The following is a 144,179-nucleotide window of genomic DNA, read 5'->3' on the forward strand; positions in this document are numbered from 1 at the left end:
CGTTTCATCGGAGGAGATGGCATCATGTTCTATTTTCATGGTAAGAAAGATCGGGACTTCTATAAAGGTTGATAAGTAACTATAGGCACTTTGATTTTTTAGTGTATAAATAGTTGTTAAATGGAACTCAGAAGAGAGGACGATCTCGTATCTTTCTGAAACTTCAGTTGGCATCTACCTTTTGACATAGGAATTTCAATTATCTATCACTTTTTCCCTTCTCAATGGCCTTGAATACGCATTTTTACTCTTTCCCCAGGTGGCTAACTAATTTTGGTTTTCTTTACTTTTAAGTTCTAGTGATTTCTCTCTCTCCCAATTCTTGGTCTTTTTTATTGAGAGTTTATTCAAGGAAAGCATACTGGTCTATTCTTCCTACTTTAGCGTGCATTTTTCAACAATGGTCCTATGGGTTTCTAAAAATTTGAAAGTTTCTTTCAGCCGTTGCTTCGTTGTTGCCATTGAAATCGACATGTCAGTGTTGAAACTCTAACGTAGTGTGCTAAAACCCTAGTTGTTGTGTTTTTTTAAACTTGTGAAAAACATATATCAACAAAACCCAAAAGCATGGTTTAATTTGGAGAAGATTTTGAGCTTTCAGACAAGCAAACGTTTGAATCGTGAGAAAATAGAGCATCCATTAAAACCTGGTGAAGGGATAAGATACTTTGTAGTGGAAATGTAATTGTATGGAATGTCAGGGTGGAAAATTTACTTGTAGGGATAAGGGATAAGTTACTTGGCAAGATGGAAGGGTGGTAACTTTTCATTGTTCGTTTCATGATCCTCTGACAATAGATTTCAGTTTCCTAATTGGGTCTAAAGGAATTATGCTTCTTCATGATTTTATGATTCTTTATGACCCTCCATCTCAAGGAAAACTCACAAGGTGTTGAATGTTGTAATGCATCTATCTAGGAAGGCTTGGTTTCAATGAACTATCCTCTACATGTCATGGGCCAACTATTCCACTATTCAATGCGTGAGCATATTGACGTATTATTAGGCTATTGCGGGTCTGATTTGAATTCATCTGTTATTTTACGACACGGGTTCATCGGTTAATTAGACATGCCACATTTCTCTAGACTGTTTATCAATGCAACCAATGGATTCGCAAGGTATTTTTCTCTCCCTCGCACCAAGCCTCACACCCGTACAAGCTTCCTATCCCATACCTATTAGATGGACGGAAAAACCTGCAAGGACGTTTGTAGTAAGTTTGATTTAATGACTTATTATGAGTACAAATTAGAGTAGAACTTTTGTGTTGGATTAAGAAAACAATGTTTGTTCTTGCAGGTTGTGATAAGCTAGGAGGTGTATACAAGGATCCTTGCTTCATCGAAGGAGACGGCATCATGTTCTATTTTCACAGTAAGAAAGATCAAGACTTCTATAAAGGTTGATAAGTAACTATTGGCACTTTGCTTTTTTAGTGTATCAATAATTGTTAAATTGAACTCAAAAGAGAGGACGATCTCGTATCTTTCTGAAACTTAAGTCGGCATCTGTCTTTTGACACAGGAATTTCAATTAGCTATCACTTCTTCCCTTCTCAATGGCCTTGACTACGCATTTTTACTCTTTCCCCAGGTGGGTAATTAATTTTGGTTTTCTTTGCTTTTAAGTTCTAGTGATTTCTCTCTCTCCCAATTCTTGGTCTTTTTTATTGACAGTTTATTCAAGGAAAGCATACCGGTCTATTCTTCCTACTTTAGCATGCATTTTTCAACAATGGTCTTGTGGGTTTCTAAAAATCTGAATATTTCTTCCAGTCGTTGCTTCGTTGTTGCCATTGAAATCGGCATGTCAATGTTGAAACTCTAACGTAGTACTGCTAAAACCCTAGTTGTTGTGTTTTTTTAACCTGTGGAAAATATATATCAACAAAACCCAAAAGCGTGGTTTAATTTGGAGAAGATTTTGAGCTTTTAGACAAGCAAATGTTTGAATCATGAGAAAATAGAGCATCCATTAAAACCTGGTGAAGGGATAAGTTACTTTGTAGTGAAAATGTAATTGTATGGAATGTTAGGGTGGCAACTTTACTTGTAGGGCTAAGTTACTTGGCAAGATGGAAGGGTGGCAACTTTTCATTGTTCGTTTCATGCTCCTCTAACAATAGATTTCAATTTCCTAATTGGGTCTAAAGGAATTATGCGTCTTCATGATTTTATGATTCTCTATGACCCTTCATCTCAAGGAAAACACACAATGTGTTGAATGTTGTAATGCATCTATCCAGGAAGGCTTGGTTTCAATGAACTATCCTCTACATTTCATGGGCCCACTATTGCACTATTCAATGCGCGAGCATATTGACGTATTATTGGGCTATTGCGGGTCTGATTTGAATTCATCTTTTTATTTTACCACACGGGTTCATCAGTTAATTAGACATGCCACATTTCTCTAAACCGTTTATCAATGCAACCAATGGATTCGCAAGGTATGGGTAAATCCAGCCTTACAAATTTTCATGCAATTAAAAGGTGATTTTTCTCATCAGGCTTTAAAATAATTCATTCTTGATTCACAAGGAAAAGTCATCAATTGGTTTGAAATTTATATGTGGTTTAGAATTTAAATGCTTGTTAAAATGAAATTGGGAGAGGTTAAGATTTGGTTTGAAATTTATATGTGGCTTTTATTTATTTCTTTATGGATAATCTTTTATTTATAAAATAATTATATATATTTAAAATAAAGTGTGAGGATATAAAAAATTATATCAGATATTTTCAAAACAAAGTTTGTGGATATAAAAAATCATATAGAACTTTTTTATATGCATATAATAATCAAGAGTATCAATATTATGAATTTAATAATTTAGAATCTATCAAACACATGCATGCATTACAGGTTTGCATTTGCATGCACATCAAGTTTCCTTCCATTGTGAATTGATTGAAGTATTGGTCATCACGCAGGAACGCCTAATAAAGCACGCATAGAACAATTTACAAGGACAATTAATTTTTTCGTAGTTTCTAGAAACGCTAGTCGTGGCTTGTGGTAAAAAAACGTTGTTGTGGAAGACAATGAAAGTGTAAGAAATTCTCAAATGTTGTTCTTCTATCTTCATGTGTTTCAAACTTGTGGTCTTTATGTAAGATTTTCTTGGCTTTTAGTTTCCTTAGGTAGATGGCAAGCTTAATTCTATGGGAAAAATTATGAAGCTAACCAAACACCCCAAAAGCACATGAACACCTCCATTGCTACATGAAGTTTTTTAATTATTTTTAATATCTTGATTAATTGAAAAAATATCTATCTTCACTAGGTTCCAGTATTCACTTATATTCACATTTCAAAATCAGTTTACTCATATTCCATATTAGCGCTCTCTCTCTCTCTCTCTCTCTCTCTCTCTCTCTCTCTCTCTCTCTCTCTCTCTCTCTCTCTCTCTCTCTCTCTCTCTCTCTCTCTATATATATATATATATATATATATATATATATCCTCCCTCTTCATCTCCATCTCCATCTCCATCTCCATCTTCCACTCTATCTTTATCCCCTATATATATATATATATATATATATATATATATATATATATATATATATATATATATATATATATATATATATATATATATATATATATATCCCTTTCTCCATCTCTCTCTCACTATTGTTCCCTCTATCTCTTCCTATTAATATCTCTCTCCTCTCCCCCTATTGCAAACATAACACAAGGTTACTCATAATAGAGCATTTTTATCTTCTTGATTTAACTATCATTTCCCCATTAATACCTTTGTTTGTGCAAATAATATTATTTTCTAGATTGCCTCAATTGATCTCATGTACTTCACAAATTTATGCAAATAATAGACCATATTTCTTTCTAATTGACCTTCCATATGTATTCGGTGTACCCATTGCACACTAAGGTGCAATTGCTAGTATTTATTCTATGGGCTAATGTCAGTTTTGATAGTAGCAACATGTTTTTATTGTTCCATTCCCATCACAATCATACCACTGATGTCAACAAAATGTACCAACATGCAAAAATTGTTGCTCCTTTATCCTCAATTAACATAGGTAAACTGCCCTCGATAGTTGAATATGACTTTTTACCTTTTGACAACATTTTTTAGACACTAGTCAGGCAATTTCCCAAACACTAGCGATTTTGCGACAACAGAATATACCAGCCAACCATAGCATATTTTCTTGAGTGACATATAACGACATCAAACCAAGTAAACAAGCTACTTTTTTGTTTTAGTATAACTTGGGTGCACAAAGTTGGATTTTCAAAATGAGATATTATCACAAAGTTGGATTCACGTACTTTCCAATGTTATAGGTCTCATTATAAAAAAAAATTATTAATACAGTTTATTGCCTATCAAAATGAGATCACCTTTTTTGGCTTCTAAGCTCATAATTTGTTGTCCAAATTTTATGATTCTTGCAACATTGGAAAGATATTTAAGAGCTCTTCATGGCTACTAATGCACTTTTTTAAAAAATCAATCTCCAAGTAATTTATATTCAATTTGTTGTTATTTCATATTCTACTCAATAACTTGGACATCATGGCACCTAGTAATGTTCTATTTGCATGATATGACTTCATTTCAACTGCTTTATATGCATTGAGGTTATTGGTCTTTGATTTTATCATTTGAGGAGGTATAATGGGCTTTTTGGTCATCCTTCTATGGTAATCCTTGAAAAGAATATTTATTTGTCTTTATAAAACATCTTGACATGTTTCATGTTGTAATACCCTAAAAATGGTAATGTAAACCATGAGCCCCTAATCTCGACAATGTCACCAAGTTCCTAACCAAAGGTAATTAAATAAATCTTGAGCACACAATTAGTTATTTAATCATCAATGTCACATGGCAAAATTAATCACTCAATATTAATTAAATATTTATTCGATTAATTAAATCATTCCAAGTAAATCATTTTAAACAATTATCTTATTTATTTTAATTAAATATCTTTTGCATATTTAATTAAATAAATCAAATTGCCATTAAATCGTCAAAAAGAGGAATTAATTTGAAAAATAAATAAAAATTACCATAAATCTTCAAAAAAGGAAACAAATCAAGAAAGAGGAATTAGAAATTATGAGCACAAATCTTCAAAAAAGAAATTAATTGACCAAAAAAAATAATTAAAATTTGAGAAAAGAAATCAATTGGAGATAATCTTGAAAAATAAATTAAAAATTGATAAATAATCTCAAAGAAAGCAATTAAAACAATTAAATATTAAAATTGAATGAAATAGAGAATAAATCAGTTTTTTCTGATTTTATCTTAATTTTAGTTCAATTTCCTTTAAAACTGAGAAAAGCATCCAATCACATCAATTCACCTGGATTGTGCTTCCTCTCGGAAAATCTTGACCGCTCATCATCATTTGATCTCAGTCATTGGTTTCTTTCTGAATTTTCTATAAATTCAGGCTCTCATCTCTCATTCAAAAATCCTGGAGAATATATTGTTATTATGTTGTTTTTGCTCTAGGTTCATTGAGAATTTGCATTGAGATAGTGCATATTATTTATTTCATATTTCTTAAATCATTTAGCTTAAATATTCATATATTGCTTAAATCATGTTAGATTAATCTTGCATATCTAGCTTAAATCTTGCATCCATTTAGCTCATATTCATGCTCATGTAGATTTAAAAATCTTTCGTTTAGGTGTTGTCTAGTCACTAGATAGCTTAGCAATCTGAGAGAAATCTAAACTCGCATCTACTAGAAGGAAATGGGTCGCTTTGTAATGGTTTATTATTCATTGATTATTGATTTACTAACCATGCATCTAATGATTTAATTGAAGTGTTGTGTATTCCAGATACAGATACAGATACAGGTCCACTTTTCACACACGCATTTTTGGCGCCCACCATGGGGCTCGAACCGAAAACTACAAGATTTATAATGTTTCTTGAACAAATTTAATGTTTGGTTTTTATAACTAATAAACATGTGTTAAATTTTCAAAAAAAAAATCTTTATTTTTGCTTGTTCTTCTATGACAGTCAAAAATGGTATTTGTTTGGAGGGCATAACTTTTTATTGAAGCGTTGGATCTAAACCAATTTTTGATATGTTGTTTAAAACCAAGTTTTCCACAGTTTCACTGAAGCGAGTTTCCTAATAATGTCTGGTTTAAAAGTTATGAATGACAGAGTGCAGTACTTGCATTTTACTTATTCTTCCGTGACAGTCAAAAATGGTCTCTATTCGGAGGGCATAACTTTTTATTGAACTGTTGTATCTAAACAAAAAAATTATATGTTATTTCAAACCAAGTTTTCCACATTTCCACTGAAGCGATTTGCCTAAGTATGTCTGGTTGGAAATTTATAAATGACAGAGTGAATAACTATCAAAACTGTCATAACTATGATAGTCATAAAAAATGGAAATTCTTGTTAGATTAGTTTAATTTAAAGTTTGCATGCTAGAATTTTCTTTTGATGATTTTTTTTTATGTTATTTTGGCAACTAATTTTGGGATTTTAATGTTTGCAAGTTTGCTTGACAAAGAATTCAATCATTAAACATACGCTTGCCAAAGATTATAAACTCAAATTATTGATATCTTTGTTTTGCAGGTTGCCTCTGGAGATACAAACAAACATTATGTCTTCTTAATTTTAGGAACACTTCAATTTATATAAGGGAAAAAACTTTGTTTTATGTGTTTTTGGGAGAAATCTAGAGTAGGAGAGTATGCTCTTGTCCATTTGGACAATCAGAAATCTAGACCTTGAGGTTTTTTTTAATCAGAGTTTGAGATCTATTGATACCTTTAGAGGGCTTGCCTCCCGAGAAGCCCCTAAGGCTCGATGAGAGGGAACGACCCAAGTGAGTCTGGCCAAAGCCAGGAATCCAACTCACTATAATAAAATGCTTTTGGGGTGAGTCCAGGAGACGGAATAATCGATGGCACTGCTTCATTTATGAGGAGTGTCTCATGTTGAGCATCTTGTAGGGCCTTGCGGTCTAAATCACGCTTGTGTGACTACATTGTTTCAACATTCTGTTGGGTTTGTATCTAAATCACGCTTGTGTGACAGTCAGGCGGTCCTTCCAAACAGAACCCTTACTAAAAACTATAAGATAGAGGCTACCCAATTCACCTCCGAAAGGGGGATAATCTTTGTGCAAGAGAGATAGTAACTATCCCAAGACACTTGTCATATCGTGCCCCCATTAGCATTCGGAGTCGGCTAATACGGCATTGAGAATCCATTGTGTGAGACTCAGCGGTCGTATTTTGATTAGCTATTGGGTGTGTACCTAAGTCAGCAAGCAAAGATTTTCTTCTCTAAGCCAGCTTTTGTAGGGTTAGCATGTTGTGATTGAATTATTATATATCTTGCATGTTTTTTGTGTTTTCATCCCTGAAATTGAAAATGAAATACTGAAACTGGAGAAAACAAATCAAACAATATCAATCAATTCAGTTATAAACGTTGTCTGTGTCCAAACTGGTCTCTGTCAGTCATCGAAACATCAGTCCTTATCAAAAACTGGTAGTTGTCAGTCATTGAAACTTTGTCTGTCAGAATCTCGTCTCTGTCCAATCCTCTGTCGTATGAATTCCTGATCTTGTCAGTCAAAATAGTCAAAATTGCCCAAATTGGCCTACAACGAGCATAAAACTGGTCATCAGCCGCCTGAGCATAAACAACCTTGATAGTGTACCCCTGTCGTTGCGTTGCACGATTTTGTCGATCATCTCGCAGCTAGTTCAAACAACATCTTATCAAACCTAAGTTAACTTAGATAATGTCTTACACGGGATAGATCGTTCCTGAAACTAGACCAGATCTTAGTTACTTCTCTCAAATCACTATGTTAAACGAACAACTAGCTACAATTTGATCTTGACTTCTGCAACACATCTAACTCTCGATCCTATCGATTGTAAATGATTGTTCAAACTAGAAGCTCTTCTAAATTTTTTGACAAAAGTAAGAATCCCATGGCTACCTTAGCTCCAATTCCCATGGCTACCTTGGCTCAAATGCTTCAAGATATCAAGAAAGAAATATATGACATGAAAATCCAACAAAATAAATCAATGACTCCATTTGAAAAACAAATGCATGATATCAAGAGTGAGAAACTTCAAGGAATGCTAAAACGATTATATGATTTGACAATTAAAAACCAACAAATAATTGACAATCAAAAGCCAAATCTCAAATAAGCTCACAAGACACCTTCACCAAGAAATAAAGACATTTCCTCCAAATATCCTCTAGATAGAAAGTTTACACCTTTGGGGCAATCTATTGAGTCGACTTTGAAAGAGCTTCTTGAGCATAATCTTATCATATTGCCTAAAAAGACCACATGGGGGTGTGAATTTTTGAGTAAGTATTGTGCATATCATAGACAAAATGAACATAAAACTTTGAAATGCATGGAATTAAAACATAAGATTCAAGATCTCATTGATAATGGTATCATTGAAATTGAAGATCCTAATGGATCACCTAAAGAAAAAGAAGGAACAACTTCTAAGCATGATCAAAATCATGAACCTATGTCTAGCAAGGCTCCATATGTAGCCTCCATCCCTTTCATGATGCCTTCATCTCCTAAAACTTCTCAGCAACAATCCATACCATCTCCTTCAAACAATGAAACTTCTCATGTTTACCTTCAAGGGCTATCTCCTATGGAAATCCAAGTTAATGCTACAAGTTCCTCTAAAGATTTAAAAATCCCAAATCCTATGCCATCATGCACTCCAATTCCAAACATACCCACTCTAGAGAGTCCCACTCAAAATTCTTCCCCATCATGCCAAAATATGGAGACCTTCCAAGAATCCCCTACGCCTATGCAAAATCCTATCCCTTCCTTAGAAGTGGTTCCATGCCAGGAGGATAATTTGAAGAATGAAGAAACAAGTCCTATCATAAATCAAGATCAAGACACCAAAACTCCTCAATCCCATCTAATGATTGAAAAAGATCCTATCTCCCTAGAATCCCATGAGGATCCCATTATACCTTTCCATTTCTTCCAAGATGATCCCCTTCCATCTCAAGATCAAAGCATCCTTCCTAAGCAATATCATGATGCGTCTTCCACCTTTTCAAATGATCCTATTCAAAATGAAGTCAAACACCCTTCCTACTCTATCCAATGGTCCTCTTCCATGTCAAGATCAAAGTATCCCTTCATCTTCATGTCATAATCCTCCATGTTCACTTCACAGATCCATCATGCCTACAAATCCCTCTCATGATCCTATCATTCCCTACATTCCACCTCCATCTCATAATGGACTCCTGCCTTCTTTCTAGAGAAAAGTGTATCCTACAAGTCAAAATGTTTATAAAGGCAAAGGGGTAAATCTCCACAAGCAAGAACCCCTCCATATTAAAGAAAATGTTAAAGGTCATGGCCTTAGGGGCATTTCTAAAGATGTTGGTATCTCTCATAAATCCTACATTTTTCCAGTTAAATCCAAATATACACTTTCCCATCATCGCTTCCATCCATTCTAGGTCCCTATATCCCTCCATCCCTTATGCGAGGTCAACAAAGGCACACATCTTCGAGTACCTTCCATCCATCTAGAATACCTCCATATCATTCCTATCTATCCACACATCTCCCTCCAAGCAATTTGGATGCCAAGCATAAAAGTCATAAGTCAAGTAATCCACATGTATTCAAGGATCAACATGTCCCATCTAATCAACATGTCAAAACAAAGCAAAATATGATCCAAAAAGAAAAAGATTAATACAAAACACCACAAAGGCCCACAAAGAAAGAAGAAAAGTCAAAATTTATATGGGTTCCTAAGGCACTTGTACAAGCAATGTGCTCTAAGGAACTACAAAAGCATGAAAAATAAAAAAACCATGTGGATCCCTAAGCGGCTTCTTGAAGCACAACAGTCTAAAGAAAACTCCAAATTGGCATCCAAAGTTGTTGTTCCTCCATCCAAACCTTCCGATTCTATTCCTCCATCACCTCCTTCATCCATTTTTGGTTCTTCTTCTCCAAAATCTGTAACCTTTCCTCCATCCAAATCTCAAAATCTGAGATTCACTTCTCCTCCATATGTCCACCATCCCTCAAGGTGTGTGCCAATGTTGATATTTCTAGCATTTCCATATCCATACACAATCTTCCAACATCTCATCCATTATCCAACACCTCTTTTTCACCCTTCCATCCCTCTTATCTAATCCTTTGCATAAATCCTTGCCTTAGTTTCATTTCATTATCCTGCCAACATCTTTGAGCATACCTTCATAGCCATGGTCTATTGCAACTCATATTCTAAGGGTTCCATCCAAAGCAGCGAGACGTTGGGGTCCTTCTTCCATCCCCTATCATGCCTCCATTATCTTCCAAAAGAAAAAGAAAAAATGATGAAAAAGTGAAAAAAAAATTAGAAAAAAAGTAAAGAGAAATAAATTTGTCCTTGTGTGAAAACTACTTCTTGTGGCACCTTGGGAAAGTACCATGATGAAAACCTGGCAAACAGGCATCATGCGTAATCCATTATCCTTTTGCACTTTACACTGGGGGCAATTTCCATCCATGTACATCCATCTATTATCCTTCTTCCTCCATTATCCTTCATCCTCCATTATCCCTCATTTGCTCTATCTACATTCATATCCCTTTTCCACCTTTGATCTTGACAAGGTTAAGGATCTTTACAAGTTTTGTATGTCATATATATTGCACTTGATCCGTACCCTTTATCTCCTATCCATTGCTTGCTTACATGCTTCATTACCACCTTTCATCTTGATTATCCTATTTGCCCCTTATCCAGATCTTTATCAACACTATGGACAAAATGCAAAAACATGTTTTCCACAAACCTCTTGACATGGCCACTTCTTTGGACCATATAGCTTCGTTACACTATATCCTTGCTTCGTTGCACTATATCCTTTCTTACATCGCTAAAATCCTTGGTTTACATTATTATATCTGGACCCTATGCTTAGATTAACGTTGTGAGATAGTCCTTGAAAGAGTCCACCATCATTCGCTTATCCATTCATGTAGTCAAAATCCCTTTTGCCTTGCTAGACATTAGGGGCAAACATTAAAAAATCATAAAAATCATAAAAATTCCTAAACAAAATCATAAAAATCATAAAAAAGTCCTGAAGAAATCCTAAAAATTAGAAAAAGTCCTAAAAAAAAAAGGGATCTTTGCCAAGCAGGTGAAAACCTGGTAAACAAGCACCTCTTGTACTCAAGCGCTCTATCTATCAAAGCAACATTAGCATTTACAGTTTTCATTCTCGCTTTCCTACATCTTTTCTTTCACTTGTGCATATCTTTTAGTCACTTTCGTCGCATCTTGGTTCTTTTGGAATCCTCATGGCTTGAAACCGATCAATGTCCTAATCTTAGGGTAATCGACAGAGCACATTACATGTCCTAAGCAGTATCAACCAAGTCGTCTTTTTGCCAGTGGTACCTTGTCATCCACTCCGAGTCAGTCACCTGTCTCCTAACTACTGAAGAGTTTTATCACTGAGTACAACAAGCAAAACAAGACTACTGAAAACAATCACTAAACTATTTGAGATATGCATGAAATTTTCTTTGTGTATTGTCTTTTACATTGGCTTTCGCTTATTATTCCCTCTGAGTAAGTCAAGGAAGTCTATCTTGACTAAGAGGAGCAAGGATTGGGGGCATAATATTTTCTTTGTTTTCTTCTTTTAGGAATGATTCTGATGATCTGAAAATATCTAATCAATTGGGTGTCTGTGATAAGTGCCTTCACATCAAGGTGAAATCACCACACATACCTCGACTCTTCTTATTTCTAGATTATAGGGAGGTTAGCATCATTTTTTGTTTGTTTTGAGGGAATTTATTTATTGTGCAATTCGGGTCCATGCGTAATCTATCCAAGGATATGAACGAAAAAAGGGTCATTGCGGACAAGATAATTCATATTGCATATGCAAAGAAATGAACTCTATTTTGCCTATTGTGTTTGTAAAACACTCAGTGATGAAAATTAAGTATTCCAAATCTAGTGACTAGGTTTAGGTTGCATTCATCTTAAATTTTATGCATTACAAGTGATTTCAGCATGATAACAATGATCTCTTTATCTTTTGAATGAGAGTTTGAAGTATCATCATTTCTAAGCTAAGTGGTCTCTCTTTTTCATCGTTTCTCTGATTGAGTACTTGTGTATTGAGATGTTAGCTGCATACATGAGCATCTTATATAGATCCATACATTTCATTTTATATTTATTTGCATTCATATTATTGCATGAAGAAAATAAACATTTGCATTACTAGTTACTCATTCTCATTTATTTGCATAAAAAGAAACAAAAATAAACATCCATATTCCATTTTTATTCATTCATCTATACTGAAAATATATGCATACATATAGAATAAAGCATATAGAACAACATCTCATAATCAATTAACACAAGTACGATGAAATCAAATCAAGAGCTCGTAAATCGGCTGTCCTGAGTCCATTTTCGGGATCGAAATCGAAATCTGATGTCAATTCTCTCATCGAAATTTCACGATGTTGACCACTTAGCGCTTTCATCAACTGCTCATTCTCTTCTTCAATTTGCGCTCAATTTTCCGTTAATCAACACTAAATCTCAATTGAATTCTCATATTAACTTTGATTTTAATCTTCAACATTAATCTTTGTGCTCAAATAACTTATCATCGCTACAAAAAAAAATTGCCTACAATCATTGCGCAACCCTCTCTATCTTTCGATTTCGCTCCCGAGGGGGCATACTCATGACCTCAAAGTCAAGAATTTCCTTCAAAAATCTTCATTGCAAGTCGAGCAGCTAATCTTTTCTAAACATCAAACAAGACCTCATCGCTAGGGGCATCTCAACTTCATCGCTTTATATCAAGTTGAGATTTCTCGACCCTGTGAATTGAATCAATCGCTAGGGGGATATCAGTTTTATCGCTTCATATCAAGCTGATATTTTCTTTGTCTGAGTCAGTCTCTTAATGTTAATCAGTTTCATCGCTTTTCATCAAGATGATTATTCATTTAAACTCAATCAAGGGTTTAAAGAGTATCTTCGATCACACTCAATCTAAGCAGGTGTTCAGTTTCATCGCATCGAATCAAGCTAGACAGTTTATCATCGCTCATCGTATCTTGATCAATCAATTTCAAGATCGGTTTTGTCTTCGCTCACTGAGTCTAGTTCAATCAAGTCCTAGATCAGTAAGATCCGCTTCTTGATCAATCAAGTTCAAGTTCGGTATCTTTGCTCTTCATCGGTCCTAGTTCAATCAAGTTCGGGATCGGTTTCACTTTAATCAACTCTGTTCAGTTTCATCACTTCAAAACAAGTTGAATACCTCGCTATTCATCTGGTTCGTGATCAATCAAGTTCACAACTGGTATCTCCTAGATATCAAATTTTCTTTGAACCAACGCGTTGCTCGCACATTTATTCAAAGAGGGGCAAATGTAATACCCTAAAAATGGTCATCTAAACCATGAGCCCCTAATCTCAACAACGTCGCCAAGGTCCTAACCAAAGGCAATTAAATAAATCTTGAGCACACAATTAATTCTTTAATCATTAATGTCACATGGCAAAATTAATGACTCAATATTAATTAAATATTTATTTAATTAATTAAATCATTCCAAGTAAATCATTTTAAACAATTATCTTATTTATTTTAATTAAATATCTTTTGCATATTTAATTAAATAAATGAATTTGCCATTAAATCATCAAAAAGAGGAATTAATTTAAAAAATAAATAAAAATTGCCATAAATCTTCAAAAAAGGAAACAAATCAAGAAAGAGGAATTGGAAATTAGGAGCACAAATCTTCAAAAAAGGAAACAAATCAAAAAAGGAATTAATTGACAAAAAAAAGAATTAATTGAGAAAAGAAATCAATTGGAGATAATCTTGAAAAATAAATTAAAAAATTGATAAATAATCTCAAAGAAAACAATTAAAACAATTAAATATTAAAATTGAATGAAATAGAGAATAAATCAATTTTTTCTGATTTTATCTTAATTTTAGTTCAATTTCCTTTAAAATTGAGAAAAGCATCCACTCACATCAATTCACCTGGATTGTGCTTCCTCTTGGAAAATCTTGACCGCTCATCATCATTTGATCTCAACCGTTGGTTTCTTTCTGAATTTTCTATAAATTCAGGCTCTCGTCTCTCATTCAAAAATCCTAATGAATATATTGTTATTATGTTGTTTTTGCTCTAGGTTCATTGAGAATTTGCATTGAGATATTGCATATTATTTATTTCATATTTATTAAATCATTTAGCTTAAATATTCATATATTGCTTAAATCATGTTAGATTAATCTTGCATATCTAGCTTAAATCTTGCATCCATTTAGCTCATATTCATGCTCAATATAGATTTAAAAATCTTTCGTTTAGGTGTTGTCTAGTCACTGGATAGCTTAGCAATCTGAGAGCAATCTAAACTCGCATCTACTAGAAGGCAATGGGTCGCTTTGTAATGGTTTATTATTCATTGATTATTGATTTACTAACCATGCATCTAATGACTTAATTGAAGTGTTGTGTATTCCAAATACAGATACAGGTCCAGTTTTCACACACACACATGTGACTTAATCTTTTTCCTTTTCTTTATAGACTCATACTCAAAGTAGACATATCAAGGAGTAGATCAACATAGCATAACATTATTGATCATCTTGTACGATTGATGTGTTCTAGTATTTATTTTGACAATGTGTTTTGAATCAAACGTTAATTGTCTCCTCAAACTTTGGACTAGACTTTGAGAGCTCTATTGAGACTCTCATATCTCTCCATTTCTAGAGGATATTATTGTAGATTGTCTCAATTTCCTTGATGTAGATAGAATACCCTTTGATGATGATACTTTTGAAGAGCTTGACTATACTTATAGTTCATAGATTTGTCTCCTTGTTTCCACTCTCATTAAGATCATATCTCCATCTTTTGTTGTTGTTGATGAGATTAGTATCGCTACATCTATAGACCCTATTAATTAAATGCAATAGGTCATTCATCCTCTTCTAGACATGGCTATTTGGGATTCATATCTATCAAACATATCATATTTATTTGTCGAGTCTCATATAGTAATATTTGGAGGATTCCTTTTAGGATATTCATCTCCTCACTCATGGCCACCATATTATCACTATTAGACCATCATCATTATCTTTGGATCTTGATCTACATCAATCTTCAAAAGATTTTGGATTGGCATCACCTAATTCTAACATGTGGACATTTGAGCAATTTTTAGAGCCACATTTGGATTTGGATTCCTTATACATCTATATTATGAGAATGGATTCTCCAATCACCAACAAATCTATCTCTTCCTAATGTAAGAAATGTTGTTTGTAGGCATTGGATTGTGTTATGCCTTCAAGCTTTCATCATTTGCACAAGAGCTACTTCTTTTGGGGGATTCATCTTCTCTTCCTTTGGGAGGATATTCAATGTATTTATGTGGAAAACATAGTCTTTAGGGGAATCATATCAAGTCTTCCTTTCCCTCTTATTCGTTTACATTTATTTCATTTACTCTCTTTTGGAGAGGAGTTTTTTTTCCATGAATTTTTCTCATTTTCTCTAGTTATGAGAGATTCATTTGTTTGTACATAGGTACATCATCAAACCTTGCAGTTGGGACCCGTCTATGCATTCATTTGCATTTATCCATGCATTCATCATTAGATTTTTTAGCTTATCTCTTAGTTGTACTTAAGGGGGTGTTAAAACAAAATTAAATATCGCTTTGTGAATTAATTAGGTCTTCTTTTTTATTTTATCGTACTTAAACTAAACTTAGGAAAGCTCATTTTTTCCTAGGTTGTGCTCTTTTTGTCTCAATGCATAAGATGACGACACTTGTCATGATCTAACTTAAATATTCTCATTTAGGGTTTCATATAGGGTTGGTTTTTTGTGTTTTTCTTATTATAAGGACTCACTATTGCATTGTATAATCATTAAAAAAAATGAATCAATACAATTATCAAAGTTGCATAGCAAATTAGTCATTTTTTTCTCTATTTGTGATTGGTTTTTTGGTTGCAAGTGATTTATGGTAGTTGGGGGTTCAAAAATCAACTACAACATGAACTGTGTTTAACTTCGATGAGTGAGATGAAGGATGACTAGAGTACCTTATGTTTGTGCAAGTGGGAGTTTAATTCATTTTAAAGTCTACACAAGACCAACTGCTGCCCAAGTAGTAAGGGTTCGTAGTCATTTCATAGCTAAAAGAGGATCTCAAAGTAATTTTGGGACAACTCCAAGTACTTCATTTGTTAACATGACAGTTTTACATAGCAAATCGACACTAAACGACTTCGTAGATTTGTGGATTAATATTGAAAATGAGATGTTTAAAGCAAGAGACCCACTAATGGATATGTTTCCATTATGTTTAATGATGTTATCAATTGAATGAATTGGTTGTTTGTGTTTGTTTTGTCCACTATAGAAATACAATACATGGTAACAACTCATGCTTATAAGAAAATCATCTAACTTGAGAAATTGTGTTCAAATGTGAGAATGTCTAAGATCTATTACAGTTCTATGTGATAGTCAAAGTATCATATGTCTAACAAAGAATACAATTTTTTGTGCAAAGACAAATCATATTGACGTCTAATATAATTTTGTTTGTGACATCGTAAAGAATGAGAGGCTGATACTAGAGAAAGTTACACTTTACAAAATGTTGCAAATGCATTGACAAAGTTAGTAAGCACAAAAATATTTAGGTATTGTTATGATTCTATAAGCCTCTCAATCCCTTAGCAATTAGTTGATAATGTTGGTACTTCATTTTCTCTTACAAGGTGTTTGGTAAGTGGGAAAGTCTTGCAAAAAGGTGTCTCAACCTTGCAACTAATTTTGCAAAAATAAAAATAAAAACATATTTTCAAACTATGAAATAGAAAAGCTCAATTTTTGAAATATAAAGTGAGTTTTGGGCCAAAATAAAACAATTGGTTTGTTCTTAGTAGCTTCTAAGGATGTTGGTAAATATTTTTCAAATCTATATTTTTTTTTAAAAAGGCCTCAAAAGCCTCTTGATCAAAAGTTATGGCCTTCTAAAGTTGGACCTCCCCAATAAAAATGTAAAAATATTTAAGATAGATAGAGGGGTTATAAGAGAGTTACACTTGTTGACCACCTTATTACAATATATATAGATGTGTCGTTAGGCATCTTTGAATGGATATAATGAAACCAAAATAGAACATCAAATTTAGTGCAAGGGTTATGAAGCACTTGTGGTAGGTGTAACGATGTGCTATTTTTAACCTATTAACTCATCTTGGGATTTGAGTGTTGGTTTTCTAACTAGATATTTGGGCACCATTTTTTTATGTGGTTTTAGCTCATCATTTTGTAATCACCACTTGATGGTTTCATGTATTAGCTCTCTTATTTATTAGGTGCTTGAGATAAAATTATTTGATGGTTGATTTGCAAGTATTGTTATACTATTAGAATTTATCCAATTGTATGTTGTAAGAGAAAGTCCTTGAGATTGCATTATAATCTTTATCGTTGATAATACAATTTGTTTGTGTTTTTTTTGATGTGGTATTTTTCTCATGTACACTTGGTTGATATTTTTGTTTATTTTATGTTTCTTGTTTTTGTTATTGTAAAGATCTAATATTTGCACAATACTCTCTAAGATTAATTTAGGAAGTGTTTTCATGTATCTTGCATACTTTCAAAAGTTGCCAAGAGTTGTATCGAACATTGTATGCCTACCCAATGTTGAATATCATAGTCACTTATTTCGTAAAAAGAGCAAATTTGTTTGTGTTATCAACGAGAGGTGCTTTCTATGCAAACCTTTCAAGAGGAGGATGTAATTCAAAATTATCATGTCGATTATTCCTTTGAAAGTTCCCTTGGTACTATTGTAGTTGGTTATTTAATGGAAATTGCATCTTTTTGTTTGCCATATCATTGACCACTTGTTGAAGGGAACCCATTTAATTTAAGAACTTTATACTAATGATATCTTTTTCTAATTTTGAGCTAATGACGATCATGTCATCTTCAATCTTGATTGTTTGTGCCTGGGCTCTTTCAAGCTCATCAATTTCACAAGTTTTGGTCAAAAAAATTGATGAAAGGTGTAGTGCCCTTCCCTCTTTTGGCTTGTCAGACCCTGTGATTTGTGTTCTGTGTGGTTCAACCCTTATTTTGATGTTGGTCGATTTTGGTTTTGGATTGTGATGCTTGTCTATGCTTCCTAAATTTCTATGTGACTGTGATATTTCATGTTATGTGGATGATCAGAATAATGATGTTTTGAGCATGTGATGTTATATGATGTATCTTCGCTCTGTGTGTTAGATGATTATAGATAGAATATTTTTGTAATGATAAATTTTATCTTGATGCTCTTAGATGTATATCTACCTTGATCTTGCATTGCATATTATCTCTGATGTTATATGGTTGTGATTGATAATTATATGTCAATGTCTTCGATGGAATCATATGATGTAGTTTATGATGCGATTATTAGATGCTATCCATATACAATATTTCATTATTGGGCTAGTTTATTTATGAGTTTCTTTACATTTAACGATGTATACTGAGTTGATGTACACTGCTTCTATATTTGATGTACTTGGGTTAAAGGAAAAAGCGTCGCACTTCTCTTTACGGTCAAGCTATGTTGCTTCCATTCCCAATTCATGGTATGATATTTTGTGGATTATATATATGTTCGACAATTTGTTTATGCAACTACAGGTATCGAGCATCAACTCCACCTAAATCTTCGGGTCTAAGCATGCTCTCCAACCCAATGGTAAAGTGGACAAAGGAGATATCAATCAGACCCATGTCAGGCACCCTAGTTCTTTGTTCGTCAGGTCTTGTCAGTCGTCACCCTCTATTAGCTTACGATGTTTTGAGTTTGTTGTAATTTGTTACTCCTATTTATAGTATAATAATTCTTGTTGAGTGATTAGTATTTTATCTCTCTTCGTATTTGGGATATGTTTGTTTAATTAATTAATAAATTGTGATTGTGATACTTAAAGCTTTAAAATATTTAAATCAATTAATTATTTCAAAAAGAGAATTTATAAGGGAATTAAAAATAACAACTATTTATTTAAAAGTTAGTAATTAATAATTCATTATTGTTGTCTCGTTGATCTATTATAAACATTTAATTAAATATTTCTTTAATAATCTTATTATCACTTATTGCTTTTTTTAAAAAATATTATTACTTACTGTTTTAAAAATTAAATCTAAAAGAAAATAATTATTATTTATTTTAATTAATATCATGCATGTGCATGTGGGGGTTACAAAATAATTTAATGGATTTAATTATTGGAGGAATCTTGCATGTTGGGAGATACATTTTGAAAAAAGGGTATTTTTTAATTTTTGGTGGCCGATTTTTTGGAAGCAGGGGGAGTTTTGTCGTGAATATGGCTCTGCATTTTTGTCTTCTCTCTGGTTTTCTAGTTTGCGGGTTTTGAGAGGAAGAATTTTGGGATATTTCTGGCTCTTGGAAAACGAATTTTTGGGAAGGGATTTTGGAGAAATTGCTTGTAAAATCAGGTTTGGAGCTCATTGTTTGATATCCTACAAATACTGCTTCTCTATTTTCTTCCTGGAAAGTGAAAAAAAGGTAAGAAATCTAGTTATTTCCCTTGCATGATTTAAAAATTTGGGTCCCAATTCGGGAAAGTGGGTTCAAATTAGGATTATTTGGATCTAGTGTTTTGGAATTTGTTTTTCAAAAAGACTTATTGTTTATGTGGATATTGATCTTTGCAAGTTCGAAATTGCTCTTTAATTATTTATTTTCATTTAACATCTATAGTTAATAAAATTTAGGTTTTATATATATATATATATATATATATATATATATATATATATATATATATATATATATATATATATATATATATATATATATATATATATATATATATATATATATATATATATATATATATATATATATATATATATATATATATATATATATATATATATCGAAATGTTTATTTTGAATTTCCTGCAGCTCTGTTATTTCTCGTATCGAAATCATTTGGTTCTTGTTAAATCCTGTTGCATTGCTTTGGGTTTGATTGTCGATTGGGATGTGGGGAGGCTCAACCCCACAACTATGGGGGAGCCGAAACCCACGAAGTGGGATGGTTCTCCCCACAACCATGGGGGAGCCTTCACCCACCGAGTGGGTAGCCTACGGCCCCCTTCCTTCCCGTATACTCCCTGCAATGGCCGCCTTTCAACTTATTCATTGTGCGATGTTTCTTGTTTATGCTCGATCGATATATATATTTATCGTATTCTATTTTGTATTGTGTATGATATATATAAAGATTTTTTTCTTTTATGAATTATATATATATTCGTTATCACTCTTAGATTTTGGAATATAGAAGTTTTCAGTGAATGTGTTTAAAATCCAAGTTATAATGTGATTGTATGAATATTTGTAAATTTTATTTTTGAGCTCTACGTTCTCTCTTATTGATATTGATCCAATCATGATTGTGGATGGATAGAAATGTATTTAGTTATCGTTAAGAAATGTTCATTGAAAAGTAGTTTTTATTGTGGAGATGAGAATCGAATGAATTTTTATGTTTTGAATTTTGAATATTGTAGACTTGATGAATTAATGAAGTTATAGAACTCCTTGGTTTAACAGTAGAATTGTACTCGCTACGTTTGGTTTTATGAGTCCATGGTATTGGTTTGTTTTGTCCATCATTGTTGGATGCTCGGTTATGATGCTTTAAATGTATTTAGCTTCCAAAGGCTTGGTCGTTAGAGTTCCTTTTGTGCATGTTTCTCATTGTCCATGAATGTTATGAGATTAGCGTCATGCTAGACCTCCTTGTTAGTCGAGCCTTCATTGTTGGTCATTGATGTACTATTTCTCTTGATATTTTGAATCAGTGGAATTTTGTGTGCTAGATGGTCATTCCTAGCCTATTGATGTTATTACTCCTTTTTGGGAGTCTTTTCTAGCATGTGTACTAAGCCATGCTATGGTTGGAATCCTTTCACTCGTGTGTTTGGGATATCATGGTCTTGTATTTTATATTTTGTTGGGGGTTGGGACCCAAAGTGGCCACCTGGGTAACTCAATGGAAGTTTTGTAAACAAGTGATAACCTAATTAATGAACTTGGGTGGGTAGTTAGTTCACATTAATTAAGATGATTCTATGATGCCTCATTGCCCGCAAACGCTCGTATAGGTTTGGGGTAAGTGGAGAAGGGCCTGGAATGACTTCCACCAATCTTGTCTCCTCAAAAGGTTGGTGTGGTCTACTAGCGTATGTATGGGGCTCGAGGGTGGGGAGAGGTCACCAAGGTAACCCAGGATGGGGGTCGGGACCTAGTGAAGACCTACCAGGGTAAGCCATGGCATCCTAGTGATGGCACTCTTTCCCTTTGCTCCCTAGTGGTAACCCGCATCTTTATCCTTCCGTGTATTGTTGAGCTTCCAGAAGTGGTTGGTTTTCTCATGTTTGTTGTCCTTCTGTGGTTTTCTTGGGGCCTCTGGAGTTTGGATTTTATTCATATATGTTTGCCTGTGGTGTTCCCTTGTGAGCCTTCTATATGTTTAGATTAAATTGATTCTTGTTTAGTACTGTTATATTGATTCTTCTGTGAGTCATGTTGGTACCCTTGAATGTCTTGCTTTCGCCTAGAGGGTATGGTTGGTACCTCCTAGCATGGGGGGTGGACCTTATGGTGCCACATGGTTGGATGGAGTGCTTTTCGCACCCATTGGGTTTAGCTCCTTCAGCTTCATGATTGTAATGGCTCGAGAGAAGTGGTACTAGATTCATGTATTCTTCCCTTCTTGGGACTCTTGGAGATTTGTATATTAAGGAACCATTATTATGTATTTGTAATTCTTATGTAAACTCTCAAGTAATGTAATGAGAATCTTGTATCCATGTAATGATTTATATTGTAATTTGTACAGCAGTTCCTTGTTAATATTTGAGTAGATGTTCAACCTCATGTTGCATCATTATGGGGCCTTGAGGACATTTGATAGTTCATTATTGTTTGATAGTTGATTATTGTGCTTCATTATGTATCTTGTTAAATGTATCTCTTAGCCTTTGTATATGTTATCTTAAATTTTTATTTATTTTTAAAAAAAATCATTCGCTTTTTTCTTGTTCATGGTTGTTTAGTCCTCTGGGCCTCATGGCGGGGCATGACAAAAGGACATTGATGAAGCAACTCAAGGATTTGTTGAGAAATCTTTAAAAAAATATTAAATATTTCATCACTTCAATCTTGCAACAAACTCCCTTATGGGCTAATTATTATTCTTCCTCAAATAAGATAGTCACAAGATAGTTGGGCAAAAATAAACTGAGTGTTTTCAACCAATTTGAAGCATAATAAAAATTTCCCCTTCATGATTTCCCAAATGTGATGCAGCCTATTATAAGATGACATAACCAATTCATTGTTGCTTCAACCAAGCTTTTAACAAAAAGGTCTAACTATAACATCTTTGTGTGAAACCCCCAATATAACATATGTTCTAGTGAATACTAAGATATTTTCATCAAAATGTTGTGTATCATCACCATGAAATTTCAAATTTTGTGAGCCTTGTTAAAAATTGTGAGAAATTGCAAGTGCCAAGGGACCAATTTAATGGAAAATGAAGTGGATCATTAGGATCATCATGATCATAATCACCCATTACTTGAAATGGTTCTTTAATTAGATTTGAATTTCCTTTAAAGATAAATAAAGTTCTTAAACCATTGGTGAACATGAATCTTTACTTCTATGTGTTTAAAGAGATGTCTATAAAACATGATCAAGAATCCTTACATCCATAATCTAATGTATACTTTATAAGCTAAGATAAAAAGATTTCAACCAATAGCAATAAGATTTTCTACTTAAAAATTCAACTTGCATCTTGTTCCCCAACAAAGTTGCTACCAAAAACTTTAGGATGTTTTCTTATTCTTGCTCAAACCAACATCAATTATGTTCTAACATAGAAGCTAAAGAGCCAAATGGTTATTTAATTAGTAGAAGAAGCTCCCTAATTTAACTCTCTTAAAATTTAAAACTACTAGACTAGGCTACTACTTATGAACATTATACAATTTATATCATGTAAACAAAATAGTTGAAAAACATGTGTCTTTTGATCTTGAAAGTAGTCCTTGTCTCACAATGAGGTTTTATCCTTTTGCGAGTAAACTATAACACAAATTTCAACACTGATGCTTATGATTAAAATAGGGATACACGTCAACAAATGGATTGATCTAAACAAAAAACCACAGCACTATAACAACAACTAATAAAGAACAGCTTCACAAAATAGAAGATTGATGTCACAAAAAGTTAAACAAACTTATTTATTATTTAACTGCCAAACTTGCACAATTACAATACAAAATTCTAACTCTATAATTTGAATGAAAACTTCAACATAAGCTTACTCCTCATTTATATGTTCAAAGCATTGATTTCAAAACTCAAAAGAAGAAGCTTCTAAGAATAAAATAACATAATATTTCCCATAAAATCATGCAACGCTATCCATAAGCCCTAAAAAGCAAAAAATCATCTTCTCAAACAATCTAATCCTAAAACAAATATTTAAATACAAAGGCCTAATAATAGGCATATCTACATCCCCTTTGAAAAAAAGCAATTTTTGGCACTTCAAAATTGTTTTTTAAAATCTAAAATAACTTTGACATTCAAACTTCGATAAATATTTTTAAGACTCTAAAATATGGCAGAAAACAAAGCTTGTGACAATTGTTGGAACCAAGCCTGGAATTTGACAATCAGCCCTACCTGTCATGTGAATTTTTGATGACGTTTTAGTCATTTCAATGCCTTTCATTTGACGTTTTAAGAAAAATATTAACTGTCAAAAAATATAAAATCAATGCACATCTTTCTTGGGAAGAAATGAAAATCATTATCTTAATGAGAAAATAATGATAAATTAGTAATACGTGCAAAAATCTTAAATTTACTGAATAAGTTTCTAAATTAATACACTAATATACTAATATATATTATATATTAACATTAAATGATAATCAATTAATAATTACTAATTTAGTAATAATAAACATTTAAATTTTAAAATTATATATATTATGACAAGTTTCTATAACAATCTTATTAAATATATTTAAAAAATTAAATTGACTAAGTTTCTAAATTCATATATAAAAAAATAGAATATATTGTAAAAATTCATATTAAAATATTTTATCAAATATATTCTATCATTTCAATTATGACAAGTTTCTAAATTCATATGAAAAAATAAAACTATTCTAAAAAACCATATTAAAATATTATAAAATTAGAAACAACTACATCCTTCCATATTCTAAATCCTTCCATTTCAAAATATTCTAAATAAATTTGTATTTTTATAATAAACATTCTAAACTAATATATATATTACCTACTATATTTTTTTACGGTTTATTTATAATTTGAAGTGTCATCTATCTATACGGTTTTAGAAAAAAATAGCATATCAATGCATACGTTCTACTAATTCTTTAAGCTGTCAAATACGGTTCAAAAGTGAAAAAACGGTCATTTTGCCTGTCAAATTCCAGGCCTGGTTGGAACCTTATCCTTGAATATAAAATTGATGACTCTATATAAAAGCAACATTTTGGAAAAAACATTTTTAAATCAGAATTTATTTTTTAACCTATAATCATTCCTTTAAAAAATATACTTAAAATAGCAAATTTAAAAAACAATTCTCGTCATCCTTCCTTAAAAACCATAATTACTAAAATAGAGTTGTTTTGAAAATTGGATGGATTTTCTATTGAATACCTAAAATCCTATGCATCAAAATTTTGCCCCACTCAGATCTGGATTTTCCTACACTGGAAGAATTTTGTCATAGTAGAACGACCTGAAATGTGTGATTATTGAAACTTTTGAGTTGCCTTATCATTATAGGAATTTTTATGTCGCAACGCAAGCTTAAAAAATGTGACTGCAGGAAATTTTAGGTGGTGACACCGGCTTACAAGTGTAACAGTAGGAATTTAAAGGGCAACTAACTTTATGTTTATTTCCTTAAAAAAAATTGTGGTGCTTTTGCATTGGCTGTGCCACTCGAAAAGTGTAGTTTCTTCTTCTTCTTTGACTTCGTACATTTATCGTGTTTTTTATTAGGCTTTGTCACATTTGTTGCACTTCTACGCTTGTAACGCCACGTAAAAAGTGTAGCACTTAAACTCTTCACTTTTCATGTTGGTCACATTTTTCATATTACATTGCCAATTTTGTTGCATTTTATTTTCGGGGTAATTCCCTTGTTTTCTTTTACTTTACATTCCAATCGCATTTTCTAAGTCATTCGCCACTTAAGTATCTCTTTGGATTTGCATTTCTAGCCTCCAATGCAACCGCTTGAGATTTTTTCTATATTGTTATGGTTTTTTACCCATTCAACCATTTAAAGCACTACTTTCTAATGACAGCCATTTTTAGGTTGCCAATCAAACTTTTGTTTAGTGACGTTTTTATGTTTCTCCTTTCTTCCTTTTGCCTTGCACTAATATGTCACTTGAATGAAGTGCTAGAATAATTCTCTTTGATAAACACTAAACTTGCAATCAAGTCCAAAGCTTTGGCATTTCCTGCATCCTTCTTTATTGCTATCAATTCAAGAGCTTGATCACCTTTATCCATTATCCCCCCTACTGCAAACATTCTCAACTTTGACAAAGGTCGAGCAACACTTGACAACTTGGCTATTTAACGGAAAGAATACTTTACTGATATTGATAACACGATAAGAATGATATAATTACTGACTACAGATGAAATTTTATGAAAGTACTAATTTTGGCATTAAATAGGAGTCAAGAGCGCTAAGTGCAAAAATCAGCGAAGTAGAAAAAAAAGGAATTTTGACTGTTTTGATGCAGTGAATTAACTATGGGTGAGGCTTGCAAGTTTTTGCATCAAACTCATGAGTTTTATGGTTTTTTGGATCACTACTCGTGAATATGTCACAAGTACTCGTGAGTCTACTAGTTAATTGCAGAATTTTTAATTCAGTTTATACATTTGACATTTCTATCTATTAAGCAATAGGAATTGTAGAGGAGACTAGCGTGTCATTTTGACATGGTGATAAACATCGTTGACGGAACTCTTACCAGAAGCTGATGACACCTTCAACAATGCTGAACGCTTTTTTATGGGACATATGGCTGATGCGAACAAAATTGTGCCTTCAAGTTTAAATATGCATTGAATCAAATGTAGCATAGCAACCCAAAATACCGTAACTACTCCGCTTTGATCACTTCTAATATTTGGCTTTGTGATACCATCTTGGTAGATGATCTCTGCTTTGTTTTTTTAGGGTTCTATAGTCCTTCATTTTTTATAAGACTTATTTTTTGGGTATAAGTTTTTGCCATAGCAAGGAAGACATGGGACTGGTATTAGTACGGGAGATGCAGATGGGTGCTGGTACACCATTTTCAAAAAAAAGTTTGGGCATAGGTATTTGTAGACATATATATTTAGTTTAAAGAAATTTATAAATAAAATGATCAATATTTTAAAACTTTTAAATAGATGTCAACAAAAATAAACTTTAATTACGTTACTCAACCAGTGTGTTTCTTTAGTTCTTTTAGCTTTTGTTATTAAAGAAAAAAAATCATACAATAGATAAGCAAACTTTAATGAATGTGAAATAATAAATGCTTACAAATTAAAAATTAGCATTTTGAAGTATTACATTAACGTCAACAAAAGCAAAGATAAATTATAATATAATTAGTGTTCTTCTTTAAGCTTTTAGCTTTTGTTGATCAAATACAACACTCCAGGAAACCTCAGTATAGTTTACATGATATCTACAAAAAATCTTTGAAGGAAATTTCTCAATTTTCAATTGATGCTACTAAAAAATATATAAAAGCACAAAAGGAAAACTTCATCTGAAATCTCTTAATGTTTGAAGACTCACCATATAGACCTCTCAGAGAGGATGTGTTTTGCCACAAGAGACGAGTACAAAGGAGCAGGGTACAAGTCTCCTAGTGATATTTTCTCAGATTTTTTTGGGGGTGAGGGAACCTCTGCTATCATGCAAGCCCACGGCTCACTTGAAGTGTCCATACTTGAAGTAAATGAAGCCTCGTTAACTTGATGTATGTGCCCTGTTTGTGAACAAATACGTATTTTACCCTCATCTAAAAATGACAAATGGTGACACCAATATTCTCTGATGGAAGCAGCAATGATGATAAACTACAGAATCCGTATATTTAAAATATGTTTGTCTGAAGCTAAAGGAATCTTATATGTTTACATACATATACATAGAAGATTCCTAGCATAGTCATTTATCAAACAACTCAACCATGGATTATAATAGCACCCCAAAACAGGTACATACCAAATACTCATTTATCAAGAGACACGTTCATAGTTGGAAGACAAGCTATAAAACTAATAAGAGCTGCATTTGTTAAATAGCATATACAGGAGGAGGCCACAAAAATAAGCATCATCTTGACCAATAGGCCTAAACGATATTTGAAACTATGGAAAGAAAGTGGAACAAAAAAAACCGCATTGAAATGACATGCATATTGCTTGATTTTTTTCTAGAGAAGACTGACAATACAACAATTGTACAAGTTGAAAATGTTGCTTCTGCAAGTGCTTGTGCAAAAAATAAGTAACTTATTGCAGAACTGCGACAATTATATGAAGCTAGCATTCTTAGAATCTTAAGCTTACAGCTATAGAAATAACAAGCAATTTATTTTCAAGAGTAAGGATGCCTCATTTCCAACCCCGGGCAGAATTAATAACACTGAAAAATCATCTGTTATGAATTTCCAGAGCTCTCAAAAATTGAATCTTTAAAACATTGAATAAGCTTCAGACTTTATAGTTTTGATAAGCTTCTTCAAATTCGGTAAAGTATGCCGTGGCCCAACAGTTGGAACTCCTAAATAACTTAGCATCTGATCCAAATCCTGTTCACAAAGAAAATACACACTAGCTGCAAAACCGATTTAAGAGAATCAAAAGTTTACAAATTAAGGCTGCAGTCTATTCATCTAGCAATTATGCAATTGTCATGTCCAGCTTATATCCCTTTAAGCCCATACAAAGAGGCAAATCTGAACAGAATAACGAGGGAATGGAAGACAGTTTATCAAATTAAAATATCTTCTTACTTTTCTAATAAGCACATTCTATGCTGACTAAGAGCCACTAACAAAATGCCTAAATTCTTTTCTTTAGTGTGTGAATCTGCCCTATGTATATAATAGACTAAGAATTCACAAAATGCATAAGATTCCAGATTACCATTGACTTTTGAGAATCCCAAAGATGAGATTTCCTCTGCATAGGCTGTTCGTGTTTAACTCAGAATAGTAATATGTATATATGTATATACATATACACTTATATATCTATATACATATACACATGTATGTATCTATGTATGTATAAACATTTATACATGTCCATTATATATGTATATACGTGTATAAATGTACATATATAACATTAGATATATGTATTAATCTGCTTCAATTCGCTTTTGCTTGTATCCATTGCTATGATTCAACAACCATTCCTGGTGCTAACTTTACGACTTTATATTCTTCATGATGAGCGGGAGCGGGAGCGGGAGCGGGAGCGGGAGCTGCGCTGGTGCTAGGGTTTCGACCGCTGCTGCGGATGGGGAGGATTCAGATGACGATGAGGATGATCCTTCTCACATGGGCACCTTGGCTGGGAGCGTCGTCATCCTGCTTCTGGCAGATGTGGATCTGGCCACCTTGCTTTGGTCTAGATCTGTTTCTTTGGAGGCTTGGCTTCCCCGGCTCTTTGCTGGGGTGGGTGTTTGGGTTGGTGCTCCTGAGTGTGTGGTGGTTCGGAGCCCTTGTTTCCCTGCGTTGGCGGCCTTTTCTCCATCTGGTGCCTACTGGGATGGGGCTTGTCTTGTGCGTTTTGTGCCCTTCGTGGGTACTCTGTTTCGCCTCTCTGTCGCTGTCCTCTCTTGGATATTTACCCTTGCTTCTCTTTTTGAGTTGTTATCCTTTCTTATGAAGGTGGATTGGTTTCGGGTGGATATGCCTAGGGTTTCAGTGGCTTATTGGCATCCTTTTTCGCTCTCTGTGCCTTTAATGTTGGTTTTATCTCCTATAGAGATGGATATATTCTTCGTGGTTAGAGTTGGTGTTGTGCACATTGCACACCCCACCCCGTCTCTGCGATAGGGGACCCCCGTTGTGTTTGCCTTGCGTGAAGGATGGAGAGAAGAAGGCCCGTATTTGAAATTGCATTTGCAAAAGCCGCGAAAATCTCCGAAATTGCCCCATTGTCTGCCGAAAACATTACGCGAAGGTCAATTTCGGCAGAATGAAACCCACCTTTTTGGTCGATGATCTTTGTAAGCTGTCAAAATTTGCCGAAGGAAGCCCCCTAATGTCAATACGAAAGGAAGGAAGAAGAAATCTCGGGCATTTTGCTTGCATCCAAAATCGCACATTTTGACTCTAAAATTGCCAGTAAAGCTCGATGAAAATGTCAAGGGTCGAGCATGTGAGGGAGTAGCAAAGAAAGTTCGGACATTTGTTGTAAAATGCAACCACTATCTTGCTATCCAAAAGCCGAAAAACTGATGAAAACAAAAAAAATCGTAAATTCAGCTCATAAACCTAAAATGGAAAGAAAACATCCAAAGACCTCCAAAATCGCACAAAAGGTCTTCATAGCCCGAAAATCTTCAGAAGTCTAAAATCGCGCATTGAGGCCCATCTAGCCAAAAAAGGGTAAAGTACTTGAAGCTTATAAAATCAGCTCATTTAGCCAAAAAGGGCGTTAGAGGGAAACTTGTGAAAAACTAGCTCTATGAGCCGAAAATCATAACAATCTCCAGGTCGCACATTTCGACCTCTAGTCCGAAAACCGCCAGAGACTCACAAATCACCTTCTCAGACCGAAATTCGCAAAATCGCTCATTAAGCCCAAAAAAAGCTTCAAATCGACCAAGTTCACAAAAAAACTTCATAAGCCGAAAATGAAATCAAAGGTTAAATTCGCACACTCCCTTAAAATCTCACAAAACATACAAATTGGTCGAAAAGGGCATAAGTCATGCAATTCATCTCAAAAACCCGAAATTTACCTTAGCCGTAAAGTGGGAATCGCGCACTTTAGCATAGGAGCCCGAAGTTTGTAAAGGAGGAGAGGCATTTCAGATCACTTCGCGCATTTTGACCAAAAACGCCTAAAAATTCCCCTTGCAAGGCGAGATGACAAATTGGAATAAGAGAGAATATGTTTTGAAGTGCATGGGGCTAAAGTCGCACATTTCCACCAAAAGGCCCGAAAATCATCAATAAAGGGCGAGGGTGAATTTCATAAGGTTAGGGTTTAATTTGCACATTTCATGAACAAACCCCTAATTTCATCTACAGGTGCTAAGTTCGCTTTCTTCACACTGTAGCCCGAGTTTGATAAAAGAGGGGCGTCTATTATGAAATTCAGTCTTCTCTTATTTTGTGAGAAATTGGAAATGTCGCGCATTTTCCCCCAATTGGCCGAATTTCATCAGTAAGGCAAGAGGGGAATTTTAAAGTTCGTTTTTTTTTTTTAAAGGGGACCTTGCAAAATATGAATATGAGTCAAGGGCTGCACCTTTTGTCCATAAGTTCGAATTGCAAGCTAAGTGGCCCAAAGTACAACCTAAAGGGGGGTCGATTTGTCATCTTGCCTAAAACCCGGGTCTTGACATTCTAAAGTTAAATTTAATATGATTGTTAAATTAATTTATTTAATTTTTCAAAATGATTGATCCAGGTTGAAATTGATTGCTTGCAGAATTCACGACATCAAGGAAGAGCTAGAGCGTCAACCTAAAGCTCGGATTGGAGATCTGATCGCGATCGACACCAAGGAGCGCAGAATCAAAGCAACGAATCACGGGGAAGCGCGCCACCAGACGACAAGTAAAAGTTCACCAACCAGACTAAGGATGAAGAACATTCAAAATGCAACGTGTGCGTGCATTCTCAAAAATGCATAGCTGGAAGAAATTAGAAAAAAAACAGTTTAAAAAACTGAGTTGTTTAAATGTAAAGGACTACTTGTGGGCCCCATCTAATGAATTTAAAATGAGGGGACACAAGTCAGTTATTCCCAACTACCAGGTGGACCGAGTTAAAGCCAAACAGTTGTCGATAGTTGGCAATGTGGTTGAACGGATAACTGAGAATTGAGTAGGCATGGGTTAAAGTTGCCATGCTTCTGGAAGGCAAATTGCAACCCTTGGATGCAGTCAGTATTGGCCATTAATTCAATTTGTAAATTCTATAAAAGGCAGAGGCCTTTCTTTTGTAAAGGGTTGGAGAGTTAGATTATTGTTAGATGGTTAGATTTCAGTTAGAATGGGTTAGATTTCAGTTAGAATGGGTTAGATTGTAGAAGATTAGATTTTAGGAGTAGCATAGAAATGCAGCAAAAAATTGTTGTAAGGGTAGTCAAAATCAATATATAAACATTGAAGAATGGTGTTTGTTATCTTCGTTTTCTTCTGTTTGCATGGTTTTCTTTCAGCAATTTAGATAGATCTTTCTTTTTGGGTGTGCAATTATTTGATGGATTCAGGCTCATACCATTGAGGATATGCTGATTGTGTATCCTTGTATATGGTTAGCCTGAGCCTTTAAATCATGTTTAGTTCAATTGCAGGTGTTTGTCTGAGCTACGCCAGAATTGGGTGCTTAGCCATGCATTTGCAGTCTGAAAATATTCCAAGTCCCCTTGAAGATTGCACCGTTCCTGCGAGATTGTGAGTTATTCTGGCCAAGCAGGGATTGGTTATGTCGAATGCATCTACCCGCATACCAGCTTGGTTAATTTTAGGTTTCCTAAACCCTTCTCTTTTGCTTTTATTTCCTAGCCCGAGAATCGCAGCAGACCAGCTTGTTGCAAAATGTAAGTCCCCTTGTGCTCCCAGCAAAACACATCGACCATTGAGTTATCCCACAATCAAGAACTGACATTTGGAACCTTGAGGTTGTCCCCTTTGATCGATTAAAAGCAGCATTAGGGCTTCCTTAAACAAGAGAGAATGGGATACTCGGCGAGAACATTCTATTAAGCGTTGGCCGAATAGAGTTGCAACGATGCGACTTTAGACACGTCAACAGTTGGATGTTCCTTTTCTAAGGCGGTTTTGGTTGATAGAGGTTGTTCGGATCTTGGGTTGTGGATGGTGTGGCTTCTATTTCTGATGGACCTTTTTCCCCCTATTGAGGTGGGGGTTGTTCCTTTGGAGATGGAGTGTTACACCTGCGATGGACCTTTCTCTTCTGTGTGTACCCTCGATGCTTCCCCTGCTGGTTTCTTTCTGAGGGTTTGTTCTCTTATTGCTGGCTCCCATGGTTCTCCTCTTGAGGTGTTGTGCCCTCCTATTGAGGTGGAGTGGTTGCATGGTGATTAGGTGGTTAAGGGGTTTTTTGGTCAAGTGGCCAATTACGATGCTGATGATTTGGACTGGCGAAGGGATGTTGATGCCTTGTTTTGTTTCTGCGGGAGAACAGAGGATGGTCGGCTTTCTGCTTTTCTTTCTCTTTCCCCTATTGAGGTTGTGGGTGCCTCTCCAAAACCCAGCTGTCCAGCAAAGCTTCACTGTGCCTTCTTTTGGTCACTGGATTTTGGTTTGTGGCCAGCAGATTGGGTCTCTCTGCGGATGATTTCCCTCTTTTCAGCCCCTATGGAGGTGGGTCACTATCCTATTGAGGTGGATGGGTGTTTTGTTGTTAAAGGTGTGATCTGTTACTTTGGGACTGCTGGTTGTTTCTTGGTGGTTTTAGAAGCCATTTTAAAACCCAAATCAAAGGTTAGGGGAGCCTTTCAAAACCCCCTTGCTTATGTCTGGCTGGATGCTGACAGTTTTGAAGGGCCCAACCTAGATTGTGTTAGTTTTTGGTTAAGGGTCGGGCTAGCCTTTTGCTGCCCAAATTTTCTGTATATGGGTTGGGGAACCTAGAAAATCCCTGATGTTTGGTTGAGGGAGTCTATCGACCTCAGCAAAAGGCTTAGGTTGTGTTGCCAGCAAGTTTTGTATTGATTTTCTCTTAGTTTGGCTGGCTTATTTCTGATTGTGGTTGTGTTGGCTTTTGGCTGGCACTAGCCAGATTTGTTGTTGTAGTCTGCTGATTTTGTTTGCCTATCTTTTTGGCAGAAGTCTCATTGTAGGTTCCAGATCTTGGTAAAATCTGAGGGTTTCGGGTCCCTTCAAAACCTATTGTATGGGGTTTCGGGTCCCCCTCAAAACCTTTTTTTTCCTTAATCATAAACATTAGATATATGTATGTATATATGCATGGATGTCACGTGCATATATATGGATGCATATTTATAATATATATACACATGTTTGTATGTATGTATATGTATATGTATATGTATATGTATATGTATATACACATATATGTAGATTAATACATATAAATGTACGCATATATACATATACACATATATATGTATATACCCACAATATATGTACACACATGTATATGCATGCATGCATATATGTGTATATATGTGTATTATACATTTATAATTTTATATATATATAGAGAGAGAGACAGACAGACAGACAGACAGACTCTACATGGACAACTTGAGGAATTATTTGAGTGGGCACATAAGGGAGAATGTTGATACACTGAGTCGAAGTAATTTGTTGTTTCATGACATTCAAGCACCTAGTGTTGGGTTTGCGAACTTGAAGAATATCAATGAGGGTGCTCTTGATTTCAAGAAGGCATATGCAGCCAACAGTAGACCTCTCAGTAGAGATTGAGGACCGTGGATTGATTGTGTTGCAATAAGGCAGTCGATTACGCATACCTAGGGGGTCAATGAAGAGACTCTCTTGACAGAAAGCTATCGTGTCATTATTTTGATGATTTCAGGTGCAAGAGCACAAGATTTCTTTTTGTCTCTAGGGGATCCTGATGCAGGAGCATCAGACCGTTGTCGGATTTCTTGGTTGCCAACTTTAGTTTTATCTTGGAGCCAATTTTTCAGTTCTTGGAGGGGCAGTTATGTACATTGGAGAAACAATCTACAGGAAAAACAATAGGGATAGAAGGATTTTGAATGGACAGAGAGAGTTAAGTTTGGCAAGATACTGATCGGGTTTTGGGAAGAATTGCAAACACGAATTAGAGAAGACCAATCGAGGAGTGGATTCAGAGACGTCAAACACGGGAGAGTAGGGTTGTTTAGGTTTATTTTGTTAATAGAATAAAGATTGCAGTCGAATCAAATGTAAACAAGGTTTTTTTTTCGTAATACAAAAATTAGTTGTTCATCTTGTTGTGCTAGTTTGTTGATTGGACATTGGACCAATCATGAATAATTATGCTGCATTGCTATGTTTTAGTTCCTATGGTCCTTATCACATTTTGGAAGTTAATGTTCTTTATTCTAAGCTCCTGTCTGAGAGACACTCGGGCAAAATACTGAGAGGGGGGGGTGAATCAGTATTGGAGATTTTGCCAACTTAAAAACTCATGAAAAATATTTGACATTGATGCATAGCAATGAAAGCAAACATAAGAATGAGAACACACAATTTTCTCATGGAAAACCCTTTCAGGTAAAAACCATGGCACAAATGAGCTCTTATTAATTCCAAACAAATGGGCACCAACCCAGACTACAAAAGTGAGCTTCAACTCACAAAGGGCACCAACCCTTTCAAAGTATCAACCTTTCAAGACCGAAGCACTAACTTCAATCTCACTAAAACACTTATAATTAAAATTGATTAAGATTGCTCAAAAGAGCCCTTCTTGATCACCCAGCTGCTTACTCTGTATGCACTGAAATAACTTAACTTTAGTCATCAAAATAGATCAGCATATAATGAATCTCAGCTTCTGAAAGCTCTTTAAACTAACAGAGATCCTTCTCTTTCACCAGTCCGGTCACTTCAACTCAGCCACTATCACTCCCATCAAACAGAATATCAAAGACTCAATCACACACTCAGAACCAGACTTCTTCCAGAACATGTACCACATCCATCAAAGTCACACCGTACCCGTGAAATCTGTCTCTGATATCAAAATATCATATTCAGCATATAAGCAACATAACTCTTTCACAGAGACTAGAATATCAATCTCTTCCAGGAACTCGGTCTGTTAAAAAAATACCGCAGTCTCCAAACTGGATATCACGATTCACAACCAATTTTTAAATCATCACTGCATTCTTCTCTCACTGTATATTTTAGTCGCCTTTCTTCAATCACTCTATATCCACACAGCACTCTAAAAGAAAAATTCTTACACCATTTTTTTTAAATCAGAAGTCAAGTCAATAATCATTTTCAAAACTTCCTTCAGTTACTCCCATATCACTGACAGAACAAGGCGCATGCCCGTATCAGAAATCACACAACAACCTGCAAAAAAGATTTTACAAGTCATGACTCCTGCCGTAAATAGAATCCTCAACATGTCTTCTGTCGAAGTCATAAAAACCAAAAATTTAGATTGAAGTCGTGCCTAATAAATATCCAGTCTTCTCCAGTTTGACCTGTACACAAAGATTTCCGAAAAAAAAAAATTTACACCAAAAGGAATATAGAAGAAGATACATCTAGTGCCCAAACCCCAATCTCAAAAACACTATACTTCCATATTTAGCGAACAAGCCATAAAAACGACACACTTCAGAAATAGCGTCTACACCCCTTTTTTTTTAGCACTCATCGTATTCAAGAATACGACCTCCAAAAACAAAATCTCTAACAGCTCCATTCCATTTTCATAAATGACCACATCTCCCCATGACAGCACGAACATGATATCAGGAAATTCAAAGAATGGCTCCAGTCGCAAAAGTAACACCTAGCATTAAAGAATTCCACGGTTTCAAGAAAAATGAGCATCCGCCACTCCCAAAATGAATCCGCTGCACAGTTAATACCCGCAGAAAAAATGATGGCATAATTCGATGCCAGAAGGTTATTACTGCACCACCAGGAGATATTAAAAAAATATGCCATGTATCCGCAGAAGGAAAATCACCACGATAATATAATTCAATCAATTCCTTTCAAGACGTGACCAAAACGAAACGGTCATGCTTCCAATAAATGGTTTGAAAAAAAAAATGCACAGCCACAAATACTTCTTCGAAAAATTACGAATCACTCCCTCAGACGGCACCACGCACAAGAGACATACAAGGCCATCTCTTCATATGGCATACGTTTTTTTTTTAAAACGCGTAAGCAGAAATCGTGTCCATAAAAAAAAACTTCTGACAACAAGCCGCCATACTTCCATGAAAACAATACCGGCAGACACACATCGTGAAGAATTGTCATTAAAATCATGTTGTATGCGTCCAGTCACCACGATACTGATAATAAATTTGATGCCAACAGATAGAATTCCCAAAATAAAAGTTATTAGCTTGCAAAACAACAAGGAATTCGATTCCACTAACAATTTGACTTTTCAATGCTGACAAGGCATGTGGAAAATTCAACTTATGACATGCAATAGTATTCTGATTTGTTACAACTAGAGGACAAGCAGGCAGCTGACATAAACCAAAAAGGCACACAACTAGCTGAAACAAGCAGCTCAAGCTGCTCAACCAACTAATCAGATAAGAAGCTCAACCCAGCAGACAAGTAACCAAACCTTGACATCAATGACAGAAAATATTCAACACTGTCCCCTTTGAAGGTTGAGTTGGTTTACATTTGTGTTGTTTGGGAAGTCGTCTGTCAGCAGTATTCAAGAAGATTTCTTGGTCACAACCATGCATTTTCTTCTTGCCACATTTGCTGGCATGAGTGTATGATTAGGGTAGATGAATGTAATAACATTTTGAAAATGATCCGAGTATTATAACATTCTCTCTCATTGTATACATGGTGAATGTACACAGTATGCTTTGTTCCAAAATCTCATGATTTTTGTTGTATGCAAACACAAGGCTGCTCGTTCTTTTATTTCTGTTTGTTCCTTCTCAATGTGTGGTAATGCTAACCAATCTCACACCATTCAAATCAATATGCAAACCAATAGTGTAGGATTAGTAGTTTTTTGTACATTCACAACCTAGTGATATAACCAAGGAGTGAGCCTCAGATGCATTTGTTTTGTGCGAGTCATGATTGTATGCTGGTATCAGCTATATAGGGGTTATATGCAGCCAATTGTTCTTGGTTTAGTGACAGTCTTTGAGACTGAGACATCAAGTTAGGTTTGGTTATCTCTCTTTCATTATTGTTCGTTTTATGTGATCTCAGTACCTGTCATTGCATGCCCTTGGGAATACCCTACTGAGTCTAAGCTAAGCCTGAAGTGTAGGAGATCTAACCCACTCTCCTAGAGCTGGCCTCTAACACTATGATTTGTTGATGAATTGATTTCACTTGGATGATTACAACCCTAGACTTATTAATGAGATTTGGTTCTAGGAAGTGGAGCAACAGTTTTGGGACCTGACAGAATGGCAATGTTGCTGGGGATAATCTATAGTGGTCTATCGTCATTGTTGGTGATAAGCATTTCACGTTTTGTTGTGTGTTGAAGTTGGCATCCCATCAACTTGCGCCCAACAAAATGGCATCGTTGTCGAGGATAATCTAAGTTGGTCTATCATCATTGCTGGTGATTGTCAATTCGCATTTTGTTGTGTGTTGAAGTTGGCATCTCGTCAACTAGCGCCCAACATAATGGTGCCATTGCGAAGGAGAATTTAAGGGTGCTTTCCTATCGTTGCTAGTGGTAAACTATTGCATTTTGTTGTTTGTTGAAGTTGGCATCCCTTATTGTTTTTTCTCAAGGTGTTGAAACCCTTTATATAATATTTATTCTTTAACTTGGTATTCAGTTTGAATAAGCCTTTTTTCTAATCTTATCGATATTCTTCATACCTTTAATCAAAATATTAGCCTCAATAGGATGGCGGTCAGACATTTTACAAGGATGAACTTGAATGCTATTATTTTCTATCATTTTCAAAACAAAAGTGATTTTCATGAGCATAAAAACATAGTACAAGGTTAACTTGAATGATATTATTTTTTGTATCATTTCCAAAGCAAAAGTGATTTTCATAAGCGTTAAGACTTATCCAATTTGGAATAGATTCTTTTTCCATCCTTTCGATTGCTGCACCATGTGAACCGGATTCACTTACTGCTACTTTTGTTATTTTCCAGTGGATAAAAAATCTTCAACAGAATTTTTGCCTATAACCAAAATTATCACTCATTGCCTTTCCAAATCAGAAGAATTCCTCCAACTTTATCATCATCGTATTTAATCATGCTAATCTCCCCCAACAATCCAAGTATCCTTGGTTAGAGAAGAGGCTATCCATTTCCAAAGGTCAATTCTCTTTCTATAATCATTGGTGCCATAAATAGCATAGATACCAAACTTGATATTGTCTCTTTCAATTATAATCTAGATTCCAAGGGGTTAGTAGTACCACCTTTACTCTTAGTATGATTAAAAATTAGAGTTATTCCAAACAAACCTCAAAACATTATCCAATTGAAACCTCAAAACATCTTCTCAGGTTTTGTGAGTTGTCCCCCTTCGCTTATTTATTTCCTTTTTTATTATCCTCTTTGTTAAACCTTCATATAGATTTTGACTACATGTTTGCTGTTACAACCTAGTACATCTTCAACCAAAACAATCAAACAAGGCTTGGATCATTTATATTGTCAAGAAAGTGACAGAACTGTTGAATTAACTTCTAAAATTAAAATTAATGATAAAGGAAACCCTTTTTTTGTTTCAGTTTGATCTAGAGGAGGTATGAGAACTATTGGTCTAAAATTTGATCAACAGCTTGTGATGCATTTAATTTTAATTACTCAACAAGGTTTCGGGTCATCTAAATGAGAAGGGACACAAGAGCCATCAGATTAGACATGATCTAGTGAAAGAGAAAGTCTTTTGAGCCTTTGAAAATTTTGATGGGGCTTAGGATTCAAAAGGCACCAAAAAGACGTGACTCATGGAGGTAGAGTGAAAATATTTTAGATGGATGATGTATAAGAAGATTCTAGCCAGTCTATAGTATATGGACCTCTCATGGTCTTTGTTGTGCCTTGCACACACTCCGTTGTCGACAGGGTCCCCCCTTTTTCTTATTTTGTTGTTTTGCCTCGTTGGGGTTCTGAGTGAAGTTTTGAGCTAAGCAGAGAAGTCGCAACTACGAAGAGTTTGAGCTCTGGGTGGGTGGTCCAATCAACCGACGAGTTAACCTGGAATTGTAAACTAATAGAATGTCCTAAGTCCTGGATTCTAGAGGGTGTAAACCTTGTAAGGAAGAAGCAGATTTTTTGTAACTAAGTCAGGCTGCCAAGCTGACAAGTTTTGAGCTGAGGAAAAAATCGGCCAAGATTTTAAAAATATAAGACGAGGTTGAAATCTATCAAAGTAGTTAAACAGCAAAGGAGGAGTTTTAAAATGAAGATCACTTTAAAAGACTTAGACTCCCAACATCTCCAAAATTCGCACAAATCGGCTCAATTAGCCGATACTCTAATTCAAATGACCAAGTCTAAATCGGCTTCGTTAAGCAGAAATTGAACAAAAATGCCTCATTTAACCAAAAAGACGTCAAGATAACTTTTTAGGCCGAAAACACTAAAAGGTTCTAAGTTCACAAATCGGCTCATAAGGCCGAAATGTGAAGTAAAGCTCTCAAAATCGGCTTTTAGGCCGAAAATGATCAAAAAAGACATTCTTGCAAAAGTCCTTATTTACTCGAAAATGAATAAAGGGACCAAATCACGCATTTTGACCATTTAGGCCGAAAATCGCCAAAACTCACAAAGTAAGCTCAGAAGCCGAAAATGGCAAAAGGACGTCAAGTTCACAACCTCACCAAAAAGGGCCGAAACTAAGCTAAAGGTTTAAAATCGCACATTTTGACCATTTAAGCAGAAAAGCTACAAACTTCATAATCTCGCAACCAAGCTTAAGGAGCCGAAAAAGTAGAAAAGGGTTAAAAGGTCAATCATGCGGAATCCCCTAATAAGCCGAAAAGGGAGAGAAAGGTCCTAGTTCGCGAAAACCTTCTTCAAAAGCCGAACTTCAAATAGTTTTCCAAATCGCGCTAGAGGATTCTCTTATTTAGCCGAAAAGCATTCGAAACAATCAACAAACAATATCATCTCATCAGCCGATAATATGAAGAGTCCAAATCACAACATTCAGCTTCCAAATCGTGCAGAAGAGATCTTAGGCTGAAAAAGAGATGGAGAAGTAAGTATCAGGCTTCAGTAGATTCAATTCGCGCAATATCCCCCATCTAGCCAAAATAGTGTTGATGTGTTTTTCATGCACATGCGAACACAGAATAAAATAACAAGGTATCTTATCCTCTCTTGAACAAAGTTTCCCCGAATGCTGAAGATTTCGCCTAAGGATCAATTGAGGCAACTCCAAGGTTCTAATATGTAGGTTCTCTACACGTGGATAAGCTCTTGTGGTGTGATGTGATTTTGATGGAATCACAAGGGGACTTACATTCGACTACCTAAGCGTTTAATCTGTTGGAACTTGAATCCTATCTACTAGCTAGAAGATAAAGAAGTATCAAAAGATATAGGGTTAGGAGAATGTAATCTAAGGCCTAGAATGCAAGAAGATGGATGAACGACTAGATGGAGTCCTACTGGGCTGGGTCTCACCATCAAATTGAACAATCTGACACCAACTCAATGCGATCTTCTAAGGGAATTTTGAAGATGTTCAAATTGCTACACCATCAGACACTGATCACCATTCAAGTTAATGCATGAGCAATAAACGTGTAACGACTCGATATTAAGTTTATTTTATGCCAGTTGACCACGCAGGGCACCCTTACAATCAGCAAGAGGCTAGTGGTTTGGACTAGGCAGATTCCAGGCGAGTGCATTCAGTAACTTCCTTCATTCAATCTAATTAACCATCATCTAAAATGAAGATTCAACAAGAGACCATGCATATTGCAAAGAAACGACACATTTCACCATAACTTCAATGAAAATGGAGTTCATTTACAATGAAGGCAGCAATTCTTTGCCTTCTCTTCCTAATCTACTCTAATTGCTATTCTATTTTTACTGATTATTCACTATTGACTAATCTCTAACTATTATTAGCTAACTCTTAACTATTAACCCTTACAAATGAAGAGCCAGAGCTTTATATAAAGAGCTCTTTACATCTCAATGGCTCAGATTGATTTACAATCAATGGCTAGGATTAAAAGATAAAAACCCTAATTAGGGTTTGTTACAACAAACTCCTTTAGCCAATGAAATAATTACATTCAATATTTGTGAACCAATGGGAAGCAAGGGTAGGTGTCTCGAAGTTTGTGCCATCACTGGTGAGTCAGGTACATTGAATCTGGACATGCTGATGTGGACCTATCTGACTGGAGGAACAGTGACTGGGATGCCACCTTGTCTGGTACTTGCTCGTATCTCTTTTGATACTCAATTTGGTGATGCTAAGAAGCTAACTTTGATTAACTCTTTTGAAACTATCTGCTTCTTCAATGTACCTTTGCACTGACCTCAGTTGATCCTCCTTTGTCCTTGATGTACTTGATGAATGATGTACCTCTCCTTGACTCCCCTATGTTTGATGAGGCCTCTTCACGGTCGAGTCACTCCTCCTCTAGTAGCTCACTTCGCCTTGAAGTGCTTGTAAGACCCTTCTTCTGATATCTTGTGATTTCTCCATGTTGTAGAATGAGGTCCTTGAGGATAGTTTGGTCTATTACGTGACTCTTTGAACACTTGAAGTCTTCCAACTTTGAAGCACTTTGAGTCCTCCTCCATGCATTTGAGGCGTCTTTAATGATGATGGAGCTGGAATAGGTCGCCCTTGTCCTGGCCTGATATTCCTCCATCTTAATTTTGTTGACCTGCAAAACAAACAAAAGATGATTAAGAATACATGATATATTCATTCTAACATGATATTTCTCACCTTAAATCATCAACAAGAAACCATTAAGATCAGCTCGCTTTGGACCCTCTCCTAGGACAGTACCTATAAGAAAATGTGCTCTGGATCCTCTCCAGGGACAGGACCTATAATGGGATTTTTGCTCAGGACCCTCTGGAAGGGTCAGGGGAGAAAATTGACAAAGTTGCTCAATTAGACCTCATTTTCAACATTACCTTACCAAGATTAAGTCACTTGCCTTCAAAATTGCTTAGGAATAGGTTTTGATCAAGGACCAAGGCAAAACATTAGACCTCCTGGGAATTTCGCTCTGGACCCTTTAGAAGGCTTAGGAGCGAAATTTGCATTTTAGCTCAAATTCTATCATCTCATTGTCTCAAATCACTTTCCAAGGACAAGTACACATCAATCCTTCCAACCATGCCATAGGGACAAAAATCTTGGTTTCAAAAATGGAGCAAAATAGAGGTTTTAGGAATTTCGCTCTGGACCTCTGAACCCTTTGGAAGGGTCAGGAGCGAAATTTGAATTCTTGGCTCAAATCCTCCACCTTTTTCACCCCTCAATTGCTTCCAAGGCATGATGACATCCTAGCTAAGGCTCCAAGGCACAAAATTAGTTCAAATTTGAAGCAAAGGGAAGATTCTATGAAAATTTGCTCTGGACCCTTTGGAAGGGTCAGGAGCGAATTTTGTCTTTTGACCTCAAATCCATCATTGCCTTCACTTCCATTCAGTTCTTAAGGCGAGTATACATCAATCTTCTCTCAGTTACGTCATAGGGATAAGGTTCTTGGTCTCAAACAAGGAGTAAATAGAGGTTTTAGGAAATTTCGCATTGGACCCTTTGGAAGGGTCAGGAGCGAAATTCTTCCTTAGGCTCAATTCACACTTCTTTTCTCCTTTCTTTGCCTTGAATTTAACTTGTCAAACCTCCCTCTATCACCATCAAGTCAACTTGCCATCAATTTAGCTTAAAATAAGGTTCTTTAGTGCATTAGGCGAAATTGGGGAGTTCTAGGAATTTCACTCTAGACCCTTTGGAAGGGCCAGGACCGAATTTTGCATTGTAGGCTCAAATCACATTCAATTTGCCTTGGATTTGATTTTTCCACCCTTACCTTATCATACTCAAGCCAACTTGCTCTCAAAGTGGTGTCTACTCAGTGCTTTTGGTGAGGAAATAAGCTATCCTAAGGATTTCGCTCTAGACCCTTTGGAAGGGTCAGGAGCTTAAAAAAATTTGCTCTAGACGCTTTGGAAGGGTCAGGAGCGAAATTTGCTTTTTGGCATAAATTCCTCACTTTTTCTCATTTCACTTGGTTTAGCTCATTTCCAAAGGCATGTATAAGTCCATTTTTCATTCACTCAAGGCATGGAATTAAGGATTTTAACCTATGCTAGAAGCAGGAGAGGTTTTTAGAGAAATTCGCTCTAGACCCTTTGGAAGGGTTAAAAGCAAAATTCATGTTTTAAGCCCAACTTCTTCATTTTCCCCAAGCCCAACTTCTTCATTTTCCCCTCAACTTTGCTCTTAGACTTGGTTTTTGGATCCTTCCTTCATCTTAATCAAGTCCATTTTCCTTCAAGGTGATGTCAACTCAATGCTTTTGATGACAAATTAGGCCTTTCTAAGGATCTCGCTCTAGACCCTTTGGAAGGGTCAAGAGCAAAATTTCCTAAAATGCTCAAATTCCTGACCTTTCTCCAAATTTTCAAGTCTAGACTTGATCATTAGGTGTTTTCCAAGGATAAATAGGTCAATTTCTCATCAATCAAATGCCTAGAACTTCATCATTCATCAACTGGACCAATCTCAAACCCTCAAAGGGATAATACTCACTCACAATCCTTCATTCACTTCCTTAACTCAAAGACATAGGTCTCAAAAGGCAAGACTCCTAGCAGGATATAAGGACTTCCTCGAACTCAATCAAGACTTAACCTAGAAACAAGAGCAAAGCCTGACCTAGAGAAGGCTTTCAAAGAGACCCTGACCTGGACCACCTACTGACCCACCTCAACTCAAGCAAACCCCCCTATCTTAATGATCTCTCTGGCAACTCTCCAATGCAAAGGCTAAAAGCCAAGACCACACAACTAAGCAAAGAAAACTAACCCTAAAAAGGAAAAAAGAAAAGGGGGTCCCCATTTGCAATGGGGCGATGTGTGAATACGTCACAACAAGTAGGAAGAGAGCTAACAGGCCCAAAGCAAGAAGACAGATAAAATTGGTACTTGTAGTCATTTTTGAAAGTAAATCATCCATTCCAAAAGAGCTCCAGTTGTGCAAATCGGCTTCAAAAGCCGAAAATTCAAGAATACCCGAAGTTAGTAGTAAGGGGGCATTTTAACTTGTATCAAGGGAAGTGAAACGTGCCCTTGTGCTTTCAAATCTGCCAAAGCAGCAAACTCCTCCAAAATGCGGAGCTTTCATCATCTTCGAAACAATCAACTCCTTCAAATCAATGCCAGGTAAGTTCGAAATTTCCCCTTCAAATGATTAAAACTTTGCAAAAGAATCATGTTTTTTCTTCTTTGCCTAGGGTTAGTATGTAACTGCATTGTGTAAAATCTTGAGGTTTAAACCCTAGCAAACATCAACAGTAATCACCATCTCCCAAATTTGGCCTTCTAGCCGAAATTTCAAAACTTAGGCGAATTTAGGGATATTGGTCCAAAACTACAAGCACAGAATTATCTTTTCAAAACGCACATTCAAAACAATCAGCGCAAACCAAAATTGAAAACTTAAACGCTCAATCACGCAAACCAATAACGTTTGCAACTTTTCACTCTTCAACAACGTAGAGAGCAACTTTCTTTTTTGAAAATTTGCTCAAACCAACTGCTTGAAACCAACTAATCTTCAGTGTTCAAATCATATTTAAAACATAGAGTTTGAATTGTTTAAATAGCCTGTTTTAACGCACTTTCAAGTTTTAAGCTATCTCGTCGTTCATCAATTTTATTGCTAACGTCTTCTTCTGACACTACTAACCCGTATTTTCGCATCAAAGTCACCTCATAATTCGTGTCCGAGTGTGCAGGATAAATGCCTAATCAGGTCAGGTGGCAGAATCTTCAAAGGCACCTGACGCACCAAGGGCATCACAGACTTTCAAAGCTGACATTCCCCGCAAGCTTGAAAAAATGAAATATCAGTATCAAGGGGTGATCGAGGAGTCAAGGGTCCAGAGTAATTGGGATAATGTTGGGGATACAGACCTTGGACATATAGACATCCAGAACTTCAGAGATAGAGTGTATGTTCCAAATGCATATGGCAAGCCCAAGCAGATGGTAGAAAGCGACATTGCACAAGCTGCTGGTTTCCCATCGGCAATACAGAATTATGAGCTTGTGGTCGAGGCTGCAAAGCATTATCAACCGGAAACCAGAATGGTGGTAGTGAAAGGAATGGTAATGGCTGATTTCACCCCTGAAGCTATTGGAGAGGCATTTGACATCCCTCTTCCTGAGGGCGCCACCGCAATGACCATAGATGAGGCCCACCTCGCTTTTGATATGAATCCTAGTAAGTGCAAAGTACTAATCAACGAAGAATGGTTTAAAGTAAGAAGAGACCCAAGCACTAGGATCGGCAAAAAGACCTACAGAAGCGAGTTCAATGAAGAGTACGGGGACATGGTTACACTGCTTAGACGGGTCATAGGGCTTCCCCACTCTAACCTATTTGAGGAGTGGATGTTTTATTTCATAGAGTAGGTCTTCAATGGGAAGGCTAAGTTTGATTGGGCTCAAATCATTAGCGACAACATTCACACGCAACTATTTGAGCTCGAGGAGAAGAAATACTTCACCATGACTTCCTACTTGGTCTATATGTTCGCTAGACATCAGCAGCTGCCAGGGTTGATCCGAAAAGGTGAAATTGGGAATGGGCCCAATCAGAGGAAGGTATATGACTGCTACCCCCAGTTGCATTATTATAACATAGCTCAAAGGGAGAAAAACAACATTGCTTATGCAATCGGTCAGTATGAGCACGTGAATGATGCATTCACAATGCGCATGGTTAGGATGATGCAGGGGGGATTACACATAAAGTTGTCAAAGCAGGCTACCCAATTGATATGGAAGTACGGAGCATGGTTCATCCAGTTCCCTCGCTTTTCCTACATCAAAATCTCCGGCTTTGAGGGAACAACATTCCGACTTCCCCGATAGCCGTCAGACAAAATGGTCCTTTTGGAAGTTGCAAGACAAGCGCACCCAGCAGGGCACATACTCAAAGAAAGGAAGCAATTAGGGTTCACATTCCCAATGGTCATAGGGAAGAATGATGTGTATTTCAAAAACTCTGTGTCGGCCGAGGAATCCTTTGATGAGTTAGCAACTTATTGCTTGCAAGAGCATCTCCCCAGGAAATACTTCGACCTCGCTGAGCTAGGAAAGAAGGCTTATTGCAGGCATTACAGGGGTAAGGCATCCATAGAGGACTACTGGGCTAACTGCCTAGATGACTTTGAGGTCCGTCGGCGAGAATACTCAAGGTTAAATGTTCAGCAAATGAGAGTTTCGAGTACCGCCAAGTCCCGGATCAGGTAGTTGATTATGGAGATTGCCTGCAGACCCAAGATTATGAGGTAGTCAAAGACCTCCCACCAACCATTAACTGGGCCCAAGACCCGATCACAGACTTCAAGGCCATCATGGAAGGTCCTAGAAGATATACGGATAGTTGGCTATACCAGCAGGTAGAAAGGTTAACCCATGAAGGGACCCGGTTCACCTATAATATGATGGGCAATCTTGATTCCCGTTCTTCAGAGGATGAGGGAGAATCAAGTGCCCCTAGAGAGGAAGAAGTGGAAAAGCCTGAGAAGAAAAGAAAGAAAGCAAAGGCCAACAGGGGAACCCGAACATCAAAGAGGACTAAGAGGAACCCCAGTCAATCACTTGAGGCCCATGTGCAGGAAAAGATCCCAATAAGAAGGCCCGAGGCTGCCACTTCGTCTAGGGACCCCAACTGGGATGATGATGTAGTTGAGCTTGATCATTTGTCTACCCCACCTTCACAGAAAGATCCAATTGCACCAAAGGCAAATGAACCACAAAAGACGAATGATCCGCAAAAGCAAAGTGAAAAAGAAATAGAGACACAGACCGTTAGTTTGGAGAGACCTAGAAATCGGGTCGAAGATGGAAAAATTGTGCTAGATGAGGAGACTGACAGACAAGAGCCCACGCAAGTGAGCAGACATGAGGCGCAGCAAGAAGAAGGCGATATCAAAGATAACACCGTGGTTGAGAGAGAAAAAGAGGAAGACAAAACCGAAGAACCCAATAGAACTGAGGAGCAACCATTATTAGAAGCTACACATCAGTTGCTTAGTGAGGTGGGAGAAAACTCAACTATAAGTAAAGGATCTGATACAGCGCTAATCCACCTTCTACATCCGATCAGCCATGGATAGGCAACGAGTCTGCTGAGACATCTAGAGGACAAGATGGGGAGCTCGTGGTTACATCAGGACAAACCATCCCTCATGACTGGTTGATAGCCCAGGCATAGGGGAAAGCAATTGTCAAACCGCCAATTAACCTGGAGGACATATTCTCTTGAATAGGATAATCACGGGCCAAAGGAAAGAAGAAGCCAAGAACCTACTCCAGGGTCACCAAGGACGAACAGAGGAATCGAACAATTCATATTGCTGCTCCACCCAAGGACAAACGAGCAGAACAGATCGCATTGGCTAATTATAGCATCACATCTATCTCGCTAGGGAAGGCGACCAAGGAACAGGAGAGAGAAGAGTTCAAGGACTCTATTCAAAACATACTTCGGCAGCTGGATGAGATGACTATTGAACGGGATGCATATCGAGCTTGTGCCCAGCAGGCCAAGGGATACATAGATCACTTGCTAAGGCCATTACAGCATGTTGTTGAGTCCCACATTCCCCCTTTGGCGTTGGCACAGAAAACTACAACTAAGTTCGAAGGAGTGTGTGACACTGCCAAAGCAGTTAGAGAATGGATCCGGAGCCTTAAGACAAGAGGGAAGAGAATCATCAAAGATGTCCGCGATGTAGCAATCAATATACAGTTAACCCGCGTGAAGATGGCGGAGGTACAGAGAGAGTGCTTCCAAATCCAACAAACGATTGATATAGCTCTACCCCTCATGAGAGCTCTCTTATGGACTCACGCTCAAATTCCCACGCTGCAGACAATCTTAGATCCCCATAATATCAGCACCTTTAAGGAATGGTATTGGATTGTTAACATGAAGAATGACATGGTGGACACCATCAAAAAAATTCAGGATGAGTGCAAGGAAGCCTTGTCTGGCATTGAGAATATCAGTGAAAATATCCTCAAGGCGTTGGTCACCGGCTAGAAAGATGACATGGAAAGTGATGATGTAGTGTCACAATGAAATGACAGGTTGAGGACTAATAAAACTACATACTCCACAGAGGACATAGAATTCGCCAGCAGGCTGCACGCAGATATACTGCGTTTTGAAGCTCATCAATCGGACTGGCACGAACCGCTGAGGGTAGTAGACATCCATCGAGAGGGCATTCAGTTCAAAGTGTGTAATCCTCCCATTCCTCTTAATAGGGAATTGTTCCCGGTTTGCATGAAGTTTCAAGAATATGTTCGAGCAGAGCACGCAGCAAACAGGGATATCTGGAAGATTACTTGCAAGGGGAAGTTGAATTTTTGGTAAAAGAGTTTACCTCAAGAAAAGAGAAAGTGCTTTCCTAGAGTTAGTTATTTCTTTCCAACTACCCAAGTTCATTGCAGATTCTGAGCTCCGTGCAAGTGCACTTTTTGGGTAGCAACTTTATGTTCGGTAGTTATTAGTTAGTTGGTAGTTGGTTGGGAGATATTTGTTCCTTATTAATAGGTATAGGAAGCCATGCCTTGGAGGATGAATCTGGGCCACTTGTAAGATTAAATCTAGGCCATTCATCCAATTTTGGAAATCTAATAAGGGATTGTTTTTCCCTCTTTTTGTAAGAAGTTCTAAGATTATTGCTGAAACTCTGGAGAATTTTATACAGATTTAATGGAAGTTAAAGTTTTCTTGATTTTATGTGAGTGCATGGTCTCCTTCACTATTTAATTTTCATGTCATGTATTTTGTTTTCAGATAGTATTTTCAGGTTAGTATTTGATAGAAACATTGGAGTTCATACCATTGAGGATTGACTGATTGTCACTACCCCTGAATGGTTAATCTGAACCCACTTATATGCTTAGTTCAGCTGTTAAATATCAAATGGATGGATGTAAAAGTTCTACATTTATGTTTAATAGCATGAAAATCTAACTCTCCTTGAAGATTGCATCAGGTTTTACATAATTGTGCTTTATTAGCTAGTAAAGTTGAATCTGGTTTTTGAAGGTTTCAGTCTATTTTCCTGAATATGCTGTCTTAGGTAGATTAATTAGCTGCTTTATCTCTCTTTTCCCCTCTTTTTTTCCCTTTTTTATCAAAAAGTTGAAGTCTGAAACAGCATCGTGTTAAAGAGAAATTCAATGAAGTCAAGACTCTAGAGTCTTAGGGAACCCATACAACCAAAACTGTTTTTATCTAACCATGTAAGTCCCCTTTGTGTTTCCAGCAAAACACATCAACCAACTGAATTATCCTGCAGTCATGAACTGACAGTTGGAACCTTGAGGTTGTCCCCGTTGATCAATCAAAAACAGCATTAGAGATCCCTTATTTCAAGAGAGGATAGAATACTCAGCAAAATACTCTATTCTACATTGGCCGGATAGAGTTGTAGCAATATGACTTTAGCCATGTCAACGGCCTTGAAAATGCATTTAGACTAGCAATCCAAGTTGGACAAATAACCAAAAGAGCATTGTGTGAATTAAAAGTCTGCAAAAGGTGTTTAATTACTTTAAAGAAATGGAAAAGAATGTTACTTTTTGATGATAAGTCTAATTCAATGGTTAAGATAAATCGAGAAAACTTTTAAGAGGTGATTAAAGAGAGCTTCAAAGGCCTCGAAGAAGCAGTTTAAACTATAAAACTGATAGATATGAAGGCAATGCATAAGAGAATTAAGGCACTGCCAAAGGAAGCTGTCGTGCCCCAGTCTAAGATCATGGCTGTAATAAATATCAGACCATAGTATTATATCAAACCCTTGGCGACAGATAAAAAAGAAAGCTTTTAAATTAAATTAAATATTTTTATTTTGGTTGGCCGACCTCCTTTGAGGTTAGCACCCAGTTCTGAGCAAGGTTTTGCAAATAATAACAAAATTTAATTAACCTTTTTCTAGCCAACTAATTTATAGCAAAGGTAGTGGTAAAATAAAGATAAAATAAGATAATTTATGTGGCTGACCCCCTTGGTTTGGGTGCCTATTTTTGGAGGCAAAAATTCAAATTATATAATAATATTTTCCCTCCCTTAGCTGACTTCATTGAAGAGGTATAACTGTTGGTAAAAGGGCATATTGAGGTGTATAAATAGGAGGTTGAATCGATCAGTTTATCATCAAATCGAATGGAATATCTCTTCCATTTTAGAGCGGAATAAAAGCAGAATTAAGAAGACAATCAGATCTGATATTATTAACAGAATCAGGCATACAGTAGTTTGATGGTATAACTGTGATTTGGGCAAAAACTAGGGCATTTACAAAAGAGGACATCAAAGAAGCAACATGTATCAGGATTTTATCTTTTTGATGGTGTTTTGAACTGAATTATGACCGTGCAATCCTAAACTTTCAGATAATGATTGTCATGTCTTTCCTTTGTGAAGGGCTTTCTGTATGTAGCATCTAGGACGTGAAATGTTTTATCTTCTGTAACATACAAGAACAAGAGAAATAAATATTGAGATTGAATGTAAGGTAGGGGCCTTTTGAACTTGCTTTTGGAGATCCAAACTTTTGGACAGCATTTTGATCCTTTAGAACAAGGATGTGAAGATCATGAAAGAGGGAAGCCTTTGTGGAAGTGAGTGAATGCAGCCTGCAAGAAAATCGACAGAAAAGTACATAAGTCGAGTTAGATGTGGAATGAATTTTCTTGTTACAATTGAGAATTGAGATAGGAGAAATGGTGTGCTTGAAATTGATAAAAATCAAAACTGGCTGGTGTTATATAAATTTGCCAAAGTATCTGATGTTATCAGTTTTTAAGAATGAATAAAGTATATCATTGTTTCCATCATAAACATATGTATGTTAAGGTTCCACTTAAAACTTTGATTGGATGAGAGGTTGATGGTTGTTCCATTGGACCATTGATTTGTACAATAACTCTCAAATAGGATCCATGTCCTCTTCCTTTCATTGACCTTAAACTCTCCTTGATTAGAATGCATCTGAAAATTTATATTGACCCAGCAGGATGGCAGGATCACTGCTCTGATACCAATTGTAATTTTCCTTTTTGCGATATTCCTGATTTTTGCCTTATAACAATAATATTTACTCAAAATGATAATAGATTTGTCAAAGATTATGAATTTATAATAATGTTCAGATCAATAAATCATAGCATTATTCTCAAAATCAATCATATTGTGAATTCTTTGGAAATGCTTATAAATCTGCTGAATTAGAGGTTTCGTCCCTAACTCAACAGTGGCAATATCAAGGGTTTTTGTCCTTAAATTGCCAAGAGCATGAAAAGGTTTCCGTCCTTCCAACTCTTAGTCCATCTTGATCAAGATTAGGGTTTTCATCCAAACCCAATAAGAGCAATGAGGGTTTTTGTCCTTATCCTCTCATGAACTTTGCAGGGATTTCAATTTTCATCCTTCCTATTTGCAAGACACTTCCTCAAATTCAAAACTGATTGCTTAAAGTATCTGCTAGATTATTGCTGGTTGCTTTAGCTGATTGATATTTCTTGATGGATTGAAAAGTCAATGTTCGAATGATGCTTGAATATTTTTATGCTAGAATGATTTGATGCCTGAATGATTTCTTGAATGATTGATGCTTGAATTGATATGCTGATTCGATTGCTTTCATGGATCGATCTCCATATATATAAATCTTCTTTATGGAATAGTAACACCCTTTCACACGCTATCGCTACTCTTGAAAATATAATTTAATTTTCTTGCAAAGTTACATAAAATTCTATTCCCAATTGATTGTTTTAATGATGTTTCCTTTTATGAATTGATGATTTATTCCATGATTCTCTCAAAGAAATGATTTGCCCTTTATATCCATTTCAACTACCCTTCACAAGTAATGAGTCACCACCCTTCTTCGATTAATTGCTTCATGTCCTCTTCTCATAGAATGATCTCTCCTTTATACCCTAGTCCTTCAATTTGTCATAACTCTTTCTTTCATGCCTTTTGACAATTCATTAAACTCAATTAAATTTTAATTATATTTAAGATTTTTTTAATTTATTATTATTATTATTATTATTATTAAATCCCATTTCAAAAAGGAGACATTACAAGATACCCATAACATTCTACACAATGAAGCACACTCTACTAACGACTCTATAATATCCTATGAGACACTCTTAAAAGGGTACCGAGGGCCCCACTCCCACTGATTATTTCTCTTTCTACTGATCTGACAGACCTAGGAAGGATCAAAACAGCATTCTTTAGAAGACTCACTCAGCATTTCGAATAACTTGCAATTATAGGGTTTTGACTAGTTTTCATAGTACTCTTTTAGCTTTCACTGTTTGATCTTATCTGCTGCACTTGTAATTTGGTATAGACAAAAAGGTTTAAATGTTTTTGACCTCCAATATTGTGACCCAATTAGGTTTGTTCTCTTTTGGTTGGTTTCCATAATTGTGCTCTATTGCATTATTGGTTGTGAACATGTCTTAATTTAACAATTTTGTATTGGCCAAAAAAGGGGGCTGTGGTTCACTATTGGATTCAATAGAGTTCATGGAGTCCACAAGTGTTCGTCTTCAACAATGGTCTGCCACATTCATATGATGTGAATAAAAGGGATGAGGCTCCATGAAAGATTTGGACGACAATGCTGGAGTAGATAACCGACAACCCTTACATCTGAGCTGATGGAAGTTTGTGCATGCAATAAACATGTTTAACTTCCTATTAAAAATCCTTGTATTTGATTCCTTATTAAAAAATAATATCACTAAACTAGACCAAGAAGTTCACCAGGTCTACCTACTTTCAACTAGCCAAAAATACTTTGATGACTTGTGTTCCCTAGGGATACGTCCCTGGCATTTTTTGACATGTCCTCATACCAGTAGCATACCAGGGAAATGGGTAGGCCTCAGAAATGCCCCACCACCACTTCGTGTCAAACAAAAATTAGGCCTTGATGTCCTGAAAATACAAGGACTTCACGGGGATGACTGGGGATGTGAATGATGCCCCATGACTGTCTCGAGGACAGCCAGCCGCCCCCTTGCAGTTGCACTCATTTTTTTTTAAAAAGGCCCAAATGAATTAAAAAATATTTTGTTGTTCTTTTGTGGGCCCCCAAGCCACTCTCAGCCCTAAATGAGAGATTTTGGTCTGCAAAACAACAAATTTTTGAGCTCCTTCATAGCATATCACAGTTGCATGTTGTTAGGGTTGACTTTGCAAGATTTGAAAGCACTTTCCAGTGTCATGTCCCCTAATATTTTATTGACGAAAGTATAAAAATATATTAATTATTTTATATAAATTCTCCCATTCATTTATATAAATTATTAATATTTACAAGAATGTCTTTATTTACATGTATTTGTTTTACACCGTAATTAACTTACTATTACGGGATTTTTAACGGGATGATTTATAACCAACGGATGATAATATAAAAGAATGGGCAGCAGCATCCGTGAGGGGCACAGAAGATTTTATTAAAAAGGAAACCTGGAAGAGAAGTTTGGATATCTACGCGATATCAACTCTTGTTGAATAGTTCCTTTCGCCAGCCAATACTGGCCTATCGGAACCGAAGAGTAAAGCCACATAGTAGTTTAGTGGCGTGAATATTGGTAGAGAGCACAGCGACGTGAGTACCAAACGAAAGGAAGTTAACGGCAGAGTGGTGGGAATAGTGACGGGTTGAGAGAACATGTAGATGACATTTCTATTCCTACAGTCTTGACCCAACATTGGGTGTAGCCATGGAAGACGCAGCAGCCACACGAAGTATAGAAGTAATTGTTCATTGCAGGAAACCCGATATCGGGTATAATACACACTACGTAGTTCCCTTTCCCAGCAGTCACGGAAGAAGATTCCATTGCAAAGTGTATGATTCCATTGCAGAGTGTATGCGTTCCGGCAGAACTGGGAATGAAGTAAAGACCGTCAATGATTACGGTGGATTCCCGGTGGTCACAGCATGTACAATGGGCAAGGAATCACATGTCATAACAGTATCGCAGTGATTTGGTATCAGATAGCAATACGGAAGGAATGGTGGTGTACAAACCAAATGCAAATTGAATATTATATAAGCTTCGTCCATTCTGATCAGCGTGAATGTTTAACCCGCAGTCAGGTGCACTATAACTCAAACTTTACCTTTGTTTTGTTAAGAAGGAATTGATCTTTCTGTTTACAGTGAATGTCCCAGTTATTATATGTAACGTTGATTTCTGGAATCAATAAAATACCAAATAAGTGAATGCTGTATAAGATGTCGTATCCACCATTGGTTTTACTGCACAAACAAGTTTCTACTATGTCATGCCTGGTTATAAATTGATTGTTAACAGAATCTAGTTAGGAATTTTACAGTGGTATCAAAGCGTTTTGTATCCTGCCAGCCTGTAGGGTATTGAAACTTCATGAAAACTTAATGCACAATTGAGTATGCACCAGGGAAATTATAATTTCCGAAGTACTAGGGCCCGTCAAAACAGATTTCCCAACTCTCCTTTAGCGCAAAATAGTTCATCTATTCCATTTGAAATTGAAGATAGCCACACAGAAACAGACGAGGAATTTATTTTTGAAACCAACATGGGAGATCCGGATAACAATAGGGATCTATTGGCTGCATTGATCAGAAGTCAGCAAGATATGCAAGATAATGTTAATAGAATGACCAACTTGATGACCCAGTTTATGGCTAATAATATAAATCAGCACCACAATAATGGAAGACAGAATAATCAACATCAAAATAATGGGGGAAACAATGGGGGTAGAGATGAACAGTCAGTTAATAATCAGCCAGAAAGAACAAGAACAGCTAGACCATTTATGCCTATATTTACTGCTAGAAACCAGCCACCTGAAAATGAACCTACAATAAGAGAAATACAGGAAGAAATACATCAGGACTGGTTAGGTTCCGGTGAAGAATTCAGATCATCAATGACATTTAGAGAATATTTAGATGTCAGAATGAAACATAGGCCAAGAGGACAGCGAGGAAATAACAGTGAATTACAAAGAAAAATTGGGAAAATGTCCATTCCTTATTTTGATGGTTTAGGTAAGACAACTGCTCGGGCTTGGGTGCAAAAATTAGATAAAATAGTAGGGTTTTCAAAATAAAATCAAGCAAAACAATACCTAGAATTGCAAGCTCCATTTGTACCTCTCAAGATGTTGCAGTCACAAAATTGCAGGTTTGCAACATATAATAATAATGTTTTCAGTCATTGAGGCAGCCATCTTTTCAAACTCTATACAAAGTCAGGAATTTGTTCTCACTTGTGTCAACAACTACAATCCCAAGACAACGGAGATACGCTCATTGATTGCGAAAATTCTTTGCAAGCTCATGCATAGCAGCATAATTTTTATGTTTTTGTCTTTTTGTATGAAAATTTACAGCCTTCAAATATTTTCTTGTAAAAGTCATGTATTAAGGATTTATAATGCATATGATGAATGCCTTATAAATGTTATCATATAAATATTTGAAACTTTCCCTTTGTTAATAGCCATCCCCTTTCCCATCCCCTAAAATGGCCTCCAAAACATCCATCCCCAAAACATGTTCCCGTCCCCTGCCATCCCTATCCTGGAAACTTGGTGGAACATAGCTTTGACCTTATTGTATGACCACCTATAGCCAAAATGTTAGACATACATTTAATTGATATCACTCCATCAACACTTCAAAGTAATGTATCAGATTCCCTTAGAGCTAAACTGGCATCAGTGACAGTTACAACAGTTCATTTGGTCAAAGTCAACATCTTTGCTATCTAGCTAAGTCTAATGACCAATTCACAATAGTTTAAAAGAACATACCTTGTTCAGCAGGAAAACTGCATATGCCGATCTGGTGGGTTCTTGGCCCTCTGAAAATAGTGGAAATTCAACAACATGCTTCTGTAAAAAATCCATCCCTAAAGTTCCTTCCTGTTCATTTATTGATGGCTCTACCAGAGACGCATAATCTTGAATATATGAGCGCGAACCTCCTAACCTCAACGGATATCGAAGAGGGATATCTAAATATGATGCAATCAATTTAATAATCTGCAAAGCCCCCAATAATAGCAATAAATCAACAATAACTAGATTCCACAACAATTCAATGAGAATTTCCACGATCTGCAAAAAACTCAAATATAGAGAATGTAATATGAAGAGAGTATCAATTTCTCTCACGTGGGCAACATATCCAAGAGCTGTTGCAGAGCTTTGAAATTCCTGCTTATCATTGAAGAAGCCCAGCTTTTTTAGTGGTGGTCCAAACAACTGCAAGCCTCCAATGGTCAAGGATTCTACAGGTGAATCAGTGCAGGTTGAGACTGGAGATGATCCAGAACCTTCACCTGAAACAACAAGCAATCTAAGTTATAGACGCAAATCTATGCCTTGAACAGTGACATTCCAAGATGAGACTTTTGCAGAACCTAAATAAGAATCAACATGACAACCTGATTTAGGTTCTGCACCACGAGCTATAGGGTAAAGAGATGAAACTTGGGTAACCATTAACTGCTGCCTTGTCAACAGCATTTTCTTCAAATGCCAAAGTTGACCATTACCCCCTTCTGCCAGCAATTTGTTAGCTTCCTGTTCATTACAACCAAAATAGTCAGTTACCAAGACCTGCAAGATTTAAAATAGTATTGTAATGCTCCTCATTATTTTAACAATTAACTAAAATACCATGGTATATTATTTTGTAAAGGCACAGTCTGGGATAGTCCAATCCTTGTGGCATAGAAGAACCAATACTATATTTTCTGATGTTATTTCATATGCATAACTCCATGTGATAATTCATAAAAATTTGGCTCCAGGAAAAGTAAATGAATGTCCTGTTTAAGTTAAGGAAGGAATGTCCTGTGAGCCCTGGTCTAAAAGTAAGGTTGAGCAATTTGCATGATTAAAGCCTACTTCCAACTTTCCGTGGGAATGCAACCTATGTTCTTAATGTGGATTACTCCAGATGCATTTCAGAAAAATATATACCCCCTTGGACATAAAATTCCAGTCAGTATTGGTTGCACACTTGACATAATCAATTTGTTTCTTTTCATTAGTTGCAAACACTCAAACTTGTTATACATTAAATAGGATTGCATGCGAGTGTTAGCAATTTGCTACACTAAAAGGTTTATAAAAATCAATTAAGAACTTTTCCTATGTATAAGTTTCAAATTTCATTCAAAATGACTGCCCAATCCTGACATTAAGAGATTTTCATAAAAAAATTGTTCTATAGAACTGTTTAAGTGGATCAATGTCACCCTCATGTTTGTAATCTGAAATTTCAGGTTCCATTGAAGAAATTTTAAAGGTATGTTCAAAACAATGTCGTTATAAGTTGCTCACTTTCAGTAATTGATTTGTTTCCCCTCCTGTTTGTGCTGAGTTTCTCCACCTGTTATGTGGACATTACTTCACACAGATTCCATCTTCCAACTTATGTTTTAGATGTTTTATCCCAGCCAAGTCTATTCAATGGTATTTGTGAGTCTTAAGACATGCACACTTCAATATCTGAAGCTTTTAAATCAGAGCTGAAGATGGTACAAGCTCTTCATGTTTAACAGTACAAGAAACTAGATCTGGCTATCATCAAAAGTCAGAAACATCACAGTTCACATATGTTCAGATTTAAACCCAGAAAAGGTGATGGGTCATGCTAATACATGCAGAAACAGATGTACAAAAATCTATGGATACATCATCACACGATCCAAAGGTAAAACAATGTAAGGGATGATTATGCTTATGGGATTAGTTCAAGTAACAAATAAAAGCCTATATTATGCATGAGCATAATTCAAAGAAGGCCCTATTTTGAATTGAAATCAAAGTTGTATGGCACCTTGATAAATGGTCATCAGAGTGCAAAATGCAAAAATGGCTAAGATCGATCCAAGCAATCAAAAAAGTGTTAACTAGGTGGAATGAAAGAATTTGCGTTAGCATTTCATTTACACATTGACAAAACATGGAGAAAGTGTAAATGGAATTCAATTACTGATGCTTAAAAAGGGAAATAAAAACTCAGCAAAATTTGGGAAGCTAAAAATCAATGCAATATTCATAAAATAATGAAAAAACTGATTTTTTTAATTTCATGTCAATATAGCAGGTAGAGACCAAGCAAACATAAATAGATTAAAAACTGTTCCAGTAATTTTTTAAAATGTGCAGGTTAAAAAACTAGTTTATTTTCAAATAAAAAGGTTTATTAAAACAAAGGGCTGGCCCTAAAATAATAGGTTATAAATGGAGTAAGGCCTATTATTTTAGGGGCAGCCCTATGTTCTTTAGCTGAAACCCTCATATGAATGTAAATTAGAAAAGAAACATCGTTAGGGTTTTAAATTAGCTTCTAAAATAAATATACTCTACGTAAAAATTTAAATAAACAAAATGACTTAATGCTAGCACTAAACTGAATAACTTAAATATATATGTGCACTAAATTCTTCAGCCTCTATAAAAAATATATGCATATATCAAAAAATTGCAGGAAAACTTGGAGGGAAATGGTGGACCGGAGCGGTAGGTCAGGGTTCAGGAAACATGAGGGTTTCCTCTATAGAGGCGGTGCAGGATCTAGATGGCCTTTCGGCAGGAGCGTTAACAATGGCTGGAACAATGGCTTTCGGAAGCAGAATAACCAAAAAAGATGGACATGGAAGGCTCCGGTGACTTCTAAAGGGTGGAACAATTTTGGGGATCGTGGTGTTAGCTCTTCAAGGGCTCATAAAACTGGGGGATTTGGTGGTTTTCGGGATCTCTACTCTGGCCCGAAAGTGGATTTTAGAACGGTCCAGGAGAAGTTTTGGCAGCCAAAACCCTCCTCTGAGGCAGCAAAGGTGTTAGAGGTAAACCCAAACGCCGAATATAGTAGAGTCCTTTCTGTAGAACTAGCAAATGAAGCATGGAGGGATTCGATTAGTTTTATGTTTGATAAAGCCCTTTTTGTAATATGGGGAGGTGCTTGGCCGGCTTTTTCCAAGTTTAGGGACTGGTGTAATAAAAACTGGGGGGAAGGTGTGGGTCTCAAAACCCTAGGTAATGGTTACTATCAAGTTGTATGCCCAACAGCTCAAGATAGAGACTAGATAATAGAGAATGGGCCATAAAGGACTCACCATTTCAGCCTGGAAACCTAACTTCAACCCCTATGAGGCTTTGGTGGAAACTGTCCTCATTTGGATAAAACTGCCTGGTCTCCCTCAGGAATATAAGGATCTGGAAACATTAAAACAAATAGGATGCAAACTGGGTGAGTTTGTGATGGCAGAAGAACATGTCGATTCCTCTTATTATAGCATGGTCTCTAGGCTGTGTATCAATTGGCAGCCAATCCAAAATCTCCCTGGCACCTTAGAGATCAAAACAAGGTCGAGGTTTTGGAAACAAAAAATACTTTTGGAGGAAAAGATGGAATCTTGTTCCAAATGCACTACCAAAATTCATCCTTTGGGTTTCTGTAAAAAAGATGAAAAAGGCAAATTTGTAATGCAGAATCAGCTAGTGGAGGAAATCATTCGGCTGTCAGGGGGTAACCATTGGGAACAACACTGGAATGAAAAGGACTGGGCAATTCATTCAATTCATTATTCTTCAAAATGTGGAAATGATTCAGTATATGACATCAAGATGGAAAATTTTGAATCACAAAAGGATGCTATTGATGAATCTTTTGTTAATGAATCACACTCCTTTGGTTTAACTAGTAGCGAATCTTGGATGCTGGATAAAGATGTGTCCCTTTCTTTGAATAGATCTGGTTTTGTAGTAACTCCTCAGGGAAGGAGTGCGAAGGATGCCTTGTGGAGTCCGGAGGAGACCAGCTCAGAGGGTAGGAGATATTTACAAAGGGAAATCATTGAAAATCAGGAAGTAGAAAAAATCCCTACAATACCGGAATGTAAAATTTTTTGCCAGGGTGTATCCCATGTGGAGGAAAAGGATGCACCCTCAACAATATTGGTGAAACCTGCGGAGGATCTTACTAATAAGATTCAACAAGAGACCAGTATGGTCCTAGACCCAGAAAGTTTTCAGATCGTTTCAAAAATACAGATTGATAATCCCGATCCTAATTTGGAGGAACCAGTTTTTAAGGACATTCAAATATCCCCGATAAGAAATCTGGAAAGTTCTTTTGAAGGAGTAAAGGACAGAGGAGGTGATCTCCTAGATTCAAAATATGAGGGCGAGTCATCCTTCTCGCAGGATGAAGACGAACTGGGATTTTCAGCTCTTGCAGGAACCCAAGATAAGTGTACATTGGCGATGACACTATCACTCCAAACAAAAGCTAAGGTGGGAGAGAAAAAGAAAAGGGGTGCCAAATCTAACAAGGCCAAGTTGGAGATGGCGGGCAATGCAGAAGGCCAAAGCAAATTGAGATCGAGAAAAGGTTATTCCTTTTCTCGGGAGCAATGAGGACCCTATCGTGGAAAGTCAGGGGCTGCAATGCCCCTGACAAGATCCACTTGATCAAAAGGTTTCTTGATCAAGTGAGACCGGACATTGTTTTTTTGCAAGAAACAAAGATCAAAGAAGAGGATTTTGGTGTTTTTTCTAGGAAGTTTCAATCTTGGAAATTTAGTCTTGTGTGAGCTCAAGGTGCTTCTGGAGGCCTTGCTGCTCTTTGGTGGGATTCGGTTGTTGAAGTGGATGTCATTAGGACAAACAAATGGTGGCAGTGGCTGAAGATGATCGAAGCAGTTACACACCAGCTTTTTCCTTATCAATATTTATGGGCCAAACAATTCAAATTTGAAATTGCAGCTATGGTCTGAGTTATAAGACATTCTAAGGAATGATAGGGAAAACTTGTTCATTCTTGGTGGAGACTTTAATGCTCTACTTCGCCCTTCAGACAAGATGGGTGGTGTGGGTTGGAATAGACAGAGTCATAGAGACTTTAGTGCATTTGTCATGGATTTTGGGCTGCTTGAAATTCCCTTTAGGACGGGGGATTTCACCTGAACTAATAGGAGGAGTGGTTTTCTGAACATATCTAAGCGGTTAGATAGGTTTTTTATTGTTGGGGATTGGTCAGAAAATCGCTGGAATTGTGTTGCTGAAATTCTACCTATAACAGGCTCAGATCATTATCCAATTTGCCTCAGAATTCAAGATGACAGTGCTCCGAAGAGATGCCCTTTTAAATTTGAAGCAATGTGGCTACAGGATAGCCAAATCAGAAATTTAGTGGAGCAGTGGTGGCGGCATATCCCGGAAAGATCAAGTAACAAAGCCTTTATTTTTTTCAAAAAGCTACAGTTTTTAAAGGAGCAATTCAAGAAATGGAATAGAGAATCCTTTTGTAATATTTTCAATGAAAAGTTAGGGATTGAAGAAGAGTTAAAAACACTTCATGAGCAAATCATTAGTCAGGGAATGGATGAAGATGCTTTTAATAAAGAAAAAATTTTAAACAAACGCTACTTGGAGGTTTTAGCTAGAGGAAATGTTTTGGAGACAAAAGTCCAGGGAAACATGGTCGAAGGATGGAGACAGAAACACAAAATTCTACCACACTTCAGTAAAGGATCAGAGGACTCAGAACAAGATTTTTTCTATAAAGAACAAAGAAGGGGTGACTGTTTCAGATTTAAATCAGATCAACTTGGAGGCGGTTAAACATTTTTCAAATATTTTTAATGGTGAAGTGAACCCTGGAGGAGATATGCATCAGATTTCGGAGGTCATTCCTTCATGTGTCAAGGAAGAACCAAACCAAATGTTAATGGACCCGGTGTCTTTGGAGGAGGTGAAAAGAGTTGTTTTTGGGCTAGGATCAGACAAATCCCCAAGGTCGAATGGCTTCCCTGCCCTATTCTATCAAAAATTTTGGGACATTCTTGCAAATGATATCTTGGATGTGGTGGAGGAATCAAGGAAAGGGGGCTTTGTTTTAAAAGATTTCAATAACACTTTTATTGCCTTGATTCCAAAGGTGGACGACAAATCCTTCGATGATTTTCGTCCGATCTCTTTATGTAACACCATATATAAGGTGATATCCAAAGTAATAGCGAATAGATTAAAACTAGTTCTGGAATTGGTAATATCAAGTGAACAAAGTGGATTTGCCCCTTGTAGATCTATTTATGAAGGTATCATTCTTGCACATGAAGTTGTTCACTCTATTCGGACGGCAAGGACAGAAAAGATTATGGTTAAGGTGGATATAAGGAAAGCTTATGATGAGGTAAACAGGGACTTTCTTATACAAGTCCTCTCAAAATTTGGTTTCAATAAGGAATGGATTGCATGGGTGCAAAGTTGCATCAGCTCCCCTCAATTTTCTATTATTGTAAATGGTGGCCCTCAAGGTTTTTTTGAGTCTAAGAAAGGCATTCGGCAAGGTGATCCTCTCTCCCCCTTTCTGTTCATTATAATGGCAGAGATTCTTGGGAGGCTTATTTCCAAGAAGTGGGAAGAAGGGTTATGGAAAGGTGTTCAAATTGCAGAAGGTGTGAATCCCCTAACCCACCTGCAATTTGCAGATGACACTTTCTTGGCGGGTGATGTGTCAGCGAGGGAAGCTCGAGTTATTAAGGGGAATTTGGATGTCTATGAAAAGGCTTCAGGACAGCGGGTTAATTGGTACAAATCTAAAATTTTCTTTTTTAACACCAAACCGTGTAAACAGAGGGAGATTTGTAGAATTTTGGGCATGAAGGTGGGAGTCCTTTGTAGTAAATACTTAGGCATCCCTTTCTTTGGTGGTGTGAATAAGTCTGACTTATGGAAAAATCTGATTGATTGTTGTCTAAATAAAATGGATGGATGGAAAAGTAGATGGCTTACTTCAGCTGGAAGGATTCTAATGTTAAGATCAGTTGTATCTGCAATTCCAATCTTCTCAATGATGTGTTTAAAGGTCCCGACAAAGGTGATCAGTGTGATTCAACAAAGGATGAAAAAATTCTTTTGGAATGGAGCAAATGATCAAGATAAAATCCCTTTATTGGCATGGGATAAAGTTTGTCAAGCAAAGTTTAAGGGCGATGCAGGTTTGAGAGATTGGCACAAGATGAATATAGCTCTAGTGGCTAAGTTGGTTTGGAATATCTATACTAATCCAGACCATATGTGGGTGAAAGTGTTGCGAGCTAAGTATTTGGACTCTTTAGAAGATCATAGAATTTTCACTATTTGTAACCCCCCTAAAGGGTCGACTATATGGAATTTCATAGTTAGTTGCAGAGGGGTGGTCACTGACCATCTAACTTGGCAAATTGGTAAAGGATCGAAAGCCATCAAAGATATTGGAGATTTCTTTGCAATTAAGGATTACCTAGTGCCTATTTGGGGTGATCGTGTAAAAGACTATATGATGGCTATAGATGGGGACTTTAGAAAGGAATGGGTGTGGAAGGATTTGTCGACAACAAGTCTCTCAGCTCAGTCTCAGCGGAGTCTCATGGATGTTCTGGATCAGAGGAAGATTTTTCTCACAGGATCAGAAGACAGGGTGATTTGGTGTGGTGCTCGGGATGGGAACTATTCAGTCAAACTAGGTTATCAATTTCTGGAAGGCATGGAGGAGGTTCACTCAAAGTTCTGGGATTTATGTTGGAGCAAAGAGTGCCTTCCGAAAGCTGGCGCTTTTGCATGGTTAGCGGTTAAAGGTAGAATTCTAACAAGGTAGAGAAGGAAACGGCTTGGATTTATGGGCCCCCTTCCAAATGTGTGATGTGTAGCAAGTCGGAGGAGTCAGTAGATCATTTATTACTGAGTTGTGAGGTGGCAACAAGGTGTTGGTCAGATCTTCAAGAGAAATTAAACTGGCAAGGTCCTCTTCAGTCTACCCTCAAAGAGGTCTTTGAAAGTTGGCCAAGGTAGCCAAGCAAGTCGACTCTTTCAAGTGTGTGGCGTATTAGCCCCTCTTTAGTCATATGGGAGATTTGGAAAGAGCGAAATCGCAGAATTTTTCAAGACAAAGTTGAGGATGTTAGTAAATTACTGAGCAAAATTAATCGGGCTATTGAAGAGGTTGTAGGTGCAGCAGCCTCCCAATCCCTAACATTGACATCTCCCTTCACATTAATGGATAGCAAAATACAGAGAGCTTGGTCGGGTATCAAAATCAGGCATGGCTCATGGGCTAACAACGGGGGTAAAAATAAGGTCTTGGGTGTGTGTTGGACCCCTCCTGATAAGGGTTGGTTCAAAGTGAATTTTGACAGGGTTGCACAAGCAAGTAGAAATGTGGCAGGAGCAGGGTTCGTTATTAGGAATGATTCTAGAGACTTTATCAAGTGTGGAGCAAAAAGATTAAGGAGGTGCACGAATAATGAGGCAGAAGCGCAAGCGGCTCTACTAGCAATTAGAATGGCCAGAACCCAAGGTGTCTGAAATCTCCATTTGGAAGGGGACTCCCTGATCATAATACAGGCCATCATGAATGGGGATATTAGAGCCTAGCATTTACAAGGATTTATTGCTTTGATCATTGAAGATTTAAAAATTTTTGACAATTTCAAAATTAGTCACATTCATAGAGATGGAAACCATACTACAAATAGACTTTCTAAATGGGCTTTATCCTTTGGGCTGGAAGGCGAATTAAGATTGGAAGATTTCCAAGGGAATTTTATATTGGATGATGTGATTGTGCAATGATTAGATTTCAATTGGTGGGTGTGTGGCGTTCGACAGATGTTGTCAACTTGTAGTGTAAAACGTGCAGCGCCCTCCTTTGTGAAAAGTGGTTATGATGTTTCCCATATGGGTTGGAAGGACGATCCGCTTTCGATTGGACCTGAAAGTTGGGAATGGCGGTGTTTAGAGGTGTCCCATCTTTTTAATGATGGTGAATGCACATTTTTTCGCAGGACACCTCATTCCAAATCTTTCAAAAGGATTGGCGAGCATGTTAAGATGGGTGGCATTTTTGAAGTGAAATCTTCAAGGACGATGGGAAGTGCGATGGCACGCTATGCAAGGTGGCATGTCAGAATAGTAATTCAGGTTTGTGGATGGCATTTAAGATGGTGAATGGCATTTAAATGGTGAATATTTATGTTCACACTAAGATGGTGAATGGCATTTAAGATGGTGGATGGCATTTAAGATGGCATTTAAGATGATGGCACAAGAAAACAGTAAAAGGGGTTCAAGGGACCTGTAAGCAAAGAAAGAATGTCGGGTTTGTTACGTTTCCTTTGTTAGGTGGGTTGGGAAGGTGGACAAGGAGGCTTATATGTTGGATAGAGCGCAGGCCTAGGAAAGACTCAAAGGGATAATTTTGCGCCATGAGAGAGAAGATAATGAGTTGACATGAGCATGGCCGAAGGAAATTCCCAGAGGCAGGCGATCTAGGATTAGGAGAAGGTGAGTGACTGATGCAAGCTTCACAGAAGGTGCTAGGTTTGTTTACACTGTGCAGAAGCTTTTTATTCTACAGATAATATGCTAATAAGTGCCTTCCTATAGTTATAGTAGTTTTACCGTTTTTAGTAAATATTGTGGTTATCAGTTGGGTTAGGTCTTTTTGCAAGATGATGTTTTTACTGGGTAGGTTTAACTGCTGGCGACAAGGTTTTGTTGTTTCCCCAGCTTTAAGGAGCTAATTAAGCTTAACATAGTGGGAATGGTCTAGTTTTTAAGAATGGACCTTAATCTGCTCAAGAGTAGAGGGTTTTTCAGTGATGAAGATTGTAAGGGTAATTTCCAAAGATGGGCTGTTTTGCAGGCTTGAAAGCCCGGATAAATATTTTATGTAATCCTTTTTATATTATGAAGCAATAAAATACAAACTATTACCGACCAAAAAAAAAAAATTGCAGGAAAACTTATGAAAAAATCAGGATGGCATGGAAAATTCTTCAAGGTATAATTAAAAGCAAAGATAAGAGTCTTTTTAGCTCTTTTTTCTTAAAGCAAACAACCTAGTAAACACTCACTAGAGTCTTTTTAGCTCTGTTATCTGCAAGCAAACAAAATGACTTAATGCTAGCACTAAACTGAATAACTTAAATATACATGTGCACTAAATTCTTCAGCCTCTATAAAAAAATATATGCATCTATCAAAAAATTGCAGGAAAAACTTATGAAAAAATCAGGATGGCATGGAAAATTCTTCAGGGTATAATTAAAAGCAAAGATAAGAATCTTTTTAGCTCTTTTATCTTAAAGCAAACAACTAGTAAACACTCACTATTTCTAGATAAAAGCAGAGACTAAAAGGATAATAAACACAAAACTTAGATTGAATTTTGCACAAACATAAGAAATCATAACTGAATAAGGAAATTTGCATATAAAGCTACGAAATCCAAATCACTTAGTACTGCAATACAAAGCCTGAAATACCTATCAAACAGCATTCAACTCACAAAATCACATAGGTGGACTTGAACAGCAATTTCAGCAGCAAATAAGCATAAAATTACTATTCCTTTTAATCTATGTGCAAAAGCATTTTTTATACGCATTTCAAATGTTTTGCACACTTAAGCTATGCCATTTATTCAAGATAACTACAAACTAATTAAGGTACTACACTAAAAATAGCTTGCTTGCAAACCAAGAAAAGCCTAAATACCAAAATGACTGAAATAAGCCATCTAAAACAAGGAAACCTTCATATAGATCTTGACTAAATATATCACATCCCAAGATAAACCTTCAAGAAAATCATCTAAGAATAGCTATCCCCCCTAATAACAACAGCTACAAAAAAGCCATACTGATATCAATCAGCTCTTCTCAGTGATTCTGATGTGGTGAGTGGTATTCAAATTCTAACCATGACAGGTCCTTAGAAGAAACTTGAAACATTAGCACAAGTTTGACTAATCTCCAAACCATCTTGATGACTTGAATCTGATTTCTTACCAAATATACACTTGAGTTCCCTAGCCTCCTCTCAAACATGCAATATTTAGTGTTTTAAAACCCTAGGCTTCATCAATTATGACACTGGGAATCTTTCCTTAGCAAAGCTGCTTGACAAAACCTAGATTACAATAACATAGGTGCCTTCACAAAGAATAAAAAACTGATTCCAAACCACCGTCTTAGCCATATCTGAAATCTGATGTTTTATGATCCCAAGGTATGAAACCTTTACACAGTCTCCACTAATGAAAATCAAACCATCAAATAATAAGCAATCGGATAAATTGCTGTTTATGAGTCTTCCAGTGATTGACATTTCACTGAAAAATCCTGTACATAAAGCTCAAACAAAGATATAATTCTTGAACACCTACAACCAAAGTTTGAAATCTGCTGAGGATGTTTGTAAAGGTACTATGTTGTTCTTAAACCTGCAATAAGCTCTTATAAGTGCTTCCAATCATGACTAACAGTGCAGGAAACCATCTAACAGCGTTTAAAGGTATAGCAAAACTGCCCTAACAACTAATGTAATGCCTGAAAAATGTGTTGATATATAATCAATGACATGCTAAATCTGATGGAACCAACTGAAAGTCTGTACTCACGCCTCCAAACTTGAATGTGTAACCTTGACTTTGGTGATCCTTTTATACTTTAGCAAAATGTGGCAGTCCTCCTTATCACACTCTTTCTGTGTTGCAATTTGTTGCTCTAGTCGCATTTTTCTTTATCAATTAGAGTCATTGTTGGTTCATAGCTAATAGATTAGATCATTTCCTCCTAGTAAAGTGAGCAAGCAAAACTGCAGAGCTAAATGGCATTCCATTCGTGTAAAAGAAGCTTACAATGACTAGGTCAACCACATCTTGACCATCTACATCAAACAAATCCCTAATAGGGTTTAAGTTGTTAATGTTTGGTCCTTTGCAAGAAGACCCTACATAATTTTTGTCAACTGTCTCATCTATAAAAGATACATATGTATCATCTATAAAAGATAAATAAAGTCTACACTCAGACCTGCAAACTTGAATGTGCGCCCTTAACTTGTCTCTTTATATTTTGGCAAAATGTGGCACTCCTTATGGGCGCACTCCAAGTGTCTATATGGACACTTCTTGAAAATTCAAAACTCTACACCTCCTATGTACAGGAACACACCACTGGTCTTGATGACTGTTTTTTGTTTTTCAAAACTTTTGATCTCTCCTTATAGATTGGCATGCTCCATTCCATGGTAGTACTACCTTTTTTTAATTTTGCTTTGTTTAACTTTCCGACCTGTTTGAGAAAAGGCATGCTTCTAACCATTACTTGCCATTTTCTTTATTTTAATTCAAACTCCACAATATACTCTAAGGTGCGCAATAAATCTCAAGCACCCAATAAATAGTATAAGAAAAATATGAAACCATCAAATAGTAATAAGGATTTAAAAAACCATGAGCTAAAACTACTCAATATGTGGCACCCAACTCTCTAGTCAAAATCCAATACCCAAAGCCCAACATGAGTCCACAAGCTAAAAACTGCATATTCCTTACACCTGTCATAAGCTCACCATTATCCACTCACCAGCTTGTGTGCTCCATTTGGCTTCATTGAATCTCCATTCAAAGATGCCCAATGAAATGCCATTATATGTGTCATAAGTTGTTCACCAATTGTAACTCCCTCTTACAGTTCACTTATGCATCGTAGATGCTCTTACTTTTCCAATCTGGGAGGCTCAACTTCCAAAAGCCATAATTTTATATCCTTGGAGCCAATTGAGCCCCCCCTTTCTAAAATTGGAGATCTCAAAGAGATCCATGTCATGTAACACATTTGGTTCCAGTTAAGGAACTTTTCAACATTTTTGGGGGCCAAAAAAACTTCTAGAGCCATAAATATTACATTTTTTTGTTCTTACAACTATGATGGAAGGTTGAGACACCTTCCAAATGCATTCTAGTGCACTATAAAGCATTGAAAATTCCTTTTCAAATTTTAAATTTTGGGCATTATCATGCATTGGGATGCCCTTTATTTACATCTTTACAACTTTCTAGACATTCTTTGATCTGGCATGTTTCTTTTATCTAGATGGCCACTATTTTTCACTTTATTAGGACACTCAGCGTATACACCCGCATCAAATTCATTTGTATGATCAATAAATTCCATACTATGTTCCTCATTTACATAGGCATGGTGTCACTCTCGAGTACGATCTACAAAAACATATTTAATTAAAATTTAAATTCCGTATAAGGGGCACCCAATGGGTGTGGACCCCCATGGACAACATGAATGTGGTAGGGTTTATTAGCCCTCGATTGGTCAACAAACTACATTGCCAATAGACCTTAGCCTCCATCCTAGCCCTCAATTGGGTCGGCCTATAACCCTAATGGGAATAAAAACCTAAGATATGAAGTTTGAAAAATTAAACAGATTTAATGAGCCAATTGGGACTGCCACCAACCACCAATCCACACACCACCCTCATGCCACCACTACTCGATGATGAAGCATTGTATGCATAAGACCCTTTGGGCCCCCTTTTAGCCTTGGAGGATCTTTTTCTTCCACGGGGCATAACTTTCCCCCACAATATCAAATTTTTGACTTCTTATATGCATCCAAAAGATCTCTTCGAGCAAGACATAGTGGTATTGATTTAATCATCAATTGTTTGTGAGAGAATTTGATGCCTATAGGCAACATCGTTCTGGAATGGTTAACAAGTGATATCTTGAGCATACAGAATCAGATTTTTGATTTCGAGTAGGCAATGGAGAACATTTGAAACATACTACATAGTGAATTAGATGGTTTTTCACTTGAATAAGCAAAGAGAGCTTTGTACTTGTTTGAGCACTTGTAGCAGCCTAAGATTCGAGGTGTGATTGTGTAAGCATCTAGACAAATTTGTGGCAAAAACTTGTGTGAGTACATGTTTTTATAGTAAGTTATCAAATTTGGGGCTTCCTGATACAGGTTTACAAATATTATTAGAGTGTAAACTTTGATGGAGATAGGTATGCAGGTTGTCTTTTGCTTTAAGGGCATGGTTGATACATGTGTGAGACTAAGTCTCAATTCAGCAAAAGTTGAGTGAAAGTAATATGATGGTGATGATTATGGCATTATGGATACTCATATACATTTGAGTATTGGTACTTGGTTACGTATGTAGTTAATAGGATTGGGTTATGATGTTTTATTCATTCAAGATTACCAGTGATGGTGTGGTTTGATGTTAGGAGGTTGTTCTCATCTCCTAGATGTTTGCTCATTTGTGGATTTGTGTAGCAAATCAAATCTAGAGTTGATATAGTGTTTGAGTCATGAGACGTGCACAAGTTATCTTCTTTGTTATCTTAGTTTGTGGGTGACTAATGTGATAATGAGTTTGCATGTTTCATTGGTCTAGGATCTATGAGTAATGTAGTTGTGTGGGTTGGCACCACCCATTGGTTAGAATGATGACTCAAACATGGACTGTCTACATCCATTGGTCTTTTTAGTGTTTATGCAAACTTAGTCAGTTGATCTTGTTTATGGCCATCTGTACATTGGAATGTTGCATTGGGATAAGAGGATGGATGATTAGAGTGTCTGGATGATTGAGTATTGGGACTTGTAGCATGTTGTTTATCTTCTTGTCTTGGAGATCTTGGTTCAACTTTATTCTCTAGCACCATTGGTATTGTAGATGATTGTGTATGAAGCATGGGTGATCTTCATCTAGGAGATGGTTCTCACGATGCCATAGATAGTTCAGTCTCACGGTCCAATTGGAGCTTTGGCAATGATGTGGATACATCACTTGACAATGGATGAAATTTTGCAATGGTTGTTAGTGTCATGGAAAAACTCTTGAATCATGATTCTTGTAAGCAATTAGAATACTTTGACATTTGAGTTCCACTGACAAAAGATGGTTATCTTCATGTGATAAAAGATTTGACATCTTGGTTAGCCATGGAGAACTCCTCAAGTCTCTAGTGAGGTGTCAGCTATGACTTGTTAGTTTTGATAGGTGATTCTTGGTTGAAAGGATGGTTGGTATTGTGCCACGGTGGACGCTTGACTCAAGATTAGAATTTTTCATGATACAAATTCTCATAGAAGTAGGATATATTCATTGGAGAATATGATTTTCTAGGAGAAGATTTTAGATCACAACATCATGGTGAGTTCCTAATTCTATAGTTGGAGCTTTGACAATGGTTTGATTAGGTACATTGATCATTTGCTTGAGCGCTTCAAGATAGTGTAGTGTTGCATTTGGCTTTTAGCATAATTTAATCAATTGTATGTGTTGATAGATACTTGGAGACTGAGGTGAGTCTAGAGGTCTCTTGTGTTTGGAGACATTTGTTTAAACAATTACTCTTGCAAGTTTCAACAAGACGACTAAGGAACCTTCACTTATATATGGACATTAGTCCATGATGAACTTGTTGAGGAGATGGTTCTTGAAGAGAGTTGTTGAGGCTTGGTGTATCCTGGAGCAGCAATCTCACTACCCACTCTTCGTCTACTCGCCCGCAAAATCATTTAATAGGTATTGCCCACTTTGTTTTCAAATGCATTTTGTTTTATGCTTTGGCTTCTCATAGAAATGAATCTTGAGCTACGATTGTTAATTCTGAAGGGTTTACTTTAGGAGTGTTTGGCATGTTTATCCCCTTGTGCATATGAGTTTGATATATGATGATATTTATGAGGACTTTAGATGTTATCGAGCACATTATTAGTTATGGAATAGATTTGAGTTTGATCTTCTATGGCTTCAAAGAGGTTTACTTCCATGTTGGCTACATGAGATACATATGCTTGTTGATCTATAAGATTGTATGGTTGAGTGTTGTTTAGGCTTTTCCATTGGGGTTGTGGAGGAGGTCTAATTTAACACAGCTAAGCACTTTGAGGTGTTGGTAGAAAGACATGCGATGTGATATTTGTAAGCCTTCTCTCTTTGTTCTATGGCTACTTTTTGGAGGTTCATATTCATATGTTTTGGATGTGGAGAACTTGAGAGAGTTATGGTGACAAGTTGTAAGGGAGTGTGTAAAAATTTTTGTTGCATGACTAGATCATTGTGATTGTTCTTTGTACGACATGGTTTTCATTACTAGCCACAACTCAATATGGATGTTGATTGGTAGACTTGGTATGCCTTGATCTATTTTCAAATTCAACATTACCCATGCAGTGGGAGTTCCTAGATATGCATGTGTTTCATTAACAAGTTCGAAGCAAAGAGTTTGCAATTGTGGTTTATGGGTTGGATATGTTGTTGGAATGAGTTACACTAATGTTTTTGATACCTTTGGAGATATAGATAATTTGATGTATTAGCATTTGTTGTGGTTGCCATTTCCAGTCATGTGACTTTTTCCTTGGCAGCAACTTGGAGCCTTTGAAATCATTTGAATTTAATGCTTGAATTATTTGGATCGGTGTATCTTCACCTTGGTTTGTTCCTTTTCTTTCATATGTGGCATGTTGGAGTATAAGAGGAGTACGTGCTTAGATGTTGATCACTTTGGATGATATTGTAGGTATCTTGATGGAGTATGAGAGCATGCTAGAAATTCATTTGATACATGGATGAATATGATGATTTATTTCATGAAGTGACCCTTATGCAATGTATATAGGTGGGAGAAGTTAAGAAAAACGGTGTTGTACAGCTTGCCCAAGAAAAGAAATATTTTAATTATATAAAATAAATATTTATTTGTGGTGCATCTTTGGAGATGTGTTTAGCCATATCAAAATATTTATTTGGGTACACTTGTAAAGTTGTATTGTAACATTGGTTAGACATATCATGGGGGTTAAACATTGAAAAAATATTTAATATGGGGAAAACTTAGTACCAAAAAGTAAATGGGGGGGTCAACAATTTTGTGTTATCATGGTTTTGAGACAAATGGTTTAGCTAATATTAGAGTGTTTTTGTGTGAGCTTTATTCTATAAAAACAAGCACCGATTTAGTAGTTGAGGTTGGTTGTGATTTGTATTGAGCTCTCCTATAGAGTGCATATTTAAAGCATGGCAAATTATGTGTGATTGTATGGTTACCCATTATGCTTGGACACATGGAGGATACACTAGAAAAGCTTAATGTTTCAAAAGTATTCATGTAGAATCTGTAAGTGTATCATAATGTTCCATTGTTGAATAATAAATTGAGTGTGGATGCTTTTGGAGGCTGAGTTTTTCTCTTATGGGAATTTTCTCAAGGTATATATTGTGTCATCTTGATAATATGCTTGTCTATTCTTTGTATGATGAATTCTAAATAGTTGTTTGCATATTTCTCTCTCTTAGGCTTATGTGGAAATGGTTTGATTGCTACGATTTTTCTTAGCAACATGTTAAATACTTTACAAAGCTCAACCTTAAATCTGGATAGCACCAAATGTGGGTCAAGGAAGAGGATATGGAGAGGACAGCATTCAAAACACATCAAGGTCTCTTCAAGTGGTTGGTACTTCCATTCACGTTGTGCAATGCGCCATCCACCATCATCCACCTCATGGAGGATGTTTTGAGACCATTAACTACCTCTTGCATAATTAATTATTTAGATGACATATTGGTGTTTAGCATGTCTCAAGAAGATCATTTGTCTCATCTTGAAAAGGTGTTTGAGATTTTTACAGAAATTTAAGGAGAATAGATTGTTGTTGAATGGTAAGCAATGCAAGTATACTAAAATAACTTTGTATACCTTGATCATTTAGTAGTTGATGGACAAATAAGGATAGATCCATTCAAGGTTAAGGCAATTGCCAATTGCCCAAAGCCCACTATCATGAGCGAGATGCAGAGCATTACAAGTGAGGGCCAATACCTCCATAAACTTGTAAGAGACTTTTATATATTGCTGCCCAATTGCATTAAGTCATGGACAAAGGAAGGATGTTTGAGGCAATACATAGCAGCATGCATTTGAGGAGTTGAAGAAGAAAAGTATCGCAACAATGCTTGCTCTACCCAATTTACAAGCTAATCATGAGGTAGAGATGGATGCCAACAATTATGAGGGCCTATGATGAATTGTCACGCCTATGATAAGAAACTATATGCTCTAGTTTCCACAGTCAAGAAGTGTAATGTCCCCTTCCAAATTTGCCCTAGGTGTTGTGACCATTTCACACATCACCTCATTGCGAATGGGTACACCCCTTTTTGCTAATAATTTTAAGTCTCAAGCGGTTTGGTAGTCTAATCTCTCTTTAGGTTGAGATGAGTCATAGCAGCTCTTAAGGGATTGAATGATGAATTGAGATCAAATTTAATCATCGGATGATGTCTCAAATCAGGTCAAGATGTTAAGCAAGTGAAGTTCAAGGCCAGAACTTGGAAGCCAAGAACAAGCAAGGAGGGAGGAGCAATTATCAAGTGATGAAGCATCAAACATGCCCAATCCTTGACTTGGATTGATTGAACGACGACAATGCCTTAGCAAGAGAAGAAGGATAGGCTAGGTCCAATAAAATTGACCGAAGTAAGCAATGTCCCTCATACCTCCAAATTCACGGCATGTTGCTCACTGCCCCAAATCAGTGACCTAGCTAGGTGATTTGAGATTTTTTGAAAATTTGAATATGGTTGCTTTGATGAATCAAGAAAGAGTGTGGTTTGAAGATGACTAAGCGAGAGAGCTTCCAATGTTGAAGGTGAAAACAATGAAAATTGCAATGTTCCTCATGCCATCAAAAGTCAGGCATATCCTTGGCAACATTCCTTACACCCTCCAAACTGCGGCACCTTCCTTGTATCTCAAGATCCCTGACCACATTCTTTGCACCTTCAAATTCACGGCATGTTCTTCACCTCCCCAAAACTCTGATCATTCCTTAGAAATATTCCTCATCACCTTCTTCCCACAGCACATGCCTGGCCCCTTCCTGCCCCACATGCCTCACCACTCAAAATCCGTGGCACATGCCTGGCCCCTTCCTTCCCACAGGACATGCCTCAACACTCAAAATCTGCAGCACATGTCTAGCATCCCTAAATCTGCAACATGACATGAAGGCAAGGTTTGGCACTAAAGAAGGTAAGGAAGGCCGGCCTTTGAGTAAGGCAATTCAAATTAAACATAACTGTTGGAATTTGCATTCAAAAGTAAAATAAAAACATTGCAAATAACAAGTCAGCTTCTTACTTGGAAATTCAAACTTTGTAAATCATTAAATAGAAATGAAAAGGCACAAGATAAGTCGGCCTTATGGGAAAACAAAAAACCAAGAGACATATCTCCCAAGAGAGCAGCTATATAGGATGGTTGATCATTTCATTTGATCAGCCATCAAAATCAAACGATTTATCTCTTTCTTTAAGCAGTGATCTTCTCCATTGAAGGGTGAATTTACTTTCAGGAGCAGCGAATTCCATCCTAGGCAAGGTGAATTTGATTTGCAGCCAGCAGAAATAAAGACTGAGATCAACGAATTTCCTCCATAAGGCGGCAGGCTTCAGCATTCAAGCAAGTGATCCTAAAGGAACATCAACAAACATCTTTAAATCAGCAAATTTTTTATGGTTGCTACCACAGCTTCCAATCAATATTTAGGCGAATTTTGCAACATTGAGAGGCAGGTTTTAAACATCAGCATTATAGACAACCATTGACAGGTCTGATTTTGACATTTTGATCATTTTACATATCAGAACCAGGTCTGATTTTGTGATATTACAGTCATAAACCAGGGTTTAAAAGGGTTTTAATTATAAAGTTCTTTTCAATATTTGCTTTCAAAACCCTTAATTTGCTGATTCATGTATTTTAATGGAAATTAATTGCAGTCTTGTAATCATCTTTTAGGCAAAATCTGATTTTGAGAGTCTAGGGTTTTGTAGCAGCACCTAGGGTTTAAGCAATTTATTGGATTTCGAGTTTTTAAGACAGAATTGCTATCCTATTTGATAACTTTCAATTCTATATGCATCAATTCCCTTTCATGAACCTAACTTAGACAACTCTCATAGGTAGAATATGGCAGCCCCGAAGGCTGGAGGTATCTCAAGGCAGGCTCTCATCAAGGAGGATTTGACAGGGATGCTACCTGAATCAAAGATAACATCACTATGGGGGAATGTTGGAGACACAAACCTGGGCAAGGTTGACATGAAGAAATTTCAAGGTCCTCTCTACACAAGCAAGCCTACCGGAGTATCAAAGAAGATGACCGACAGCAGAGTCGTGCAAGCAGCTAGTGCAATGAACTAATGGTTGAATGTATCAGACACTATGATGTCAACACAAGGCAAATAATGGCACCAGATGGCAAAGTCTTAGCATTCTTATTAGAAGCCGCCATCAATGAGGCATTCAACATACCGGAGCCTAAGGATATGATATACAAGAATAAGGAGGGAGCACTGGCAATCTATAAGGATGACCCTGACAAGTGCTTAGGCATAATCAGTAAGTATTGGCTATTAAAAGCTAGGCCCGCCCTCTGCAAAGTACCGAACAAGCTTCATCGAACTGACTTCAAGGAAGAGTTTAATGATTTGATAACCTTGCTCAACAGGATCATGGGAGTCCTCATGCTTCCTCATTCAAGAATTGGATGTTTTACTTCATGGAAGTAGTGACAATGGGAAAAGAGAAGATCAATTGGGCAAAGATCAGAAGCAACAACATCGATCTACAATTAAGAAGATTAGAGTGCACCAAGCAGTTTTTTATGTGTTCCTATATCATCTACTCACTAGCAAGGGCTTACAAGCATACGGGATTGATGTATAGAGGCCCAGTTGGAAATGGAAAAGGTGAAATAAAAGTTTGTGAGAACTATACGCAACTGCACTTCCATAATAAGGCGCATTTTCAGAGAGTGAATGATGCTTTCTCCATGGATATAACAAGAAAATTGCAAGGCAACATCCATTAGAGGTTATCCCTGCAGGCACAAGAGTTGGTGAAGAAATATGGTGCTAGGTTCATTCAATTTCCCAAGTTGGCCTATATAAGAGTTCAGGGATGCTTATCCCCTCCGTACAAGCTTCCATACTATCCTACTGACAAGTTGGTGTTGTTGGAGCTCGTGAGACAATTGATCGCATACAACAGGATTCAAAAGAATCAGCATAAGACTAAGATTTTGTTCCCTATTTTAGTCTAACAGTCATTGGAAATATGTCCATCCCTACAAGCAGCTGAGAAATCAGATGAGGAGATGAAATTCAATCCCCTTACCAAGTATCCTTCACAAACTAACTTCGATCCATATGACAACATGAGGAGGATAAATGGCAGCAAGCACAAGCACAAGCCGCACATAGAGGACTATTGGATTTACGCCAAAGATGACTTTGAGATTAGAAGAAACATGTTCTCCAAGTTGCCTCTAGATATCATCAAGATGTGTAGAGTGTTCCCAATCCCGGATCAAGCACGGGATGATGGAAAGCGCCTCTCCCGTGCTTATGAGCAGAAAAAGGACAAAGAAACAAAGTCAATTAAATTAATGTTGAGGTCACTGAATTGAATGCGCTCGTGAAGCCCGTCATAGCCTACACACAAAGATGGGTAGATAACCAAAGTAACAAACTGAAGAGTCACAATGCCCAAATTACCTTTGATATGATGGTAGATTCGGATTCGTTGGATGATAAAACAGAGAGCGTAAGCATGAGAGAAAATGCCACTCAGTCAACTCAACCTAACAGCTCCAAAAGAAAAGGAAGTCACAAGGAGGGATCGAAGCAGAAGAAGCAAAGGACAAGTGCAAGTCATCCTTCCACTTGCACCTCCTCCATCCATGAGGTAACAAGGAACAAGACTGCCATCAATGAAGGACAAATATCCTAACAGGGAGGCAGTGATCAAGGTGTGAATGAATCACTGGAATCCACAATACATAACAATCAAGGTGATAGACAGCTAAAGGAAAGCAGCCTCAAGTACAAGATCCTCTAACAGTATAAGAACCAGTTGCAAATGATAAGGTCGTCAAGGATGAATATGTGGACAGAGAAGATGATGATGATGAGACAACTTCTCCACCCCGAGTAGAAAAGCAATTCCAGGAGTTACAAGTAGAGAAGGAGCGATCTACTATTCCGGCATGGCTAAAGGAAAGAATGAATAAGGAAGTGATGGTAACCAATGAAGAGACAATTGATAACTTGGATGATTTCTTGAATAGAATCGATCAGACAGAAGAGAGAAAGAAAGCTACCAAGCTTTCAAAGATCACAAGAGATAGCTACAACAAGAGTAGACAAGTCAGAAGATGAGATCACCGCAGATGAGTATGATTTGGAAACAATTGAGTTAGGTCCTCCCACCATTGAACAGGCGATGGAAGATTTGAATGATACAGTAAAGACAATCCAAGATTTATGTGCAACAACTTAGGAATCCCATAAGGCAATTTGATCCTTCAAGCATGTCTCCATCATTGCTTCCACCAGATTCAGTTGATGAATTGGAAGAGATGAGGAATAACTCCCAATTGTTGAAAAGATGGATTGACAGTTCCTCCACCAAGGCAAATGCGTTCGTGGAAGAGCTAGTAAACATATTTGATAGAGTTTTTGGTGTTCTTGACAAGACTCAAGTCCTCATGGCTGCTCATGATGCTTTCACTTATACTAGAGATCTCACCATCCCGAGACTACAAGCATTGATGAATATAACTAAGCAAACCTTGGTGAATGTTGGAGTGCTAAAGGAAGGGCAATCATATGACTTCCACAGGTGGTACAACTTGTTAGGAATGAGGAAGATTATGTTTCAGGATATCAGCAATGGTTGCACCCAAATTGAGAATGCTACTAGCGTGATACATGATAAAATTGTGGCAGCAGCTGAAATAATACTTGGAGAGGAGATGAAAGAGGAAGTCCACATAGTAGTTGATCAATTGAAGGAAAGAACAAGAAATATCTTCTTCAGGGCAGCTGGATCACTTTCGGAAGGGCAGCTGGAGAATATCCAATCGTTCATGACACTAGTAGGCAAGATCAGTGACTTTGGGCCTGAATGGGAGAAGATTTTTGTTACTGCCTTGGCCGAGTTGGGCTTCATGGAAGATCAGTTGAAAGTCATGCCTAATGTTCCAGTAGACGAGCTCAACTGCATCATGTCTAGATTCATTGAATTTGCTCGTAAGGAAAGAGATAAGGGGAACAAACTTCTAGATGAAAGTTTGTTATGATCCCATGTGGCGTCATTTTTCTTATTAGAGGATTCTTCCTCGTAGTTTGTGCCAGAAAGATGTTATCTTCTCATTGGCTCATATTTTTTGCAATAATTAGGTATTTTGTTGCAACAAACCCTGATTAGGGTTTAGGTGGCATGATCATGGCCCTTGATTTAGATTCAATCTTGGCCATTCATTTGTATTGAGAACACTATATAAGCTCAACTCATTTCATTTGTAAAGGATCGATTACAAGAGATTTAAAGAATTGTTGTTTTGATGTTGTCAAGGATGATAAAATCATTGAAGTGTTGGTGACTTATTGTGTTTGGAGTATTTGCTTGTTTCTTCATCCTTTTAAGAGAGAACTTAAAACTTAAAAACAGAAATAAAAAAGAGATAAGAGTAAATTTGCTTAAGTATTTTGGATGAATGGAAGATCTTTGCGCATGATTGATGGTGAAATTTGTATGTTCACACTACTAGTATTTCACTGATTGTGAAGTATCTTGCGTAGTCGACTGAACTCCTTTAGCCAAGCTTAACTTCGATTACTACTTGCTCATTGATATGCATCCTCTTGATGGTGTTTATGTCATTTGTGATAATTTGAATATCATATGCTTACCTTAAAAGATTGCACTAGCTTTGTGGAGTTGTTCCTCGTATGTCAAAGCAAAGCTTAGTTGAATTTCACTTGAAATCATCCATCGTCCTTGCATTCTTAGCTTTAGTTTAGCATTCCTCAACCCTTAATCCTTTTGCACATTTTTTATCAAGTGATCATTAGTAGTAGTGGTAGGTAAAGAGCTTCATTGTATATCATTCGAAAGATTAGAATCATAAAGCATTCCTTATGATCAAAAGATTCATCTCCTAAAGAACAACTACATAAGTCCCCTTGGAAGAGAACAATCACATCAACCATTGAAGCTATCCACACGTCAAGACCTGACATAAATAAACCTTAAAGTCATCTCAAGTGATCCTAGCACTCAGCATTTAAGAGGATTTTGTTCAAGAGAGGATAGAGTACTCAATACTTTATTCTGTGTTCAGAGTGTCATAAAATGCACATAAACACTAGGATTTGCCCTAGAATCACATTTGCAACAAGTTAGGGTTAGGATTACATCTTACAAAGTAAAATATCTCTTTAAATAATGTGATTCTAAATTTGAATCCTACAATCATAACATAAGAAACATATACTCAAACTTCCAAATATAAGGGTTAGACAAGATCACATCCTACTCATATATTATCAATAATATTATACAAGCACGTTATGATTAGGGTTCAGAGGAAGAAACATGATATATCCGCTTGAAGCCATTTCTACACTAAGCCCAAGAGCGGAGTGAATACAAAAACCCTCTTGGCCTCAGTGGGCAGTCAATAAGGACATCCACCGAGGTGTCCTACTTAGTGGGTTGCTTGTACCTGCTTTCCCTATCAATGTCTCATCCTCCTAACAACAAGTGCCATCATTGCGGAGTTGGGCGGAGGTCCTAAGGGGGTTTCTTGGTTGTTCTATCTAAGCCCAAGAGCGGATTGATATCAAAGCCCTCTTGGCCCTAGGAGCCAATTATATGGTCGACTATAGGGTGTCCTACTTAGATAATCCTCCTCTTACACTCCAGGCCCTTCCTACAAAATGGATTTCAAACAATCAAGCATATCTTATATATAAGTATGAACTTAAGCATTTATCTATTTATGCATAAGCAATATATATATATATCACGAGCAGTTGTGAGGATATAAAGTGCTGAGAAGGGCAGATCTGATAATAATATCAGACTGCTGTTTTAATTCTGATCTGAAGATTAATTCCTTTGATGTATTTGTTGTTGGATGGCTAAAGGTTTGATTTGGATTTCCTTTCTTTATCAGAACTAGTTCTTCTTTGATCTACTGAATGTCTTCTTGGGTGTGATTATGTTTGTGTGTTTTCTTGATGTTGATGATTATAATTTGTGTGATATTCGATGATATACTCAGAATCAGATCTGCACAAATGACTCTGATGTCTGCCCCTATTGCCTTATTTCCATATTTAATATTGAATGCTTATTCTATTCATATTCTAGTCAGGTCTGAGTCTGATTTATGGATTTAACGTTCTTTCTTCTTATTTTCAATTTTCTTCCTAAATTACTATCCTTCCTTCCTTCTTCCTCTCTTCATTCCATATCCTTTTATACTATCCTATTTTATGGAGACATATCTCTTGGAAAAGAGACATAAAAGGTCATACCCCCACATTGTTGTCTTATCAGATCTGCACTTCTTATTTCAATCAGATCTGCACTTCTAATTCCCTATATTCCGCCCTCAAATTTGGTTCTCTTCTCCCTTTTATATCTCATGTTTGAGGGAGTCACAACTTTTCATTTCATGTCTTTTGACCATTCATTAACTTAATTAAATTTTAATTTATTATATTCTTTTATATTTTAATTTTTTTATTTTATTTTATTTTTATTCTTTTGTATTTTAATTTTTCAAAATGGGGACATTACAGTCCGCCCCACCCAAGATTGTCAGTCCTCAAGAAATGATCATGGAGTGTTCAAAATGACTTGCAATATGAAATGGCTTTGGAAACACACATGTTAGATTCCTTCTTATTGACTAGGATGATTCATTGATTCATGTTTACCCTACAAGATGGCTTAAATTCGCCCTAGGATTTGCCCTGGAATCACATTTGCAACAAGTTAGGATTAGAGTTACATCTTACCAAGTAAAATATCTCTTTAATAATGTGATTCCAAATTTGAATCCTACAATCATAACATAAGAAACATATACCTATATATACATAATCAAACTTCCAATTACTAGGGTTATACAAGATCACATCCTACTCGTATATTATCAATAATATTATACAAGGCACATTAGGGTTCGGAGGAAGAAACATGATAGGTCTTCCCGAAGACATTTCTACACTAAGCCCAAGAGCAGAGTGAATGCCAGAGCCTTCTTGGCCTCGGTGGGCAGTCAATAAGGACATCCACCAAGGTGTCATACTTAGTGGGTTGCTTGTACCTGCTTTCCCTATCAATGTCTCATCCTCCTAGCAACAAGTGCGATCATTGCGGAGTTAGGTGGAGATCGTAAGGGGGTTTCTTGGTTATTCTATCTAAGCCCAAGAGCGGATTGACATTAGAGCCCTATTGGCCCTAGGTTCCAATTATATGGTCAACTCTAGGGTGGCCTACTTAGATAACCCTCCTCTTACATCCTAGGCCCTTCCTACAAAATGGATTTCAGACAGTCAGGCATATCTTATATATAAGTATGCACTTAAGCATTTATCTATTTATGCATAAGCAATATGTATATATATACCACAAGAGGTTGGGAGGATATAGAATGCTGACAAGGGCAGATGTGAAAATAATATCAGACTGCTGTTTTAAGTCTGATCTGAAGATTAATTCCTTTGATGTATTTGATGTTGGATGGCTAAAGGTTTGATCTGGATTTCTTTTCTTTATCAGAATTAGTTCTTCTTCAATCTGCTGAATGTCTTCTTGGGTGTGATTATGTTTGTGTGTTTTCTTGGTGTTCAATGATTTATAATTTTTGTAATATTCGATGATATACTCAGAGTCAATGATTATAATTTTTGTGATATTCGATGATATACTCGGAATCAGATCTGCACAAATGACTCTGATGTCTGCCCTCATTGCCTTATTTCCTTATTTAATATTGAATGCTTATTCTATTCATATTCCAGTCGGGTCTGAGTCTGATTTATGGAATTAAAGTTTATTCTTCTTATTTTCCATTTTCTTCCTAAATCCCTATACTTCCTTCCTTCTTCCTCTTCGTTCCATATCCTTTCATACTATCCTATTTTATTGAGACACGTCTCTTGGAAAAAAGACTTCCATTTAAAGGGTCATACCCCCTCATTGTTGTCTTATCAGATCTGCACTTATCATTCCCTTAAGTATTCCCCCCTCAAATGAGGCTCTCTTCTCCCTTTTATATCTCATGTTTGAGGGAGTCCCAACTTTTCATTTCATGTCTTTTGACCATTCATTAGCTTAATTAAATTTAAATATATTCTTTTATATTTTAATTTAATTTTTTATTTTTTTATTCTTTTGTATATTAATTTTATTATTATTATTTACTATTAAATTCTATTTCAAAGTGGGGACATTACGAGAAGTGGATGCATTACCTTGTGAGGAAGAAGACCATGTTTCACACAAACCATAAGCCCTAACAATATCTGTAAGCACAAACAAAGTTGCAGTAGTCTAAGTATCATAAGTGGATAGAATTCCTTCAGCAATTCCATCTTGTGGTCAAGCATAAATATGGTGTGACAAACAAGGTGGCCGATATACTGTCCAAACCACCTCTTTCATCTGTGCTATTGTCCAAGTTGTAGCTTTTCTGTGTTGAAGTGTATGTAGAAGTTTATGAGCAAGATGCAAATTTCAGCAAGGTGTACCAGACTACACACAGCAAACAACATGCAGAATTTGAGCTTCATCATGACAACTACCAACAGAATGGACTCTATATAAAGCGGTTGTGCAGAGTGAGTAAACCCAAGAATCAGATGTTAAGATTGTGCCAGTTGTTGCCCATGCCTAAGATGCCCTAGGAAAGCATATCTATGGATTGTGTTGGAGTTCTTCTTAAAACTAAGCAAAGATAATTATATTTTTGTAATTGTGGACCATTTCAGCAAGATGTGTGTTGCTTACTTGTAAAAAGACAGTAACAGGGAGTAATGCAAAAAAGCTTTTCTTCATCACATGTCGATACATTTTGGTATCCCTAAACTATCATATATAATAGAGATTCCTGATTTTTGAGCAAATTTTGGTGCATATTGTGGGCAAGAATGGAAATGAAACTCAAACAGTGCACTACTTTCCATTAACAGACAGGTAGACAGATGGAAGTTGTGAGAACAACTTTGGTACAGTTGTTAAGGGGTTATAATCAAAGGCATCCCAAAGTCAGAGATGAGAATTTGGTGCATATCAAGCACTCATACAACAAAGTTGTTCATTCTTCATTGAATCTTTTGCCTTTTGAGGTATGTTTTTCTTTTATTCCACCAAGTCCACTACAGCCAATACAAAAATATGAACCAAAATATAGAACTGGAACATAAATCTGCTAATATGTTGTTTCTCAAAAAAAAATACTTGTAAAGACAAAAGAGCTAAAATCTGTTCTAGCATCACCAATACATAAAACAGACCAAGCTCTTCAATGAGCCATCTCCGAGTGGAGAAGCCAACAAATCCTCCCTTACAATTCCAGGGGAAACCTTCTTCACACCAAAGGACACTTAAAAATGATTATACAACTTCATATGATGGCAAAGGGTAGGGGATAGAAAACGAAATCTTCTGGCAGTAATCTTACCTAACTGAGCAACCACCCTCAATCTATAACTGACTGATCACCTCAATCTATTTAGTTAATGTTGTGCAACAAATCCTAACTATACTTCTAATGAGGTGCTAACTGTCCTTCATTTGAGAAACTCCTTACCACGTGTTAAATGCCCCTTTATTTTAGAAACTCCTATCAACATGCTAAATGCTCCTTTATTTTAGAAATTCAATCTATTTAACTATGGGCACGGTATCCTTGATTTTAGGGAGATGAAGCTGATCCATTGTTGACTAACTTTGACTGACTGCGGGTTCATTATAATTCTGTTCCTCTTCTTTTAGAGTTGAGAACAATTTAGAAAAATGCAAGGAAATGCACAAAAGTAAAAGCATTAATAGGACAAAGTAGAACATGAAATCCACTCAAGTTTCCAAAATATACTTCTATTCAATAAGAACGGTTCATTTGCCAAAGAAGTCATTTTAAAGATAATAAGAACGTAAAACAGTAATGAATCAAATCAGTGAAGAATGCAACGCATAGAAGTGTGTTTCTCATTTGAGTAAATAATTATGAGTTACTTTAGTGAATTTCTCCAAAATAAATTAATTTGTGAATTATGTCTTGCAAAATTTGAATGATTTGTAGTAAGAGATTGACTAACTTATCACACACATATTTTCATCATAAAATTTCCCCCCTACACACAAAAGCCTAATTTCCCTGTCAATAATTTCCCCCATGCTCATCATAAAGTAGTTTAAGTTTAAGAACATGTAGAAAAGAAATAATGCACAAGAAAACTGAGAACAGGAACTAACAACAAGGATTGTCACACCAGGCTAATTAAAGATATGCAAAAAACTAACTATATAACCATTCTGATCTCTCACCTGTAACCTCCCATGAGCAGCAGACAAGGATTTTGCCGCTCCTGAAAGTGATTGAACTAAAGTTGCAAGCTTCTCTTCTCTATCTTGTACTTCTTGTGACATTTCTTTCAATGACAACAAAGAACATGCCAGTCTCTGTCTCTGCAATTCAAGCTTTCTATACATTGCTTCCACTTCATCTGAACGGGAAAGAGACTCCTTTCGCACCTGAGTATAATATTGCGGCTCCACTAAAGAGTGAACTTATAAATTAAAAATCCAAATAAACTGACTTTTATGCTTTCATTCTGTCTCCCACTCTTCCTGACACAAAATTAAGTATTTCCTTACTTTCCTATGTGAGAAATATTAACATGAAATACAATAAATGACCAGGTTCCGACAAAATTTGCAGTACAAAATCAAACAATATTTTTAAGAAGTTTTATAATTAGCAGGGTCAAAAAAAAATATATTCAGCAGACTGTTACATCCCACTTGTGCCCTAAATATTTTGATGATGTTATATACACTGATACTTGTTGCTTTATATTGTTGAATGGTGATTCGCAATGCACATGTTAATGATTTGGTTTTAATCATTATGACATATGAGTTAATTTTTTTTATCAATGTATGCAAATATTGGTGTTATGATAAGATTTCGGACTAACTACATGATTTTGACCTAGTGGATGCAAAAAAGTCGCCATCCACCAAGAAGGGAGGGAAAGTATCATCGGAAATGGGAGGTAATAGACGAACCTAATGCCATCTGGAACCCTAACCTGTAAGTTTTAGACTTGTTGAGATGAGTAGGGTTTGGTACCTTTAGTTCAGTGTCTATCCAGGTAAAGCCTAAGGTCAGTCTAGTGGTTAAGGTTGTTCATCCTTCTCATGGATTATGTTATTCTTTTTAGACAAAATATAATCCAAAACAATCGAACAAATGATTATGATCCTTTAGTTTAAATCTCAATGATTCTTATGACATGATTAGTACATAGATGATTACGTGTGAATGCTATAAAAATATTTCTAGTCAAATAGTGAGCACACATATATGTACCTATGTACACACACACATATATATAATTTTTACTCACTTAAACATGTATTTATAGCCTACCTTGCCATGACTTGAGTGGAATATGTCGTAGCTAAGTGGGCTTGTATTATTATATCATCACAAGACTTCGGCATAAGTTCAAAAAGCAAATAATGAGAGTCATTGGCTCTTAGCCAATGAGTAAGTATATGATTTCGCATTCTTTGTAAACGTATCTTTTACCACCACCTTCAGAAAATGGGAATGCAATTAAAGTGTTTTGAAATGAAATTCGATTCTAATGAACCGAAATCAGCTTGAAATAACCATAAAATGCAAAAATATTTCGTTTTGTTGAAATGATAAGAGAAATTGAAATTTGTAGATATATATTATAGAGAAGAACATTATTTTAAAAACACACACGGTTTTCAGCAGGCAGAAACGTTTTCGATAAGAAAAATAATTAGCAAAGAAGCTCGGAGCTCTTGCTTCAGTAAGAATTGAAATAGGCCAGCACCATCTTCACCGTAGCCAGTTGGGAAAGAAGGGAAGCAGCTCTCTAAAAGGAAGAAGAACTTTGCAATTATTAAGCCCACAACACCTCCAAGTTACGTACTTAATTCTTGTTCTGCATGCAAAGAAATTATAGTGCCAAAGTTTAACCAACGAAAGAAAGATGTTTTCTTCTTTTCATTAGAAATGCATTTCATATTTTCCTTGATGAAAGATATTAAAACATGAATTAGGTTGAAGGAAGTAAATAGAATTTAGCCGTTATGGCAATAGACAGAAAGACTACTCTCGGACCGATGAAACATATTTATATACTTGGAAACATATCAGAGTTAAAGAGTATGAAATCTCACGATTTTTATGGAAGAAATAATGATGAGAATTTTGTTCATCCATTGCTAAAGGAACATTACGGCTTTTAGAAAAAGCCATAAACAGAGACAAATGAACTACTGTTGAATGAAAACCTAAAAACTTGTAATGTTCCATTGGAAACTAAGGCTCATGTTAGTAAAACAGAACAGCAATGAAAGGTTTAATTCGTATGTAACTCAATTACAAATACCATTTAACAGTGGCCAAATATTGGCTACATATCATTTGCAAACAAGTATTGAGACTACAACAAAATTATAAATACCTTAACTACTTCTTGTGACCTTTTCACACATCGCCCCATTGCAAACGGGGAGCCCCTCTCTCCTGCTTTTCACGTCTGGTTAGTTTAGGTTTTTGGCAGTAGACGGCAATTTTGAGCTTCCAATGTCCGAGTCTCGAATTTTGAAGTGTGATCATGCCTAAGTGCTATTAGGGTTTTTGAGTTCCGAATAGGATCAAGTGCACATAAAATGTTAGATGTATAGGTGATCCTAATTTTGCCCAAGTCACGAAGTCGTAATGAGTTTTTGATTTTGAGTGTAATTAAGTTTAAATATTTTCAAGTTGGTGATATTTTTGTGCCTAAGCATCAAGAGGTCCTTTAGGGGTTATTTTCTTGCTCCTAGGAGATAATTCAAGTCAAAATTGTACTTTATCCCGATGGAATCCCTATTTACTCGCTCAAATTTTGGTAAATTTGGCTAAGTCCCGATGCGTAAGGATAAAATTTGGCATGTCGAGGTGTTTTTGAGTGGGGAAATTATTAAATTCCTGATGAAAATTCATTAAATTGAAGTCTAAGGGTCAAATCCTGATGAGGGGTGCTTTCCCCCCACATTTCCGATGACCCATGATTTTCCCCCACTCAAAATCCTAATGGAGGGCAATTTTCCCCCACTATCCTGACATTTGAACTGATGAACCACATTTTTCCACCAGGGGGCTCAAAACTTGCGCAGGTGTTGAAAATTATCCTAATGAGCCACGATTTTCCCTTGGGATGAAGTATGAACTTTAATGCGAATGAAAATGCCTATCCTGATGAAGATCGATTTTCCCCCAAGACAATTTTGAAAAATTGATTGCTCAAAATAATCGGGGTAATTAATAACAAATATACAAGCATATATAAAGGAATTACAAGACGGTGTTCTAAAAAGAACGAACCGTTAAACTAAAACTTTAAAAGCTTAAAACGCTAAATAAAGCTAAAAAGCTTAAAACTAAAAAGCAAACTATGCGTTCTTATAAAAGAAGCAATAGTTGACTAATGACTAACTAAATGACCATTAATGGAACCACAAAAGAAGGTAACTGACTAAAAGAATTAATTATTCTAATACCCTCCCTTAATGGTCATTGTATCAGCTAAGTACCCAACAGAAGACACTGCAAATCTTTTGATCATAAATGCAATGCAAAGAACACTCTGTTGCTACGAAGACCCTCCCAAGATTTGTAGTGTGGTAATGACCAAGAATAGCTGATTCTGGATGACTGATGTAACCCTCACGCAAATTATAGAAGCTTGAGACCATGATTTTGAGGAAAAATCAGCAAACCCTTTTGCTGAAGAGTATTGAGCATTGTTTGCTCCAACAACCAAAACAGACTACAAGATACCACGATTGCAGATGTTCGCCCTGACAACTCCAGGTGCAACCCAAAGTTGACTGCAACAAAAAGCATGCTTTTTTGTGGAAAAACCCATAAAACCCTGAAACAAGAATCCTCCAAAAGAGAATTTACAATTTTGAGAAGAAAATCGAAAAACCAAGAAATTTGAGGTTATAAATCAACGTTTTTGTGGAAAAAACGATAAAACCCTTAACCAAAATCCTACACAAACTTTGCAGATTACAGATGATAATTTTTAAGGAAAAAATTATAAAACCTGCAAACAATTTTTGAGGAAAAAATCGTGAAAACCCTAAAAATGTCGCACGTCCAAACACCAGACATCACAGGGCAAAAAGCCTAATTTTTGAGGAAAAAATCAAGCAAAACCCTCCCATGATTTCTTATGGGAAAAATCAGTAAAATCGACAAACAATTTTTTAGGAAAAAATCATGAAAACCCTAGGACCTGTAGTAGGACGAGAGGTGTTGCCCAAAAAAAAATCATTTGTGGAAAAAATAAATAAAAACCATAAATAATTTTTGAAGGGGCAAAATTAATAAAACCCAGAATTTTTTTTTTTTAATTTTTTTTTTCAAGGAAAAAAAACTATAACAAAAAACCGAAATAATTTTTTAGGAGAAAAATTTAAAAAACCAATCACTAATTTGTTTTAAATTAGAGAAAAACCCGCTTCTCCAAATCGGAGGTCCAAAACCCTTGCCACCGATTCAAAAAATTTCGTCAAACACAGGTTGTCACGTCCAAAACAGGCACCAAAAACACTGAAACTTGTCGCGAAAAACACAGGGGTCGCACAAGAGAAAACGGAAACCCGAAAAAAATTGCGAAACTGAAACCCGTCGTGCAAAATGCAGATGCACAAAAATAAAACACACTGTCGTTGCCAAAAAATCCATCAAAAAATTGTCGCAAACAGAAATGCAAGGAACAAAATTGCGCCAAAAGAATCTGTCGTCACTGCCAGGAAAACACTAAAATCGCGATCAGTGCAGACGCGTGAAAAACGTAGCAAGTCGGACGTCGCAAAAAAAACCTTGGCAGTCGTAGGAAAAAAAACCCAGGGAAAAGAAGTGTCGCAAAAATCGTGAAAAATCACAGTCGGGCTCAGAAAACGTCGAAGATACAGAAAGGAAAACCCTAGCGCCGAATCTCAAACCTGCATAAAAACGTGAACCCTGCAAAACAAACCCGCGAACATTGCCAAGAAAAACCAACGCAAAAAAACTTTTCACAATTTGGCCCAAAAGAACACCATGCAATTCAGACCTGCAAAAGAAACCTTGACCACAAACCCTCCAAAAAGGGAATAATGACTTTTTCATTTAAAAAAACATTTAAAAAAAAATTCTGAAAATAGATTCCAGGTAGGAAGGCCTACAAAAAAATTTAAAAATTCGCCAGATCTTAAAAAATCCCATCGACCCGCTCTGATACCATGAAAAATTGATTGCTCAAAATAATCAGGGTAATTAATAACGAATATACAAGCGTATATAAAGAAATTACAAGACGGTGTTCTAAAAAGAACGAACCGTTAAACTAAAGCTAAAAAAGCTTAAAACTAAAAAGCAAACTATGTGTTCTTATAAAAGAAGCAATAGTTGACTAATGAATAACTAAATGACCATTAATAGAACCACAAAAGAAGGTAACTAACTAAAAGAATTAATTATTCTAATAAGTTTGTGAACAAGTTTGATGGATTTTATGAAAATGATTGTCCTGATGGGTGGCGAATTTCCCCAAGTGTGATTTATGACGATTTTGATCCGGATAACCCTTCGGATGGGGATCGATTTCCCCCAAAAGGGAGAATTTTTGACTTAATGAATAATATGAAGTGATTTTCGCTATCCAAATGAAGATCGATTCTCCCCTGGGGCCTTTACAGACAAGTTATGATGATGTTTGATACGGATTTTTATCCAGAAAGGGGTTTTTTTTCCCCAAGAGCTATAAAAGTGTTTTTTTGATGAATTTTCATTTAGATTTTTATCCAGATATGGAGCGATTTTTCCCAATTGGCTCAATTTTGATGAAAGTGAAATAAATTTAATGCAAGTGGGCTCAAATTTAATTGTTTTTGTATTGGCAAATGATTATTTAATAATCAAAAACAATTATTTAAATGATTTGCAACAATTATTAATGATTAAATATTTTCTTGAGGCAAATCGATTTTCCCCAGGCAAATTTAAAAGGCAAAGTTTTATCCCACATTGCTTATGTGGTGAGTTCAAAAGGTGAAAACATGTTTAAAAGAGATTAAAATATTATTAGAAGTGTTGATTGTGACAGTCAATTGGCAGATTGGAGTGTTCCCAGCTAGACGATTTTGCCTAAGTGTCATTTTGACACCATTGTTGAGCTGAAGTCGCAGATTTGAAGGGCTTATTTGCCCAAATACACCTGGGCGCTGCCATTGGAAGAGAGTTCCAACAAGTTTGGTGGCCATTTGTGCCACATTGGGCGATTTTCCAAGTTGGCACCATTATTGGAAGTGGGGCGATTTTGTTTGGAGGCTGTGTGCTTCACATTTTTGGCGATTTTCCCCAACATAGCTGGGCGCCATTGTTGCTAGTTGGCTGCCATTGAGATCAGACCTAAGTTTTCGCTATTGCTAGAAGTGATTTTAATTCTATTGTTGGTTGGGAACTTCATTTTCCAGACTTATTTCTTCATTTCCAGCCAACACATACTTAGGCAATTTTGTTTGGAGGTTATTTTGGGGCCATTTTAGGGTGGTTTGGAGGCATTTTCTGAGTACACCATTCCTGGTGAAGAGTCGGAAACTTCATTTTCAAGTTGTCTTCAGACTAATTCTTCATTTCCAGCCACCTCTACACTTGGACGATTTCACTTGAGCATCATTTTTGGTGAGTTTTTGGGGCATTCAGTGACAATTCCATTGCTGATATAAGTCTGAAACACCATTTCCAGATTTGTCTTCAGACTCATTTATTTCTTACCAGCCCCCTACTTGTGCCCGGACTTAGTTGCTTCCACTTTGAAAAGGTAAATTTCATCAAATGTGAATGTTTTTACGCAGCTGTAACCTTTCAAATGATTGATTTTTATGAGTTGCAGGTTGTCTTCAGACTTTGGGCGGCCATTGTTGATCTTGGAAGGGTGTCTTCAGACATCTAAGATTGCAAAATCAGACTTTTCACACCCTTTTCCAAGCATTTCCAGATTTGCGGTATACGTCCGGACACTAAATTTGACATTTTTTTTTAGTATACTACATTTGTCTTCAGACTCTATTATGAAATCAGACCTTATGCAAGTCTGAAACTAGTGTTTTATGAGGGTTTTAGACCCTATTTTTGTCAATTTCATTCTATTTTGAAAAATCGTGATGAATATGAATAAAATTCTTGGTTTTAGTCCCTAAATTTGTCTAGATCATAAAAATCAGAACTTATTCAATTCTGAAAATAGGTTATCATGATAATTTTCCATGTTAGTGACTTCGAGTTTCATACAAGTGCCATGTCTAAAACCGGGATTGGAGCTAGGAAGGAACAATTGAGGATAGTCCAAGAGAAATTCTATCTGGATTCCCAATTGTCCTCCCGATGGAAAGGAATCACAGACACAAACATGGAATTCCTGAATATGGAGCGGATGTGGCAAAGGATGTTCGGAACAAAGAACCAAATTCCTTCTCCCCATTTTGCCAACATCATGAAGAGTGGCATATACCACGCCATTGGATTTCTTCAATCCATACAATGCGGTGAGCTTAATCTGGAATGCACAAGGCATTATGATCCAATTTTTAGGATGATCCGAACTCCCAAAGGGATAACAATTGCCTACCTCGCTGAAGATGCAATTACAGAAGTGTTTGGAATTCCTTGTAGTGCAGATATGAAAGAAAGAACAAAGGATGAATATCAAGCAAAGTATAAAGTGAAGGCAAATGCGTGCAAGACTATTGTGAACAAGGAATGGATGATTGAGCCAAGGCCTCATCATTCCAAGGCACCAAAGACACTTATGTGTACAGATTTTAAAGATGAATACAGTGACTTGATATTTTTGCTCAACCGAGTGCTGGGGATGCCGCAGGATGCCTTGTTCGGAGGATAGATGTTCTACTTTATCTAGGATTGTATAAGAGGAACAATGATCAATTGGGCAAAGATTATTAGCAACAACCTGGATTTTCAGTTGAGGAATGTGGAGAAGACTAAGTCATTCCGCATGACTTCCTACCTTGTATACATGCTTGCAAGATTTGTCACATACAAGGGATTAATATGCAAAGCCGCAATCGAGAATGGACCAGGACAATACAAAATTTATGAATGTTATCCAAAACTTGATATGCATAGAATTGAAGACTACAGGAAGGTGAATGATGCTTTCACCATGTATATTACAAGAATGTTGCAAGGCGAGATTCACAAAAGATTGTCCAGAGCGACAACGGAGCTAGTTGAACAATATGGATCGTGGTACGTACAGTTTCCCACCTTCACATACCTACAGATTCAGGGATTCAGATCAACCTTAGAAACTTCCGAGGTATCCTACAGACAGAATGATCCTACTCGAGGTGGTGAGACAACTTCTGGAATTTGATTTCATCCAAAAGGAGAAGCATAGAACTGGGATGACTTTCTCTATTGCAATAGGAAAGAATTAAAGGTGTGCCACACTACCGCTACAGCTAGTACAATGATTGATGAGATTGCATTCTATCACCTTGGAACTTACAAGAGCGGAGAAAGATTTGATCTGCATAAAAGTGTTGAAAGGATCAAGGGAGAAAGATTCATACACAAGGTTGACATTGAGGATTACTGGGCTAATCTCATGGATGAACAAGCAGTAAGAAAGAGGATGTCGTCCAGGATGTCAATCGATTTCATGAGGAATTGTGAACTTTTTCTCATCCCAGATCAAATTGTGGATGATAGTGATCATACTCATCCGCAGTATGAGAATGAAATGAAGAAACCTATCCTTTTGCCTAATTGGTCACAACCAAAAGTAATAGATTTGAATGTGCTTATGAGAGACGTTATTGATTTCTCCAAAGAGTGGGTAGACAAGTATATGAACAAATTGATAAATAGAGGTGTTGTCTTCACTTATGAGAAAATGAAACAAGAGGAGTCCTCTCTTGAAGATGACCAAAGAACAACCAGTGATGTGAGGATTCATGCAGATGAGGAGAGTCATGCTCCTAAACAAAGGAAGAGTATACCTGGAGAATCCAAGACAAAGGGGAAGGAGATAGTTGGTCAACAGACAAAGAAGAAGAAGCATAAACCTAGCACTCCTTTGTCTCCCCTTAGTTCCTCATCAGTGAAGGAGGTAGATGTGCCAAAGAAAAGCAAGGAATTTGGACAATGTTCTAATACAATGATTTTGCCAGAGAATATTCAAGAGCTACATGCTACAGCAACATCAGCACTATGGCATGAAGATGAAGAACAGCCAAGATCTCCCACTATCTAGTTGGAGGTTAGTCTGGGCAATAATGTTTATGATTTGACCAAGGACAAGGAGGATGATGATGATGTTATCTCAGCACTGAGGGGACTTGATCGGGAAATGTGTCTTGATGATGGGATGGAAATTTCCATCATTCCTGATTGGTTGTTGCGAAGCATGGAGAAAAGTAAGAAGATGATAGAGACACAACCCATTAATGACATTGATAACTACTTAGCCAGGAGTAATAAGGAGAAAGAACCAAAGAAGGCTAAGATATTTTCTAATATAGCTAGAGATGAGACAGGTGTGCGGATTACACAGGTGGCTATCCTGATTGGTGATGTGACCAGAGATGCGGCTACTCCTATGGATTACCAGATCACTTTGGTTGCCCTTGGACGAACTACAAAGACACAAGAATCCCAAGAACTTGATGATGCAGTCCGGACAATCAATGGAAGGTTGGATAGGGAGATAGAAAAGAAAAATATGTATCAGAAAGAGAACATCAAGCTTAAGGAGTATATTGCAGGGATGAGGCGTGAGGAGCCCACCTTTGTCTCGCCTATCGCAGTTGACCGTGGACTTTATTTTCATCATGAGACAGCGAGGAATAAACATGCAAAGTTTGGTAAATGGATTGAAGATGTGACAAAACAAGCAGATGATTTCCTTACTCAGTTTGTCCAAGTATTTGACAGGACAACGATGCTCACATATAGAATGCAAGATTTGGAGGGAGTTTGGGATGATTTCCAACCTATACAGGAGAAGACCATTCCCCACCTCAGAGTGTTGAAGAAAACTCTGATGTCCACATTGATTCGGGAGGGAGTTGTGCATGAGGGAGACAAATATGATTTCCTGGGTTGGTATTGTTCATTGGCCATGCGAAAATCTACTTATGAGCATGCACGGAGAGATTGTGCAGAGATGGAAGGATCGATTTAGGAAATTCAATCCAAAATCCTTATATCCATTGAAGAATTGTTAGGGTAGTGCTTCCAACAGTCTACACTTAGAAGAATTAAGAGATAAGATGAAGTTCATGTACTTCGGCTAGTTGGATTCTTTGAAGAAGAATCAAATTGATGATTTGGTTTCCCAGTTGATCCATGTTCATAATTCACAGAAGCTTACGTTGAATAGGGAGAATACTTTGGATGCTTGTTCCGATGCATTGAATGCGACAGATGCTTAGCAGGAGGCTTTGCCCAACATTACCATGGAGGAGTTAGATTCAGTTTTGGCTAGATTCCTGGAATATGCTGCTAGAGAGAGGGATGCAGGTCGGAATCTTCTAGAAGATTCCCTACTTGATGACTAGGCGTCATCCTATTGGATCACATGTTAGTGGTTCACCTTTTGATATAAGCCCTAATTAGGGCAACTTTAGGATTGTGTCGGCATGATTTTGGCCCTTGAATCTAAATGAATCCTGGCCATTCATTTCTTTTGAGGCTCTATATAAATCCCATTGCCTCTCATTTGTAAGGGAGAGATTTTTGAGAATTGTCGTCTACATGCTGCAGATTTGTATATAAATCATTGAAGTTTGGTGATTTTTGTTCAAGTGTCGTATGCATTTGTGGTTCTCATTGCCTCCAAGTTGGATTAGAATTTTAGATTAGAATTTGTTTTAAGTATTTAGATTGAATGAACAAGTTGTTGAATACATTTGTGTAGAATCCATTTAATCCATACCACTAGCCTCTTGCTGATTGTAAGTGTGCCTTGATCAACTAGAATTTTATGCGAACTTCAATTGTTGCACGTCCATTGTTATGCATTGCTTTGATGGTATCAATGTTTGATGGTGTAATGATTTGAACATCTATAAAATTTACCTTAGATGATTGCACTAAGTTTGTGTCGAATTGTTCTCTTGATGGTGAGACCTTGCCTAGTAGGATTCCACTGAATTTGTTCATTGCCTCTTGCATTCTAGGTTTTAGAATAGAGATTCCTAAATCCTATTCCTTTTGTCCCTTTTTTTTAAAAATCCTTGTTAGATTAGATCAAGAGCTATATTGCAAAATCCTAAGCCATCGGCATAGCCTATTCCATATCCATGATAAGATAAGATTGATTCAAACAATTGTGTAAGTCCCTAAGTGAAAACAGCAATAACACATCAAGCCATTGAGTTACCCAAATGTCAAGAACTGACCACAGAAACATTGGAATCATCTTAGTTGATCAGATATTTAGCATCTGAGGTGATTTTGTTCAAGAGGGGGTAAAATACTTTGGTATTTTATTATGTGTTCGTATGTGCATAAAACACACATCAACACTACTGCAAATTAAGATTGTTAAAATCTGATAAGGAATATGACTCATAAAAAAGAGGAATGGATAATATAGCATTACCATTAAATAATAAAACCATAAAACCAGCATATGCTATATGTTGTATTCATGCTAGCTCATAGCATAAAACAAGCATTATCTGATAAGGAATATGCTATAAGCTAGCTCATGAGCACAAGCATGAATACAACATATCAATAATCTAGTAATTATCAAATGAAGGATTAATCCATAAGGGTGTGTTGAGCATATTGTCATTGATGTCAAGGTCATTCAAGTGTCGGAGATTTGAGAAATTTGACAAGCTTGAGGTGATTGACGAACTTGAGCAGCTTAAAGAGCTTGAGCTACTTGGTTGACTACATAAGCTGCTTGTGTGTCTGCATCAGCAGCTTGCTTGTGTGTTATGTCAGCAATTTATGCCACATCTTCAAGTGTTTTGTTTGAAAGCGACTTGGAACGAATTGTTTTCAAATTCTAGGATTTTGATGATGGTTTCACTTTTGCAAGTGGCATTGCACGATATCATGTGTTATTTTTGTGCATTTAATGAGGATTTTTTTAAAAATCACATGTTAGTGAAAAAGTGGTTTCAATACATTTTATATCTAATATTTTTTCTGCAAGTTTTCAGCTCTCTGCGAATGCTCTGAATTCACAAATCATGCGGCTCACTGTCTTCTCTCCCCCTAAATGCGAGCAATCCTTGAGTGAAGAAGATGGGACCTGGTAGGTGGTGGAAAGCAGGAAGTCCAGACACCATAGGAATGCCCATCACATTTTGCCAAACCCTAAGCCGCTACCCTCGGGAGCTACGACCTACTCTGCCCCGTCCTCCTAGCCGCTGCTTGGGGGCACCAAATATGCCTGTTTCCCCCCTCCTCCCGAAGGCCATCTCAACAAATCGGTAGGTCAAGCCAGAGAGTTTAGAAAGGTGCTAAACCACCGGTGGCTTAAGGTAAATCCTGCTTCGTGGGGCTTTTCATGGCAAAACAATAACAGAAGAGCAACCCTCCCTCACCCTGCGAAGCGGAAAGATGGGCCACGCTTGCCTCCTCCGAACCCTTAAGCTCGAAATCTTAAGATCAAGGTGGAATCAAATTCGCTTGAGAAGAACACCATTTTTCATCAAAGCAATAGCTTCATTGCCAATTGGAGAGTGTCCTATCATTATTTCGATGAAGTTAAAGGTTGGTGGGAGTGAAAATTCCATAAACTAGTAAGTATCTTCAATTTGGGCTCTCAATGCGTTTTAATTACATGCATTAATTCTAGTGTAAAGAAGGACCTTCTCAGAAGCAAAGAGAAATTGCTTAACGGTTGTATTTTTTATTGCACTGATTGGATTCCGAACTTTAACCCTAAAATATTTTATTTTAAAAGCTCCTTATATTGGGTCAATATCGGCCCTCTTCCAGCTGAATTCCATTCTCCAGAAATAATAGAATCAATTGCGGAAGGGCTAGGGAAATGCCTGGCTTTTATAGGCATTCGGGATAGGAACTTTGAGAGAGATAAAAATATTAATCGACCTCAAAACCACTAACCCTAATCTGAGCCCTCTTGATCTAATTTCCTCAGCAGGGAAGTGGGAGATCACCCCTTCAATCTATGACGGCATCATTGACACTTCAGAATTGTTTATCTCTCATAAGAGCAATTCTATCAAAGAAACAATAATCAATCCCAATCTTGTTGAAAGCAAAAAGCATAACGACAACAACCAGCCATCCTCAGGCCCCGAGACTCATCCTGTCCCTCCTATAACTGCAACCATAGCAGGTTTGCCCTCTCTCAATAAAACCAGGGCGGCATTGCCCGCTTCAGGCACATCTTTTCATACTTCAGTCCCGGCAACCAAGAAAGACAAAAACCCCGCCATATACTTCATCTGGCATAATAGAACATAATTCTCCTCTCAAAAATCCTATCTCAGATCCATCTCATGTCCCTTTGGCTAGTCGGATTTCGAGCATCTCTCCTCCTGTCATGCAACAATCCCCCAATTTAGTCCAGGTCAACAAAAATCTGGACAAGGATTCTATCTCTTTGAACAGAGAAGCCTTAAGCGACCTATTGAATTCACCAACTCCTTGAAAGCAGATATAGCTGAGCAGATAGAGATTGTGGAACACAGTCTGGCTGATGACGATGATCTCAATGACTTAGAACATGTCTTAGATCTGGGAGGCTCAAAGAATTTTACTCACAAAGAGGTTCAACTAGACTCAGTACTCAACTCCTCTTTCCCTCCTCCTTCTCCTCGGCTATCTTCTAAGTTAGAGATTCTTGGAGAGGCCTCCCCCGCCCTCAGTGAGGAAAACCCTCTTGAAGTAGGCCTGTTAGGTTTAGCCCTTAACATGGATGGTAGGAACAAACCGGATTGTGGATCTTCCCAGAAAAGGAGAGGGAGAAGATCAAACTCGAAGTTAAGACTATTGGATGGAAAGGCTCTAGACCAAACCAAGCTTACAGACATTTTCAATTTAGGGAGGGGGAAGTTCCCTCCCACGTCGCCATGAAGTTATTATCGTGGAATGTTAGGGGCATCAACGCCCCTAACAAGCAACGCATCCTCAAGCGTTGCATCTTTAAGGTCAAAGCTGAAATTACTATCATTCAGGAAACCAAGCTTGATAGTCTTGCAGGGGATTCTTTTGGGAAACATTTAGAAAAGTACAATTGGTTAGGTATCCCTGCGATTGGGGCTTCTGGAGGTTTAGGTATTATATGGGACACCAGTCGCATCTCTGTAGAAATTATAGAGACCAACAGGTTCTGGATGGGACTAGACATTAAATGTATCAGCAATAACCTAAGATTTAATCTGATTAATGTCTATGGTCCTACCCCGAATGACTTAAAACAAGCAGTCTAGGAGGAACTCCCTTCATGAGCAGGAATAAGAACAGAGATTGCATAATAGGTGGTGATTTTAATGACATAGGCTGTCTAGCGGAGAAATCAGGTGGTTGCTCTAGAGAACCTTAGTCCTTAGTAGATTTTAGAGAATGGACCTTCCAGAACAACCTCATGGACATTCCTACAGACAATGGTGTCTTCACATGGACCAACAAAAGATCTGGGTTCAGCATGATAGCAGAAAGATTAGACAGGTTCCTTATTAAGGATAACTTAGGCACCCTCAACAATATCTTAGTCAAGGCATCCATCCTCCCTTTCTCAAGCTCTGACCACTTCCCGATCCAATTATCTATAGCTGAAGACCTCAAGCTGCTGAAATGTCCATTCAAATTTGAGCTCATGTGGCTGAAAGAAGAAAATTTCATTTGTATGATAGAAAAGTGGTGATCTTCATTCGAGGTATCTGGATCCAAACTTTTCTGCTTTGTATCTAAGCTTAAAATGATCAAACAAGCTCTCCTCTCATGGAATCGGGAAAAATTCGGCATTATCTTTGAAGCCAAATCCAAAATCGAGTTAGAATTAAATGAGCTAAACGAATCTGTGATCAAATTTGGGATGGACCAAGAGCGATATTCGAAAGAAAAAACACTCATGAAAAAATATGAAGACATCTTGTCTAGAGAGGAAACATTCTGGAAACAAAAATCACGAGATACTTGGTTAGCTGATGGGGACAGGAACACAAAAAATATGAAGACATCCTGTCTAGAGAGGAAACATTCTGGAAACAAAAATCACAAGATACTTGGTTAGCTGATGGGGACAGGAACACAAAAAAATTTCATGCTAGTACTAAAGCTAGAAGGAGCACAAACAAAATAACCAAAATCATTGACGATAATGGCTGCTTGATTGAAGATCCTGAAGAAGTAGCCAAACACACTATTAACTTTTTTCAATCCCTTCTCAACTCGGATTCCTCCAATCTGACTTTCCAGGAAAGTCTCCTCCAGAATATCCCTAAACTAATTTCTAACGAACAATATATGGTTCTTAATCAAAGCTTCACAGCAGATGAAATTGAGAAAGCAATAAAAGAACTGCATCCAGAAAAAGCTCCTAGGTCGGACGGCTTCCCATCTGCCTTTTTTCACTCATGTTGGCACTATTTGGGGTTGGAATTAGTGGACACTCTCGAAGGTGCTAGAAAATCAGGTAGGGTCCTCCGAGAGATTAAAAACACCTACATTGCCCTCATTCCAAAAAAAGCTTTTGCTGACCCCTTGGACGAGTTTAGGCCGATCGCCCTCTGCAACACACTCTATAAAATCTTTACAAAAGCACTAGCTAATAGACTCAAACCCCTCCTTCAAATTATCATCTCGGAAGAACAATTTGATTTTGTGCCTGGCAGATCTATCTTGGATGGGGTTATTCTCGCTCACGAGGCAATTCACTCCTCTCATTCCAATTCCAGTCCCTCTATGTTCATCAAGCTAGATATCAAGAAGGCTTACAATAAGGTGGACTGGAGGTTCCTATGCAAATGCATGGCAGCCCTTGGCTTCAACAAAAGCTAGGTCAACTTGATATTCGAATGCATCTCAACTCCCCAATTCTCAATATTAGTTAGTGGCTCCCCCCAGGGCTTCTTCGCAAGTTCTCAAGGTTTGATACAAGGGGACCCTATATCCCCCTTTCTCTATATTATCATGGCAAAAGGTCTAGGCAGGACCATTCAGAAATCTCAAGAGCTTAGCAACATAGAAGGGATTAGATTAACGAGCAATGTCGATCCAGTAACTCACCAGCAATTTGCAGATGACACACTTTTGTTGGGGAATAGCTCCTCCTCTGAAGCTCGAAATTTCAAAACAATACTAGAACGGTACGCGAAAGCCTCTGGTCAGGAGGTAAACAAAGCAAAAACCAAGGTCTTTTTCCTTAATACTAAAGATAATATAGAAAAGGAAATTCTTAGCATTCTAGGTTTCCAGTCAGGGTCTCTTCCATGTATTTATCTAGGTCTCCCTCTGGACAAAGGAACTAGAGCAAATAAGCTTTCGGACGGTGTTCTATCCAAACTGAACTCAAAATTGCAATCTTGGAAAGGTAAATGGCTATCTTTAGCAGGTAGAATTGTCCTGATCCGCTCTGTCCTTTCAGCAATCCCTCAGTATTACATGTCATGTCTACATCTCCCCGGCTGTATTAGGGATAGACTCACAAGGATCTTGAGGTCCTTTCTATGGCAAGGATTGGGAGACAAGAAGAAGTATGCATTAATTGCATGGGACACTCTTTGCCTACCTAAACTAAACGGAGGCTTAGGCTTCTGGAATCTAGATAGCCAGAATAGGGCACTTGGAGCCAAACTAGTATGGAAAATATACAAAGAGCCACATTTGAAATGGGTCAAAATAATAAAAGAAAAGTATCTAGGCAATCCTAACTCAACCAGCATCTTCAGAATACCTCTCCTTCCCAAAGGATCTAGAATTTGGAACTTCATTTCCTATTGTAGAGAAGTTCTCTCCGAACAACTTTCTTGGAATATTGGATTAGGAGACAAAGCTTTATTTTGGGAGGACTCCTGGGGTGGATATCACCCTCTTAGCAGCCTAATTAATGACGAATCTTTAAAACAGGAGCTAGTAAACTCTGTAGGTAAGCTAGTCAGAGACTATGTTTCCTTCCCCAAATCGGACCCGACTTTAGGTTGGAGCTGGAAGCCTCTTATAGTATCCCCTCCCAATCAAAGAGGATGTTCTCTCCTTCTCTCTATTCTCCAGGCTAGGAAGCTCTCATTCAACTCAAGCCAAGACAAATTAATCTGGCTAGGCTCCCCAAATGGGGAATACAACGTAAAATGGGGCTATAAGTCGGCACACAAGCTAGAAACCAAGTCGGCTTCCAACCTCCCTCTGTCCATATGTTGGCATAAATCCTGCTCCCCAAAAGCTGGGACCTTTCTTTGGGCTGCTTTACAAAAAAGGATCCTCACAAAGGAACAATTTTGGAAATTAGGCTTTGCAAGCCCCTCCAGGTGTCCACTGTGTTGCAAAAAGGAGGAAGATGTGGACCACCTCTTACTCAATTGTGAATTTACCTTATCATGCTGGCACTGGCTGATCAACAAACTCAATTTAAGTTTGGCATGTCAATAGGACCTTCTTTCCTTTCTTCAGAGTTGGCCAGTCTCCCAAAATTTCGGCCATTATGGACATATTTGGATCATATCTCCCTCGATCCTCCTCTGGGAAGTTTGGAAAGAAAGGAACAGAAGAATTTTTAAAGATAAATCCCTTAATAAGGAATCCTTGCTTGTCAAAATTGAGGCATCTATCATTGAGATTGCCAATAACTTCATCAGGAAATCCCCTCTGAAGAACTCAAAATTTTCTCTTAGGGACGAAGCCATAAGGAAAAGATGGGACGGTATCATTCTTCCCATGTTCGTCGGTTTAGGAGATAATCACAATTTATCGAACAGAAGGCAGTGTGTTTGGGCTCCCCCACCCCCCGGTTGGTACAAGCTCAATTTCGATGGAGCTTCCCGGAGTAACCTTGGCATAGCAGGTGTAGGTTGTGTTATCCACTCTTGGGAAGGGGTAGAGGTTGCTGCTCTCGCTAAACCTATAGGGACAACCACTAATAATGTGGCAGAAGCCAATGCAGTAGAAGGGATGTTGCTCTGCCACAAATTAGGAATTCAAAATCTAGAAATTGAAGGAGATTCTGCAATTATCATTAACTCTCTCAGATCAGGAAACTCTTGCAATTGAAAAATCAACAATTTAATCAAAAGGGCCAGGGATTTACTTCCTTATTTTAACTCTGTAATTATCAATCATATCTATAGAGAAGGAAATCGTAGAGCAAATGAACTTGCCAATATAGGAGCAAATTGTAAGGAACTCGAAAATCAAGGCAAAATTAGAAGCCTATCTGATTCAGAAATCCATCTCTCCTCACCCTCTTAAGATATCATACAAATGTCAACCTCTATAGATCGGTTAACCAGGCTCACCTCCTCATCTCCCCCCACTCTCCCTCTCTCTCACAAGCAGAAAATAGTCAGTCGATTTGATACTCCTCAAGCATAATCATCTATCACACTGTGAGTCCTAATCTATCTCAGCCTAGGACTCCCTCTTTAGGTATACCTATATGCATAGGTAGAAATTAAATTAGGAATGTCTCACCATTCCTACTCAATATCTACTCCCCTCCCTCAGTAAGATCAACTTCATCCTCTCTCATTCTCCACTCGGACATCAAGCTTTACTTATCCATCAACTCACATATAAACACATTTATACATATACATAGACAGAGTTACATATACATTCTCATATATAGACATATGTATATATAATTAAACATACACTAATCTATCTATATGCATGTAATTATATGCATATACTTATATACTTACAATAGACATATATTGCCAGTATATGTTCTTATCTGTAATTATATATATATGTAGGTAAGGACATGCATATATTTATATTGACCTTTGTTATTTCTATATCTCTTCTTGGAACAGATATATTTTCACTCTCATTGATCTATATATATATATATATGGAGATATATATATATATATATATACATATGTATATATATGTATGTATATATATATATACACATATATGTATATATATGTATATATATATACACATGTATATATATGTGTATATATATGTGTATATATATATACACATATATACATATATATGTATATGAACATACATTTATAAATAAAATTATAAATTTAGATAAACAGATATATATACTCACATTTTAACTCAATATATATTTCTTATATATATACATATATATAAATATATATATGTATATATACAATTATATATAAATATAGATTTATATATATAATATAAATATATATATACAAATAAATATATATATATTATATATTTATATTTATATTTATATTTATATTATATATTTATATTTATATATATATATATATATTTGGGGAAGTAATCTCCTTAGCAATCCTGGTTTATTAGGCTATGCTTTAAGATGGGCGAGTGTGAGTGAGAGGATGAATGTATATATATATATATATATATATATATATATATATATATATATACATATATATTCATTCATCCTCTCACTCACACTCGCCCATTACACACTCGCCCATTATATATATATATATATATATATATATATATATATATTCATTCATCCTCTCACTCACACTCGCCCATTATATATATATATATATATTCATTCATCCTCTCACTCACACTCGCCCATTATATATATATATATATATATATATATTCATTCATCCTCTCACTCACACTCGCCCATCTTAAAGCATAGCCTAATAAACCAGGGTTGCTAAGGAGATTATATATATATATATATATATATATTTCAACATTCATTCATCCTCTCACTCACACTCGCCCATCTTAAAGCATAGCCTAATAAACCAGGATTGCTAAGGAGATTACTTCTCCTTATATCAAATCCTATCTAGCTTCCTTCAATCTCGTTTACTACTCCTTCCTCGGTGTTCTCGGATAACCTCATCTTGCCGCCACTCATTTATTTGTATCGAATTTTGATACTCGGTCGTACCCGCTCCTGAGATTTTCATTATGTTGGCTGAGCTATATCAATCATCCCTTCGCACATGCCAGTCATGCAAGGATTAATTAGACACTAAGCATGTTCGACGCCGGATGATGGATTTACGAGGAAGCTATAACATTCATTACTCTACGATTTGTTACTCTGGTGAGGATATCAAGTACCTCAATCCAACGCTTCATAATGAAGGATAATAATTTCGGCTCAATCTCAAATAATATCACTTCATTCCCAGTCTCGACTTCCAAAACCGACCCCCTGGCTTTATATAGGCTTCCCCTTTTATTCTGCTTTTATTCTCAGAGAGCGAAATCTAGGCGTTATGGACACTATTCTCAAGCTCAAATGCTCCAAGAGACAAAAGACTATTTCTGGTGAGATAAAGACAGCTCGGCTGAAAGGCATTGCAAATTCCCCTCACGACCTGGTCATTTATGGCATTTCGCAAATCTTAGGGGAAGATTTCATCAACAATGAGGATAGAACCATAGCGAATTCTGATATCTCCTCTATGTTTTTAGCTATAGTGTTTCATTTTGAGCCCAATAGGGAGTTTATCAGGAAGCTCTGTTTAAAGGTCTTTAAGCACAGTATTTTGGGAGAGCTCGACTGGGTAATGGTTAATGTTACCACTGATCTTTTGGCTCCCAAGCCCAGGCAATATGACATCCTAATGTGGAACAACCGCCAAGTTCCCAGATTCCCAATTCTAATCAACAATAGCTCTTCGAAATTTGCAAACAGGCGCCCCATCATTCTGAGGAATATCAATTTCCTCATGTGGTGGTTTCATGTGAAATCCCCTCCCTACAAACACTGGTTGGTTGTATACCTCCGGGACGAAGGACTTAACATGGACCTGGCAACAGGGATGGAAGACTCTGACCTGAAGTCTCCTGCTCGCCGTAGAGCTCACCCCCGGACCAAGCAGGGCCCCAAGGGAAAGGGTCCGCCTCTTAAGTAAGATTTTTATTATGATCCACTACTAAAACTTTATAAGACTATGTTATATTTAACTATTTATAGTTAGCTACTGACTTTTATTTTGAAGTTTTGGACGTTTCTTGCAACAGTTTGGATACAATTAGTCGCTTATAAGATATATACTATTAAATGCTTAATACTCCTCTGTCTAGCTGTTTTCACACTATCGTATCATTTTAATTATGAAATAGGTTGGATGCAATTTCTCTGTTAAAGGACTCATTAACGAAGTATCTATTTCAGCATAAATATAGACACATAGATACAGGTGTGTACATATACTGCTCTGCAGAGATATTCACACATCTGCATTTATGCGGCTATATTTATGAAGTAATATATACTTTTAGGTAATATAACACCCTCTCGTTTTTTAAATCTCTTCTATGGGGACCCACTTCTATTTATTGGGTCTCCTTCCTCTGGTGTTTGCTTTGTGGATCTCCCTCAAAGGATTTCCCATATTCTTTTTCAAAAGCTGGCTCTCCCCAAGTGGCTCTCTTTTTCCTCCTTAGGTTGCATTGGCCACAGCTATATTGGCCCTGGTCTATTTCATACTTACATTTTGGTGTTTCAATCTCCTTTAGTTAAGTGGTAATGCAGGTTTTAGCTCCAGATTTGCTTCCAGGGCAACCTAAGTTTGGGTACCCTCAAGACATTTGGCTCTGGGTCTTAGATTGATTCGACATAGCCGGCTTATTTCCTTCCCTTGCTTATCACTCTTTACATATTTCTAGTTAAAATTCTTCAGTTTAACCTGAGCTTTCAGTTTGCAAGAGAACCATGTCTCTGTGTTTCTGCAGGTTCCAAAATTAACACGGAGACCCCTCTCTCTGATCAGCGATACCAAGATTGCAAGCATCTTACGGACACTATTGACTGTTCCTTGCCACCTAAAGGACCCGACCTATACTCTGGTGCCTCGCCGCAAAGGTTCGTGTTTAACATCGATGATCAAGAGGAATTTAGCCAAAAGCTATGATAATGTAATCCCCCGAGTAGCCACTCATTGGATAATTGGCTTTCAGGGATATGTAAATTATTGTAGGATTCATCCTTGGGAAAGACCAGAGGTTTTCTTTGTTCGGTTCTTTCCTACCGGTGCCCACACCGAACAGAACTTGTACAAATCTATAATTTTTTCTCCTGATTAATAAAATTTACGGCCTCGGCCTATTATCGAGCAAAGAAAAAAAAAAAAAAAGTTGTTTCAATACATTGTTGAAGACCATGTGTTTGAGTCACTTTTGCAAGCTGGGAAGAAACATAGCTGTTAATGCTTTCTTGAATGGTGATATGTGGACTGACAAATGCTACGTGGGAGATTATCCTTGCTTTTTTTTGGTTCGAAAAAATCTCAACATCGTGCTGGCTTCTTTCTAAAAAAGAATTCGTTTTTTATTTAGCACGATTTTTAAAGGTTAGAGATTATTATTGAAGCCGTTTTTTAAGTGTTCAGCTGTGCGTTTTTTATGAGTAGTGGCAGCTTCAGAGAATGTTTGTTTTTAATAAACATGATGATACGTGTATGTTTGAACATTTTTCTTCCGGCTATGGCAGCGAACTTTCCTAATTGGTGAATAAAAAACGTCTTGCTTCCTTGCGTAACTTGCAATGGTTAATTGGTTTGCACAGGTGTAATCTTTTTGAAATCATGTGTGGTTATAATATGATCTGCTGTAGTTGTTTTTATCTGAGAAGTGATGTTCGGTTCAGCTGGAGTTGAACTGGTTTTACTGGAGAGTGGGGAATATGATGTCAGTTTCAAATTGAAAATATTTCTACGTGGAGTGCTTACTGAAGCTGTCAGAATTGAAATTTATTTTTTGTTTTGAAAATTCTTCTTAAGCGTATGTTGGTTGCAGGAACAAGATATGGTGTGAGATGGCTCTTTTATCATGTGGATTTAAAAACAAAAAAAAACGGCTGGGTTAGTAGATGGTTTCAATATTAAAAAACGGTTCTGATTTGTCTACAATATGACAAAAAGAGAACGCCACTATTCAGATGTTGTGTGCAGATCTCAGAAAAAGAAAAGATAGAAATAATAGAAATAAAGAAAAACGTATGGTGAAGTATAGTGCTCTTGACATATGTCTAAGTGTGCACACACAGAGTCTTGTATCAGCATCCATCTCAACGGCATAGTAAAAAATTAATATCGTTATGAGTTGATATGCTGTGTGCGAGGATATGGGCGTTTTTGGTGTTTTTGTGTTTGGGTGCTGAAAGTGGTGTAAAAAAAACACTTTTTGATAGAAAGGGAATAAAAATTTTGTGCAGTGTTCGGTTTATAGGAGGTCAAGGCTAAATGATGGTGATTGTATTCTGAGTCATCTGAAATTTGTGATGTTGACACAGCTAGAAGTTATTTATTCTGAGTATGATTTTCTTGTTCAAGCTGATATGTTGTTCGTTGCTTCAGAGGTAGAAACAAAGATATAACATTGTGAATAATTGATAAAGTTTGTGAAGTATGGCTGGGCAGTGATGTGTGATCGTTTGAGAAGTGTTCTGGAAGTGTTATTAATTCCTAGTAATTGAAAGTTTGTGTTGTAACTGGGGTTGGTGCCTTAGTAGTTGGGAGCTGGAGCTTTAGTTTCTCGAAGTTGGTGCTTTGAGAAGGGTTGATGCCCTATATTGTAATTTTGGGTTGGTGCCCATTTTGTTTAATGAAAGTCTTTGATGCCATTGTTTTAACCGGAAAGGGTTTTCCACGAGAATTCTGGTGTTTGTCTTCTTGATTATTTATTATATGTTCTATGTGATTTCAAGTTTAAAATCCTGTCAAAACTACATTACTGATTCACCTCTCCACCCCCTCTCAGTATTCCATAACTACAATACTGATTCACCTCCCCACCCCCTCTCAATATTGCATGTATGCATTTAAGGGTGACTGTCACCACGGGCTTATTTGACCAGTATGTTTAACCCGAGTCCATACATGTAAGTAAGCACAGTAAGCCTTCAAAGAGTCAATATGCAGTTAGCATAAGAAGACAGACATGATGGCTTGGAAACCTTCACCGGTTTAAATCTAGCCGAGTAGGGTGATGAACAATGACTACACATATTGATGTGTTGCAAACTCATAAATCCTTTGGCCAAGGTGATACTACAAACTGTAAGCATCAGTCAATTCTTTTGATCTAGATTTACAACCCAGTTAGAGGTCATACTAATTAGGAGTAGCCTATGGTGTGTGATCGACTAAGTATTGTGTAGGGTCAAACACCAGTCTCAGATGGCATTAGATCCAACATCTATTACTTCCCTGTAAAGGGTCAGGCCTTTCCAGTTGGAAATGGCACGAGGGACTAGTAAGTCCATGGTTGGACGGAAAAGCGCCCTAATGATACTTTCCCTCTATCAGCATAGTAAAGATTATCTAAGTTCGGAATGGAATCCAAAAACTGTAAACACTAAACCTCTCTTAAGCTTTATTTATGGTTGTAATATGTTATGTTTATGCAATCAATCTTATGCGAAAAAATTACATCTTTTCTAGTTTAATTTCCTTCTTTCTATTTCAAAAAAAAAAGATCTAGATTTTCATGTTTCTAATTTTAAGTTTCAATGTTGCAAATTTTTTAGTTGTTAGTCATTGCATGTTACACAAACAGACAAAAATCAAGATCCCCTTAAAAGTCACCACAACTGAACATTTTTTTTCAACTTTATGCATTTCCTCGCCCTTTGGGGCAGAATAGTGAACTCCATAACCCAATTATATGGGATCATTTTTCTTATATTAACAGCTGATATAAAGATGCAGCATGAATGCTGGATAGTTTCACTTTGGCTCGAGGTTTCAGACAGTTAAAGGTCAAAAAACCTTGTCTCCTTAACAAAGTGAAATTAATACATTTGACTGTAGCTATATTTTATTGAATTGAGCCAATTTTTGCATTCGGAAACTTCACAAGTGATGAGAAAAAAATATTCTTCAAATAGGCAGGAAACTGAAAATCAACTAGTCATGCACTGGCCCATCTTAGAATTTTAACAGTTTCTGGTTATAGCTAATGCTATAGTTCAAAAACTCGGAATCAGAAAAAAATCAGCAGACCAAAATTTAGACTTGGACTCGACACTTGGCAAAAACTTAGCATATTAAAAAAATACAAAAACTCATAAAATAAACTTAAATAACATACAAAACAGTGTTTAAGTGTAAGTTCCCCTTGTTGAAATAGGATTTATTAATAAATAATTATAATAAATTAAATATAAAAGAATAAAAGTAAAATTAAATATAATTAAAATTTAGTTAAGTTTGTTGAATGGTCAAAAGGCATGAAATGAAAAGTTGCAACTCCCTCAAACACGAGATATAAAAGGGAGAGAAGAGAACATCATTTGGGGAGAAAAGGGATAAGGAAGAAAGAAGGGAGCAAAGGAATTAAGGAAGCATTAATGGGAAAAAGATAAGGAAGTGACTCTTTCAAAAATGCTGAAATGATGAAGGGTTGTGACCCTTTCGAAGGGTGGTAACTGTGAAATGTTGTGACCATTATGAAGAGGTGTGACTCTCCCTCACATTGGAGGATATAAAGGGGAGAAGTTTTCATTTGAGAAAGAAGGATCCATGGAATAGAACAAAATATCTGAAGCATTAAAAGCAGACTTAGGAGCACACCTAAATCAGAATTATAAGAAAATCTGGAAGAATGATATGAACATTTATCAAAGAGATCAGAACACAAATACAAATCTGCATACAATAATCAAGCAGGCATTGAAGGAAAAGAAGAGGAAACATTAAATCAATAACAAGTGAATCAGACCTGATGGAATAGAAAGGATTCTCATACACATATATATCTGAGTATAGGCAGTAGATCAGATTCATATAAACAGCAGACCTGTGCATTTACAAGGTGCTTGGGCAAAAATATAGGAATGTCCCAATACGAGACATCACATAAAGCATAAGAAATGAATTTAATTCTTACATAGCTAAAAAAATTGTTGAAAACTTGTTCAAATCCTTAGAAATGGATGAAAAATAAGAAAATAAAAATAAAAGAGTTTTAAAGATTTGGAAAAAAAATGTTTTAAAGGTATAGCTGGAGAGTTTTTGAAGAGAACCTGGGAAGAGTTGGCAAGTACTCACAAATAACTCAGCACCTAGTTATATGGTACGTAACTTCCTAAGGTATTTGACTCACAAGTTGACAAGCAGTTCACCAGGTTTCCAAACTATGGTTAGTGCAACTGCAAACTCCACGACTAAATTAGTGCAAAAGCAATTTGAGGCCAGTAAAGATGAGCATTACTTGGAAGCCTTCCCACTGGAAATATAGGGCAAATATTAAATATATCAACACAGATGCTATAAAACAAAGGTTGAACATATTTTAAATAGAAAAATGTGGAATAAATTTGCATACATGTCTAGAAAAAACCATGCGATTCGCCAAATGGCCAAAATATATTCCCTGAATTGGAAAATTTATGGGTCTCCCCTATAACTGCAACATCCAGCGAACATTGCACAATAGCTTTATTAGTTGTACCGGATGCCTTCTTCCATTCTTGAACAGAAAAAGAATTTTAAGACATGAAACCCTGCACCCCTAAATTCAATCAAAAAATCTGGGAAAGTATGCAAGGTGGCTAATTCCTCCATATTGAATGCTATTCTTCATAAGCAATTCCAAAATAGCTTAGAAATAACTCTAAAGCTACAATTTTTTATGACTTAATGGTGAAAACACTATAAGAGCCTAAAGTGGCCCTAATATCTGGCATACACGACTGTGTAGATTCACTCTAAACAGCTGGGAGTGAATCCACACCATCCCTACACCAGTTATTTGAGGCAATTTAGTGAAAATTCAGAACAATAGACTTATGTATTTCCACAGGCTCAATGGTATGATATATACATGGTAGCGAAGATTAAGAACCCAAAAAGTAGTTTCAATAGAATGGGAGAGATGGAACACTGAATATGCAATTGATGATTTAAATATATTTGCATTTGAATTTAACAATGCACTCGACTCCCCCATCAATAGAAAAAGAGATAAAAAGGCCAACAAAGAGAAATCCAAATGGCCTAGACCTTTGGATGTGTTGTGACCTTTTCACACATCACCCCATTGAAAATAGGGACCCCCATTTTTGCTTGGTGTCGTAGTTGTCTTCACTTAGTCGTCTAGCTTGGTAATAATTTTGGTGTCTTTAACCTTTTGCTTGTGAGAGGATGCAGTGCCTTTCATTGTCAGGATGTGATCAAGTCAGCATTTCCATGTCTTGGACTAAGATGAGCAAACAACCTTCAGCTCCCTTTTTGTCAAAGTGCTTAAGTGTTGGATAGGGGTGAAGAGCTCCATTGAAAGATGATTCGCAGTGCAACCCATAGGCTGAGTCATGAGATAGTTTTGTAAATGATGAGCAACTTTCAAAGCATGTGGAAGTGCTTCAAGGGATGAAGTTGAGGGAAATATGAAAGAGTACAAGTTACTTTTCCTTGGATTTCCGAGAGGAAATTCAAGGATGAAACCCTCATAGTGGCAGAGTCAACCTCAGGAAAGGATGAAGTCCAAATGCAGTACTGATTCCATGAGTGCCCAAAATCCACGATTGGAGAAAATCCATGACTTGGTGGAATCCACAACTGTGAAGTGAGGCAGTGACTTTTATCCTTAACATGCCAGAATCCACGACTTGGATGTTCACTGGGTCAAGATGAGTGAAGGTGGCGAAATGCAGTATTTGCCCTCCAAATCCACGATCGAGAGGTGATGATCGATCAACTGGGATTGAGTGCTTAATGAAGGTGATTCAAGGTCTAAGTAATGATGAAGAAGGAAATTACCAAGTTAACCCCGTGAAGAAGTTACTTTAAACTTGGTAAAACAAATGAGTGAAGAGATTGAAGTGAGTTGTCCTTGACTCACCGGAATCCACGACCTTGACAACCTTGAAGATGACGCTAAGTGAAGGCCACGAAGGGTGAATTCATCATTGAATCCTCTAAGTGTGCAAGCAAAGGCATTACGACAATCAGCTTGAGCAAACGATGAAGCAATCAAATTGAGGTGGCAATCAACATGTTTGTCCATGAGTCATGAAAATCCACGCCTCCTCAAAATCCACGATCTTGGAAGGAGGTCTCCAACTTGTCTTTAAATGCAAGGAATTCACCACCTGGAGGCCCTTTTGATGATCAGCTTGAGAAAATGCAAGGATAATCAACTTGAAGTTGAGGTCAATGCACTCATCCATGGGTCTCCAAAATCCACAACCCTAGGAAATCCACAAAGTAGCGAAATCCACAACTCAAGGGTGGATGGTGAGATTGATCAATGAAATGAAGAAGGAATAATGAACTCATTCAATCCTTGACTCGAAGAATGGAGATCAACAACATGGTTAAGGAAATTAATTGACTAGGTGTTGGAGTTTGCAAGTTTGAATAATGATGAACTATCCATGGACTCGAGGAATCCACGCCTCAACAATATCCACGACCCTCCAAAATCCACGAAGTAGAGAAATCCACGACTTGGAGGTCGATGGTAGTAAGTTTGTCCATGGGTTGACAAAATCCACGACTTAATGAGAGTGATCAAATGAGCGACTAAGCATGATGAAGGGACAAAGTGATCAAGGCAAATCGGACTTAAGATGCAAGTTGGTAGTTGGTAGGAGACATATGCCCTGACTTTGGGCAATTTCCACATCTGAAAATGCATTTCCAGAATTTCGAAGCATATTTCCAGACGAAATCAGAACTTGTTAACATTCATTTTTCTGGATCAAGAGATACTGCTAGAAGAGAGAACTACACAATGATGCAATTTAGTATTATCTATCACCATCATCACATTCATCAAGGAGCAAGTTGATATGTTGAGTATCAAGAGATATTACTCAGCCACAAACAATTGTGATGAGTTACAAGGCGTGCAAGTAGCTGAGGTGGCGACAACTCACCTTTATCCACCAATCAAATGATTCCAAGTCAAAGCATCCAAATTCAATGTACCTGACTCATCCAACAAGGAGGATAACTACCACATGTGGAGGAACAAAGTTTGTTGTACCTAACCTCATCACTCATTGGTCAACATTCAAGGAAGGACATGTGTCCTAAAATGTAATCAAATCATTGGTCAAGCATTAAACATAATGCAATGTTAGTTGTAACTAACCCTAATTAGGGTTTCATTTTGAAATCTTGGCCATTGATTTGGGTTTGATCCCGGCCATTCATTTGTAAAAGGGAGTCTATATAAGGCCTACTCTCCTCATTTGTAAAGGGGAATAGACAAGAATTCATAGAGGAAGCAATCAATAGTTGGCAGTTAGAGGTAGTAGTAGAGTAGGAGGAGGAAGCTTGTAACTGTAGCCAAGTTATGTAGAAATCAAATCAATACTTTCATTGAAGTTATGGTGGATGTATGTGTTTCTACATTTTGCATGGTTCCTTGTTACCTCTCAGTGTTAATTAAAGTTCATTGATCATGATGGATGCTTATGAAGATATTGTGATGAATTCCTTGGTTCATACTTTTTGTGGTTTATTGATTGTAAGCTACGGTCTAAAGTTAGTCAGAACCTCGTTATTGTGCTAGGTTCAATTGTGGATACTTGTTCAAGTTGCGCCAGCATTGGGTATTTGAGTGATGTATTTGCAATGTGAAAATCTTCCATTTCCTTAGAAGATTGCATCAAGTTTGTGTAGTTGTTGTCGTCATGGCGAAGAAAATCCTGGTTTGAGGGAATTTGTCTTTCTAAGTAACATCTATCATCATCATTGATCTTAGGAGTAGAGTAGTCTTTGTAAACTCTTATCCTTTTTATCTTTTTTTCAAGTCAATTAGATCTCAAGTTCCAACAAAGTTCAAGTATAAACATAAGTCCCCTTGTGATTCCAGCAATATCACATCATATATCACTGAGTCTATCCATGTATAAGACCTGACTATCGAAACCTTGGAGTCATCTTGTTTAATCACATAGTTTAGCATCCAAAAGGTCTTTGTTCAAGAGAGGACAGAAGACCTAGTATTTTATTCAATGTTGCATGGTGTCAAAAAAAACACATCAACGGGATGGTTTTTGAAAATTGAACTTTGATGAGGCATCTCGGTGCAGCCCAGGTTTGGCTGGAGCTGATATAGTTCTCAGAACTCTTCAGGAGCTTTTGTGCATGGGAATTCTTTTTTTTCTTCCTGGGAGTGCATTCTAATAATGAAGTGGAATGATTGGAAGGTATTGAAGATTTATACCTGGTAGAGTATGTGGGATGTAAAAGACTGATTATGGAAGGTGATTCCAAGATTGTTATCTTGGGTTTATGAATGAAGTCTTGTCCAGATTGGAGAGGTAACAGTTTCGGAAAAGAAGCAATTGCCTTGTGTAGGCCCTCTGAAGATATTTTTTTCACACGCGGATATAGAATAAATTAACCAAGTGGCTGATTTTTTAGCCATTCAAGTAATTGATTTGTCCCATTTTATGGTTTTACTAAGTGATTAGATGGCATGTTGGGATGGTTTGGAAGCTCTGTTTTAAAATGAGGGGATATATTAATGTCGTGTCTTTTTTCTTATGTTGGTTTGGTCATTAAAGGTGGCTTGTGAATTGGAGTTCCCCGTGTTTTCCAAACTTCCCTTGAAAAAAAGTTGGTGGACATGTAGCTAGCTGGGGGATGCTGTAGATTGTTTTGATCCTGTTTGGTTGCTTGTTGTTGGATGATGGCTCTTTTTTGGAATCGTTTTAACCCTTGGGCATTTACGAGTAAATTTAAGCTGTAGTTTTACCTTGTACATGGCTCAGGGCCTGTTTGTTTGTAAAACTCTTTTTTGCTGTTATGCAAGGATGAGGTGCCCCCTCGAAACCCTCGTTTAATTATTAAAAAAAGATGCATCCAACCATTAACCAGCACCATCCAGAGCAAAATTAAATGAAAAGACGTTGGCATTGTTATAATACTCTTTTCAAGTGGCTGAGAACTCCCATGTTTGATTTGGTTCTCTAGGAAATTATATTCTTTGACGAGCTGTTGGTTTATTCCTCATTAGCTATGCAATTGACATAAAAAGCTAAAATTTCTAAGTTACACCATCGTAGGGTCAGTTGAATTAAATCATCGTGGCCAAGAGTTTGTGTGAATTGTAGGATCTTGTCTTTTGTCTTACCAAGTGCTTCCCAACTGCGAGTATAGGAAATGAGAGCTTCCCAACTGCGAGTATAGGAAATGAGAACTATCCAGTTTGCTGATTGATCACTCTCCCGTCGACTCGTTTACAGGGATAAGCGATAACTACGAACTCAAAGATTAGATGAAGAAATAGGAAAATGGAAATGTGGAAACTTGCAAGATCCATTCTCTGAGGAAGAAGAAAGAGTGGCAATAGTAGATAGGGCAAATGAGAAAAACCTGGAGTTTGGCGTCCAGTTTAACGAAGAGATCGCCTCTCTTGGCTGTGGCCGTCTCCACGCTGCTCCGTAAACTCCATATGCGCACCACTTCCTCCACATAAACTTCCCATTGAATCACCTCAACATTAACATTAATGTCATTTTCCCTTTCCCTTTCCCTCTCCATCAAGCCCAACCTTCATTTCTCCATTAGCCCTGCAAATCAAGGGTCCCCCCTCCACCTCTTGGTTTCTGTCTGTTATTACAAATGCCGAATTCCCAAGGCTGTCCCTGACACGCCAACATAAATATCGGGGAGTGGGGAGGCAAAAACGCGTGTTTGAAGAGCCGTTTGGTGAGAATAACTGGTTCACATGGCTGTCTGCAGGAATAAATTGCTTGTGCTAAAAGAATACTCTTTCAATCTCTAAACTAATTTAGATTTCATTTATATATATATATATATATTCAAACTTTAATTATATATTGAAGATTTAGATAAAAGATTAACCAATTCATATAATTGAAAGATTATGGGATGTTTAACATGGTAAGTTGATTTTGTTGTTGATTAACACATGTATTATAATAAAAGATTAGATTTTCAAATAGATAAAATAAAATGTTTATATTATAGAATATTTTATGTTTTTAAATAATTTAGATTTAGATTTAAAAAAATTAATTTAATTAAATGTTAAATTGATTTAATCAAAAGATTTGTTAATTGTTATAATTGAAGAAATATGAAATGTTTATTTATTTTTATTATGGTGGTGATTTGATTTCATTGTTAGCTTTTATATGCATCGTAACAAAGGATTAGAATCATAAAACTAGTTATGGATCTATGATCAAATAATTAAGAATGATTTGTACAACAAAAGTTACTCTTGTAAATAGGGTTGCACCATAGATCCCGTCTCAAACTCGGTCACATCATGTGAAATAATCAATGTAATGCAGCTTGGTCTTTTGTTGATGTGGCCTTTTGAATATGATCCCCTACTACTTGGACATATTTCTATATGGAATTATGCTTCGAAGTAGAATAGGGCTTACTTCAAGATGAAAAGAAGCATTATTGTGTCTTAATATTATTCAAGCCCACTGAGAGGAATAAGATGTTGCAGACATGCCATGTATGCCATGTAGATGTAGATCTCATGGACTAATGAAGAGACATAATGCATGCAAAATCTAGCTGTTGGTGCAAAATTTAGGTTTTTCTCATAAAATTTTCACCAAATAGCTTTATTTGAAGATAGAAATTAAACAAAGGTTTTTTTGCTAGTAAATAAGAGAAAAATCATGCCAAAACTAGAAAATAGACACTCCAATGTGGTAGATTGACTTGCACCAAATGGATGTTTGATTGAAGCACCAAAAAGGATGACAACATCGGAAGATTCAATTAACTCATAGTCCATATGCCAAAAGAACTCAAAAGTCACAAATTTGAACCAAATCATAGGTCATCGATTTAATCAATGCCAAAAGGGAGTCAAATAAATCACGATCTACAAATAAGCAATAGATCTACCAATATTTTCAAATAAATTGCAAATTTTCTACTCAATCTTTCAAATGCTTGCATATAAGGAGGAAATGCTATAACTTTTGCCTCACAAACACTAAATTTAAAGAATTTGAGTTAATTTCTTCAACATTTCAGTTGATTTCCTCTCAAATACAAATTTACCAACAAATTTTCTATGGATATCAATAAAACCTAGCAAATATATTTTGAATATCACTGATTTTGAAAAAAATTGCTAAATTATCTATTGGATTTTATCAAAATTTGTAAATATTTTCAAAATTACATTAGACTTTACAATTTTCCTTTAAATTTGCCATCAATTTGCATATCAATAATACATAGTTGCAAATACCTTGTGTGATTTCCAATCTTCAAGGCTCAAATTGATGAAAAATACAAATATTATGCAAATATTGACTTAATTGAAGCCCTCACCTAAATTTTCATATGAATTTTCTTGCAAATTTTATGCATCCCCAGTTGCATTGGCCAAGATCTTATACCATGTAAGATTAGGCTATGAACACTAGGCATAATGGAAACAATAGTTGAAGCAATACAAGACAAAAGTGGAGAGTGGTGCATTAGTGAGGTTGAAAAAATAATAGGAAAGGGGTACATATATAGAGAAGACTGATCTATCTACCACCCTACCTACCACCACATAAGCAAGCCACCTATGAAACCACACCTAAGTAGGATTAATGCACCAATATCCATGTTGTGTGGATTATGTCAAGGATTGGGTTGCACCTTGTGATCTAGTTAGGTTATGTGATGACTAGCAGATGTGCACTAGTTCATTTTAAGGTGGTTTATAAAGGGACTTGGTTGATGGGTTTTTGGTAGGAGTCAATTTATGAACCAAATACATTAAAATGAGCATGATGTGTGCACTTGTAAGTATCAGTTACATTTTACTCCACTTTAGTGTGCATATATGTTAAAATACGGTGAATTTTTTGTAGCGATAATATCAAACTAAGTGTACATATATTTATATGTTCGTGTATTAACCAATGAAATTAAAAAAAAGGAAAGCATATTCTAAACCATAAAAAATCAACACATGACACTAGATGTACATAGAGGAACCATTTCAAGAAATAAAACTCCACCATCAAATAGAGCACAATTTTTTTATTAATCTTTAATCCAAGGGTACATATACAACAAATTTCTCCTTTCAATATGATAACATCTTAACAACACCTATGTACTTGTAATAGCTCATAAAACCTCTATCTGATGCATGCAATTTATATGAGACTACTAGAGGAAATTAATGTATAATCCTAAAACCATAACACCTAAAAATCACGGCATGACAAAAACACAACACCCCCTTGTGAAAAATCAATGCATCCATTAACATAAAATTAAATCCTCAAGCATCTTTGACCCATGTGAAGAGGGAGCACAAATCCCTAAAATTAGTTCTCTATTATGCTCTAAATTACAATTGTGGATGCCACCCAACACGCAAAGATTCTTCACTCTCTCACCTAACACCTAGAAATCAGAAAGTGGTGTCAATGAAGTCAAGATGAAATGTAACTACCACCATCATGTTTCACCTTCCTCTTTAATGACATCCAATGAATATGTACAAGTGACTATGAGAAAATTGAAATAATACCATCCAAAAATCACTTATGTGGGTATCCAAGTACCATTTCAAAGATGTTGGGAAATCCAACATTAGGTATTAAGATTGAAATTAAATATCAAACTTTCCTTACATTGTCCCACTCAGTATTATGCATTGTGATCACATGAATGGAATCATAAAATAAATCAAGTATAAGAGCTAAGGCGGATGACCTTCCTACACCAAGATAAATGTTTCACACTCACTAGAGTTTTGAGTGAATCTACAACATAATCCTAAGAGTCAATCTTTTGTGACATGACTTTACCACTCTCCACAATCTCATAACATACATGCATACATACATACATACATGCACATGCACACATACATACATACATGTGTGTGTGTTATATGTATATGTATATATCATACATATATATATGCATGTATATATGTATATATATGTATATGTATGTATATATATGTATATGTATGTATATGTATGTATGTATGTATGTATGTATACATATATATACATATATACATGTACATATATATGTATGTATGTATGTATGTATATATACACATATACATATATATATGTATGTATGTATATATGTATATATATACACATACATGTACATATATGTATGTGTGTGTGTATGTACAATATGTGTATATATACACATATATGTATGTACATGTATATATATGTATATATATGTACATATATGTATATATACATATATACATGTACATATATGTATATATATGTATATGTATGTATGTATGTATGTATGTATGTATGTATATGTGTATACACATATATGTATGTACATGTATATATGCATGTATATCTACATATATGTACATGTATATATGTACATACATACATACATATACACATATATACATACATGCACATGCACAGATACATACATACATATGTGTGTGTGTTATATGTATATGTATATATACATACATATATGTACACGTATATATGTATATATATGTATATATATATGTATGTATATATGTACATATATGTGTGTATATACACATATATGTACATATGGTATGTATATATGTATGTATGTATGTATGTATGTATATGTGTATATATATGTATATATACATATATATGTGTGTGTGTGTGTGTGTGTGTGTGTGTACATATATATACATATATACATATATATATACATATATATACATGTACATATATGTACATATATGTCCGTCAGTTTGTTTAGGTGCAGTGGTTCTGGCCCCCTACTATTCTATGGTGCATGTTACGTATATACATGTATATATGTGTGTATATGTGTATATATATACATATATATACATATATATACATATATATACAATTACACACACACACATATATACACAATATGTGTACATAAATAAATATGTGCGTGTGTATGTGAATTTATACATAGATCTATACATATTGTAACTAGGAATTTGGAATAAGATTCATAACCCATGAGTTAGCTAACCACAAAACTAACAAGCTATGAAAATAAATCCGAATACATTCAATAGAGGAAGAAAAGACAAGATTTCAAAACAAAAATGAAAACCACATGTAGAAATCTCCTTCCTTGACCTCCATTGTTATTCTTTCTCCTCCAATTTTTTGTAGATCTCACCTACAAAATGCAAGTGTGATAGAAGCAAGATGATAGCAAAATCTCCAACGTGAGGATACTTGAGATTTGGTTAAAATTGAATGAGAAAAGAGTCCAATTCATAGAAAAATTGGGGATTGATTGGATGGCTAAGATTGAAAATATTTTTGGTTAGATGGACGAACTTGATTGAGTGCACAATAGAGCTGCCATTCGAGGAAGGATGAAGATAGAAGAAAGCAAGTGGGAAGACATTATGAGATTTTAATAATTAAAAATTATTAAATATCTCCATTTGAAAAGATAAATAGAAAAATTAAAAATAAAATAAAATATCCTCTTATAAGAAAATTAATAACTTAGATTTATTAATTATCTCCTCACAAGGAAAAAACAGATTTTTGAAGATGCATACCTCATTGTGAAATTTAAAATTAAAATTAATGAGATATTGCCAAAAAGATTGATTTTTGAAAATCAAAGAAAGATATTAGTTTCCAAATTTGAAAATTACGATGATTTTAAGAGAAGATTTAATAATTAAAAATTATTAAATATCTCTACATAAGAGAATAAAATGGAAGAATAAAAAATTAAAAATATAGGAAATATCCTCACATGAGAGGATAAATAGAGATAATTAATAAACATGATTTATTAATTATCTCCTCATAGAAAGTAGATAAAGATGAATTATTAAATATTATTAATTATCTTTATTTTGGAGGAAGATTTGTCTTCGGACATGTAGTGTCGCGGTTAAAACACTTTGTTGGTGAAGCAACCACCATGGTTCAAATCCCTGTTGGGCCTTTGTGCTCGCAAGACCATGTGCCTTCGTTGGATTGTTGTGCTCGTGGATTTGAACAAGTGAAGTGTGGGGATGAGGTCCTCCGTTTGTGGCCTCACTGGTTCATAGCTCCAGGTCAAAAGCGTTTACCCCTTAAAAAAAGGAATTGGAGGAAGATAAATATGAAAATTAATAAAAATGATTTATTAATTTATTGCTCATATTTATGAATTAGTTAATTAAATAAAATGAATTTATTTAATTAATGGACGAAAGAGACAAATAAATAATTATTTTATTTATTTATTCAGGACTTAGAAGAATTGTTTTTGATTAAAAAAGCAGTGAGAACAAGGGCACTAACCCTTTACATGGCAGAACTATCAAAAATCATAGCGCAAAAACATCACTATAACAATAATTAACAACAACTACCATAAAAAAGGAACCAAGTCTTTTTAGCAATCAAAAACAACAGCAAGAAAATAAAACAAACTACAAGGGTGCCTTGCGCACCCCAGTGGCCTCCATAGTACTACTCCATTCATTAGATAGGAATTTGTAGAGGTCCCTAGCCTCTTGCTTGTCCTCCTCAGTGTCAGTATAGCGTTCACTCAACAGAGAGAGGGTGAGTGCGGAGCTGTGTAACACATGCATATAGAATTTGTTCAAGCCCACCATTTGGGCTTCCCAAGCATCCATCTTGTTCTTGAGTTGTTTAACCTCCTCCTTGATAGACTGCAGATCAAGAACAGGGTCGAGGTTTTCAATTCTCTGCGTGATGTCCAGCACATCCGTGCTCAGCTTTTCCATTTGTTGTAGAGTAGGGGCCTCCTGGGGGTTCTCAGCAACCAAGTCATCAATAGTTTTGGTAGTCTCTTTGGGCTCGCCATCAGCAATGGAGTTGTCAGTATCCTTAACCAGGTCCATCAGAGGGATAGAATGCATCACCTGTTCAGCCAAGTTTAAATCCGTATCCAAATTTCCGGGATCCAGAGCATTGTTGTCAGGGATTTCCACACCCATAAGACTCTCAATGTCCGTGTTCATAGGGGTCCTATCTTTATCATCAATGAGTTTCTGGGTTTTCCTTTCAGGGGTAGTCATGTCAACAGCACCAACAGTGGTCGGGAATATGGGGTCCCTAGTCATATTACCATTGTCAACATCCCCATCAAGGGCCCCCATAGTTTTAGGGACCTCCTCCTTCTTGTCCCCAATGGGGTCCTGCTTAGAGTCCAGATTCTCAATAACCGGGGTCTTCTTCCTGTGGCCTTTGGAAGCAAGTCTGGAGGATCTCCTTTTAACCTCTAAATCTGGGGAAGGGTTGTTGTTCTCAGTGTCCTTAGAGGAAGAATTGTCATCATAGACAATGCGTTTGCGTTTAGCAGGGGTTTTGCTTTTGCCCTTGGACAGGGAGTGAGAAGCACTAAGGGAGGCAGGGAGAGTTAAACTAGGGGAGACCATCGATAAAGAAACAATCGAGGCATAAGCAAGCAAGGACATGGTGGTCGTGACAAATCCCTCCTGGGGATATTGGAAGAATCTAGGGAAAACCAAAGACAGGGCCACGAGTTGTTGGGGAGTTGGCACGGGGGGCTGAGAGAGCGAAATATTCCTTGGGGGTAGAGAGCCTCATGGAATTTATACAACCTGTATATAAGACCTTGGTGGAGGAGGAATGGAGGCTTATCCCCATGCTTAGGGTCCATAGTGTCCTTGACAGAGGTCTCTAAAGAGTGCAGTAAATAAATCGACAGACAAAGCAAATCATTATTGTGGAAGTGATTGAGGAGGGGCAAATGGTAGTAGTAGAATACCTTATACCTGCCTTCGAGAGTGAATTATTTCATGATCATGAGGCAGATCATGTTCCACGGTTGCTTGAGCTCCTCCCGATAAAACCCACCTTGCAGCTTGACAGGTTCCTCGTGGTTACAGAAAAACCGTTTCAAACCCTCACTGTTTGCAACATGACTGGTACGCTTCCAGTGACAACCATTCAGGGTCATCTTCGTAGCTTGGGCAATAGTCTCCTTAGAGACATCAAAGGCAATGCCGCCAACTGAGACCTACCTCCTAGACCAGGAGGAGGCGAAAGCAGCCGAGAGCTGCTCATCATGGCCCTTCAGGCGATCCAGAAAATCAACAATTCCACCTTCAACACAGAAATTCCAGACGAGAGGGTCATTTTTAAAAAGTTATATCTCACTCTGTCACCCCCCATATCGTCCACCAACAAAGCTTCCTTAGTCATGAAACAAAGGAAGTTGCAGAGACTCTTCGAGAAGCAAGCCACGAAGAGAAAATGGGGAATGTGCAAGCCCAGCATCAATAAATGAGAAATGAAGTTGGGTGCATGGGAAAACAAGAAGTCACTTTTAGTAATGATTTGTTGGTTATGAGGCATTAAGAGCCAGCAAATACCGGCGGCAACCAACACATTTCCAATCCAGTAGTACTTCATCATGGCTTTGCAAGCCCAGGTGAAAAGCCAGCACAACAACACGTGCGTCATCACCAGCCTGGCCGAACAAGTCACCACCTCATCAAAAGGGATCTGAGAAATATTCCCATTATTTGAATTTTGAGACCACCACCTCCAGACAGTCCCGAGGGAAAAGAGGAGGGGGAGGGAAGCATTTAGCAGCCACTCAATCATTAGTGGGGATTTTGGATTTCTCTTCCTAGAGGAGGAAGTTAACATGGTCTGGGAGAGATTTGTGACTCCTCCAACATCTCAGCCCCGAGAGGTTTAGGCCAATGTCTGCCATGGCGTCCGCCACGCGGTTGCCTTCCCTATAGATATGCATAACTCTGGATGAGTCAAGCCCGAAGATGAGCCTCAAGGTGTTCCTGATGGTTCCCTCAATTGTCCAATTAAGCTTATTCCACCCTTTGACAACATTAATGATGAGCATGGATTCCCCCTCAATGTCCATAATTTTGATTCCCATGGAGAGGGCAATGCGGATTCCCCAGGCTAAGGCCATCATTTCAGCCTGATTAGAGGAATGACCATTCAGGTTGTCCGCACAAGCAACAACGAGGGCCCCTAGATGGGATCTGATGACCCCACCACCACCAACTAGGCCCCCCTGGCAGCCCCATCAAAATTGAGTTTAAAATTTGTAGTCGGTGGGAACCAGATCGTGCATTGTCTTAGAAGTCTCTCAGAGGAGTCAACAAGAGAGAACAAGGGTGGGAGGTTCCAGCATCTGGCAATTCCCCAATCCCAGGTAGAGGGGGGCTTGGACACTATTCGTGTTTTAGAAACAAAGATGTTCTCAAGAATCAGATTGAGGAACCGAGCAAACACCGTTTCCACAGAGGTCTCTTTGTCTCTGAATATCCTGTCATTTTGTTCCTTCTAGATACACCAGCTTACATGGGGGGGATCCGTGTCCACAATTGTTGGATAAGGGGGTTGGAAGAGGGGCTTCGAAACTCCTGACACAGATTTACCAAATTGTCATTCATTACCCAACTGATATTAAATTTACTATAGACCATCCCCCAAAGCCCTCGAGTGAAGGCAAAGTGGAGGAAGAGATGGGTTGGACTTTCTTCATCATCTTTGCAGAGGATGCATCTATTAGGGAAATGAAATCCCCTCTTGACCAAGTTGTCTTGGGTCAAAATTTTGTTGAGGAGGGCAGTCCACTAGAAGAAATTGACCTTGGGGAGGAGTTGGGGATTCTAGACCTCTTTCCAGATAGAGGAGACAACAGGTTCCCTGAGTAAACTGGTGTAGGCAGTCTTGACAGAAAAGTCTCCAGAGGGGTCCCACTTCCAAATAAGTATGTCATCCCTAGGAAACAGGGGGAGGAATATACCATCCAAAAGCTTCTGGAGCTCTTTAGCAGCAGGAAGGAGGAAGGGGAGGTCAACACAACAATCCTCCAAGGCCCTCCAAGTGCAATTGTTGAAGTAGTCACTGACCCTTTCACCAAAGATGCCTTTAGTGGCATCCTGTAACCGTCTCAGGGAGGGGGAAGAAGCAAGGGTTCTCTCCCCTAACTAGCAATCTTCCCAGAAAATAATGTTCCTGCCATTTCCAATAATCCACCTCAAACCATGAGATAAAGGGTCCCTGCAGCTAAAGATGTTATTCCAAATTTTGGAACCCCTGGGAAGGCCCTCCTCTTTCAGGACAAAGGAAAACTCTTCATTACCCAAGTACTTAGCCTTGATGATCCTACTCCAATTCGTATCCTTGTTCAAAAGCTTCCAGACAATTTTAGTCATAAGGGCCTTATTGAATCTTGAGATCTTACAAGTTCCCAAGCCGCCCATGACCTTGGGAAGACAAACTTTGTCCCAGCCCACCAAGGCAAGCCTCTTCTTTTCTTCCATTCTCGTCCAGAGGAAAGTCTTTTGAATGTTTTCCAGCTTAGCAGTCATAGCCACATAATCTTGAACAAGGAGAGAAAGTACACGGGGATCCCCTGGAGGGAGGAGGAAAGCAGCTGCAACTTCCCAGCACTACTCAGGAATCTACCTTTCCAGCCAGCCAACTTTTTCTGCATTCTTTGAAGGATACAGTTCCAAAAGGAATTAGAGACATCCTTAATAGTCAGGGGAAGACCAAGATAGGTGCCAGGGAGGGAGGCCTTTTGACAGCCAAGGATTCTGCAGACTTTATCTTGGAGTTGGGCATTATTGTGAAAGAAGTAAATGTTGCTCTTATCATAGTTAATGTGTTGGCCAGAAGCCAAAGCATAGGCGTTAAGAAAGGATTTCCAAGCCTTAGCTTCTCAAACAGAGGAGACACCAAAAAGGATCATATCATCAACAAACTATTGTAGAACATTGGGGGGTGTCATAGAGGTAGGCTTGATACCCAGTAGAGTACCCCTGCGAACCAAAGAGTTCAAGTTAGAGGCCAACACTTCAGCAAGGATGATGGAAAGGTAGGGGGATAGAGGATCCCCTTGCCGCAACCCTCTGGAGGCCCTGAACTTCTCCAGGGGGTTCCCGTTTAGCATCACAACATAGGTGACAGTAGATATGCATTCCCCAATAAGTTTGAAAAGTTTGTCTCCAAACCCCATAGCTCTAAGAACTTTGAAGAGGAAGTTCTAATTGACCCTATCGTAAGCCTTGGAGATGTCAAGATTGAGAACCATCCCTGCTTGATGACATTTATCCATGGAGTGTATAATCTCATGAGTAGAGATGACCGCATCAAGAATCTGTCAACCAGGAACGAAACCCTTCTGGGATGGGCTAATCAAAGGATCCAAAAAAGGTTTGAGCCTATTGACAAGAACTTTGTTGAAGATTTTATAAATAGTGTTGCAGAGGCTGATGGAGCGGAAGTCCTTGAGATAAGATGCCTCTTGAGTTTTAGGAACAAGAGCAATGAAGGTGTGATTGAGTTTGTTGAGGAGCCTTCCCGATCTAAAAAAATCTCTAGTAGCCAAAACAACATCAAGGCCCACCACATCCCAGAATTCTTGAAAAAAAGCCAGGGGGAAACCATCAGGACCCAGGGCTTTAAAGGGGCCCTTAGCAAAAACAACACACTTGACTTCCTCCTCAGAGATAGGGGCCAAGATGAGGTTGTTATCTTTCATCGAGAGTGGTGGTGGGAAGCAGTTAAGCAGGTCCTCCCCAGCAGGGGCCCCCCAGTCATCATCATCTCGAAATAAGGTTGCAAAGTAATTGGTAGTCAAACAGCCAAAACTATCAACATCGTTGACTACCAGATTGTTGTCGTCCATGAGGGAAGAGATGTGGTTTCTACGCCTGTGGATAGAAGCAAATCTATGGAAGAAACTAGTATTTTTATCACCCTCTTTGAGCCATTGAACCCTGGATTTTTGTTTCCAATATAGTTCCTCTTTGTGGGAATTTTCCTTCCATTTTCTATAGAGGGCAGCCTCCTCCATATGGGTGGCTTCAACGGAGTCATCTTGGTCAATACACTCTTGTATAGTAGTCAGTTTACTGTTGAGCTCCTTTTTCTGCTTGAAGATATCCCCAAAGTTGTATTTGTTCCAGCCCCAGACGTTTCTTTTGACCAAGCCGAGCTTCTGGGCAATCCTGAACATAGGAGTACCAAATATGTTGGTGCTCCACCATCTTTTAATGTAGTCCTTGAACTCAGGATGAGAGTTCCACATAATTTCATATTGAAAAGGATACTTCATCCTAGCAGCATTAGTGGTATTCCATAGGAGCAGGGGGTTGTGGTCAGAGACCAAACTGGGGAGGGCAGTGAGCTTCAAGGCTGGACCAATTCCCCAGTTACCCGAGATGAGAAATCTGTCAAGTCTGACCTGGATAAGATCCTTTCCCTTCCTAAGATTGGACCAAGTGAGTTTTTGCCTCGATAGTTCCACATCCATTAACCCATTCCTGCCAATGAAGTCAGCTAGATCAGTCATGTTGTCAGAGGCCTCCCAACTTCTCAGAGGGAATCAAAGGGGAGTTGAAATCACCCACAATCAACCAGTGAGCATTGCCATTATTTTGTATTAGAGCAGTTATATCGTTCCAGAGCATTAATCTACCAGATCGAACATTAGGGGCATAAACATTAACAAGGATGCAAGTGTCCATCGAGGAGGAGAGTTCAGAAACCAAAAGGTTGGTCGAGGAGGGGAGAAAATTGCCAGAAAAATGGGAGGGGTCCCACATGGTGACCAAACCACTGGAGGCTCTAGTAGCCTCACTAATAACAAACTTAGCACCAGGCCAGATTTTTCCAGCCACCATGGAGAAGGAGGACAAAGACATCTTAACTTCTTGGAGAAGAAGGACCATAATTTTATTTTCAAAAATACATTTTCTAAGAGCATATTGCTTTTGGGGGTTGTTCAGACCCCTCATGTTCCAATAGAGGACCTTCATTTCTTACCTTTTATGGTCATCTCCAAGGTCCTCTACCTGCCATTGGCAATATCCCTTGTTGCTTCATTTTGTCTTGATAGTCTTTGCGACAGTCGTCCCGCTTTGAGATCTGTCCCCCACATCAGGCTTATCAGTCCTGGTCTTGCATCTTTGAGTAATCCAGCCCTCATCAGCAGGGGTCATGCAACCACTAGATGACGCACCGGTGGCACTAGGTGAGGGTAAGCCCTGGTTCAGGGAGGGAGCCACCAACAGGGAGCGAGTTGTCTCTGGGATGAGAGAGGGGTCCCTCACAATCTCACCATCTTCTAGTTGATCAGCAAGAGAAACCAAGCTGGCTGTCAGGGAAATGCACTGGACCATCAGGGTCAGAATAGCGGCTTCCTCCACAATCTTTGCAAGAGATTGGAGAAGGTTGTTGATACTCTCAACAAATGGATATTCTTCTATAACTGGGTCCTTAGCAGCCAAGGGAGGCAGGTCTAGGCCAGGAGTAGGGGTGATAAAAGGCCCCACAACAAGGTCATGGTGAATAATAGGATCATTTGGCACTGAGTCCTCCCCCAGGGCCGAGCCCTTAAGCTTGAGGTGTGGGGGTGTTTGGGCCTTGCATTAAGAGATAACATGCTCGGATTTGTGGCATTTCTGGCAGAAGAGGGTAGAATTTTCATAAACCAAAGCTTGAGTCCAACTGCCCAGCCTGGATTTGAGGGTTATGAAGTTGGGGAGGTTCATGCTCACAGTAGCTTGAAAATAAAAATGAGCATAGACCAGGTTCGATTTGGATCTGGTGATTTCATCAACACCTACAAAGTGACCAAATGAGTTCCCAATCCATTTGAAGATGGATTCATCCTAGTAGTCAAGGGGAAGCCCCGGGAGACGAACCGATACCGACGTAGTTTTTTGCAAAACAGCCGCAGGGTCAAAGCCAGCCTTCCAACGATAGAGGGAGAAGCCGTTACAACCATAGGACCAACAACCAGAGAGGACAAGGGCGACATCCTCCTCGGTAGTGAATTTGAAGAGGAAGAGGGCGCTAGGCATAGCACTGACAGAAACACTCCCCTTCAGTTTCCATTTGTCCTTGACCCATTTGCGGACCATCTCCACCATGGGGCGTAGGGAGAAGAACTTCCCCACCAGAGTGTTAGCCATGTTTTGTAAAATACGGTCCAAAACAATGTCAAGAAGCTCAAAATATGTTCCCTCCTCAAATTGTGAGTAGATTGGGATGAAGTTGGGGTCCACAATCTCAGACTTTCCGACCAGCACATTCTCCCATCCTTTGAGATTCATGTTACATGCCGGAGGCTCTGAGGATAGAACAACTGACACGACAAGAATAGGGTCAGAATTAGATACTACGCCCGTGTCCTGAGGGCTCTCCAAAGAAGAACTGTCAAACTGAGGCACCGTCAGAATGGAAGGAGGAACCGCAGTGGGACCAGGAGAGGATGTGGCAAAAAGTGTCAGCATCGCAGGGTCCAGAACGAGGACCGTGGGTGGTGGGGGGAGATCCCCACCAACAAACACCACCATGAACGACAAAGGTTTGAAATTTGAACTTGTAGAGTGGGAACTTGTTATTTTCCTCTTACAAATATTTAGAAGAATTGTTTTGATTAATATGAAAAACAGGTTTTAAGGACCCGAAACCTTTAACATAGGAGCATAAAATAGTTCATCAAAAAGAATCCTACTAGAAACAACTTACAAAACGACTGGCAAAAAGGCTAGTAAACTGAACGGACAACAAAAGAAAGGAACAACAAAGCGGAACAACCAGAGAAAACACAAAACAACTATAAGGACTTAAGAAGGTCCACCGCCTTATTGACCAGCTGGTCATAGTTAGCCGCAACAACTTTGAGTTCTTCCATATCCTTGTTTGGCTTCTTTTCCTTCTTTTTGCCTCTAGTTCTTGCTATGGGTCCTTGCATCTCTCCCGTACCTTCAATGTCTGGTTCCAGCTCCAGGGAATCCTTCTCGTCCTCCAATTTGCTGATGAGGATTTTGGTATTGTCAGCAGAAGCCTTCAAAATATTAAAACTTTGTTCAACAATACTTTTGAGGCACTTTTCAATTTTGTTGAATTTGTTATCAGTTTTCGCCATTCTCTGGTCCATAACAATATCATTGGTTTTTCTCTCTATCAGGTCCTTCTCAATTTGCTTGAACCAAGGGTTGAAGGAATCTCTAATTTCTTCATCTTTGGCAATAATTTTAGTCAAATCCTCAACATATTCCGCCATAGATTCGCTTCCACCAATACTGATTGTTTCCAGAATTTGAACCCTGTGGATAAGCTTCTTATTATCCTCCACAACTTTCTTGTAACTGTTAATTAACCAATCAATGGTGTCCACAAAACCTTTCAAACCCTCTGGGGGAGGATTTGAGGGGGGAGTTTTCTCACCAGAATTATCCTGTTCCTTTTTTTTTTGGGGGGGGGGGGGTCGCCACCAGTGATTTTGTCATCTTTGCCATCTATCCTCTGATCAAAACATTCCCCTGTGGTCACCTCCCCCAAATTCTGGTCGACTTTAGGATCCTTTCTCTGCACTTGTTCCTCCAGCTCAATAACATTATCTTCATGTTTCTTCCGTTTATTCCTTGTCTGAATAGAAACTTTGGTTTTCTCTTTCCGAGGAGACTGGGGTTCATCCTTCTCAGAATCCTCAGAGACCTCTTCCTCCGAGGAGGAACGAATCTGAAAAAACTTTTTCTTTAGATTTTTTCTTTCCCTTCAAGGAGGAAGGCCTGGTACTCACTTGTTTTCTTTTCTTACTAATTTCAGCTTCAGAGTCATCTAGACTCTCCTCTAACTCACTCGTCGAGTCACTTTTAGACTCCTCACCCATAGAAAAAAGAGAATCCAACCATTCCTCCTCAGACTCAGAGATTGAAGGCTGAGGGCGGGCAATTTGGTTGGCTTTTAGGTGGTCATAAATTTACACCATTAGACCTTGATGCATGGTTGTATCACCCTTAGGGTTCTCTTTATGGGCCTTAATGGTAGCATTCATAGAACACAATAGGAAATAAGGGATATTAACTTTTTTTATCATACCTGAAATGGCTAAGCAAAACAAAATGATAGCCATACACCTTTGTGAATCTACCATCCAAGGTAACATAGCGCATAATAGCAAATAAAACCTCTCCATGGCTTAACAAATGCCCTAGGCAGATATTAAGTTTTACTTAGCTTAACTAGGCACTTTTTCTCCTTTGTCGTTTTAGGATATCACTCAATAGCCTCCTTGCTCAATTTTCTGTCTCTATAGTAATTGCTTCCTTCCCTGCAGAGACTCGTGACCTAAGCAATGAGGTCTTCATCAATGGAGATTGTTTGATCTCCCATCTTCAGAGTACCATTTCTCTAGTTTTTACAGAAGAATTTAGTAATTGTGGCGTCCCTCCCATGGAGCCTCTCCATAAACTTTGAAAACCCACCCTTCTGCAAAATGTTCCAAACAACCTCCTTTTGCTTCCACTCCTTATAGTTGTTTTGTTCATAACAGCCTCTATTTCCTCCCATTTTTTCACTTTTCAGAACAGAAGGTCGAGAATTGCAGAGAGCTTTAGGAAATAAATTTCTCGAAACTACCATATATACCTAGAAAGCATGGGAAATGGTGGCTTGTGTCTTGTAATAAATGGTACTGACATTATTATAATTACTTGTAGCACTTCTATTAATCTGTTTCATCATTATTTTGTCCATTTATGATCTTTGGGGTACTATTGTATCGAACCTTAAATATGATCGATCTAACGTCATCGAGGAAGCCCTCTTCCCCCTTTCGGGTAACCATATTTTTGTGATTGACCGCCATGTTGGCTGCCTAGTCAACTAAACCATAAGCTTCACGATAAATGTGAGATATGAAGCATTTCTCAAAAGTGTTGATGAGATCTCTAGCAGCCTTTATTATGTTATTGATAGTCCATGAAGACTTAGAGGTTCCCTTTAGGTATTTGATGATGTTATTAGAATCCCCTTCAATCCATAGATAAGGACAATTCCATCTTTTGGCCAAGAGGTTACCTTGGAGTGCAGCCATAGCTTCCGCCTTGTGGTTAGTTTGGCAACCTATAGGAACAACAATCATTTCCTTACAACTACCATTTTCATCTTTGAGAATTTACCCACATCCCGCAGGGCCAGGATTGCCTTTAGCAACTCCATCGAAGTTTATTTTGAGCCAACCATGAGGGGGAGTGGGCCATCTGGCTGCAAGTCTCTTGTTTAGTTTGGGATCGATACTACCAGCTGGTGCAGGAGCACTTAGGCACAAGAGCACTAACATGAGGTACATTTGCAATAAAGGAATATTTGAATACAATCAAGTCATTTTTGATATTGTTATAATGTTACTAAGGTCATTGAACCAACATATGTAAGGCTATAAAGCCAATTTGCAAAAGTTGTCCACTAGAGGCCTAGATTGGTCAAAAGGTCAAAATCGTATAAAAGGACATGAGAAGGCTAGAAAGTATGTAAAAGGCATTAAATAGGTCATTTGCACATGTATTGAATGTTTTTATAAAGCCACGAAGTCATTTGTGCAAAAGTGTAAAAGTTGTCAACTTGACAACAAAATGTTGTCAAACAAAGTTGCAAAAATGCAACAAAAGTTGAAAAAGGGGTTAAAAGTTGGTTATGAGATGTAGTTGTAAGGTCAAAACTGATCAAGAGTCTATAAAAAGGCATTGTATGGTCGTTCTAAATGAGAAAAAAAATAAAGGGAAGAAAGGAGAACATTTTGGATACATTTTGGTACATTCTACTATTGTTATTTTGATTGGCTTTCTAGTTTTTGTGTTGGTTCCAGGCCTTGTACGACCATGTATGGCCTGGAAACCTTTGTATATGTATAATGGATAGTTATATATGTGAATTATCTTTCTTTTCCTTTTGGTTTGGAGTGATTATGTTTAGAAATGAAAAAGATATGGAATTTTTGGTGAAAGTTGTTAATTGCAGATTTGATATTTCCTTAGAACAATCACGTTGCATCGTATGGTATGAACTCATACGGGATGATTATGACCTATAAATAGATTTATTGAAAATATATGTGAATCTTATTTTGTTTCCCTTTGGTCTTAGGCATTTTTGTTTATATTTGTGGAAGTTATGAAGATTTTGGTGAAAACTGGTTTTAAACTGTCTTAAATGGAGTTGCTGGAAAGGGTTTGTACTTATCTTGTGATTTCACCATTGAAAAAATGACTTGCATATTCTGGAAGTAGACTCAAAGGGATTTTATTTTAGTATGGTCTTGTTTTTGTTTGGTTAAGTATTTATTGTGAAATATGATGCCCTAGCAGGCAACAAGCATACATTTTCCAGATTTATGACAGTCAAAATTGATCTCGGTGCAGAGATGATAACTGTTTATTTCACCGTTGGATCTTTATGAATTTTAGATATGTTGTTCTTAATATTTTTTTCTAAAACTCCACCAGAGAGATTAGCCAAATAGTTTTGGATTTAGAAGTTATTAATGACTAAGTGCAAGTATAGAAAACTGTCATGTGAATGACAATCACCTTGATGATAGTGAATTGGATTCTTTCAATGAACAATGATGTTTAATGGTTTGCAAAGGTATAGATGATTTGATATGTTTGAGACAACATTAATGAAATCCTGTAGCATTCATGGAAGTATGACTATTAAGATGCGATATATTACCTTGAAATCAATATGGTATATGAGCTTGATGTTTTAGTACCTTGATAAAGACTGTTGGATGAACTTGAAATGGATTTGGATGAAAGTAATATGACAATATGAGAAATTTTAATATGTTTATGCCTCTGATATTGAATATATTGTGTTGAAGATTGAACTCTATGTTTTATTTGGGGTTCTTGGTTGGTTTTTCATGATGCTCTACATCAAATAAAAACTCTTCAAATTCCAAGAACCAAAAATGTGAGCTTCCAAGGGGTTGGTAGAGTAGCAAGAATCCCCAATGATCCCAATTTTCTCCCCAATAGCCCTTTGGATTTTCTGGAAAACAACAGCCTGAGTGAGAGAAGTGTCCCTAAAAAATACGGTTGTTCCTTTCTTTCCAAATCCCCCACAGAATGTGAGGGAGTGATAGCTGCCACAAAGATCTCAAAAGGGGGTTAGACCAATGATAACTCCAAGAATGAAACAATTCATTGATAGTGTTAGGAAACACCCAATCAATGAAAAAATTCTTAAGAAATCTTTCCCAGATTGAAACAGTGGATCTCCAAATGGTCCACAGACTCTTCCTCCTCAAGACATAAAGCACATCTATTATGGAAAGAAAATCCTCTACCCTTGAGATTATCTAAGGTCAAGATTTTATTTTGAAGGATTGTCCAATAGAAAAAATTGATTTTAGGGATAAGACCCTTAATCCGTGCTTTAGAACAAAAAGGATTCTCAGAGGGGGCGGGGGAAAGAACACCATACATTGAAGAGATAGTGATATTGTCTTTAGGTTCATATTTCCAAATAAGGGAATATTCCTCATTATTCAACCAAGCAGAAGAAAGATGATTCTTAAGATTGATTAGGTCAGGGTGAATACATTCAATGTTCTGCCATTTATCTCCTATCCAATACCCCTCAACCAAGGAGCCAAAGACTCTAATACAGGGGTAAGTAAAAGGGGCCCATTCAGGGATATCAATCAGAGACTTATAAAAAAGCCAGGGATCCTCCCAGAATCTAACTTTCCTACCATTGCCAACTCTCCATTTAACCCCTCTAGCAATGTTGTCTTTACACTTAGAGGCGTGATTCCAAATATGGGACCCATTAATACTAAAATCGGAATTGATGAAAGAGGGAAGAGAAGAAGACAAAAGAGAATACTTACTTCTCTAAATTTTACACCATTCACTATCAGAGTGGAACAGTCTCCAAACCTGTTTAGATAAGAGAGCTTCATTAAGAGTCTGGATTCTTCTCAGGCCCGGACCTCCATTATTTTCCGATCTGCACACCTTATCCCAAGCCACTAAAGCCATTCTTTTCTTTTCCTCAACCCTTGACCAAAGATTTTTTTTTTGAATTTTCTCAATTGCATCAGCATACTTAATTGGAATTCTGAAGAGGATAAGGGCATAAATAGGTATGCTTTGAAGAGAAGCTTTTAGAAGTTGAAGCTTTCCAGCCTGACTTAGAAGAGAACCTTTCCACCCAACAAGCTTTCTTTGAAATTTGTCCACCAGAGAACTCCAAAAGGAATCAGGTGGAGCAATGCCCAAGGGGAGACCAAGATAAGTGGCAGGAAGATCAACAATCTGACATTCCATAATTTTGTTGATTCTATGTTGTCTTCTCTCAGGAGTGTTGATGAAAAACACTTCACTTTTAACCCAGTTGATAAGCTGGCCGGAAGCAGAAGCGAACATACAAAGGGTGTCCTTCAGGATTTTGGCTTCGGAAATGCTTGAGTCTGCCATGATGATGGTATCATCCATAAATTTTTGGTGGGAGAAAATATGATTAGCTAAGGAAGGTTGGAGTCCCTTAAAAGTTCCTCTCATCACCATACTTTCCATAGACCTACCAAAACATTCAGCCATGATAATAAAGAGGATTGGAGAAATGGGATCCCCTTGTCTCAGTCCTCTAGAAGCTTGAAAGAAGGAAGAGGGAGACCCATTCACAAGGACAACAAAGGAGGCAGAGGTGATGAGTTGCTTGAAGAGGTCCACACATTTGATATAGAAGCCATAAGACAAAAGGACCTTCATGAGGAAAGACCAATCAACCCGGTCGTAGGCCTTAGAGAGATCAAGCTTAAGGATGAAATCCCACTTCTTAGCCACAACAAGAGAATGAATATTCTCATGGACTGTTATAATAGAATCAAGAATTTGTCTTCCTGGCACAAAACCATTTTGCTGGTGATTAATCAGAGAAGGAAGGACAGTCAGGAGTCTAGAAGTAAGGACCTTTGAGATTATCTTATAAAAAGAATTGCATAAGCTAATTGGCCTGAACTTATCCATGGAGTTAGCACCTTGAATTTGGGGGATTAAAGAAATGAAGGTGCCATTAATCTCTTTCAGAAGTCTTCTATCCCCAAAAAATTCTATAACCCCATTGGAAACATCTTTCCCAACAATATCCCAGAATTCTTGGAAGAAGAACATGGGGAAGCCATCGGGTCCGGGGGCTTTGTTACCATCAAAAGAAAAGACAACATTTTTGATCTCCAAGTTCAAAGGTATAGAAGTAAGGGAGGCATTCTTCTGCTCATCAATGAGGCAAGGAATATTCTGAAGGAAAGAACTTTGAGAATTAACATCCAGCCTTTGATCCCTATAAAGAAGATCAGAGAAGAATCTTTTGCCCTCATCTCTTATCCCATCCTCCTTAACCAGCTCCCCATTGTCCACTACCAATTTTTTGATCCTGTTTGTCGCTTTATGTTTGATAGTCAACATATGAAAGAATCTAGTGTTCTTATCTCCTTCCTTCAACCATATCCATCTAGATCTCTATTTCCAAAAAGTTTATGCTTTAGCAATGATTTCATGATATTTTTTAAGAATCTTATTTTCTTCAGCAATAGACACAGTAGAGAAACCAACCTTCTGAATTTGGACCTATATTTTATTGAGGTCTTCCTGGATTTTACCTTTGGCCTCAAAAATATTCCCAAAGTTGGATTCGTTCCAAGACCTTATATTATCTTTGATGCTTTTGAGTTTCTTCACAACTCTATACATGGCAGTGCCCTCAACTTGAATGTTCCACCAATCCTGAATTTTAAGGGTGAGATCTGGATGAAGAGTCCACATTTTTTCAAACCTAAAAGGAAAATGCCTTCTTCTATTTATGGGGTTAGCAAAATAAGTTATAGGATAATGGTCAGACCCAGCCCGGATGTGAGTAGACAAAGAATAGAAATAATGTATGTACCAATCATAAAAAATTAGAGCCCTGTCAAGGCGAACTTGAATAAGGTCATTTCCAGTCCTCCTATTAGTCCAAGTGTAATTGCATCCCTGTATCTCCACATCATTAAGAGTCTGAGTGTTTATAAAATCCATGAGGGCCAGTCTACTTTCCAGTTGAGAGGGACTTCCACCAAATTTTTCCTCCTCTCTCAAAGGGGTGTTGAAGTTTCCCATGACAAGCCAGCTAAGGTTCTTGAAGTTGTCCCTTATTTCCATTAGTTTTTTCCAAAAAATGCTTCTGGCTTTCAAGGTATTAGGAGCATATATATTAGTGAGGACCCATAATGTTCCATCTTTTACGTGCTCAAATTTTATGTAAGAGAAATTGTTTTCTTGAATAAGAACATGACATTTAACATTATTGAGATTCCAAATAGTTGCAATGCCTTCAGAGGCACCTTTCAAGCTGCCACCACTAATACTCCCAGATTTAAAGAATTTCAAAGATTCAACCTTTTCTCTACTCATCTTAGTTTCTTGAATAAGAAAAATATCAGATTTGCTATTCCTTATCATATTCCTAATAATATCATGCTTGTGGGGATTATTTAGTCCCCTAATGTTCCAAGAGATAATCTTCATAGTTACTTACCAATTCCTAACTCCTTCAGAGTCTTCTAAGTCCCATCTGCTATGTTCTTTCTGGCCTCCTTGTCTTTGACTTTGTGGTTAGAAGGTCATCCTGTGGATGAGGAGACATACCTGACATCAACTTGAGCAATTCTACTAGACTTCCTTAATTGGGAAGCTGAGGGAGTGGATCCTTTTTTATTCCTGTATTTTGGAATTTTCCAGTTAGCTTCTTTCTCAAGAACCGCTTCAGGGTTGCTGAGAATTCTAGAAATTTCTTCTTCATTACCCCAGTTAGGAGATCTGGAGTCATGTGAAGAACTATTGACTATTTTAGTGGTTTGGTCTTAATCCAAGAGGTTCATACCCAATATGGCACATTTCTAGGCTTCTTGCATTTCAGACCTTATCATAAGCGGGGAAGAGTCAGTTTTTTCTTCTTGAGAGCCAATAATCTCCCCTTCCTTGGGTTGTTCAGCATCCTTAGTATACTCATCCTTTTGATCCTCTACATTAGGCACTTCCTTACTGACCAAAGTGTCAACAATTACCATCTCGACATTTTCTTTTGAAGATTCAGACTGTTCTTTTACTTCCTCTATTCGGATCTGCCATACCAGGGGGTTGTTTACATTCATTTGATCCTTCCTCAATGCTTCCTAGGTGGGGAGATTAGAGACAGAGGTTGAGGAGACCACTTCCTTATTTTCCCCCAAGGGTCCAAAGCAGTTGGTATCAACAAAGTTGGTTTCCTTATTTTCTGAGTTTTTGACTTGCCATACCTTTTTCTCTGGAGCCTTTTTACTTTCAACTGAAGGTTTGGCTTGCTTGTACTCCCCTTTAGGCTTGAGAGGACAAAGTTTAGCCCAGTGACCTTTTTTGCAGTGAAAGCAAGCAAGGGGGATGGATTCATATTCAATCTGTTATTTCCACATTCCCAACTTTGACACTATGTCTATCTGTTTCGGCATATCTGCATCATGAGCTATCCCTATACAAAATCTAGCATGAGTGAGCCTTCTTCTTGAAGTTGTGACTGGGTCTATTGAGAGGAGCTCACCAAAAGAGCTTGCTATTCCTGAAAAAATACTTTCTGCCCAATACTCAAGTGGCAGACCTGGTAACTTAACCCAAATTGGGACTTGCTCAAGAAGTGAGTCACTCATGTTTAGATTCGGGTGCCATTTCCGAAGGACCAGAGCTATCTTTCCAACCATCCAAGGACTACCACAAAGGATCCTTATTTTATCTTCTTCACATGAAAAGCAAAGGCGAGGAGGCCTTTGGGCAGTGCCGAAATTTCAACATTACCTTTCAAAGCCCATTTCCGTTTGACATAAGTCCTTACAACTTCAATATTTGGGCATGGTCCCATAAATTTACCTACCAGGGAGTTTGACATACTTCTTATATTGTGTTCTAGAACCAAATCAGGGATAGAAATAACAAACTTACCACCAGTAGGGTCCGATATATTCTTGACAGGAGGTAAAGAGGATTTTCCAGATGGTCTAGTTCCAAAGAGGGATGACCACTTTCTAGATTCTCTTCCATTCTCCAAGACCTCTTCACGTGGGCTGGACCCCCCACTGGACCCCCCCATCGTGTTTCCAGAATCCACATTCTTCTCTGGTAGAGTACCATCAGCCTGCAGAATATCATCAGCCTGCAGAATATCCGGAGGCTTGTCCTTCTCTCCCATAGGACCAGCTCCATTGTTCTAGCCGCTCCCACCATTGGAACCAGAGTTCCCGCCTTGCAGACAATTTGAAATTTGAATTCTTCCATTGTCGCTAACTCCACCTCCACGCGAGCTTTCCATTGTAATTTATGTTAAAAGGGGGTTTAATTAATTAATTAAACCTAAGAGGCTAAATGTGCATGATATGTTACAAAAAAAGGAGACAGGTGTTGACCCTTTTTTAGTGTCTACATTTTGCCCCTCTTTGAGACAATGCAATTTTGAGCATTGTTTCAAAGAAATTTTTGAGAAAATCATGCCCTAGTAGACGATAGGATGGAGGTAAGATGCCCCCTTTGTTAATGTGAGGATCCAGTTAACATTGAGAGGGGAGGGGTGAATTAGTGATTACAATAAACTGCAAACTTTCACCAATCTGAACAATACTTCACAAAATAGTTCATAACCAGTACTGGTAGTTGATCTAACAATCACTTAATGCAGATTTATCAAAACATTACTGGTAACAACTAAAGTGTTCAACAATAAGTAAAGACATCGAATGCATAATCCATCACAACATGAACACAAGGATTTTTCATGTGGAAACCCAAATGGGAAAAACCACGGTGGGAATTAGTACCCACAAATTATTTGCACTCTTTCAGAATGCACCCTACTAGGAGCCTAGCCTGGTTAGGGGCTTTACAAAAATGCTCGATTAGAATCTTTACAACAATGCCCGGTTAAGGGAAGACCCTGTTAGGAGTCACCTGATCAAGGGATTTTACACCTTAGCTCTGTTAGGAGATTTACCCTGTTAGGAGTAACCTTGCTGGAGGATTTAAACTCAAGTTGTTGAGCTACCCAGTTAAGGGATTTATACAATCAAGCTTGTTAGAACCTACCCAGTTAAAGGATTTTAATGTTGTTGAAACTGTTAGGAAACAACAGATAAATGATCTGGGCTCAACACTTCATAGCTTCTTATAACAAATCCTTGTCAGCTCCAATCGGTTGGTATTATGGATGAATTCGTCATATGTTGCATTGGTTTTGTCATTAATGTCAACACTTGTCTTCTTGGAAGTTTACATTATGTTCACCGGTATGGTTAGTGGCTTATGCACAGTCACCGGTATGTGTTCACTAGTAGGTTATATTGTTCACCGGCAACGATGATGACTTGTTCTAATTAATAGGAAAAACAGGTTTTAAGGACCTGAAACCTTTAACAAAGGAGATTAAACAAGATCATCAAAGAGAATCCAAACCAAGAAAGAACAACTAACACAATGACTGGCAATAAAGCCAGTAAACAGAAAGGAGAACAGTGGACAGAAACAACAAAATGAAGAAACCAGAGAAAACATAGCACAATTATAAAGCCTTCAGGAGGTCCTCCACCTTAATCATCAGTTGGTCGTAATTGGCTAGAGCTGCTTTAAGTTCATCCAAGTCCTTATTTGGCTTATTCTCCTTCTTTTTTCCACTGGTTCTTGTTCTGGGTCCTTGAAAATCTCCTATTCCTTCAGTGTCAGGGTCAATTTCCAGGGTATCCTTCTCCTCCTCCAAATTGCTGATGAGGGTTTTGGTTTTGCCAGCAGAGGCCTTCAGAATGTTTAAGCTTTTCTCTGCGATAATTTTAAGCCATTCCTCAATTTTGTTGACTTTATTGACAGTTTCTGCCATTGTTTAATCCATAGCATTGGCATATGCTTTCCTCTCAATCAGGTCTTTCTCAATTTGCTCAAATATGGGGTTGAAGGAGTCTCTCATATTTTCAGCTCTAGCAATAGTTTTGGTCAAATCCTCCACATAATTTGTTGTTGACTTCCCTTCGCCAATGCTGATAGTTTCTAAAATCTGAATTCTGCTGATAATTTCCAGAATCTGGATTCTGCTGATAGTTTCCAGAAACTGGGTTCTGCTGATAGTTTCCAGAATCTGGAAACTAGTACTGACAATATTAGAAAAGATCGAAGCACTCCTATTAATCAGTTTCATTATTATTTTCTCTATTAATGATCTCTGGGGTGCTATTGTATCGATCCTTAAAAATGATTAATCTGACATCCTCTTGGAGGCCCTGTTCTCCCTTCCAAGTAATCATTTCATCTTGATTGACAACCACATTGGCTGCCCAATGAGCAGAACCATTAGCTTCACGGTAAATATGAGATATGAAACTTTTCTCAAAAGTGTTAATGAGGTCTCTAGCAGCCTTTATACTGTTATTGATAGACCATGAGGGCTTAGAGGTCCCCTTGAGGCATTTAATGATGTTGTTAGAGTCCCCTTCAATCCATAGGGAGGGGCAATTCCATCTTTTTGCGAGGAGAATGCCTTGGAGAGCTGCCATTGCTTCTGCCTTGTGGTTTGTTTGGCTTCCTATTGGAACAGCAATCATTTCCTTACATATACCTTTATCATCTCTAAGAATAGCTCCACATCCCGCAGGGCCCAGATTACCTTTTGCAGCACCGTCGAAATTGACTTTGAACCAACCATGAGGGGGAGTTTGTCATCTTGCTTCTAATCTTTTATTTTGCTTGGGATCAAAACTGTCAGCATTCTTAAAACTCCAGGAACTTAAAATGTGAGATTCCAAAGGGTTGGCCGAAAAGCAGGGGGCCCCAATGATCCCAATGTTCTCCACAATAGCCCATTTTATTTTCTGGAAAACAATATCCTGAGTAAGAGAACTATCCCTGAAAATATGATTGTTTCTTTCTTTCCATAACCCCCATAGAATGTGAGGGAGAGATAGCTGCCACAGGGTTCTCAAAAAGGAGTTAGACCAATGATAATTCTAGGAGTAGAACAAATCACTGATAGTGTTAGGAAACACCCAATCAATGCAAAAACTCTTAAGAAATCTTTCCTAGATAGAAGCAGAATAGGAATAGTGGATGGCCAGATGGTCGACAGACTCTTTCTCCTCAAGACACAGAGCACATCTATTAGGGAAAGCAAAACCTCTGCCCTTGAGATTATCTAAGGTCAAGATTTTATTTTGAAGAAAAGTCCAATAGAAAAAATTGATTTTAGGGATCAGTCCCTTTATCCAAGCTTTAGACCATAAAGGATTTTCAGAAGGGGCAGGGGAGAGAACACCATACATAGAAGAGACAGTAATATTACCTTTAGGTTCATATTTCCAAATGAGGGAGTCTTCCTCTTCATTCAACCAGACCAATGAAAGATGGTTTTTAAGCTTAATAAGGTTTGGGTGGATACTTTCAATGTTCTGCCATTTATTACCTATCCAATACCCTTCAATTAAAGGACCAAAAGTTCTAATACAGGAGGAGGCATAAGGGGCCCATTCTGGGATATCAGTCAAAGATTTATCAAAAAGCCAGGGATCTTCCCAGAATTTAATTTTCCTGCCATTGCCAACTTTCCATATAACCCCTTTAGCAATGTTGTCTCTACACTTAGAGGTATGATTCTAGATATGGGACCCATTCATACTAATATTAGAATTGATAA

General features: G+C 37.2%; 1 protein-coding gene across 7 annotated transcripts; it reads right to left on the minus strand.

The window, feature by feature from the left end:
- Positions 1–23,754: 23,754 nt before the first annotated feature.
- LOC131066304 (vacuolar protein sorting 38) lies at positions 23,755–117,472 on the minus strand. 7 transcript variants are annotated; one of them, XR_009111648.2, is made up of 7 exons: positions 117,064–117,472; positions 85,846–86,052; positions 56,987–57,125; positions 56,715–56,881; positions 56,352–56,582; positions 27,122–27,314; positions 23,809–23,940 (listed from the first exon to the last, which is right to left on the minus strand). XR_009111648.2 is itself a non-coding variant. In XM_058001031.2 (6 exons), exons 1-6 carry the CDS (start codon positions 117,229–117,231, stop codon positions 23,869–23,871), a joined length of 984 nt encoding a protein of 327 aa, XP_057857014.1. In that variant the 5' UTR covers positions 117,232–117,472; the 3' UTR covers positions 23,755–23,868. The 7 variants fall into 7 exon arrangements, 6 of the variants coding, with proteins under 6 accessions (XP_057857014.1, XP_057857013.1, XP_057857015.1 ...); XM_058001031.2 differs by lacking the exon at positions 27,122–27,314 and having other exon boundaries at positions 23,755–23,940; XM_058001030.2 differs by lacking the exon at positions 23,809–23,940 and having other exon boundaries at positions 27,006–27,314.
- Positions 117,473–144,179: the final 26,707 nt, after the last annotated feature.

Source organism: Cryptomeria japonica, chromosome 8, assembly GCF_030272615.1.
Source record: "Cryptomeria japonica chromosome 8, Sugi_1.0, whole genome shotgun sequence".
NCBI lineage: Eukaryota > Viridiplantae > Streptophyta > Pinopsida > Cupressales > Cupressaceae > Cryptomeria > Cryptomeria japonica.

Excerpts from the sequence above, each read along its gene's own strand:
- LOC131066304 (XM_058001029.2), bottom strand. The coding sequence starts at position 117,231 with ATGGAGAGGGAAAGGGAAAGGGAAAATGACATTAATGTTAATGTTGAG. Across the intron at positions 57,126-85,845 it reads CTGCTCATGGGAGGTTACAG|GAAGCTAACAAATTGCTGGC; the intron begins GTGAGAGATCAG and ends TGTAATGAACAG. Across the intron at positions 56,882-56,986 it reads TGGTGCAGAACCTAAATCAG|GTGAAGGTTCTGGATCATCT; the intron begins GTTGTCATGTTG and ends TTGTTGTTTCAG.